The sequence below is a fragment of the Clupea harengus genome, chromosome 13 (assembly GCF_900700415.2).
Source record: "Clupea harengus chromosome 13, Ch_v2.0.2, whole genome shotgun sequence".
In the NCBI taxonomy this organism is placed as follows: domain Eukaryota; kingdom Metazoa; phylum Chordata; class Actinopteri; order Clupeiformes; family Clupeidae; genus Clupea; species Clupea harengus.
This window is the reverse complement of record NC_045164.1, coordinates 16042085-16163980: the sequence shown is the minus strand read 5'-3', so window position 1 is coordinate 16163980 and position 121896 is coordinate 16042085. Positions and strand designations below refer to the sequence as shown.

Below are 121896 nucleotides of genomic sequence, written 5' to 3'. Positions count from 1 at the left end.
AATCTGTTCGTTTTGAGGAGCCCCACATGTCTACCAAATTTGCGTGCGTCAAGGGGAAACTATATACCAGACAAGCCTAAATGGTGGCGCTATGGAGTGCCTTGGGCCTAGCCTCTGTCCTTGTGTGTCGGTGACAAGGACTGATGTGTCTACCAAATGTTGTGACTTTTCACCCACAGGAACCACCTTCAAAATGGCAAAGTTTTGAGAAAAAAACAAAACCTTCTGGAAACACTAGGGCCTGCACCTCCAGTATGTGCCAAATTGCATGAAACTTTAGGCATGGGAAGCATAACATAGACACACCTCTCACATGCTGATTCACATTCAGTGTTTTTATAACAGCACAGCTCTATCTATTACATGATCAACATATTAACACAACTTCAAATGTATCGAGTGAAAAAAAAATACAATGTCTGCTTCTTCTAATAGGCCATTAGGAGTTTGTTTGTTTGTTATTAAGTGCAAAATACTTCCTGACATCACTGAGTTAACAGCACTGCCAATATGCTCTGTTATGCAGTTGTAGTGAGATTAATTCACCTACGCTCTCACGTCACTGCACTCATTTAGCCCACCTGTTTAATAAGTGGTCACTGCTTGGGTGTGGCTATAAAGGCCTGGAAGTTTGCAGTGTCTTGAGATTGTGAATCGCTACCTCCTGTGCAGTGTGGCTTCCTGTTTGGGTTGTGGTCCTCTCTTCCTTTGCTGACCTCGAGAGCTCTCGTTCATTCTAGTTCCAGTGAGGACTCGCGTTCCCGCGGCAGCCAGTGTCTCCGAGGACCACGCGACCCGGCCTGGTGGAGGGCTGTCACCACACGAGTTGCTGTCTTGACTTGACTTGTTTTGGTTTGGTTTTCAAGAGTTTGTTTGCGTTTAGTGGTCAGTGTTTTCCATACTTTGCCGTGTAGCCTAAACGGCTTGTCCTTGTCATTTGTTAACGTGTTCCTCCGTTACTTATTCCTTGTGCTTGCTTTGGTTTGTCGTGCCTAACTTGTTGTTCTGTTGCTTTCTTTTCGTTATTGTGGTCCGTGTTTTATTTCAGTACCTGGGCATAGATTTGCATTTGCGTTTGTTCCCGTGTTTTGTTTGCATGTGTATGGTTTATGTGTAGTTATTTTAGTACTTCAGGTATCCTGTGCGGGGAAACTAACTTGCCTGTAGTTTCCGTGTGTTTGCCCTACAGCTGTGGTCGACTTGTGTTTCATATTTTCTTTATCCCGTTTTGTTTGTATGAGCAGGCATTGTGCTATCCTGAAGGCTTCCATGGCAATATTCCGAAGGCCCATTATTCCGACAGCCCGCTGTTCCGAAATTGTGAGCACAGCAACGTGAACCGACATGCACATCCCAATGAATCACACAATCATAAACATATGAATGCATTTATTTCATAAGCATGAACTTTAATTCATAATACTATTATACACACATGGCATTTGCATCGCAAAAATACTTTTATGATTGCCAACGCATGCATGCTTTGTCAGTGCTTGACAAGATCTGCATAATGTCCTGCGACAATCTGCCGGTGATTTCCTTTGCATGAGTGGTAGCCTACCCTATATTCAAAACCAGAGTAGGCTAAGTTAACAAATATTGCCTAGGAAAAGTTATAGGCTATGCGTGATAGCCCGGTGAGCGTCTCCGCTGCGTAAACTAAATGCTGTGTGTGTTTTGTGCCACTTAAAATATTTCTAAATTTCGCCAGGAGGACTATTTTTCGGAATATTGAGATTTCGGAATATCGGGCTTTCGGAACACTGGGCCGTCCCCATCCTGAAGGGGGGCTAGTCACCTGGTGGTGGAGTCCCGTCAGTGCATGCGCATGTTTGTTCAGTGGTTGCTGTGTCACTCTGGACACTTTTCGTTTGTTGTGCTGTGTTTGCCTTCACAAGGGTGGTGTGAACGCTGACGCACACTTCCCAGTTAGCCTGCCGCCCCTCTAAGGTAAGTTCCTGCCTACTATAGTTTGTTTCCATTTAATTCCCTTCCCTAGTGTGTTTGCCAGCCCTGAACCTCACGGTGCTGACTGTTTGAGCCCTTTTATTGACTATTTAATTTAATACTTTTTTTCTACTTCATAATTACATATCTTTACAATAAATAACATCTTTTGGAATTCACGACTCGTGTGTGTGATTCGAACCTGTTCTCAAGGGCTGATGTGCCTATAAGAACATTTAGTTTAAATATGCTCTGGGTGCAATTCCCAGGGTGGCGTAGTTGGCTACTTAGACAGGGCTGTGGAGTTCCCCCGTATAGCTCCTGTTACAAAGTCATAAACAAACATGGCACAGCACACTTTCTGAATGGCTTTAAAGGCGTACGTCAGGGTACGTCACAAGGTGAAACGAAGGAATTAGAACACACATAGAACAAATATATTGCAACAGCAACATATTCTGGCCATTTTTTTCAATACTGCCAAAATTCCTAATAAACTCCAAGTGTGAAACACAAGCTTGAAATGGATGTATTATGAATGTTGTGTGTCCAAAGCTTATAAAGCGGCCTAACATTTAAATCTTAAGTCTTAACATTTTCCACTTGCACCACAAAACATGCCTAACCCATTTGCAGAGGTATTGGCTAACAAACACAAATATTATAATTAAATTAATGCTTGTGTTTTTAGACAATATATCAGTGTCATGATTCTAAATAAAATTAAAAGAAAAAGGAGAACCTTTTGACTTGTTAATTCCTTTATGCTGAATGACTGCATACATTTACACATCTTTGCATATGACATATACATAACATGTAACCTGCAATAGTACCACAGCCACTTTTATGTGCTGTGTAAATATGCACCTGATACATTTTCTTTATTTCCATTTATGATGCTAAATTGCATGTAATACGTAATTGTCAGACATTGCCTTTACTTTACATGTGTGTGCTAAAAAAGTTGAGAGTTTTAAACATTGGAAGTATCTCATTAAGTTATTGTTTATCAACTACAAGGACACATTTTTGGCATAATGATTTTGTGCAGTTTTACCTTCAACAGTACTGAACTACCACACCCCTCTTGTGTGCCGCTGCCGCATCACCCTACATTAAAGGTGCAGTGTGTAGAGTTTGGGGGATCTTTTACCAGAAATGGAGTATAGTATTCATAATTATTATTTTAATAGTGTATAATCACCTCTAACTACGAATCGCTGTGTTTTCATTGGCTTAGAATCAGCCCTTCATATCTACAAAGGGGCAGGTCAGCTTCCACAGAGACTGCTATGTTGTGCTGCCATGTTTCTACAGTAGCTCAGAATGGACAACACTGGCTCTAGACAGGGCCTTCCATATTTTTACGTTGAAGTGGAAGGTTGAATTTGGTGGCGCCAGTTGAAAGACGAAGAAAAAGAAAGATGAGGTATCAGTGGTAGTGTGCAAGGAAGTGTGAATCTTTATCAAAGAAGTGAAAACATGAAGCAAGACAGGCAATGGCAGAAAACAAGGATAAACATTGTTGTGGTCAGATGGAAATGGCTGATGAGGGACAAATGTTTTCAGAGAGACGCCAAAGTTGCCTTTTTTCTGCTGGACAGGTCATTTATCCTACCAATCGAAATGCAATTTGTTGTTTGATAGCTTTAACTAGAATATGGCTATGGGCATAGATACCAACACAAGTAACCTTTTCCCTCATCTCAGTGTTGAAATCTAATTGGTACCCGGATTGTAGTTTTACATTTATGCTCCAAATCTAACATGTATATTTGTTATTTGGGCCCCAAAGACCCAGTGATGTTACCGAGAGCAGCCTACAGGAGATAAAAATGATTGTGAATGGCAAAATTAAGCACCCAAAATGCAAAAGAAAACCCACTACATTCATTCCTGAATCTATTCCGTTCAATTAGACCCAAGGCCTGAATCCCCCAAGAGCAGGCATGTAGGTCAGATAGGAAATCTAAAACACTTCTATCTTTGATAACCTTTCATCGTATAGTTTCAGTATTAAACTGCCCTGTAGTGTAACACAATGTTATATTACACTGCAATATATTGACTCTGTGGGTCAAGTGTTGTGTGTAGAAAGGAAAACTTGGGGCTTTTCAGTGCCACAGTAGACTGAGCTGAATAGTATACTGAAAAAGATTGTTCTTGTATACTGATAAAGCTTTAGTTGTTCACATAAATGCATAGCCTCTAAGGGTGCTGACAGTTATAATGTCAAAAGAGATCTTACACTACTTTTCCAATATGTTTCAAGGAGTTCTGCATAGAAAACACATCACACAAATGACTCAGCAGTATGAAAGATACACAAACTAAAGTTATAAGATCAATAAAAAACACATTGTCATTGGCACTGACTCTGACTTTGGGTCTGATCACAGCAAGTCATCAAGATCACAACGTATGTCCTTCTCTGAAACTAGTATGTAGGAGTAGCGTTTAGTTAGTATGTAGCAGTAGCGTGTGAAGAGCAGTGCTTTAGAGAGGCGCAGAAGAGTTCAATGTTTGATTGTTGCTGCATCTCATAATGTGAAATGTTTTTGTAGTATTTTGAAAAAGAAAAGTGTTATATGAAATTGAAAATGGCTGCCAAGCACACATTTGACTTGTTGCTTTGCAGACATGAGATAGGAGTTATGATGCTTAAGTGCTAGATTTCCGATATTGTGGTCCAATTTAAATGTGTAAACAATTATATAAATACAAATACAAATGTTCGAACTAACTTTGATTCATCAAACATATGTTATTAACAGAAATTATTTGGAAAATATATTAGTGATTTCAATTATAACTAATTTGATTCATCAAATCAGTGTTGGCTACTGTGCCTCCAGAGATCTATCATTGGTAAATGTTTTCTATGTCACAATACCCTTTACTTTTGCTCAGTATCTGTATATCGTCTATGGGAAAGTTCTGTACCTATTACTCAAACAGAACGATACCAGTTGTGTCCAGATCAGTCTAATGCCTATGCATAATTGTTTCTATCCTCTGTTGAAGTGCACACCATGCATTTTATTTGACATTACTATGCAAGGAACCCTAATGGCATGTTTCCTCACCCTCCAAATCAAATGAAAACAGCTGAGTATAAGACAAAAGATATTGAGAATGGTTTGTTTGACACAGCATAGTGTTGTCCAGCATTCCGTCATTCTTTTTTGCACCATCAACAATGGCAGTGCTTTTGTGGGAGGCCGGCACAATGGGGAAACAATTCTCTGGAACACACCAGGCGGGCGGCGGGCATGCCCTGACCGGGGGAAGGTTTTTAGCTATTTCGCCCGTGGTTTGAGCGGGGCAGCCTTCAGACTAACATGAAACAGCAGAGGGTGAGCACCCTAGTTTTCACACACTAAAGGTGCTGAAGAGAGTGAGCGCACCTCGGCCCCACACTAGTGGAGAGGAGAAGAGTAGACCAGTTGCACAGCAGCAGGGCAACATGTTTAAAACCAGCTACTTGCGTGAGGTCCGCAAGGAAAAGTATGAGCGTTCGGATGTTTTTGAGGAAGTAAGCAGCCCGGACGCCAGCTACACCTCCACAGGTCCCACAGCCGCTCAAGGATGGGAAAGCTTACAGGAGCTGAACAGCCGCTTCGCCCGTTACATCAACCGGGCTCGGGTGCTGGAGCAGCGCAATGCCATCTTTCGCAAGCAGCTGGAGACGCTGCAGCGGATGGAGGAGGCGTCTGGCCTGGAGGAGGCGTTCAGTGAGCAGATCAATCTGAACCGCCAGCGCATCCGGGAGCTCTACTCGGATCGGGCCAAGCTGGAGCGAGAGCTGAAGGATGCAGAGCGTATGCTAGATGAGTTCACCAACAGGTGAGAGGATGCCGTCGGAGCAGACAGACAGACAGACAGAGGGACCATTTAGAGACCCTCACCTTTTCCACCATGGTCCTTGAGCCTAGATTTAGACTAACGCACTTGGGTTAGTCAAAAGTACATTATGAATAAAACTTTGTATTGTTATTTTTATGCTTATGGTATTAATTCTTAAGATCAATTGATCATCAAACTAGTGATTGTTGTCATGTTTAAACATCAAAAGCATGACCTCGGTTTAGATCCGATCTGTTGACTAATGACATGACACCTGTAGCATGATGAGCACACATCACCGGGATGAACACAGTAAAATGACAGTTATGTTTTTCACAGGTATAGAAATGAATGTGACTATCAAGAACAGCTGCGAGGCACACTGGGACAACTTAATAAGGTACCATACTAACATATGAATGGCTGTTGTGATGCAAACCTGTCATTTCATAACTATCCTGAAAGAAAACTGTGAAACAGGAAAACAGGGTCCTTCGAACAGGTGAATGTCTTCAATGTAACACTTATCTTTCCCTTAACCAGTTGGAGATTACTATGAGCAAAGCATATTATATAAAATTGCAACCAAGAAAGAACTGGTTAGTTATGGATTTATATTTCTCTCACACTGCAGGAAGCTGACAATGCCCTACTTAGAAACCTTGAGTACCAGATCCAATCTCAGTTCCTCCAAGATGACTTTAACTCCACCAAAGATAGACACAAAAAGGTAAAGTACACTCTCCCCCCGGAAATCATTACGGATCTTGAGCCTTCTGAGTCCTCCTGAACAACAAGTTCACAGACTGGTGTCCTTGAAATACTTGGTTTGGTAATTTGCACTGCATATTTAGTGATAGTATAAAGTCATGGAATATAAGTTCCACTTCAATGTAGCATTAACAGGCTGCCACACCATGAGTTAGGGCGCATGGTGTGCTTGAAGCACATATAGCACCAGTGTTTTGGAGTCCAATCATTTGGGACTATTTGAATATGAATACTGTGAATATTTTTAATATATATATAATATATATATATTTCATTCACCATAAAGAGCACCGAAGGACATAAAATACTTGTTTTTTCAATATTCTATTATCATACCCAAAATACTGTGCAGTGCAACAGAATATACTGAACATAAACCATTGATTGCATTATTGATGGTGGATGCACAGAGATATGTGTTTTTCTGCATTAGTAAACATCGGGCTCAGATGGAAATATTTCCAAGGCTTTAATGAAGTGCTGGCGCCCTTCAGATTAGTAGTTCAGATCAGTATGTCCAGTTTGAATGGCAACATCCATTCTAATTGAGCCCTGGACCAGTGTGGATGGGCATGGTTATATGCCAGTGAAATGAAGGCAATACAAGGTGTTACACATGTTTGGGACGGCGCATGGGGACTGTTTATGGTTAAGCAACACATTACTCCAACTTTTTATCTTCTAGAATCTGGCAGAAATCCAGACTTACGTGAACATTCTGCAACAAATCAACCAGACAACTCCTCTTTTGCCTAATATGTCAGTTGGGATATCAGAGGTATGTTGACTTTGTTTACTTCAGTCAAAATGGTGACAGGTAAATTAGAATAAGAGTTTGATATGTGTCCACTGCAATTTCACTTGTATCTTTGCCACGATGCAGAGTTACATCTACAGTAGAGACGGAACAGATTTTGCTTTTAAGTAGGTCCGGTGTATTCCACATACTCCTGACAACAACAGTATATTGTGACACTATATTGTAACAGTAGTGTAATTTATAGTGTAAATTATCTATCCAATTTAAATGAATGAACTAATTTGTACACTCTACACTGTTAGCACCATATGCATATTTGTATTCCAGGTACTCTATATTGCATAGTTTTAGTATTGCATAGTGTCGGTTTCATATTTTTCAATTTGTTTGTAGATTTCTTCCCCTGATGGCTCACACAAGTGGGCTCCCACGTGTATGCTACTAGATCTATCTGTTTGACATTATCCGTAGGAACAGGAGAAACTCCTCGCTCAGCGGCGCGTTCCAGCCCTGCAGAGTCAGCTGGAAGAGTATAAGAGCGCCCTCTGCCAGCTGAAAGCACAGAAACAAAGACTGCAGACCGAGGTGGGTGATTCTAGACACATGCTTGGCAACTAGTGGTCTATTTATATTCATTGTGGTCATCTGTACCGCTGTAGTATTCCACACTGTGCGTACACTTTCTTGCCTCCTCTGTCTCTTAGACTGCTGTGTTGGAGCAAGCCATCAAAGGCACACAGGAGAGCTATGATGATGAGATTCAGCTGTACAATGAGCAGATTGAGACACTGAGGAAGGAGATCGAGGAGGCCGAACGCACCCTGGAGAAGTACACCAATGAATGCAGGCACCTGGCAATGTATCAATCCTCCCTAGATAATGAGCTGGAGAGATATAAAAGGATCATTGAAAACGAGGACAACAGGTCAGTGTCACATGTCCTAAACATGCGTATATTTTCAGGAAATGTCCAGTTTGTCCAGCCTTAGGATGTTATTGTACAGGTACTGTACTGCACATATGAAACCATTTTCACCACATGGTGGCAATATTTCTTCACCATACCTTAATCCTTTCACTTCCATTATGCAAAGCTTGAATTAGTAAATGTATTAATATTTTGTGATTTATACAATTTGTCGAATTCACTAAATTACATTCACTGAAATGATATAAAGTGTATTGGATTTTTCTAAAAGGACGTTGTATTCAGAACACTATACTATTCTTGAGAATTACAATGGTAAAGACATGAAGTACCAAATGACCAAAATGTCAGTATAAATAGTTATAGTTATATGAAATAATGATTATTATGAGATGAAACTTCTGCTTTTTCTGTCAGTCTGGGTGGAGAGCGATACATTGACATAGATCGATTAATACCTTCTTGATGTGCTTCATGTCACTCTCCCACAGGTTAAATTCAGCTATAATTGGAACTCCGATTACGTTGTTCACAACTAATTTCAGACACATTCACAACTCCACGGTACCCAGGGGAGGGAAAGGTGAGAAATGGAACAGGGATGATGCAATATACCTGTGGCTCACTGCTAACCAAGTGAAAGGGAAATCACCAAACAGGGTGATCAACTAACAGTCTTCAGTATTCCCACTCAGTCATACTGGTTTTCTGTGCTGTGAAGCAAAAGAGAAAAAAAGTCATGCACCTTATTTTTTCCATTACAGAAAAATACAGTGACACCAGCCATTATCTTCAAGATTACTGTCTTTGTCAAACTGCTTTATTACTATTAGAAGTTACATTCCGTGAGAAAAGACATTATTCTAAAACTGCTTTTGGAATTTTGGAACTTTGACTGCTAACTCAATATACTGTTCTCTTACAGACATCACTCAGGCCATACAGGATATCACCAGTGTGAAATCTCGTCAGAAAAATCTGGCAAAGAAGGTGAACAAAAAGAGAGAAATCACCCCAAGAGATGTGATGGATAGTGGTCATGAGGAGAGGGTGTCTGGGGTTGATCATCTGGAGGATGACAGGCACGGCATGGAGGTGGAGGAGGGGGACGTGAGGCGGGAGGATGCGCCCCTTCTCTCTGGGGTTGTCCGTGAAGATGTTCCAGATGGTGCTCAGATCAGTAAGGCATTTGACACACTGTGTAACATCGTCCGAGACCGCATAAGGAAATACAAGAAGCCTGAGCCTATGGCTGACTTTTACACTAAAGGCCGCTATGTTCTGGTCACTGGTGACTCAAGCTACCTTGACCCCTGCTTCTTCACATCTTCTCCTTCTGGGGGTCATGTCTTTGTGACCATTTGGGATGGAATGATGCCTCCTTATGACCCTTATGCCACACCCTCAAAACCATTTCCCATCCCAAGCCCTGCCCCTGCCCCTGCCCCTGCCCCTGCCCCTGCCCCTCGGCCTCGCTCTCCCTCTTCCCCCTCAGATGACCCGCAGGGCAACAAAGGAAAGGGAGAGAGAGAAGGGGACAACAAGGGCAACGCCAAAGAGGGAGGAAATGGCGGGAAAGGGAATCAGAAATCAAAGAACGGAGACCCCTTTCCAAAAGCCAAGGACCCTGGACCCACCTCTCCCAATGCAAACCAAGGACCCACCCCTGCCCCTACCACACCCAAGAATCCCAGTGCAGGGCAGCCAGGGCAGCCAGGGCAGCCAGGACAGCCAGGTCAGCCAGGGCCCCGTAATGGTAGGAACATGGATGACATCAATTCCCGCAGGGGGCCACCACCCATGCCTTTCCCCAGAAGCAGCATCCCCCCCGACTCGATGAGTTATGAAAAGGTGGAGGTGGTAGAGTCTGTAGAGAAGCTGTCACCTGACAACAAAGTCAAGGGCTATGAAGAAACAGCCATGGTTGTAGAGACCATGATTGAAAAGACCAGCAAAAAGAAACATGGCGACCGAACCTGAAATGATGAAAAATAACAGTCTACAACAACACCCTAACAAACAATGCCACATTCCAGTGCTCCTGCCTCATCACTGCAAGTGAAGTGAAGAATATTCTTCATCATGTTCCTGCTGGGTCTTACAGTGCAACTTACCTCTCTCAGCCAATTAGTCTGGCCTTTACTGTCTGAAAACTTGGGGATCATTTTTTTTTAAGGCCATGCCCTCCCCCTTAAAATCATAAATGAAATAGAATCTGAATGTTCCCCATTTCTAATTTGAGTAATGCTGCTGCCCTCATAAATATACCCTCATACAATACTCCTCACAAGTTCTGTCTGAAAAGTCTGGTACACAAAATACCTGAGTTATTTGCCAGCACAGCTCTGCTGTGTGTTGTTTTCAAAATAAAATCTGAAACCTCTCAAGTCCATGTATCTGGTTGTTCTGTCTCTGACTATATGCACAAATATAGGATAGGATGGAATACAGACAAGGGTTATACTTAATATTAAGTATTCATATTATAATGTAATTAAGAAATGATTATGTATTTCTCATATAAGTTTCCATGGTCATAACAGCATCACTAAATGAAGGTGTTTTAAATGAAGCAGTCGCCAGAGGTTCCTGGTCCAGATTTCATAAGAGTACCTGATTTGGAGAGGTGAAAACATCTATGGTGATCTATTCTTGTAGAAACCCACTGCCTAGTCAGACACACTGCTCAAATGGTGGTCTCTGCAATTGATTTCTGTAATTCTGTTTTGCATGCTATCATTTGTTAGTAGTCAGGAATGTCTTTTCTCAACTACTCAATCTGATTCATGAACAGTGTGGCTTGTGTCTACATCATGCATGAGATTGGTGTTACAGGCAAGGAAAACAGAATAGTCCCTTTCAAGTTGTGATTTGCAAAAGATTTACGTGAGACTCATTTCAATGACCTCATGGAAATACGTCTATAATATCTTTACCTAAATATTACTGGAGTGAAGTCTCCTTATTCAGTCCAGTACTCTAAGAAAACATTTAGTAGATTTATTATTAGATAGACCAGTGGAAATTATCCCACAGTCTTTGCCTTTTATATATAAACAGACACAAACATATTGTCACGAAAGTATAACACAAAGAACTATCAATGCTCTGTTTGCGAGATATTAAACTTTAAGTAGAATGACAGAAATGATCATTTACACAAACTGTACAAGAGCTGTCTTTTCAGAGGAAACGGATTAAGGTGGAGAAGAAAGAACATAATATAGTAGATACGTATATTCTATTTATATACATTTTTGTAAAGTGTAATAAAAACAATACAGAAAACAAGGCATATTTATTTTCTTTTATAGATGCCTTACAGTTATTATGATCTGGATACAAGGAATACTTAACAAAAGACAGGGAGAAGCAGCCACAGAAAAGGAAAGATACAGAAGACGAGAAGAAGAGGAGAGGGAAGGACAGGAGAAAGAAGTGTGAGAGAGAGAAGTGTGAGAGGCAGGGCATCATGCAGTTGTCTAATTTTTACTCAGCAGGCTTTTCAGGCTTCTCTCCAAGGCTTCATCTAATTCCTCTTCCAATTCCTCTTTTTTAGACATGGCCAGTTTGGATTGGTAGTCGCGCACTATCTGGTCAATGTAAGGTGCACTTTGGGTTCCATGGATCATGAGGGTCCACTCTTGCAAAGTTCCTGTCTGTGGTACTTCACCCTGGAAGAGAACCTCCAGCTGCCAGGTACCACGGGGGTCTTCTCCCCAGGAGTGAGAGGTCATGAAGGGCCACTTGTCATAGCCCACCTTAGCATCATCATCTCGAGGTCGGCGGCTCAGAAGGATAGATTTGGTTCCCATAGGAGAAGTCATGTTCAAATTAAGGTCACCACGGCGGCTGGCATTAACAGTTACCACGGCCTGCACATGCTCAAGGTATCGCACATAGTTCTCCTTCCCTTGGCAGGCATCGGTGGTAATGGTTAGGACTAGCTTGTCTTCAGATGGAACTTTACTGCAACAAGAAGAAGCAGTAGAATGTCAACTTCAGAAAACCAAAGAAATTGAAAATAATGAGTACATCATTTAAACAATAACAAAACATTTGAAATAATCGTCAAAATAATCTGTTCTTGATTGATGGGCATAGTAATTGATATTGAAATCACTGTATGTGAACTACGACGAATGTATTTCCTTAGTGTGGATTGGGTAGTGATATCCTTATAATCAAAGCTTTGAACGGTCTGATTTGAAACCTCAAAGACTCAATGATCCCCTATTGTCTATGACCAGGCCTTATTCTATTCTAAGAGTGACAAAAAACGAAATAATATTCCTACTAGAACATGGCGAGTGGACACCCTCTTGAACACTTCCATTGTATGATTATGAATGGTGCTTGAGGATCTGGCATTCATTGTGGAGCATCTGGTGGAGAGGAGCATCTTTGCTATTGCTGTTTGTTCTGTGTCTGTCCTGCTTGTCATAGAGAGATACATAGTCCTAGGCTGCCAGGAGCCTCCCGTATGTCATGCCGAGCAACCTTTATTTCCTCTCCTCCCTTGAGGTATATGGAAGAAACAACATGTCATTCTGATTTTTATTTGAACTGCTCTCTTTTTTCTCCCTAGATTTGTATTGCTGAGAAAGCCCATACACTTAAAACCCTACAGTTTCTCTGTGTACTGCTCTGCATCCCAACACACCTTGTTTTTTTTTTACCATGGCCCTATTTTCCCATCTTTTTAGATTCACATTTTTACTAGGGACGAAAACGATCAAAATCGGTCCGGTATTGAGTTAGGAAGTTATAACCGGCGACCTCAAAACCATACAAATTGTAATCCCATGGAGCAGGCATCTGTATCAAAGTAAACCGCTTGTTTTTGCCACTGACAGGCTCAGGCTATTTTAAGTGTCTGACAACATGGAAAGGATCCCTACAGAGATAAACCGTTGTTTTACCTCAATAACTGTAAATCAGCTGTAGAAAAGATACGAAAATAGGGCCTGGATTAAAAAATCCTGACGTTTCCCTTGAAAAATCACCTCTGTATACCCATGGTCAGCTTAATTAAACTACTCTCACTGGCATGGTATTCAGGTTAATACCTTGAGTCATATCATAACATTCAAAATAAAGCCGACTCTTATATGATGCTTAACTGGCCTATTTGATTTCACACCTGCTTTTACAGGTATTCTTGTACGCATGTATTCCTAGCCGATGCTCATTAGCTGATGTATCCATGTCTGTTTGTTCTCTCTGTGCTTTTCCTCCCCTCTTCACAATCAGAGAAAATGGAGGTCCTTTTCTCTCTCCATTTCTCTCCACAGCTGGCTGTTTGAGGCCACTCTGCACTCAGCTCATTCTTTTGGGCTGGGCTCCTCTGCTCCCAGAGTTTGTTCCTTGCTACTGTCGTCTATGTAGGGGTTCAGGCCTAAAGAGTCTTGAGACAATGTTGCTAATGGGGCTACAGGAACTATGTACAATTTCTTTGTAAAACACTTTTCATTATGATGATTTGAAAGGGCTGAGTGCAGAGATTAAAAACAGACAGTAATTAAGGGCATACAAAGGCAAAAGTAAATTATATCATGTGTTTTCCAGGAAAAGGCTTTAGTCTAATAAAAAAGTGTTGCGTGGGTTTAAAACAGGCTTTCTTTGTTGCCGTGGGAGCACAAAAGCCTTGGTCTGACTGTCCTTGTGGAGCTGGGTGATAGCACCAAAGGGCTGGCCTGCGCCGTCATAAAGTGTCCGTAATGGCATTATCCAGGGGAGGCTTCTGTGGCCTCTGCCATTACCACTGTCACATTAGGAGGGAGGAGGGGAGGAGGAGGAGGGGGGGGAGGAAGAGGAGGAGGAGGGGAGGAAATGAGCCAGAAAGAGACAGAGCAGAGAAAGTCTTCTTAGAAAAAAGAAGATGTTTTATATACAGGGACAGAAAAACCTGAGGGGTCGTGAGATTATTAATGGGAGAGGAAAACAAATCCGTTTTCAAGTTTTGGACTTTCTCTTTAATCTTTGATTTTTGGTGAGATATTGGATTATTGGAACATTTATTGAAATGAAAGCATGTGAGTTTCGATGGGGAAAAAAATCATTATTTGGTAGAGCTGTTAACGACTGAAATGTGACCTCGACAACACACTGCTTTTTGTAAGACGTCAGAAGCCAAAAAGGTTGTGTAAAATCTTCATCTTAAAAATAACTAGCAACTGATACCCCATTTCCGCTCACACTGAAAGCCCTGTTTATTGCTATTTTACTGTTATGTTGTGTGGGAATGGGAGCGAAACGATGAAGTCGAACCATAAATCTATTCCCTGGTGACCCAGCACCATTACTAATCATCTTCAACAGCTCCAGTGTGAATGCAGAACACAAGATGACTGTGTTTGAGAAGGGCAAGGGGGAGGGGGGGGGGGGGGCCTTCTCCCTTCTCATTCACTACATTGATATCAGAGTAAGCCCTTGCCCCACTGATGTCCTATTATTTCTCACAGGATCGTTTATTTAACATCATGCGCAAGTGGTTCTGACCACTTTTAACCCAAGACTGTCTTTTAATGGTGAGCAGATTTGGGGAAATGAAATGTTGCTTCAAGCTATGCAGCAAACGGAATTGCCTGGCTGCTGTGGTTGCCTAGTTGCTTTGCTAGCTTTTTGCAAAATGCAAATACGACCTCACAAGTGGGCTGTACGGTCACGTATCTCTCACTCACAGAATGGATTACAGTTGCACCAACAAATCACAGTTATCATTGTTTTATATCTATTCTATCTATTATCTTGTTTCTGTCTTGCTATCTCCACGGCAGTACATCCTTATCTTTCATCTTTTTATCTCTATTCTATTCCTACTGAGTTTAGCCTTGAGGTTCCCAACACTGGTTTCGTATTGTGCGATGAACATAAAAAGCTATTTCCTCTGGTTTCTGAGCAAATCGTTATTGCTGTTTTCCAGCTGCTCTGATTTTTGGTCTTAGCACTGCCATTTCTAAGGTCCTAGCATTGCACTCACTGAGAAATAGCCTCTTACCTTTATTATATATTTAAAATAACGTTGAACGTTCGGGTGGCCCATTCAAATCAATGGAACTTTTTGCAACATTCTGAGGAGCCATGTAATAATGCCAATTATTCCAGTTCATCCAATCAATCCAAACAGACCCTAGTTCATCCAATCAATCCAAACAGACCCTAGTTCATCCAATAATACCAATTATCCCAGTGTCAGTTCCATAAGTAAATAATTCTTTCAATCACATTTACACGTTTTTTTTTTTTAACTTAATTTTATTAGGTCCTATGGTTATTCATGCGATTCATTTTATATTAGGATAGATGCTCTGTACCAGATGTAGTTACTAGCCTAGCTTTTACCTTTTTCAGGTAGATATAAGCACAATACAAAACAATAAATACAAGATACAATAAAACCAACAAAAACACAGTCTGGGTGATACACAAGACCTACTTTTCTTGCACAACATGATAGCTATAGTCTCCCTGGTTATAGGAAGATAGAACACCTGAATTATTTCATCTTGATATTTCAAGGCTATAGACTAATAAACCTCTCAACTGCAAAATTACAAAATACAATACAAAATTACTGAATGTGTCAATTGTAAAAATCAAAGTCAAATATTGTTGAAACAGTGTTTATGTATCCCTTAGTGACATGGTTTTACCCAGCTAGCTCTGAAACACATAAACCAATGGGGCGCAAGGAATGAGGGCTACGGGCATGTCAGATCTCACAAAGAGCCACAGGCAAGCATGAGAGGGTTTCATGTCAAGGTAACTGTCACGTTCCTGCTGAACTCAGCTCTGGCCACGCCCCCTTCAGCACTCACACTCAGACTCTCAGCTGCAAGTCATCAGCATCACTCACCGCTCACCTGCACCGCGTTCACACTCACCTGTGCACTAATCACCCTCACCTGTCACTATGCCTACTTATACCTCGCACTCCCTTCACTCTGTGTCTGGGTTTGCACGACACGGATTACTTTCGAGTCCCTGCTTGCCTGACGTTTGGATGAGTATTATCATAGTTCGCATTCGTGTTTACCTCTGTTCTGTTCATAGCCTTAGTTACAGTTTTGTTGATTGCCTTGCCGAGTGTGACTCGTGTTTTGTTTTCCCCTACGGCGTTGATAGTTTAGTTTTGTTAAAGAGTTCGACTCTGTTTTGTTTCTTTCTGCGCCTCAAGTGCCAGTCTCCTGAGTTTCGTACAGTGCTTCGAGCCTGCGCCCCTCCGTGGGTTTTGCCTCTGTGCAAAAGGATCTGTTTCCTCGTCATCTGTGTTTCCTTCAACCTGTGGTCTGTCTCGTGTGTCCCTGGATGTTCCATTTGCAATATTCTTTCTCAAAGAATTACCATCTCTGTGTCGATCCGTTCCGTGACAGTAACAGACACAAAATGTTGAAATATTGACAAACGTATGTGCTTTTTCAATACCAGATGTGGGTATAATTAAATTGCTCAAGGAGTGAAAAGAAAATAAATTCTACTAACTATTACGTTGTATGGTTTGAGTATTTAATTGGCACCCTGCAATGCTCTTCATCATTATAAACTTATATCCACTGCCTCACTGATATTTTGGTTTTAAAAATCACTCTTCTGTCAAAATGACTTTCCCCACAGAGTGCTTAAGTAGAAAAAGCAGAGATTGATGTGTTTCTTCACTACTTTTCTGGGCTCAATATGGTGTCTTTGATCGATCTTGCATGAAGTAATCATTTGAACACATCCAAGTACACATTCTGAGGTATTTTCTTAATCATAGTTTTTTCCGATGAAAGCACCTATTCTCACATTTCCCTTTCCTTACCCGACCTTTCCCTGAAAAATGTAATATTTTATTCATCTAAGATACATATCTATCTTCTATTATTGCCAATACACTGATTGATTCATCCTATAATTGAATCACACAAGTAGGCTGTTGGTTGAGGGTTCCACTACAATTCAGCAAATAGGATCATGCAGGTAAAGCATGGGACCAGTGGAGGTTTAATATCCGGTGTCATTTAGTGGACTCCACTGTACTTGAACATTAGACCAGTGGAGGTTTAATATCCGGTGTCATTTAGTGGACTCCACTGTACTTGAACATTAGACCAGTGGAGGTTTAATATCCGGTGTAATTTAGTGGACTCTACTGTACTTGAACATTAGACCAGTGGAGGTTTAATATCCGGTGTCATTTAGTGGACTCCACTGTACTTGAACATCTGACCAGTGGAGGTTTAATATCCGGTGTCATTTAGTGGACTCCACTGTACTTGAACATGGGAAGGCCAAAGGCAAAGTGCCACACACTGGATGCCAAAAGTGCCTCCATTGAGGTATGTAGCATGCACACTAATCAGTACTTAGGAGGTAGAGGTGTGGTGGTGTCCTGTATTGTTTATAAAGGTCTTGTCAGTGTAATTGATTACACTAGAGCTCATGGTCTGAAATGGTAGCTAGCTATGCTATCCCTTCCTCTAAGTCTGGAAAAGGTTAAAATAACACTCCATTCAAGAACTGTGGCTCCATGAATGTATCCTCCCTGGGTAAAATGCAGCAGTTTTGGAAGGGCACAATAATATTTCTAGATTGCGATTCAAGCCAGGAACTTTGGACTCTAGAGACTAGTACTCTGAGAGTGAATATTGTAGACTTACTGTGTCTCTTGGATCGAACCAGCCACACAGTGGAACCTTTCCGGAACAGTCTTCCACTCCTTGGCCATCTTGACCATGCCTCCAGCATCCAGCACCCCATAGCCAAACAAGTGGTTGAACTCAAGACCCACTCCATTACGCTGCCACTGATGCACCTCATCATGGAGTCGGTTCCGCTTGGAGGTCAGGACTGCCAAGTGCTGCATGTCCCTCCAGGTTAGGTCTGGGCTATTGACACACACACAAACACACACACACACACACACACACACACACACACACACAAAGTATCATTTTCGTAATTTCATCATTTGGTTGAAATGGTTTCTTAATTGGAGAAGTGCAGATTCATTTTCATATCATTCTGTTAGTGACCTGTTAATCTAGTGGCCTGTAATGAGGCCTAGGCTGTTCCATGAGATAATCTCTGCATCGGGGTGTGTATTTATCCTCCTGTCACTAAGAGCCTTCTATCAGTGCTCAGCGCCAGTGTGTTTAGGCACAGAATGGACTCATAAGCTCACATACACTATTTACCTCCAGTCAGGGCAGAGCCCCCCTGCTCTGCTCGTTCTCCTGCTGACAGCAACATCATTATTTAGAGGTAAGTAAACACTGCGGCTTCACAGGGGCAAGTCCACATCAATGTTTACTAACTGTGCAACTCAACCATATGCCTTCAACTGACAACAGAAGTACTCTTACAGAAAGAAGTGAATGGAACAGCAAAGAAAGGGACAATGATTGTTTCCACGTGTTTAAACAAGGACTCTTTTGTTTGGAAACACGGCTAATAGCACATTGCACATACATTTTTTTTTTGCGTGAAAATGGGCATACTAAAGTTAAACTCATTACGCACAGGGGAACTGGTAAATGTGCCTCCTATGGTTGGCTGAAAACAATAGGATACCACTTCAGTAATCAAGATCTCACAAACCGCTGCATTTGAAATTTCTCTGTAAATGTAGCTGTCAAATATTGGTCTGGTGTGTATGTGTTTTAGCATATGCTTAGTTCGTTTGTGGTGTGTAAACATTGCAGACTATCCTGTGTATCCTTGGGCTGTCTTTAAAATATTTGAAAGAAAAGCGTGTAAACATTAACTCAGGTTTAGTGCTGGGTATTATGCACACAGTCCTGCAGCCGTAGGAGGGCGTACACTCCTGTACACTCATCTGTTCCTTGGCAGCCGGAACATGGAAATGGAAAGGAAAGGAAAGCCTTTGTTTTTCTCAGGGCTTTTTGAGGGATTCAATCACAATAGCCATTGTTCAACTGCCAAGAACAGGAGCTATCCTCTTTGTACGTGAAGTGTCGCTCGTTAAGGTTTATCTGCTGAGCTGTGTGTCAACCAACAGAGCTATCCAGAGTTAAATGATGGCGCTATTCTGTCTTTTCATCACCATTTCCCGCTCCCTTGTGTTGTGGGGAAAAAAGGTGTACCTACTTGGCCTCCAGTGCCAGTGCAAACACGCCCGCTGCTTCTGGAGCGGCAGCAGAGGTGCCAGAGTGACGAAGAGTGCAGTTTCCATACAGATCTGTGGTGGCCTGGATAGACAGCAACAGGAAACATCCTATGACTCACATTACATCACATCATAGTGCATCCATCACTGCCCTGACACACATACAGAAGAGTGGGAAAATATGGTATTGGCCTTGAAAGAGGAAGTCAAGCAGTAACGGATGGAGAGGTAAACACAGCAGGGTTCTCTACGGCTCACTGATTTTACTGATTGGTACGTGCCAACATAGAGGGGACTCAGCTTCAATGTCTAATAACTCGTGTCTGATTTTTTGGCAGAGACTAGCCTGCCCAAAGTCATGTTACTATTTATTATATTTACGCACATCAGTGCATACTGTCCTGAGCTAATACTGTTCTGAACAAATATTGAATCATTTTCTTACAGTTGGCCATACACTAGTTGCACAAGGATGACATTAATGAAGAGAGAAACATCTGTCTGAATATTTATAGCTGACCAAAGAAATGATGTTGATCCTGTTCACATGTCAGTTTGATGGACATGCTTGCATGATGGACCCTCTAGGTTGTCACATACCCTTAACATCACTATATTGCCCCAAGGGGCATTGGAGAATAGGTGTGTGCAGAACACGTGGATGTCTTAAATGTGAAAACTAAATATATATTTGTTTTTAAACAGATAATCACCTCAGTGTGCATGTTATTGTACTAGGTGCGTATGGGAAAAAAGTTATAAAATGCATGTTAGCTTTTAGGGAAGATAACTGGATTGTAAAATGAGCCGCCTAGCTCTGGAAAAAAAACAATGGTCAATTTTATGTACATGTTACAATAACCTAAGAGTAAATAATGTGTTATTCTTGTGAATACATTGCTACCACCAATTAGTATCAGTGCATTTTGAAATACTGATATATTTTTTTCCTCTTTTTACTGGATTTAAAATGTATTGACTAAATGTCAGGATGAACCAGATAGAGGAACATCTCCTCAGCGCCTAGAGACAGAGCTGATCTTTCCTGAGTCCCTTGCTGATGCTACTTCACATCGCTCTCTCTTCTCCTTTCTATCTTTCACTCTGTTGGCAGGTGCTTTTCATGGTCAATTTGAATGTCCTTTGCTACTGTTCAAAATCCATTATACATACTAAAATCAGATGGATCTTGAAAAACAGAACATTTAACATTACATATAGGGGTTATTGTGTTATTAAATGACACACACAGAGACACACAGAAACACACACATTTGTACATGCTCATTAAACACGTACCACTCCAGCCTCAGGATTCCTCTTGCGTCCATTACTGAAGGTGGAGGCCAGGGTTGAGGAGCAGCTCTCATCATACAGTGCTGTCCTCCCGTCATTAATGGCTGAGTTAATGGAGATGGTCCACATGCTGGAGGCATAGCCATCACAGTTGCAGTCGTCATAGCTACCGCCATCTCCAGAGGCCCAGACATAGATACTGCCTTTTCCACCGCGACCCTGTGGGACAGTAAAACATCAGAGCCCCGTTCACCTACTTTCTATTATACTGTAGCTACAAACTCTGTCTGAGGAAAATAAAACATCAGAGCCCCGTTCACCTACTTTCTATTATACTGTAGCTACAAACTCTGTCTGAGGACAATAAAACATAAGAGCCCCGTTCACCTAGTTTCTATTATACTGTAGCTACAAACTCTGTCTGAGGACAAACACTTTATTTCGTTATGCAAATTATTTAATGAAATCACACAGAGGAATACCAACACTGTTCTAGACCATCTTAGAAATCTTGCATGTGCGTGATGAATGCACACAAAGGATTACCCCCCACTTCCTAGTAGGTTTGAAGATTTAATCTAAACACCATTTCCACCATTTCGGACCTCAGACTGGTTTTGGACTTTGGACTGTTTTATATTTGAAGGGAAATAGCTCAACACTGCTTGCATAAAGTATAAAGCGCATATTTCATATGCATAATGTAAGTATAAAACCAATCAAAATTGTGTTTGATTTACCGTCAGAAAGCCAATAACCCAAAAAGGTAACATTTCCACTCAAATTACTTCAATTACTTCACAAAATCTTGACAATGAACAAATTGCCTTTTTAAGCACAATATAAAACTGAAATTAACCATTGTAACACAATTTGGATGGTTTTGCCAGTATGACTGGGTGGACATAACATTTTTATGCAAAATAACTTTGGACATCCCTGAGCAGAATCTGGATACAACAAAAGTGAGTACACCCCTATAAAATATCACTTAAATGTCAAATGATTCAAAATTGTATCACCTCCAAAAACAAATACTTTAGAAAGACTACATTGAAAATACAGGCCTCAAAGTAGAAACTAAATGCAACAAAAGTGAATACACCTGTGACCACTGACGAGTTAGAAAAAGTGTGATCATTAAAACAAGTACAGCTGTGATTATCCCAATAGCATGAACCTGGTAATGAAATGACCTGTGAACACCATAACTTTCTCCATTTTGGACCTCTGGGCTGTGTCTATGTGCATGGACCTCTGGGCTGTGTCTCTCCATATCTGCATCATGGCCCCACATGGAAAAGAATTGCCAGAGGAACTGACCAATCTGATTGTGAGACTTCACAAAGATGGAAAAGGATACAGGAAGATTGATGACCAACTACAAATCAGTCAAAACAATTGGAGCACTAATTGAGACATAGTGGCCATCCTCCTAAAATGATGCCGCGGATAGTGTGGTACTTGCACCACAATCTAGCTCTGGAAATCTGTGTTCCTGAGATAGCTTAGACTGTGCCATGGACATTGTATAATGTCAACCTCTATGGATGGCGTCCGAAAAATTGCAATATGAAACTAAGCTAAAACACATGAAAAGAAGCTGCTGTGGTCAGATGAGACCCAGATCAAATAGTTTGGCTCAGATCAGGTCCAGTGTGTTTGGCGTGAGCCTGGCCAAGACCAAAAGGTGTTGAGGAGATGACATTTATAGATGGCACCATGAATGCCTGTGGATATACCAAAATACTGTGACAAGATGACTCACAGTCTCCAGAAGCTTGGCAGAAGAGGAATATTCCAGCATGATCATGAGCCAAAGCACACTGCCGAAATGACGCAAGACTTTCTAAAGAAGAAAAAAAGTGAAAACTATGACCTGGCCAAGTATGTCGCCTGACTTGAATCCAGTGGAACACCTTTTGGGTATTTTAAACTATGACCTGGCCAAGTATGTTGCCTGACTTGAATCCAGTGGAACACCTTTGGGGTATTTTAAACTATGACCTGGCCAAGTATGTGGCCTGACTTGAATCCAGTGGAACACCTTTGGGGTATTTTAAACTATGACCTGGCCGAGTATGTGGCCTGACTTGAATCCAGTGGAACACCTTTGGGGTATTTTAAAGAGAAAGGTAGAGCAACACAACCCCTCCAGCAAAGAGCAGCTGAGAACATTGGCTCATGCAGAATGGCAGAACATCTCTCCAACACTGGTGTCCTCCATTCCCAGAAGATTGAATCTTTCATACAAAATAAAGGTGACCATACAAAGTATTAAAAAAAGAAACAAAGATTTGAATCTCAGTCATGAAAGGAACCTTGACTTTTGTTTCATTGAGTTCCTACAGTGGGGTTTGATTTTTAGTGGTGATAATCATTAATTATTTGACATTTAAGTGATATTGCTCAGGGGTGTGCTCACCTCTGTTGTATATTCTATTTCATTTTATTTGGTTTTATTTTTGAATTGCAACAGCAAACAGAAATGATAAAATAAAAAAATCTCCAAATGTTGAAATTATTAAAAAAAATATAGACTAATACATTATTTTGACATTTCAAATGTTGTGGTAACACTCAAGAAACATGGGCTCTTCCAAGCAAAGGACAAATGATCTATTTGAAGCTATTTAATGCCCAATAAACAGCAAAAGGTTTTTAAAAAAGATATCAAAGCTTGCCATTTCCAATGAACAAAATGTTAAGAAATGGGTAACTGTGGAAATTAAGAAGAGATTTGGAATATTCTGTGCACAGAATTCCTTGTGCTAGTATCAGAAGCATCACACAATGGCCATATCTCTCAACGCCACATGCATTCCTATATCAAAGGATACTCAGAGTTCACACTTTTATATGGCAAGCCACATAATAACATAGACATATCAAGACATATCAGACATATCAAGCCAGATTAAAGTTAAGTGGAGAAATGGAGATGGGAACTGTGATCCCCAAGTAGTCAGCCGAAGGTAACACAACTAATAACATGCTGCATTGCCACAGACTACACCACATACACCACAAGATACACCACGACCATCACTGAGAGACATTTCCACAATAACCTGAAAGGATAATACAAAACCTACTATTGCTTCACCAGCCTAAAAGCTCCATTAAGAAGAAATTGCTGGTTTTTGTGGGTGTTTTTTTTTGCGATTTGGCAGCCCCTAGAGATTAGGGGTGCAGTTCATGGATAGCTACTGTACATTTGTTGACAATTATTATGTTATAAAATCCAAATATCCTTGAAAGAGGAGTCGCATCTCAGCTCCAAGATCACCTTGAAAACCATAATCTCTTCAGGCTATTCCAATCTGGATTTGCCCCTGAACACAGCACAGACACGGCTTTGGTTAAAATGCCCAGTGACCTACTCTCTGCAGCTGATGCTGGACTACTCTCTATACTCATCCTCCTGGACCTCACTGCAGCCTTTGACACCATTTCACATAAGCTTCTCCTGGAGTGTTGAGTAAACATTGGAGTCCATGGCAATGTGCATCAATGGTTCACTTCCTACCTCACCCAAAGGAGCTGCAAATCAGAGACCTTAACTGTCACCCAGGGAGTTCCCTAGGGCTCAGTTCTGGGGCCACTCCAATTCATTATCTATCTCCATGATTTAGCAATATAGTGAAAACATTTCGAACACAAAGAAATTGCATTTCTTATGAAAGAATATCTTTGGGTATAAAGGAAGTAAAAAGTATAATTAATATTGGAATCCATGTTTCTAAAGCTAAATCACTATCACGCCATCACTGTCTGTCTCTGCCTGTCTGTTTCCTTAGTTCTTTCTCTCTATCTTAATGTCTAACATCTCAATCTGTTTAAGTTCTATGTTTTTCTCTTTCTCTCTTTCACTCACTCAATCTTTATTCCCTCTCTTTAATTTTGTCTCTCTTTCTCTCTCTCTTCCACTCACTTGCTCTATTTATATATTTTTATTTATTTATTTCTCTCTTTTTATCAGATACACTATACTGCCTCAGTAGCCCTCCGGTGCCAATAAGAAGGCTCCATGTCTCTCTGTCCCTCTCAATATAACTCTGTAACTAGGAGTTTTTTTCTCGTCCCCCCCCCCCCCCCCCCCCCCATCTCTCTATGTCTCTATCCCATTCCAACTCCTATAACAGAAATGCAGCTCTATGATATAGTCATGAAGATACTAATAAACATGGCCATCACGTGCCCAAATGCTCTCTAAAATAGCTCTCCCAATTAAAAAGTCACTTACTTTCCTGTGCAATTCAAAGTTATTTTCCCCTGTTAACAACACACACCTCAGCTCTTTGTAAACCTATACCACCATTTCTTTGTGATGTAGTTGGTTTTAGCGATGATGAAAAGAAAACAACACCAAGTATTAAAACCTTTTGAACAAGATGCTGACATTTTGAAGACTTGAAAAATATTTCTTGACACTTGTTTCCTTTTATGAAAACAAACATCAGTTTTTAAGAACATCAAGAAGACATTTTCCAAGTCCACCTAATATAGCACATTCCTCCTTCATAAACACGCTACCTTATTGACACCATCCGCCATAGCTTGCAGTGTTAGCTCCCGGGGGCCGTCCACCGTCTTGCCATCATCTGTGGGGCCCCAGCTGGCACTGTAGATGTCAATGACCTGAGGCATGTGGCTGATGGAGGACGCCTCAATGATATCTGTCATGAAGGGTTGGTCCAGCATTCGAATACCTGTGTCAAGTCATTAGAGAAGAGAAGATATTATTTCTTTTTTACATTTTCAATGTCATAGTATATAATACAATATTGTGCTGAACTATCAAGACATTTGTTGTTGGGTAACTACAAGATTCAATGTAATGATTATGGGATTTGCAGTCATTCGGGAGTGGAGTGTTTGGATAATCTGGGAGCTGTCGAGGACCCTCAAGGCTTGAGCAATGAGACTGCTGCACACTCCAACAGAGGCAGCGCAGATGCTCTGGTACCTCATGCCAGGAAGGGGGAAGTTGCTATAGGAAGGGTGGAGTTGCTATAGGAAGGGTGGGGTTGAAGGGTGGAGTTGAAGGGTGGAGTTGAAGGGTGGTTGAAGGGTGGAGTTGAAGGGTGGAGTTGAAGGGTGGAGTTGCTAAAGGAAGGGTGGGTGGAGTTCAGGCAGTTTGCGGCAGAATACTGATGGAGATAATTTCCAAACACTGTTAATGACTTAATATAATAATCAAGGGCCTTGTTTTAATAAGTCTCTTATATGTTTTTCTCTTAACAGTGACATGGCTTTTCTGTGTCTCTGTGTGTATGTATAACTTTGATTAACTGGCGCCACTGATTGTTTTCTCGACCCTGAGAAAACACAAGAAGCTCGGACGAGAACCTTGTTTTGAATATGATTGTTAAGCACATATGGCGTCAACATTAGATAAATCTAAGTATATAAACTCTGTGCAATGTGTTTATCGGGGCTTCACTTTCATCCTTGTTTTGTGAGTGAGCCCAATTGCAATTGTTCTTGTTGAATAAATATACTGATTGACAAGCTCCGGAGTCCTGAGGTAACTAGGGTGAATTTTCACCTATCAAATACATTCTATACAAAATGTTGTGCAAAACTCAGGAATGACAGTCAAAAATAATGCCACATTACCTCAGCAAACAGTATGGCTGATAATTGACAATATTTACCTGTACATAAATATTTATACATGTCTCCTATGTGCTTACTATTCTATTCTGGAGATCACTACAGATCGACAGGAAAGGTGTGAATGTACTCTTTCAATGAGTGTGAATGCAAACTATGCATATGTTTTTTTTCTACAATAAAAAACAGGAGGGAGAGTGTGCAGTAATGCTCATATGACTGGTATAGTTCTTCAAGACAGTTTTGAGCACTTACTGTGATGGCAGAGTGAAGGCCCTGGATGGCTGGACGTTATGTATCACACAATTATCAGCTAAAAGGATCAACCAGTTTGGTAGATGATGCTGTATTGTGTAATGAAGTCATTTAGTGGATGTTTCATTCCAGGACACATAACTGTTTCTGTAAGCTCAGATGTCCTGGGTAATATGAAGCCATTTAGTGGATGTTTCATTCCAGGACACATAACTGTTACTGTAAGCTCAGATGTCCTGGGTAATATGAAGTCATTTAGTGGATGTTTCATTCCAGGAAACATAACTGTTTCTGTAAGCTCAGATGTCCTGGGTAATATGAAGTCATTTAGTGGATGTTTCATTGCAGGAAACATAACTGTTACTGTAAGCTTAGATGTCCTGGGTAATATGAAGCCATTTAGGCACATCAGTAAGAACCTACCGGCCACTTTGGAGTTGTAAGCCACGCCCACTCCACAGATGTTGTTGTTGGCTACCGCAGATACCTCACCCGCACACCTGGTTCCATGACTGTGAATATTTGGAAAGAGGAAAGAGAACTATAAGGGTCCCATGACTGTGAATATATGGAACGAGGAAAGAGGAATGAGAACTAGAAGGGTTCCATGACTGTGAATATATGGAATGAGGAAAGATAACTATAAGGGTGAAACCCTATCTGTGTTGATTTTGTTTTCACATATGTGATTTTGTGATTTCTTACTTGCTGCAAGGGATTTAAAGCGCAAACAGACCCAACATGGCACAATGACACACACATACACAGTGGCTGTTGTTCTTCTATAAATCAGTGACTGGTTAATCTGCATCAGATTCAACATAGATCTGAGTTTCCTCAAGCACTGATACATACCCTGCCATCACACTAAATACCACCTACAGTATGTCCCCCTACATTAAAGTAGATTTGTTTCTAGGCTCAGGGGCAGACGTGCGTATGTTAGCGAGTGAGAGTGAGTTGGCCAGGCCACAGAAAGCACACACTGTGCCTTTTCATTTGACGTTAAAAAGTACTAAACCTGCAGCTCCTGGAACCGCCTACCGCCATTTAAAGGAATCAAAAGTTTTGCGACTAGGAAATAGATATACATGCTAATAAGATGTCATCAAACTGAGATAATACATATTATGTATTATATACACATATAATACATAATTCTAGAGCACTCAAAAAAATATAAATACTTGGACCAATCATGTGACGACTCCATAGAGTAGCAGGCATCTACATGTACATGTACGCAAGTGGATGAAGTGGAAAATAGATGGCAAGACATAAAACAGAGACAAAAGTAACAAAAGAAAACAAACGTGGTAATGTTACAAATGAGCAAAACTGCCAACAGTTTCCATTGTTTCTGGAAGCTTCTGCTATTTAGGCATCTAACACACAATCTGGACCTACAAGGGATTCAGTCACTCCTTACGCTTCTCCTCCTCAAATATTTCCCACGACCCTCACATGGATGCACATGCTTAAGTCAGAAGAGCACAACTTGTCATTCTGCGCTGATGTTTTTTTCAGGTGCATGTTGTGATGCAATTACGCCTAAAATGGGCGCTAACATGTTAGTACATCTGCCCCTCAGTGTCATGGTGTTTATGTGCAGGTGGACGTATGTTGAAAGCGTTAGCTGTGTAGGTTTTTTTAAACAGGTTTTAGCAGTATTTTTATGAGGGTAAAGGTGTCCTGTATTGACAGTGTTCGAAGGAAGTGTTTAGGTTTGGAGAGTAACAGAAGGCGAAGGAGAGGTCATGTCTTTGACCACAGAGGCTTGAAGACCAGAGGGCTGCCAATCTGTTCTCTCTCACATTCCTGCGGGTCATGCTCTAGCAGCATCTGACATCACGCAGGAAATCCTTTCCAAAAGGACAGACCCCAGACATAGCACACTCCAGCACCAAGAGAGCCACATGGAACACATTTAGGAACATTTAACAAGTAGACATGAGGATGATGGAACATGTATACTATTATCACACTGGCTCCTTAACGCACACACACATGGGCCTCTTCCTCTGAAATATAAACCATGGTTATTAATCAACTAAAGGTAGTTCTATTTCTGGCTCTATAGATGCCATGGACAAACACATTCATTTGTGCCTGCTCTGAAAAATGATGTTTGGGATCTTTCACTGGCTAGAGGTCCATTTAGTCTAGACTAAAGCAGTGCATCTGCCAAGGATCTCATGAAGAGAGGGGGAAGGGCAACACTTCTGTCTCCAAATATACCCATTACCTGTTAAACCAGTCATCTGTGTAGCGGGGGTAAGGGTATGGGTCGTTACTGCTGAAATCATAGCTGGCCTCAGCATTCTGAAAGAGAAAAGGTCAGGTTAAATATGATGTAGACATAGGGAGAGAGAGGGGTGGGCTTGTATAACCAAGAGAGCTTATACAAACATTCAGAAAGGATTATTTAATCTGTATCCTAGGCTTCATATTATTATTATTAGGAGTAGTATATAACAAGAAGAGAAAGATGAAGTGTGCTCTGAAGATTGGAAATTAATTGCCATCATAAAGCTTACTGAAAGTCAACAATTGTTTTCAAGTGAGTGGTAAAACATAATGTACTAAATTCAAATAGTTAAGCTGAGTAGACAGGTTTTACAGGCCAGATAGACTTTAAAACATAATGTACTATGTTCAAATAGTTCAGGCCAGATAGACTTTAAAACATAATGTACTATATTCAAATAGTTCAGGCCAGATAGACTTTAAAACATAATGTACTATATTCAAATAGTTCAGGCCAGATAGACTTTAAAACATAATGTACTATAATCAAATAGTTAAGCTGAGTAGACAGGTTTAACAGGCCAGATAGACTTTGTAAATTGTCTGTTGGTGTCAAATAGAACATTTCTTTGATTCTTTGCAAAACTTGGTCTTTCCCGACTTGATTTGAAATGCAATGTCTCACATGAGTCACTGTAGCAGTACAGTCACACGGTTGAAAGACAGACGTCTGATCTGCATATGAAAAACCCATTAATTTGAACTAGATGGGATTAGTACGTGTATGCCCAGTGTATTCTACTGGGGAAGCCATTGGTATGCCTGAGAGGTTTTCACCGAATTTCACCTGATTCTGTAGTGTAAGATACACATCTGATTTTCCAAGCATCGTTATTAGAAAATATGTTATTCTGTAGTCAAAATACTACAAAACAAGTGATTTCTAGAATGTGATGGTTTTAACAAAGGAGTGAATTGGCCCTACCAATATTTTTACTAATCAATGTCATAGTTTCTAAACCTGTAACTTATCATTAAGAATATCATGACTGGGGGATTTTTGTCAGGCAGATGGAGTTTTAGTATACACTACTGTATGTGCTGACCTAACCATATTTTGTATGTGCTGACCTTTTTGCTTTGTACTGTTCTTAACATGAGTTCCATCCTATTTTGGTAAGCTTCTCTCCATACTCCTTCGGCTTTATGGTTCACTGGGCACCCCCTATCTCACCCAGCTCATCTAAAGGCTTACTGCTTTCTAAATGAAGCGACATGGGAATCCATATGTTCCACGAAAGTGATCTACTGAGGTGTACTGTTACCTATATCTACGAATACTACTAGCCAATCTTAAGTCCCTCCCCTTCTCCTATCAATCCTTTCTGTTTTGAGTTGAAATACTCACAGAGTGAAATAACAATTGCCCAAGGTATTGGTATTGGGTTTATAAGAACAACAGGGTTGTAATTACAAAAGAGGAGGGGTCCAAGTGCCAAACCCTGAGGCACACCAGCAGAGAAGTGACACAATTTTGACACTTGTCCCTGCCTTTGAATGATCATCCAATGAGATACAATTCAAACCAACAGTATACTTTTACCCAAAATGCCGAGATCAGACAGTGTAGAAAGGAAGATATTGTGTCTCACTATGTCAAAGAATGCTGATAGGTTTAGTAAAATAAGAAGTGATGAATGAGAAAAGGGCTCTTATTACTCAAAAATCCTCAGTGAAAGCTGTAGGAAAGTTTCCCAAATTGAATGAGACATTTACTACATATGTGATGTAGGCAAGATAGACTGGTGGGTCCAGAGGACATGTTATAGGACAACTACGGGTAAAAGGATTGAGAAGACTCTCATATTGAGAATGGTGAATGAGTAAGGAGCCTTGAGAAGTCTCTCTCATTGAGAATGGTGAATGAGTAAGAAGCCTTGAGAAGTATCTCTCATTGAGACGTCTCTCTCATTAAGAATGGTGAATGAGTAAATCATGCTCCAATGTCCCAAGGAATTCATTTGCGTCTCCAAGACGTCTGCAAAAGATTGGGACATCCTAACACCATCATGTGGCCTACGACTTGTAATGTCTTACTTTGACAAAAATGAGCGTTGCTTCATTGTCAAAGGCAGGGGTGGAAAAAAGTGGCCCGGGAGTTACTGTCAGATCGGCCCACTTAATACACGGCGCACTGCCCCCTCAATACACGGCGCGTTGCCCACTCAAAGCATTGCACGTATCGACCAGTCAGTGGCCTACTTGGAAAAATACCCATACACTTAACATTACTTTAGATGATTACAAAGAAATTACATCATATATGTTTTTTTTATAACATTTGGATTGGATCCACCAATTTGCCTGGATGGACACATGGAATAAAATGATATTGGCTATTGTAACACTCCAAGGTAGGTATAGTTTGCTTGATGAATATGCTTAACTCTGGGCTAGTATCAGATGGTTATATGTAGAACTACAGAGCCTTAAGGAATGAATGTCAGCAGAGAAAGACCACACAATTCAGTAGTTACATTAAGCAAGACAATTGTATCAATTTGTTATTAACTCATACAGCAATACCTTTTTGTCCACTAGATGGCATCACACAACAGAAATATTTCCCCTCTACCTACATAGCTAGAGTAGCTAGTTACAGGTGGAAAGCTATGAAAGAAAGTTGCATCCAGGAGCCTTCATAAGCAAACATGATGTGGCTCCACATTACAATATCCCACTTTTTCATTATCCACATGTCTCAAAAGTTGTATGATGTAACATAGCTTAACAGGTCACATGATATGTCCAGTAACAACATAGAGAAGGGGGCAACATATAAGTCAAAACCAACCATATTTATTGACTGATCTTGAAAGTAGTGGCTTACAAAAGCTAAATAAGTCATCACATAGAAAATAACTCAGTGTTAGTGCAAGAAGCAAACATTCACACTGTGAAACCTATGACAAGTGACAGTGGTATATAGGAATTAGTCACTTCACAGCCTGCTAGCCACGATTTTCTTTCATTCCAATTCTTGGATGTAGGATTCCCCCCCCTTGTAGAAACCTGTTGAATGGATACATTTGGTCTAGGAAGTCCAAATGTTTTGTTGTCAATTTACCTTCATAAGTACGCCGACTTTCAAAGAGCGAATCGAGTTGTTGCACTGAATGTTAAAAATGGATTTAACATGAGTCAATGAGAGAGATCTGGGGCGATTTCAGTTTTGCCCCAAAAAGGGGCGGGGTCATTTCAAGCACCACGTTTGCCTGAGTGACTGTTGGCTGATTCGACAATGACATTCAGAGGCAGATCAGACGGTCTAGTGGTAGAATCCGACAGAAAAAAAAAATCCTTTTCCCGTAGGCAGTGCGTCGCCCTAATCGCCTTTATGGACAAGCCGCACCTGAACTATATTGTAGAAATGAACATTAGCCTACAGAACATACGATGGGGTGTGAACATCAGTGGTATCAGTAGTGTTGCATGCTGGGTGTGTGATTGTGTGTGTGTGTAGGGGTGTTGAAGGTGTCTGCAAGCGAGTGATGCAAGTGTTGAGTAGGCTAGAGTGATTGACATTTAATAACGCCTAAAACAAAGTTAGACTGACGGAAGACATTAGATGAGTAAAGAAGACACTTCAGAAAATGTTCGAAAAATAGGCACCATGAGTGTGAATACAGATCGCGAGGAATGGTATAAAATTCAGTCAGTGAATTCAACATTTTATAGATATTCGAGCAAATTATACGTGTTCAGCGAAGCATAGATTATAGTCAGTGCCGGCGAAGTCAGAGGCGAGGGCCGGGCGGCGATTAGGGTGGGCCGGTATTTTGGACCATCCCAACCCCGTCGGCCCACCGGGGATTCCCCCGGTATCCCCGATGGCCAGTCCGCCCCTGGTCAAAGGCATATTTGAGTTCTATCTATAGTACAGAGTGCACTTTCTCATATACATTGTGTTCCATCTTAAATGTCTTATTTCCACATTTTAACATTTTAACAATACATCACTGACTGTTGTTAAAAGAATGTGTGGGTCTGGTGATAAATCCAACAGCAGTTAGGTTGTGGGAGGGAAGATGGGGTTTCTGAAGGAGAGTGTGTGCGCAGCTCGGCAGGACACAGCAGAGCAGTGAAGCATGCTGAGGCTTTCCCCACGTCGCAGAGGACAGGGAGTTATTTTGGGTGGAAGACTGATTTGGCTTCATTCCAAGGCAGAACGAAGTGATTTCCATACTATGGCAGAGCTATTACTGCTGTCTATTTGATTAGTACTATTGCACATCTATTACTGCTGTCTATTTGATTAGTTGCTTGATGGTTTTATGTTGTGCCGTATTTATGTATTTCCTGGCCTATAACAAAGCAGAATTAAATGTTATCAAACACACACATCCTACTCTGAGGCATCCTACTGTTTTGTTTTGGTGTTTCTGGCTCTCTGTGAGCTATAATGGAAGCATATTATCTCTGTTTAATTAAGACACTGTAGGACACTTTATTCCCAATGGCACTGATAAGCCTTTCATTAGTGTTTAGAGCTGAATATTGTGTGAACTGGAATGTCTCGATCCCTAGGATGCTCAACATCTATCTGAGAAGGTGCACATGACAGACAGTTTCTTTCATCCATCCTTAGTTACGTATGTGTTCACTGTTTAATATTCTTATTTTTATCCTTCCAAAGAAAACCCCCGTTAAGGCATCACACAACTAAGAAGGGGCAAATCTACACCTGTCTTTGTGTAACATATATAGGCATACATTTTGATAGCATGTTTAAATAGCTTATTTGAATTATAAACCTTCTTTATTGAGACCACTGAAATAGTGATGTTTCTGGTGCTCTACGTAGATATGAATACAGTATATTGCTAATACACACTATAAATTAGATTCAAGGCGAGTTCAATTCTTATAACTTACATAATTTGCCGCAAGGTCTGGGTGGAGATAGTCAATTCCTAGAAAATAGGTGGATAAATGTCAAGGTAAGCATGAGAACTGAGCACGGCTTCAGGTTTCTCACTCAGGTATTTTTTTGCAGTACATTACAAGTATACGACAAGCTAGACCAAATAAAAGTAAAGTTGTTATAAAAAAATTGTTAATAATCTTTCGAGATACCGGTAGGCAAAAGCTCATTATGACTCAAGTGAGTCTTTCTAAACATCATGAAATACATACCATCATCCATAATGGCAATTGTCACCCCTTTCCCAGTGAACCCCAGACCCCAGGCTTCAGCCACATTCAGATCCAGTCCAGGAGTGCCGTCTGCCTGGCCGGTGTTTACCTAATCAGACAGGAAATGCATCAAGGTTTCTCCTTTCAAATGAACCAGCCAGAGAGATGACAAAGTGTGCTGGACACTATTTTGGTTCAATTTTTTTTTAACAAAACAGGCATGGAAATTGGATGAAAGATTTTTTTACAGAAATTAATTTCCCTGTCAGTTTTATGGCAGAAAACATACGTTTGACTTTCCCAGTCAGCAAAATAAACATTTTTGTGTATACACAGATATGGATTCTTAAAGTCTCATGACAGCTAGTCTTCAAAGCTCTTACATGAAATTTCATGCTGGATACTTGCATAACATGTTACACTGCAGTTCAAACAGAACTGTACAATTATAACTAGGTGAAGATTAATTATATCAAGATGAAATACATTAGATTCTACCAGCTTTTCTGCTTATGGAGAAAAAAAGGTTTGTATTAACTAGGGATGCACCGATACCACTTTTTTACAAACCGATACGAGTACGAGTATTTTTATTTGTGTACTTGCCGATACCGAGTACCGATACCGATACTTCTTAGATTTAGTCTCCATGAAAGTGCAATTAATTTGGAGGCAGATTTTATTTTATCCTCTGCAGATTATGTCAAGCCTATAGTACAAAATTAACAGAAGGCTATCCCAAGCCAAAAATAAACAGAGCTTTCTGGTTTTAACACACAAAAAAAACCTTCAAACAGACAATATCATCACATTAGACAAAATGCAAATATAACCAGATAAAGGCAATTCCATTTGCTGCATAGTTAACAACACAGTCTGCTTAACAAAAAGTGAACAGAACTATTACTGGATTAGCACAAGAGCACATTTCAGTTACAAAAGGATCAGAAGAATATCCTGCTCAAGTACACAAACAATCACTTAACCTATGTGGCACAGTCTTTCTCTCTACCTCTCTCTCTCTCTGTGTGCGTGCGCGTTTTTTTCTTTTGCAAGACGTCAGTTAAGATTGGTTGCTTCGGTCTTGCGCCACTAGCATCAGTGAACTCTGTGTACTTAGCACTATGGTGCGTCTTCAGATGTTTAATCAAATTGCTTGTGTTAAACAGAGTACTTTCCTTTCCGCCCCTCGACACCGTAGCAGTGCAGATCTTACACTGTGCCTTACTCCTGTCGTCGTCATTTATCTTAAAATGAGCCCAAATCACTGTTAAGGCAGCACAACGGAATTGCTAATCGCTAACGAGATGCTAGCAGCTAAATTTAGCGAAACCTGTATACTGAAATACTTTGACACTATGACAAACTTTCCTTACACAGTCAAACATCAAGCAAATGCAACACAAGACGGCAAATAAGCTACTTACTAATCTGACAGAGAATGGTAGGACAGGTAGGACAATAAATCACATTTTGTGTCAGCATAGCCTGGCCAGTTTGATGCAGTGAAATACTGATGAGTGGTATCGTGCTTGGTATCGGCAATTCAACAACGAGTACGAGTACGAGTATTTTAACGAAGTATCGGCACCGATACCGATACTGGTATCGGTATCGGTGCATCTTTAGTATTAACTGCTTGGCTTCAATTTCAAATATATTAAAAAAAAAAATGTTTATAAATATTCAACTAAAACCTGGCGGAATTTATAACATATTTAATAAAACAGTTTTTTTTACTATGGCCAAACAATATTTTCTCATGATGACTTCGCCAATAACCTGATCAAAGATTAAAATGATCACAAATAAAGCAACATCCCCTAAAATGAGTTTAACATAAAGGACTTCGGGATGCTGAAGTTTATACAAACAGTGTAATGTGACTACTTACAAGATACCATTGCTTTGTGAAAAGAGGGTCACTCATGTTGATGTCAACCTGGTTCAAGTCTCTGTAGCCTCTTTTCTGACGATCAAATCCCGCCTGTTGAAGTACACTTTTCACCTAATGAAAAACACAAGATGACATTAACGTCCACTGCAGACATATCGCGACATATGCATATCAGTTAAGATACCTTTAGAAGAAATGCTGAATATGAATGATTCCGTTCATCCACATATAAGTATATCTTTGGACAAATCAATCTCTTTAGCTTGTGTAAAAAAACACTTGAAAAATATGACACATTTGATTTATGCATTGTATGGATGCTAGAATTTCCTACAGTTAAGACCAGATAATACAATGGTATTTCTGTGTATGTCACCAACTTCCAAAGAAAATGAAACAGGCCAGGCTTCCTCACCCAACCTGCTGCCAGCTGAAGAGACACTACAGTACAAGTGGCTCACTTCAGCTTGTAATGTTTGGAACATGCTAACGCTAGTCAGTTAATGTCAGCTAGCGTGAAGATGTAAAGATCAAAGGTCCTCCTTTTCAGGTACATTCAGATATGACATCCTGAAGGCGTCCAGTTTAGCCATGTATCATTGTGATGCCTAAATTCATTAAAGTACCAGCTAGAGACCTCTGATGAAGGTTTACATAGTTGGGATGAGTATCAGCATTTATTTGTAGGGGTATCTGTTAGCAATCTGACGAGCTATTCAGGCGAAACCACAGGACAATGATAGCAGAGACAGCCTAGTGTTAAAATGTCAATGTACAGTAGATTATTTGCTAAGAATCTAGTTGAAATCCACCATGGCTTTCATGGGACTGTTTCCCAACAGTTCAGTTTAGTTATCATTCTCCGCACCAAAACCCAGTTCCAATCAGAGCAGGAAACGAAAACTGCTCTTCGTTCTGCTCTTGTTGGCTTTTTTATTGAATACTACCATTCTACTCTTTAGAAGAATTAATGGAATGTTGATGTCGTAAAATGTCACAGTTATAATGTATGAATTGTGGAGTAATGATTACCAGTGAAGAGTCTGAGTGGGGTTGGTAAATATCACATGGAATGCCTCTTAAAATATAAAAGAAATGTTCGACCAGAGCTAGTTCTTTATCCTCTTTATTCAACTGAGGAAAATGTCTGCGAAAATGTTGTTGGGACTAAATTATATACTTCACACTTAGTTTTGACATTTGCATTTCTATATGTATTACATGGAAGAAGCTGCCAATTCAATAACGGTGAGTAATCTATGTACAAGTAGAGACTGCAATGGATTCCCTTGTGACTACATGGTTGTGTCCTATATTGATATTGTTTTCAAATAGCTCATTATCTTCTGTGGCGCTTATCTAAGTGGCGCTTAAAGTTTCGAAATAAAACTTTTCTCATAAAGCCTTTTCACAAAGCTGTTGAGACCAACTTTTACTAAAGAAACTTAAGTTAAGAGTAAGACTCCCTTGCTATGGATGATATCAAATCTCATGCATGAGTTTGCTTTCAATGACCACAGTGATTGGTTGATGAGAGACATATCTGTGCCAGTGAGTAGGCATGTGTTACAAACTGCAAAAAGTGATAAATACAATAAATAAATAAGCCACACAGAGTAAGTTACCCAAAGACCCAGTATGTGCATGACACGTTTGTGTAGAAAACAGCTAATTCAGTTTTACAATAAATAGCTCGACTTAATTGTGGTACTGTTTGGGTTGTTTTTGTTGGTTGGTAACATCTTTGCATCCCGTACAAGCTCCACAACAATCATTATTCTCTCGTAATTTAGACAGTATCTTTAAAGTAGCCAAATTCTACGTCTAATGTTTAATGTGTTTAATGTTTCCAAAACATTATGACATTGAATGACAGCAACCGAGTTGTGAGTTAGGAATCCTTTTAGACTACTTTTTAGTTCTCCCAAACTTAGGCGCTAAGGGACTTTATGAAATGTCTTAATTAGTCAAAAGTGTAATCGTTAATTACCCTTAATCGTTAATCAATAATCGTTGTTTTTTTTAGGATTCGGAGAAAGAGAAGCACAGACATTTGTGCAGCAAATATTAATATACTGGCCTCATATAATGTTATGAATGGAGGAGTAGTTTGTCATTGAAAAATAAAGAGCATGGGTTGGGTCTCCTAGTATTCCTGTGCGCAATGAAAAGCCAAGGTTTCAAAGGCCGTCAACATGTCAAAATGTCCAGAGGTTGTGATTTCAATAATAATGTCAAGAGGGAAGATACTATTTATGAATGCCAGTTTGTGCCCAGTAGAGTGCCATTGTCTGTGCTTTGAAGTGGCTGAGCTGAGTGATGCATGTCGACTATATTGTAATGGCTTCCAGGAAAGAGCAGGGATGGTTGGCGTGTGCTGGCAGTGGATGGCACAGCCCCAAGGGCATAAACACCATGTGTGGGAAGATGTTACATACGTCAGATAGAGGCACTCCAGGAAAAAAGCCTTGTCAGGTGCCTTCAGAAACTGCTTAATGGCAAAGGATAGTGAGCGAAGATAGTAAACACATTATAGACTTCTTGTTGGATCACAACAGCAAAGCATTGTGAATTGGTGAGCGCAAACAGAATTTATGAAAGTAGACTTTCAGAGAGTAGAGTAGAGTTGCAACTGTTGTACCCTTTCTGTTCTGATGCCTGGTGTCAACAGGTGTCAACAGGTGTCAACAGTGTGTGTCCTGGAAATGCAAGCCATCTGTAACTGAAGTTACTTATATTTATGACAGTGTCTGCCATACAACTGGTGATTCCATCATCTCTGTTTAATTCTCTTAAGTATCTGAAATGATCTGTCAATGTGACTAATTGTAATGGGGATGGGGCCCAGAAACATGAGAAAATATTTGGGTAGAAGTTTAATTTAATGCCATTAAGGTTTTAGTGCTCATAATATCTGTGGAATATTGGTTGCACCAGCACATTTCACTATCAAAGACTGTGTCAGTAACTTATCAGTTAGGTTGTCAGAAAAGCTGAAAAGTGCAGATGAATTCACTACTACTATTACTACTACTACTACTACCAGTAGTACTACTATAATAATAATGATAATAATAATGTTAATAATAATTATTATTATAATAATAATAATAACAGAACCTTTCTGGCTGCTAGTATTCAGAAGTGCTTTTTCAGAAGCCATTTGCACAATAGAAGTATAGAGGATAGAACAAAACCAAATGTGTTACAAAAATGTATGAATTAATTAAAAAATCAATTTAAAAAAAGCATAAAAATAGCTGTCATTAAATATAGTGAACATATAATGGATGCACCATTACACGAATTTTGCATAAATTAAAATAAACTAAACAAATATTTAGTTTAGGCATTCTGAAAGTCCAGTTTATAAAAATGTGTTTTAAGAAATCGGAACACCAATAGGAACTCTTTGAACAAAGATAGATATGACCTTTTTGAAAGTAGATATTACCTCTCTGTGTGAAAAGAAATGCTAATATGTGAAAGTCCTAACAACCTTATATATATATATATATATATATATATATATATATTACTTGAGTAGAGGCCAAGGCTACTATTTCAAATACAGATGTTTTCAGTCTGCAAGCTATATGCTATAAGCTTTTTTCACATTACCTTCATACAAAAACTTGTGGTTGCATTAGTTCCACAAAGGATAAACTGTTCATAAAGGTGTCTTTCTTCATCACACCCACACATAATGACCAAACCGAGACTTTGGCACGACACCAGTTTGTTTCCAGGATGAAAGCATGTCCACCTCTGCTCTCCAGAATGGGAAGACGTGAAAGATGACAAACACAGTCTAGAGCACATACCGCACACATTACATTCTCTAAGCCACAGAAGTCAGTCACTTACTCACCCAAACACGTATACATTTAGATTGTGTTGGCCAAATTAAGAACATTTGATAGAATTTGATGCAACTGAATTTTCTTGGTTATGAGGCCACACACACACACTGTTAAAAAGGCCATAGAAACTATTGTTAAGTTGCCCAGTAGAGCATGTTTCTGTTTATGACCATATATGGTATTTGCGTAGGTCATGTGACTTCACTCCACACGGTATAGTTTTAGTTTGTTGCTTCACGGCATAAATAGAGTGGCAGTTTGCTTCAAGCAATAATATCATACGATTGAATGTTGACGTTGTTGAACTCGTGTGCGTCCATGTAAAAAACCACACACTTGCGAATCACACTGGCAAATCACACTTGCACAATCACACATGCACAACCACAATCCCACACACATACAAACATACACCCACCTACAATTCATTCAATCATTCAATACAAAGTGCAAATAATCAAACTGGATATCCAAGTCTCCATTCTTTCCCATTCTAACCGGATGCCCCTCAGTGATAACAAATTTCCCGACCCCCCTCTATAACAATTTGGTGCCGAAACCCGGGATAGGTTATTACTGAGGAAAAAGATGTTTGGAGACGAAAACCAGTTTGATCCGGAGGCAGGACATCACTCACCCCGCATCATCAGACCGCCAGTTCGTCTGGCTGACTTTGAAGTTGAGTATGCAGCTCATCGTCGTCAGCCCAGCTACACCCAGTTATCGGAGGATGATGAGGAAGACTATGAGGATGAGCCTAATGCTACTCGTGGCCAACAGACTGAACAACAGAGGCCTGTGCAAGGAGCTGCCAGCGCAACCAGAGGTACTGTGCACACTCCCCTAGCACCTGCAAATGCAGCCATAGATGCGCACAGCACAATCCGCGCCCTGAGTGAGCACAATAGGATACTTATGGAGACAGTTAAGGTTCTGACGGACAGGATGCAGAGTGACAGAACAGTTAATTCTACCCCTCGTCAGCACCTCACATTCACACCTCAAACAGCATATCCTAACCCGCCTGCTCATCCAGTGAGACACAGCAGCACCCCCGCTTTCAGACCTCAGTTGCCAGTCTATGCCCCACTCAATGTGCCTCTTATGCCACTCTCGCAGCCACCCAGCTATAGGCGTGCTGCCCATATACCATTGTTCCAAGACCCACTGCCACAAGCTCCAGTCCATCAATCAGCAAAGCCAAGTGGACGTGACTACCTCACTGAGGCCATGGAACGCCTGAACTTGCATGCAGTCCGCCATCAGCCACATCCACCTCCACCACGTCAGAGGGACGCCAGGTCTGGCCATTCTGATGAGGGTCCATACAGGCCTGTGCCACATCGTGTGACTCACCGGGCACTACGACCAGCAAGCCCTCCACAGTCCAGCGTCGATAGCCTGTCACGCTCCGCCTCTCCACCCAGGAGAGAGACAACCTACCGAGGCCCCAAGCCCTCCATACCGCAGTTCACCAGTGATGATCCCCGTCAGTTCGCTAGGCTGAAGCTGGCCTTAGAGAATCTACTGCCAGAAGATGCCACAGAGAGATTTAAATATCAGGTACTGGTGGACCACTTAAGATTTGAGGAAGCTCTGCTAATAGCTGATTCATACTGTAACTCACACCGCCCTTATAGTGACACCATGCGCTCACTGATAGAGCACTATGGACAGCCCCACAAGTTATCACTTAAGAGAATAGCGGAGGTGATGGATGAGCCAGATGTTCGCAGCGGAGACCTCAAAGCCTTTCGGAGATTCGCACTTAAAGTACGGGCCCTGGTTGGAATGTTGGATCAGATGGAGGAGGAGGGAGCCATCGAACTCCATTGTGGCTCACATGTTGCCAGGCTTCTCTCTAAGTTGCCACACGACTTGCGCAGCAATTTTAGGAGGCATACCCACCCACGGAAGCAGCCTGTGCCTACCTTATTGGACTTCGCTGACTGGCTTGAATTTGAACTGGAGGTGCAGGGCACAGAGGTCAAACCAGCACGTGCAGACAGTGGAGATGCATTCAGAAAGGTGAAAGAGAAGAGGGAGCGCAAGTCAGCGTCATATTCCACCACAGTGATGGAAGTCCCCTCTCCTACAAGCACCTCACCATCCACAGCCATCCGTGACGACTCAGATACAGTTAATAGTTACTGTCCTTACTGTGACAGCAATAGTCACTATCTTAATCAGTGCAGTAATTTAAAGGGGTTAACAAGTGTGCAGAAGACAGCCTGGATTAAGACCAATTACCGGTGTTGGAGATGTGGTCGGAAGCACCAGGCTGCCATGTGCAGGTTAAAGGTCACCTGCCAAACCTGCAAAGGCAAACACTTAACAGCACTCCACGAAATCAACGCCAGACCTCACACTGAAGGTGAGAAACCACCAGTGGTGGCAGAGACTTCAACTGGGACACTGTACTTAGACAGACCAGGTCATAGTAACAGTGTTCTGTTGAAAGTAGTTAAAGTACTCCTGTACCATGGCCCACGCACACTAACCACTTATGCCATATTGGACGATGGATCCGAAAGGACCATTTTGCTGCAGGCTGCTGCCAAACAGCTTGGCTTAGTGGGACAGCCAGAGAACCTCTCTCTGAGGACTGTGAAGAATGATGCCCAGGTCATAGCAGGAGCGACTGTCACTTTCACCCTCTCACCCGCCTCACAGCCTAAGAGGAAGTTCCAGATAGAGGGTGCCTTTACAGCTGAAGCATTGGGACTCGCCCGCCACAGCCATCCAGTGGCAAAGTACCATCACCTGCGAGATCTCCCACTCCAGCCCCTCGACAATGTCCAGCCACTGCTCTTGATAGGATCAGACTACCCCCACTTGATTACTCCCGTAGAGCCAGTGCGCCTGGGACCACCCGGTGGACCTGCTGCCATAAAGACCAGGCTGGGATGGACATTACAAGGACCAACGAAGCTGCTACAGCACCGCTTGTCCCCTCAACAGTGCTTATTCACAGCTCTTAAGTCTCCCGCTGTTGAGCTGCGTGAGCACGTAGAGAAGCTGTGGCAACTGGACATTCTTCCTTACACGAGTGAGAAGGAGGTGGTCCGTTCCAGGTGTGACCAAGAAGCAGTGCAGCTGTTACAGGCTAAAACAGTGAGAGTGGACGTAGATGGTATACTCAGGTATGCAACCCCTTTGCTGAGGAAGAAATCCACACCACTGTTAAGGGCTCCACCTCAAGCAGTCCTGCCATTGCTGCGAGGAACTGAGAAGCGCCTGAGTAAAGACCCAGGGCTCGCCAAGGTGTATAATGAGGAAATTAGGAAGTTAGAGGATGCTGGATATGTCACCAGGCTGCCATCAGACAGACTGAACGAGTCTCCTGAGTCGTGGTACATCCCACATCATCTGGTCAGCCACAATGGAAAGCATCGGGTAGTTTTTAACTGCTCATTCAAGTACCAAGGTGGCAACCTAAACGAGTGTCTGCTGGCAGGGCCGACTTTGGGTGCATCCCTCCTAGGAGTGTTGCTACGCTTCAGGGAGCACACAGTTGCCTTTGCTGGCGACATTAAGGGGATGTTCCACCAGATACGCCTGTTGCCTGAGGACAAACCCCTCCTCAGATTCATATGGCGGGATATGGTCCGTGACGCCCCAGTGACAGTCTACCAGTGGAATGTCCTTCCCTTCGGGACGACGTGCAGCCCTTGTTGTGCAACATTCGCCCTTCAAAAGCATGTCATTGACCACAGTGACCCACAGGAGGAAGTGCGCAATGCAGTGGAGCACCATTTTTATGTGGACAACTGGCTTCAGAGCTGTGCCATCGTGAAGGATGCCAAAGGTTTGGTTGACAGACTCAGAGTGCTGCTGGAAGAAGGAGGGTTCTCTCTGCGACAGTGGGCCAGTAATGACCCTCAGGTCATCTGTCATCTCCCTGCCGCAGACCGGTCAGCCAGCACCGAGCTCTGGCTTTCCCACCAGCAGTCAGATGCCAAGGAGTCAACCCTGGGCCTACAGTGGCACTGTCAGTCTGACACACTGACCTACAAATGTCGTCAGATGGAGAGCCAGGCAGCCCCCACTATGAGGATCATCTACCGCATTTTGGCCAGCCAGTATGATCCATTAGGATATATCATCCCATTCACCACCAGAGCGAAGAGTCTCGTCCAGAAGCTGTGGGAGAAACAGAGAGACTGGGATGATCCTCTGCTGCCAGCTGACATTCTGCAAGCATGGAAGGAGTGGGAAAGTGAGTTGAAGCACATAGATAAGATCTCCATCCCCAGATGTTATGTCACAGCTGTCTTGGATTCACCCAATGCCTGGAGAGATATCCACATATTCTGCGATGCCTCCGAGCGGGCCTATGGGTCGGTAGGCTACCTGCGCACAGAGGATGCCTCTGGACAAGTACAGGTGGCCTTCCTAGCAGCCCGCTCCAGAGTAGCACCGAAGCGGCAACAGTCCATGCCTAGACTAGAGCTCTGTGCAGCCCTCACAGGAGCCCAGCTGGCCACAACGCTCGGGAGAGAGCTAACTTTGGACGTCCGCCATGTGCATATGTGGACTGATTCATCCACTGTGCTCACTTGGATTACATCTGATTCATGTCGATATAAAGTTTTTGTCGGCACACGGATTGCTGAGATCCAAGAGCTCACAGACATCCACATGTGGTGTTATGTCCCCACGAACGCTAACCCAGCTGATGATCTCACACGTGGTAAGACACTGCTGCAGCTGGCAGAGCCATCCCGCTGGAGTTAGGGCCCAGCCTTTCTGCTGGAGCAGCCTGACGCCTGGCCAGCATCCCTCCAGATCACTGCGAGTAGCAGCGACGATGAAGAAAGGAAGCCGACATTCTGTGCGCACGTGGTGGCAGTCAGCAATCAGCCCGACATCACACAGTTTCAAACCTTTCAAGATCTTGTCGATGCTACAGCGCAGGGCCTACACGGGGCGGCCGGCCACCAGGGGGAGCCTCCGGCTGATACCTACAGAGAGGCTGAGATCAGCCTTTACAGAGATGCCCAAGCATCTACATTCCCAGAAGAGGTCAAAACCCTTTCCGCAGGGAAACCCGTGCCCTCCACGAGCAGACTCCTGACCTTATCACCTGAGCTGGATGCTGACAGGCTTCTCAGCGTTGGTGGGCGCCTGCGCCGTGGAGAGGGACTGGACCAAGAAGTAACACACCCGGTGGTTTTAGACCCCAAACACCCTCTCACTGCCCTTCTCATAAAGAAGTATGATGAAGACCTACGTCACCCAGGAGTGGAGCGGGTCTTCGCTGAGCTTCGCAGGAAATATTGGATCCTGAGAGGACGGGAGACCATCAAGCGACATCAGCACCACTGCACACAGTGTCAGAGGTGGCGAGGGAAACCAGAGGTTCCAAGGATGGCTGACTTGCCCCCCTCCCGCCTCCGCTTGTTCAAGCCAGCCTTCCACTCTACTGGTGTTGACTGTTTCGGGCCCTTCATCATCCGGGTTGGTCGTCGCAGTGAGAAGAGATGGGGCATAATATTTAAGTGCTTGACCACAAGGGGAGTCTACCTAGACCTGCTGAATAGCATTGACACGGACTCGTTCCTGATGGCACTCCGCCGGTTTGTCTCCCGGAGAGGGAAGCCCTATGAGCTGTTGTCTGACCAAGGGACAAACTTTACGAGTGGCCAGAAGGAGCTGAAGGAGGCCTTCACTGCCCTCGAGCCAGATCTGCAGTCTTTGCTTGCCAAGCAGCAAATCAGATTCCAGTTCAATCCTCCTGGGGCACCTCATTTCGGAGGCACCTGGGAGAGAGAAATAAGGTCCTTAAAAGCAGCCCTCCAGGTGACACTCGGCAGCCAGTCTGTCACAGAGGAAGTGCTGAGAACAGTCCTGACTGAAATCGAAGGGATACTGAACTCAAAACCACTCGCTTATGTGTCATCTGATGTAGCAGATGTGGACCCAGTGACCCCGAACAGCCTTCTGATGGGGCGGCCCGACTCGTCACTACCTCAGATAGTCTACCCTGCCTCTGAAATGCTGACACGCAAACGCTGGAGACACAGTCAGGTCCTGGCTGACCATTTCTGGTCACACTTCATCCGCAGGTACCTGCCTAGTCTTCAGCCCAGAAGCAAGTGGACCAAGGAAACCGTCAACCTCCAGACCGGAACTGTGGTGATGATCGTTGATCAGCGCCTGCCTCGCGCCCTGTGGCCAGTGGGTGTGGTAACCCACACTACTGCGGGAGCTGATGGGAGGATCAGATCGGCGACAGTGAAAGTGAAGGACCGGGACTATACCAGACCTGTTTCCAGATTGGTCCGTCTGGCAGCCCTGCCTGAGGATGATCAGACACCACTAATCTCTTGTTCTCCACAGGACTAATTAGACTGTTATGGCCTCACCTTTGGGCAAATTTACAGTGTATATTTGGGGGCGGCATTGTTAAAAAGGCCATAGAAACTATTGTTAAGTTGCCCAGTAGAGCATGTTTCTGTTTATGACCATATATGGTATTTGCGTAGGTCATGTGACTTCACTCCACACGGTATAGTTTTAGTTTGTTGCTTCACGGCATAAATAGAGTGGCAGTTTGCTTCAAGCAATAATATCATACGATTGAATGTTGACGTTGTTGAACTCGTGTGCGTCCATGTAAAAAACCACACACTTGCGAATCACACTGGCAAATCACACTTGCACAATCACACATGCACAACCACAATCCCACACACATACAAACATACACCCACCTACAATTCATTCAATCATTCAATACAAAGTGCAAATAATCAAACTGGATATCCAAGTCTCCATTCTTTCCCATTCTAACCGGATGCCCCTCAGTGATAACAAATTTCCCGACCCCCCTCTATAACACACACACACACACACACACACACACACGCGCGCACACAAACACACACACACACACACACAAACACACACACACACACTCAAATTCCGAATTCCAGTGTAATATTACAACAGTCAATATAACAAAATGACATCTTACGCAGCACCATTGGTTGGGATATTAAAATATAAAAAGATGCTGAATATGTAAGGACAGAGTAAAAAGTACAATACTCTTCATCATCCTTTTACTGAAATAAATGGTACAATTCATGTTTATTTATTTTTTAAATGTGCCATTGAAGTCATGCTTGATATAACAAAATAGATATGTATTAGTCACACTGAGACAGAGCAAACGGTCTACCAACTAACACGGTCCAATTTCCAAGCCCCGAATCCAATCCCCTGTCTATAATCTCCGTGACCATGCACTTCATTATTTTGTGGACACAGTGAAAATGAAAAAGAGAATCTAAATACTACATGGAATTTGATCCAATTCAGATTTCCAGTCCCACATTACATGGTGATAAGTGAACCCAAATGTCTTTAAATAGGCTGTGCCTTCTCCAGCCCATCTCAAATCCTCTGTCTCTACACAGGGCTGCCTTGAGGGACTACAAGCTCTGAGAGATACTCATGACTCAGTGGTTTTAAATGATCTTTTCCAAGGATACAACATGTTTCACACCACAAGTATACTCAGTTAAACATCACCTCAGCTACAGCTGCCATCAAATGTTCTTAAGAATGGAAATCGTGTGTTGAATGGTGTTTAACCACCGTGAATGATGGCTGCCTTGCTTAACGTAAAAGGCCCAAGGAGGGGAACAGTGTCACACTGGAGAGGAGAGGAGACATTTACTGCTTTCTACATTAAGCAAGCTGACAGTTTCAGCATGAAGAAGGAAAACAGGAAAGTAATCAATAAAGAATTGCAGCAGCTCTCAACCAAATGTTGATTCAGAGGCTGCCAAGGCTAACCTGGCTACCTGCATCTTTTCCAATTGATTTTAAAGAGGCTCACTGCTGCAACCACACAAGTTATAACAAAGCAGTCTCACTATCACGAGGATTTATGTGTCTTAACCCCTACATGTCAAATATAGCACACAGAATTATTGGACTAATGGCATGTTTGTGGAAAATGTAAAAGAGGCAATAGTATACATTTTTTTTCTAAATTACTTTCATTTAATTTGCTTCATTATTTAAACCAATGCGTTTTGTCTCACTTATATGCAAGAATAAAAGAGTCTTGAAGTTTATGGTTTAAAAAATCAGTATGACGTGATTATGTTTTGAAACTGCAGTTACCATTTACCAAACACAATACGAATCCTTCACTGCACATAGTAGGCTATATCATGTCTCACATTGATCGTGCTTTAAATGAACCATTGTTTTCCAGGAACTGAAATCAGGCTGGTTTCTATGGGAACCACACAATATGAATGTGCAGCCTTACCCTGTGATCCTTCTGGAGACTCTGGCCATGCCCAGCACTGCGCTTCCTCCTGCTCAGAGGGCTACTCTGGGGGTAGAAGTGGAAAAGCCCATCTCCAAAAGGAAGCTGATATGAAAGATAGATATAGAAAGGGATAGAAAGAGATAAAGGGAAAGACAGATAAAGAAAGAAAGAGTGGGAAATTAAACACACATTTTATGGTGCTGATAAATATTTAACATATAAAAAATGCAGCCCCTACCGTGACCACAGAATGTAAGTTATCTTATGCGATCATGGATAAGGACATCACATTGCAAATGATTGTGCTGTAGGGGGAAATCATTGAACTCTTTGCCTTCTGTCACAATACTGGTAGCCTATGGTGGCTTTGGGTCACTGCACTTAATGATAACTAATCTCTGCCTCATTCATGCAAATCAACCTTCTCAAGAGAAGAAGTCATGTAGAAGTTATAAGCTCTATTTCCATTCAGATGGAACAAGTCAGAGCGACAACATGAGCATCGTGATCACCACCATGGAATACAATTCATACTTCATTTGTGAGATTCAACATTGTAGAAAGACAAATTAAATACGATTCTCAGCTCATGAAAGTGTCTCGGATTTCAATATTTTCAAGTATACAAGTAAAGAACAAAGACGCCGAATCATCCCATACTGTTAAATGAAGTGTGGCTAAACCAAGCAAATGAGGGATTTCATTACATACGAAGTGTGAGCTTGTTCTTAAAACAAGAAAAAATGAAGTGAGATGATGGTTCTATCAGGAATTGTCTTCGGAATAGTTGGGATAAAAAAACTAAGATTGAAAGGTAAGTGACAACAACCTGAGATCAGCAATTTTTCTTTAAGAAACAGAATGATGCAGTCAAAGGCATATGCTGCTCAAACAATCAAATGATCTAATGATCCACCTGCTGGCGGTCAGGTGTCCAGCCTGCTCTGTTGCACTTGACTGACTGGTGCCACAGGCAATGTTCAAACACATCTGATTTGGGCATCTACGCCTAACAATATTAGTGTGCTAAGGTGATCATTTTCTCCATTTGACAAATAAATGCCTGTTTGGAGACAAACACACATAGAGTGGCATACGTTCATTTAGCTGTTGCTATTCTAAATTTCCCTCGGGAATAATAAAGTATCCATCTATCTATCTATCTATCTATCTATCTATCTATCTATCTATCTATCACTCATGGAGTAAGAAAAAATAAACTAATTTGAATTTGTTTTAGCATTCTGACTCCTTCGATGTTGTGTTATTAAGTTATTTACATCACATACAAATAAGTGTTAAATGAAGGGTTCTTTTTACATTACACCAATGTAAAATGCTTCTAAATACATTTGAAAATGCTCTTAAATTTACAATTTGAAAAAAAAAATCAACATTATCTGTCTAGCTGTGACATGGGGACTGAGAACATGATACATCTTTTCATGAATGTGTAATAATAGTAATAGTGATATAGTAGTATAATAGTAATTTTTGTAGCCTGTGAGTCTACCGTACACATGTCAATGCATTTTGTAGGCAATAATAATAACTGAGCATATATTGTAGAGAACATTCCCTTGTGCACATGATACCATTTTACCACAGATTTGTATCAATACTTTATAGATTGCATAGGACTGATGTGAAACCAGCAGCAACCCCTTATCCTGATATAAGTAGATAGTGCTGGGTTATGTAATTATTTTACAATATCAAGGCCTTTCCCGAACATACGTTCTGATGACGTAAACATTTGTAAAGGTAGGCTACTTTAACGATTAAAGAGTCATTAATAGACCAAACAATATTTAAAGAACAACAGTAAAAAGAACACCGACCCTTAAAATGATTAGGATAATACTTGACACTTGACATTTAAACTAAAACGTCGTTGATTGCCATCTATAATACCTAATAACCGAGGTATTTATTAATGCAGCCGCATATAGCCTAACAGTAAAGGATAGGGTAGCCAATATTCGACTGTGTTCTATTTTGGATACTTCACATCTTACCTTCCGGACACTCTCAAACCCGTGCTCCAGCGCAACTTGAGGGGCTTCATCATATGAACCTTCATGCAACTGAACCAAAAGATGATTTGTTAAAATCCCATTCTCTGTGTCCCCTATCGCAAAAATCAGTGCGTTGACCAGTACTAAGACCACCATTGGTCCATATCTTAAGAATCCAAACATTGTCGACACGGAGGGTCAGTATGATCTTGGAGGAGAAATCTGCGAACGGGATGCTCCAAATGAGAGATGGCTTCTATCAGGGCTTTTTGGGATGCATCTCCTGAGTCGGGGACAAGGCTAACGCAAGTTTGTCTGCGAGTCGGATAAGCGCAGTGTGCGGTGGTGAGTTGAAGGCTTTTGCTGTTGACCAAATCTGCATTTTCAGCTGCTCTTTCATCTATAATTCAGCGTTATCGTGTGGGTCTTCTCCATGTGACGTTCTGCGGAATAGTGCCCAATAGGCTCCGGAGGGCGTGGCCATTGCCTGTCACCCGCCTCGTAGTGCTGATGGAGTCCCGTACCCTGGACAAATCTGAAATAGAGTCAGGCAAAATAATGTGGATTTATATGCTATGAAAATCTCCTGAATTAAAATACCTTATGATGGCTTATGGACCTGCCTCTAACAGCCACTTGTTATGTTGAATATTTATGTCAGTATGGATGATCAAGACATTGTTAGGAAACAGAATAAATATAACATATCCATAAAAGCCATCTATGATTAAAAATGCTGTAGGCCCACTTTCACATGAACAGAGGGCAATAGTTTTTGAGTCTGAATAAATACATTGTTAGTATTTTTAAGTGTTTTCTCAGGTGGCTCAACTTACAGTCAGAGGGGGATCAATGTACCCCTAACCTGGGGCAAATCGAGCCACAAGACTTTGTTGAGACCCCATATTATGTTGTCTATTAGAGTTAGGCACACTGCTAATGGTTCAATTGATAGCACACATCCCACACTTGTGTTGCATGCGTTAGGTTTGTATCTCATATTGGCATACAGGTAGACTTAGGTCAAACATTTCTCATCTTACCCCACTCTCCCCTATGGCCTTTTGTGGGTCAGTACTTATATGTAAAATGGCATCTGTCTGTGAATATAAGGTGTTTGTGTAACATCCCTATTACAGAAAAAGAAGTTAAAAGTGCACACAGAGACAGCTGTTTTCTAGCCTACCTGTGAGGTGCATTCAAGATATTTCAGACCGAAAAAAAGCCTCATTTTCAATGCAACCATATGGAAGAGTATTTGTGGAATTATATCTTATCTGGTCCATGTCTAACAAGAATGATCAAAAAGGTCTGTCAGGCTGTTCCACTGATTGATCTTTTCTCTAATATCTCGTGTCTATCAGACAAGCCAAGATACTCATCATTCATTTATGCTTTTTTGGAAGGCAACTTGAGAGAATGTCTGAAGAGAAGCACATTGATCATTCTGTTGGCTACTGTATAAAAATAAAATGAGAATGAAAGAAATAGATGGAGAAATCAATGGAATTAAGACTGAGAAAACGTTTTTTGTATTCCCTGTATAACATCTAAAATGGATGGATCTGTTCATCGAATAGAGGGTCATGAGAGAACGAAGAACAGCTATCTGCAGGCAGCTTGGCAAATAGTTGGGTGATTATCAGTGTGTGCTAGATCAGCACAGAGGCAGTGCACAGGACAGGACACAACCACAGGTCCACACACAAGACACAACCACAGGTCCACACACAGGACACAACCACAGGTCCACACACAGGACACAACCACAGGACACAACCACAGGTCGCACACAGGACACAACCACAGGTCCACACACAGGACACAACCACAGGTCCACACACAGGACACAACCACAGGTCCACACACAGGACACAACCACAGGACACAACCACAGGACACAACCACAGGTCCACACACAGGACACAACCACAGGTCCACACACAGGACACAACCACAGGTCCACACACAGGACACAACCACAGGTCCACACACAGGACACAACCACAGGACACAACCACAGGTCCACACACAGGACACAACCACAGGACACAACCACAGGTCCACACACAGGACACAACCACAGGTCCACAGGTCCACACACAGGACAGGACACAACCACAGGTCCACACACAGGACACAACCACAGGTCCACACAGGACACAACCACAGGTCCACACACAGGACAGGACACAACCACAGGTCCACACACAGGACACAACCACAGGTCCACACACAGGACACAACCACAGGTCCACACACAGGACACAACCACAGGACACAACCACAGGTCCACAGAGGACACAACCACAGGTCCACACACAGGACACAACCACAGGACACAACCACATGTCCACACACAGGACACAACCACAGGTCCACACACAGGACAGGACACAACCACAGGTCCACACACAGGACACAACCACAGGACACAACCACAGGTCCACACACAGGATACAACCACAGGTCCACACACAGGTCCACACACAGGACACAACCACAGGTCCACACACAGGACACAACCACAGGTCCACACACAGGACACAACCACAGGTCCACACACAGGACACAACCACAGGACACAACCACAGGACACAACCACAGGTCCACACACAGGACACAACCACAGGTCCACACACAGGACACAACCACAGGTCCACACACAGGACACAACCACAGGTCCACACACAGGACACAACCACAGGTCCACACACAGGACACAACCACAGGACACAACCACAGGTCCACACACAGGACACAACCACAGGTCCACACACAGGACACAACCACAGGTCCACAGGTCCACACACAGGACAGGACACAACCACAGGTCCACACACAGGACACAACCACAGGTCCACACAGGACACAACCACAGGTCCACACACAGGACAGGACACAACCACAGGTCCACACACAGGACACAACCACAGGTCCACACACAGGACACAACCACAGGTCCACACACAGGACACAACCACAGGACACAACCACAGGTCCACAGAGGACACAACCACAGGTCCACACACAGGACACAACCACAGGTCCACACACAGGACACAACCACAGGCCCACACACAGGACACAACCACAGGTCCACACAGGACACAACCACAGGTCCACACACAGGACAGGACACAACCACAGGTCCACACACAGGACACAACCACAGGTCCACACACAGGACACAACCACAGGACACAACCACAGGTCCACACACAGGACACAACCACAGGTCCACACACAGGACACAACCACAGGTCCACACACAAGACACAACCACAGGTCCACACACAGGACACAACCACAGGTCCACACACAGGACACAACCACAGGACACAACCACAGGTCGCACACAGGACACAACCACAGGTCCACACACAGGACACAACCACAGGTCCACACACAGGACACAACCACAGGTCCACACACAGGACACAACCACAGGACACAACCACAGGACACAACCACAGGTCCACACACAGGACACAACCACAGGTCCACACACAGGACACAACCACAGGTCCACACACAGGACACAACCACAGGTCCACACACAGGACACAACCACAGGACACAACCACAGGTCCACACACAGGACACAACCACAGGACACAACCACAGGTCCACACACAGGACACAACCACAGGTCCACAGGTCCACACACAGGACAGGACACAACCACAGGTCCACACACAGGACACAACCACAGGTCCACACAGGACACAACCACAGGTCCACACACAGGACAGGACACAACCACAGGTCCACACACAGGACACAACCACAGGTCCACACACAGGACACAACCACAGGTCCACACACAGGACACAACCACAGGACACAACCACAGGTCCACAGAGGACACAACCACAGGTCCACACACAGGACACAACCACAGGACACAACCACATGTCCACACACAGGACACAACCACAGGTCCACACACAGGACAGGACACAACCACAGGTCCACACACAGGACACAACCACAGGACACAACCACAGGTCCACACACAGGATACAACCACAGGTCCACACACAGGTCCACACACAGGACACAACCACAGGTCCACACACAGGACACAACCACAGGTCCACACACAGGACACAACCACAGGTCCACACACAGGACACAACCACAGGACACAACCACAGGACACAACCACAGGTCCACACACAGGACACAACCACAGGTCCACACACAGGACACAACCACAGGTCCACACACAGGACACAACCACAGGTCCACACACAGGACACAACCACAGGTCCACACACAGGACACAACCACAGGACACAACCACAGGTCCACACACAGGACACAACCACAGGTCCACACACAGGACACAACCACAGGTCCACAGGTCCACACACAGGACAGGACACAACCACAGGTCCACACACAGGACACAACCACAGGTCCACACAGGACACAACCACAGGTCCACACACAGGACAGGACACAACCACAGGTCCACACACAGGACACAACCACAGGTCCACACACAGGACACAACCACAGGTCCACACACAGGACACAACCACAGGACACAACCACAGGTCCACAGAGGACACAACCACAGGTCCACACACAGGACACAACCACAGGTCCACACACAGGACACAACCACAGGCCCACACACAGGACACAACCACAGGTCCACACAGGACACAACCACAGGTCCACACACAGGACAGGACACAACCACAGGTCCACACACAGGACACAACCACAGGTCCACACACAGGACACAACCACAGGACACAACCACAGGTCCACACACAGGACACAACCACAGGACACAACCACATGTCCACACACAGGACACAACCACAGGTCCACACACAGGACAGGACACAACCACAGGTCCACACACAGGACACAACCACAGGACACAACCACAGGTCCACACACAGGATACAACCACGGGTCCACACACAGGTCCACACACAGGACACAACCACAGGTCCACACAAGACAGGACACAACCACAGGTCCACACACAGGTCCACACACAGGACACAACCACAGGACACAACCACAGGACACAACCACAGGTCCACAGGACACAACCACAGGTCCACACACAGGACAGGACACAACCACAGGTCCACACACAGGACACAACCACAGGTCCACACACAGGACACAACCACAGGTCCACACACAGGACACAACCACAGGTCCACACACAGGACACAACCACAGGACACAACCACAGGTCCACACAGGACACAACCACAGGTCCACACACAGGACAGGACACAACCACAGGTCCACACACAGGACACAACCACAGGACACAACCACAGGTCCACACACAGGATACAACCACAGGTCCACACACAGGTCCACACACAGGACACAACCACAGGTCCACACAAGACAGGACACAACCACAGGTCCACACACAGGTCCACACACAGGACACAACCACAGGACACAACCACAGGACACAACCACAGGTCCACAGGACACAACCACAGGTCCACACACAGGACAGGACACAACCACAGGTCCACACACAGGACACACCCACAGGTCCACACACAGGACACAACCACAGGTCCACACACAGGACACACACACAGGACACAACCACAGGACACAACCACAGGACACAACCACAGGTCCACGGGACACAACCACAGGTCCACACAGGACACACCCACAGGTCCACACACAGGACACAACCACAGGTCCACACACAGGACACACACACAGGACACAACCACAGGACACAACCACAGGTGCACACAGGACACAACCACAGGACACAACCACAGGTCCACACAGGACACAACCACAGGTCCACACAGGACACACCCACAGGTCCACACACAGGACACAACCACAGGTCCACACACAGGACACACACACAGGACACAACCACAGGACACAACCACAGGTGCACACAGGACACAACCACAGGACACAACCACAGGTCCACACAGGACACAACCACAGGTCCACACAGGACACACCCACAGGTCCACACACAGGACACAACCACAGGTCCACACACAGGACACACACACAGGACACAACCACAGGACACAACCACAGGTGCACACAGGACACAACCACAGGACACAACCACAGGTCCACACAGGACACAACCACAGGTCCACACACAGGACACAACCACAGGTCCACACACAGGACACAACCACAGGTCCACACACAGGACACAACCACAGGACACAACCACAGGTCCACAGAGGACAGGACACATCCACAGGTCCCCACACAGGACACAACCACAGGTCCACAGAGGACAGGACACAACCACAGGTCCACAGAGGACAGGACACAACCACAGGTCCCCACACAGGACAACCACAGGTCCACACAGGCAGGTAGGAACATAGACAATCAAGTATTAAGTGGAGATACAAACGTGTATTTACTTTGCCCAAACTGACCAAAGTAGTAAGCAAACTAACAGATACTTGGGTGAGAAGTGGATCTGTTCCATGTATTCACTACCTAATCTTAGGCATCATGGCAGTTTCTCATTCCTGCTATCTCAACCTAACAGACAACATTGGACCCAGGCACTGTTAGTCCCTAACACCACCAATAATACATATACTGTATATTTGAGTATTTTTAGTATTTTCATGAGATTTCATTAATTTTGGGAAGGGTACATGTGTTGATGTCATCACATTTGGCACCCTCTGATTTTAAATCCTGCTGATCTTTGGAATCAATCTCACATTTTGTGGTGTGCAACACCACAGAAACCACAGGAAAATATCCTCCTTATATGTCGAAAAGCCATGTCAATGCTGACCTTTCAAGTCATCAAATCCACACTGGGTTTCTGGAGATAAGAGGATATTGGAGTTCACCTGAATGACAAGGCATGATATCCTGGAGTGGTGGGCTATGTGCATGTTGTGTCATAATCAGAGCTCTCTTCAACAGTTGCCCATATGGTTCCCTATTTTCCCTTGGGATTCACTATATGGAAAAAGGAACTTGAAAATGTAGACAGTAGACCAACATCATTCAGTTGCCCAGGAAACAAGTGCAATATAAGCCACAAAACCCACCATTCAGATGATTCACCCTAAAAGGAACATGAAGTGAAATGTAAGGAGAAGAGATGTTTTTTAGAGTTGAAACATTTTGTCAACATTGGCAGTTGTTAAGATAAGACTGACTGGCATTCAGATTTTGTTGTTATTTTATGTAATTAGGACAGGCAACCAATACTAGCATCTAGTAGCACTAGCAAACTACTAGCAAAGTAGCATCTTCGTTTTGTATACTTTTTGTACGCACACTGTAGGCATTTTGAGCTAATGTGCAATGGAGAGCTGCTTCTAAGAAATGGCCCAGTGAAATGAAAACATTCTGTTAGCATGAACTTCCGTTGGTGGGAGCCATGTGTACATGTTCTCTTCCATTTCAACTCTTAGTTTCTGCAGGTAGCATGAAGAACATGTAGCACTGATGTGTATTCTGGTCTAGAGATTATTCCAAGAGTATACTTAAAGTGTGCAAGACTTTATACTTTCACATGACATACTTACTTTCACTGATGTGTTATAAACACGGTTTGGGTGGGGCTGAGGAGGCATGCATGTATTTGTACATGTATGTCTGTACGTATATGGCCACAGAAACAACTGTTTGTCATCTCAATCCTTCTTTCATCTCCCATAAATCAACAGAGGACTGAAACACAAACCCTCTCTGTGTCTGCCGAGCACTAGCACCTGCAAGCACCACTGACACCTCAGTATGATGGTGGAGGTAATCCTTAGCTGCATTACATGAATCCTCTACATTATGAATGAACTCTCCAGACAAACACACATGAATGGCTCACCTACTGGTCGTAGGTCAAAGACAGAGAGAAAGAGAGCGAGAGGGAACAGAGAAAGATTCAAATATGACAGGACTTAGAGGACACACACACTCCTATTGTCGTACTTTTGTATAACATAACAGCTTGCTGATGTTACCTGGCTAGACCAAGACGGTTCCTAACGGTCATTAACATTATGCATGCATGGTGAGTGCAAATATATACAATATAATAATATTTTAACAATTCATATGTTCAAACACATATGCAATGAATGCACAGGTGTCACACTGTAGTTTTTATCCACTTCTCTGCTCCTGTCTCTTATTGCCTTTTCAAGGCTATTTCTTTCATAAATTGTAGCCTATACTTCATGTGAAAATCAGCTGATCAGCATAAAGCTTGTCATGTGCAATCAAAACAACCCCATGGGGGATGGGACACCGTGGACTTTCTTGTCAGGAAAACATACGCATATTGTATAACCTATATTGGTTTTCTTGTGTCTATAGTAGTTTATTTTCATCTTAACTATATACATTATTATTATTTATACCTTTATGTATTTATTTGCACTTGGTCAGGCTCTGCACAAAGCATGGTATGCATGTACTGCTGGCTTTCCCTTGCCACTGTTTATTCATCTGCAATGTCACGTTCGGCAAAGTGGTGCCAGGAAAACAAAAGCAAGAATTGAAGATGATGCATAATGGAACTAATGCCTTCCTCCCAGTGTATTATGTATCGGGAGGAGAACACTGTGTGCACCGTAATGAGTGAGTGGCTCCTGAACACCTGTGGATAAGGAGTTAGAAGGAGTGTGAATCAGAATCAGGTGGCATTGGATAGGAAGTGGGGCTGGAGGGAATGATGTTCCAAACAAAGGGCTAAGAAACTGTCACAGCCTCTCAATTCAAACATCTCTATAAATAATCACTTGGACTCTAAGTGTTAGGATCCTGTGTTAAATCCATTTCCATTCTTTCTTTGGTGAAAACAGCTATTGAAATAAAACAATCCGCTGTAGGAATCTCAAGCCCAAAATATTTTTGGGATCTGCAAATCTTGTAAACACAACAAACACATGTGACATTGCTTCATAAATATAAATAGCTTCACATCTTATATACTGCAAAGTATTGTGATTTGTTTTCATTCATAACACTTTCAAATACTGTATTCGTAATGTATTCTAAAATGTCCTACTGTTACTGTTACAATCCTCAGCATCCTATATAGCCTTGTATTTATATGTTTACTAAATATATTTTAGGTGTATTTAATGATCTTTTACAGCAAACTATTTCATGTGTTGTAGATTGTAGCACTGAAAATGCAAAAGGTTCTTAATCTATGTAGTCTTGTGATTTGTGTGCAGCTTTGAAAAAATTAGACCTAGTTTCAGAAAGTAAGCAGTTAAAAGAAACTCTGACATCAAAGTACATTTTTACAGTTTGTACAGTTTTTGGTCAGAAAGAAGCTAGCAACACAACATATGTGCAAATCTATGTGCAAGCCTTTAAGTTATCTTCCATAAACTGAGTAAATGAGCTTGCAGCATGCGTGATGCGTGGGCGTTGATGTTCTTTCCATTTTAAAACAACATTAGCACTAATGGTAATGGTATCTTTGGCCTTTCCACCCATAAACTGCACTTGTCATAGCATCAGGGCAACACCTGACCACAGAAGAGGCACGGACTCCATTAGAAAAGCAAACAAAATCTGTCCTTTTTCAACCTGCAAATAAATATAAAGTAATTATAGCTTTCTCTTTGCTTTGGCCTGTAGCACAAAAATCTAGCCGAGGGAATAATAATATGAGAAATAGAAGTGATGAAAATATATAAATAAAAACACTATCACCATCTGATTAACACTTTTTTGAGAAATCATATATTTACGACATAAGGATATAATCACTTGTCTTCACATGAGTCAGCTGATAATAATATAGATTGAAAAAAAAATTAAATTAAATAACTCGTCATATGAAATAATATCTTGGCAGGATATTGAAATTTGTGTACCACAATAAGTAGCTTGAAATATGACGATCAAATCTAATAACATCTGGTCCTATCACAGCATGGCTGTACCTTCAAAACTCCTGTCATATGAGTGATGTTTTTTTCTGCAGCATCCTCCTCAAGGTTGACCTGATTTTCCATGTTGTTATTGTACCTAGAGTTGCATTCAGAATAGAGAGCCCCGCGAGCCGAGTGGAAATATCAGTGACACTGAAGCCTCTGGACAATAGTCTTAGCAGGAGAGTGTGAACTCAGGACAGGTTCCCACAGATTAAAGGTCCTCACACAAACATGACTCATGGCTTTGCTCTTTGCAATGCTCCATTTTATAAATGCCAAAAAGATTACAGTAAATATGGCAACACACACACACACACAAAGCAAGAGAGAGAGAGAGCGAGAGCGAGAGAGAGAGAGAGAGAGAGAGAGAGAGAGAGAAAGAGAGAGAGAGATAGAGATAGAGAGAGAGAAAGACATACACACACACACCAGATTGGTGACTTGAGATAAATGGGCAATTAACAATCCCAAAATGATAAAGGTTCCAGTCTGCAGTTTAGCAGCAACACAGCAATCCGTGTGAAAAAACGCATCTGATTTTATGTGGTGTTGAATGGTGCTTTGAATTCAGAGAAATGTAAAGAAAATGAGAATTAAGGAGAAAAGAGAAAAGAGTTGTTGAAAAAGTACAGTCAGTATCACATATGAATGAACACAATGGCTCGTACTTTCCATAGACTGGATCCTCAATCACACACAGCCCTTGATGAAAGGCTATCTCATGACAGAATTAAACGGCACACAAGACCAAGACCAAGAATCTGTCATTATTGAAAAGCACAAAAAAGAGGGAGTTAGTCAAAACAACAGACCTAGTCAGAACTATTGTCCTCCATTACTCATACGGGATGCATTCTGGTGTTGACCTGGCTTTTGTTTTCACAAACACTGCCAAAACATTTGAGGGTTACATTACCCCCTCATCAGGTTTAATAGGTAGACCTATCTGAAATTATGATGAATTATGAGAGATAATCTGACTGAAATCTTTTACACTGAAGTCTCCTTAGTCTGCCTGTTGGTTTGTTGAACTATGCATCTAACACATGTTCACATAAGACTCAGACACAGTTAGAAAGTTAGAAAGATAAATAAGAGTTTGCTATTTTTCTGTATTTAATACTTTTAATACAGAAAATACAAAATACAACTTTCCAACTGTGAAGGTACAGAATTAACATTTTCTTTAGTTCTATTGCAGAGTCATTTGTCAAAGTAATTGTGTCATCTGGTCTGGTCAAATTGGCATGGAGGAAATACCAACTATGACGCACCGAATGCCATTTCTTTTGGCAAAATTCTGTAAAATCTTCCATGGGATCTTTCCTCCTGTAATTACTTCAAGTAAGCAAAGAAATGAGCTATCAGTTCTAAGCACCCTACCAGGGTACTCACATGCACACCCACACAATTTGGTTTCACTACTTAATTGCTTTACTTAGCCTTGTTCCTTTTGCAATGGATAATTGGTTGTCATGACAAACAACACAGAAGCAGTGACTGAAATTCAACTGTAGAGCTCATAGTCATATATATATATATATATATATATATATATATATATATATATATATATATATATACACTCCACTCTCTCTCTCTCTATATATATATATATATATATATGTATATATATATCTGTGTGTGTGTGTGTGTGTGTGTGTGTGTGTGTGTCTATGGCAGAGCCACTCTGACTTAAAATGGACTGATTGTTTGTTTCCAACTGAGATTTACACTATTTTAAGACTGTCTGTCTTTTTTGATGACCTATGAGAAAATCATTGTACTATCTGCTGAAGAGAAAAAGAATCAGCCATTACTTGGCTGCTGATCTTCAGACGAATGGCATATTGGAAGAAGTGTTGTTCCAGAAACACCGAGCTCAGAGTAGCAGAAACACTACCTGCTGTTTTAGCAGGGCGAGGGCAGTCATCCACACTCATAGGTAATCATGCTCATGAAAAGGAACTTGCTAATTGTCTCATTCTGGTACAGAGTCACAGTAGATCCTTAATGAAGGGTTCACTACGTGGAGTGTCATAACATATTCATGACAATATCTTTGATCATTTATACTTTGATCATTAAACAGCCCGGGGTGTAAGACAGGTGGAAAATACATAACAGCTGAAGAAATGAAATATTACATTTCTTCTGTTGTTGTTTCTCTTTCTCCAAATAAACAGAATACAAAAATAAACAAAAAATAAATTGTAAGATGGAGGCCTGCTGTTGGCCACTTGGGTGCCCCCAAAGTCAACATTATTATTATAGTTATAGATGCAAATCCATTAGCATAATTAACATGCAAACAATAACACAAAAACAAGTCAGACAAAGGTTAATACGAACAACAAAAGCAAATTATTACACGGCTCTTCAGAATGCTGCAAAAAAACTCCATAGATTTGAATGGGCCACCCTAATATTCGGATGTCCGATATTTCTTCATAATGACTGCTTCTGATTCACATCATTCATATCATTTTGCAAGTAGTCCATTCACTTATCGTAATGGAAATTCATTGTAATTTGAACTCAGCAAGAAATTCGTTGCAACACCTGAAACTTTAAAGTTCTATTCGTTTGAAGAAGTATTTTTCTCAGCACAAGCCATGAAAAGGCAACAAAATCACTTAAGATATTAATAGATATTTTGGAAGAATGTTGTTTATTACTTTGGCAAGTAACTGTATAATAAGCAAATTATGTAAAGCCCGCTGGTCAGTATCAGGAAAAACCTGTTTGTCCTGTCGGGATTTATTTTCTGATACTGATATTCTCTTTTTTATTCAGTTGAAACGGTAAATGACATATTTTAGATTCTTTGCTTACTGTGTATATTTGTTTAAATATTCGGTTAAAAAGAAATGTAGCCAGCTTGATGTATGATGATTAATGGTGTATTGTAACTTCCAGATATTTGGTTTAGGCTACATTCTCATATTTTGACTTTTTACCAAGATGATAAATGGGAGGACTGTTTTTGCTGTGTATGGTTCGGACATGGCTGAAGTGATGTGAACCTAATAGGCTACTACAAAAGAATGTTCAATAAATACTGCGCTAAACGAAATGGAGCTGTGTCTTTGTTGAGTGTAGGGGTACTATAAGTAATACCAGGAGTGACAGATCAGATGAGATGCTAAACTTACATCTGAAGCAGGAGAGATAGGCTATGTGTAGGCTAGCCTTTCAACGGACGGTAATATATAATATAATAATAATTGTCAGACTTTTTATTCGCACAAGCGACACACGTGAATACATGGAGGCGACACAGGACATACACACGCGCAGGCCTGAGGTCGTAGTGAATTTAGTCTCTGCTTTTTTCCCATCCCGGACTGTCCTTCCTCCAGGACCCCAGGAGCAGTGGGCAGCTTTTAAGCACCCGGGGACCAGGTGAGGTGAACCATCTGTCGTGGTCAAGGACGGACAAAGAGTGTTCTGTTGTTTTTGCATGTTTTTTCTGTTGGGGTTCTTAGTGGAGGAAACCCCTTGTGAACACAGGGAGAACATCCACACAGAAAGGCCCGGGAGACAGCCCACTGAAGGTCTGGGGAGGACCTGCCCCCCAGAGCCAACAGCGCCCCATGCAGGAATCAAACCCATGACCTTCTTGCTGTGAGGCGGCAGTGCAAGCACCTGAGCCACCGTGCCACATCTGCTAATCAGTCGTTTTAACCTCGCACTTATCAAAGACCATGGAACAACTGCTACTCCACATCATCAGACCCCAGGTACGCCATGTACTCAACCCATTGCAGTTTGCCTACCAGGAGAAGGTGGGCGTGGAAGATGCCATCATCTACCTACTGCACAGGGCACACTCTTATCCGCCACACCAGAAGTTTTCTGACGACACTGCTGTTGTGGGATGTATCAGGGATGGGCAGGAGGGAGAGAACAGGAGCCTGGTGGATAACTTTGTGCAGTGGTGTAGGCAGAACCATCTGCAGCTGAACACCAATAAGACCAAGGAGATGGTGGTGGATTTCAGGAGGTCTCAGCCTCCTCTGCTACCAGTCTCCATTGAGGGGGTCAATGTGGAGGTGGTCAACACCTACAAATACCTAGGTGTTCATCTTGACAACAAATTGAACTGGTCAGCCAACACTGATGCACTCTACAAGAAGGGTCAGAGCCGGCTCTACTTCCTGAGGAGGTTGGGGTCCTTCAATGTCTGCAACAAGCTTCTGTCCATGTTTTAGCAGTCTGTTGTTGCCAGTGTCCTCTTTTATGCTGTGGTGTGCTGGGGAGGCAGTATAAAGAAGAGGGATGCTGGGCGACTGGACAGGCTGGTGAGGAAGGCAGGAGCTGTTGTTGGCACTGAACTGGAGTGTCTCACAACAGTGGCAGAGAGAAGGACCCTGAGCAGGTTGCTATCTATTCTGGACAATGACCACCACCCTCTTCACAGTACCTTCAACAGATAGAGGAGCATATTCAGTTACAGACTCCTGTCACTGTCATGCTCAACGGACAGGCTGAGGAGGTCCTTTGTCCCCAGGGCCATTCAGCTGTACAAATCCACACAGAGGGGGAGGGGGGAGATGGCCTTCTCTGCATGAGTCTACCTCAGTCTGCCCTATCATCCATCCCATTAGCCCAATGCACTGACTTTATATCTCATTTTTGTTTGCCTTTTGCAACTTAATTTGAAATTACTGTTTAATATGTCTCATTACTATTTGTGTGTATTTATGTTTTGTCATTATTTGAAAGCTACTGGATTTCCTAAATTTCCTTCGGGATAAATAAAGTATCCATCTATGTATCTATCTCTCTCTCTCTCATTTGGATGCTGGCTAGCATTAGCTTTTTACACCATAGATTAGGTTTGTAACTTGTAAATTTAGATCTAAAGCGTTCCAACATCAGCTAGTTAAACTTCAACGTTTCTTGCTAGGTCTGGAACCAGTGCTATGATGTGCATACCTCCATCCCCATGAAGCTCCTTCTCCTACTGATTTCCTATTTTCCCACTGATATTTTGCGATCGTCTTCCATTTATTTCCACCGTCATGTGACCTGGTCCAATATAGCTGCGCCGTTGACTTACAAACCAAAGGCCAATGCGGCATCTATGTACATGTTTATGTAGCCAAAGCAGTAAACATAGTGTGTTACCGCCCACATCTATGTACCTGTTTATGTAGCCAAAGCAGTAAACATAGCGTGTTACCACACACATCTATGTACATGTTTATGTAGCCAAAGCAGTAAACATAGTGTGTTACCGCCCACATCTATGTACCTGTTTATGTAGCCAAAGCAGTAAACATAGCGTGTTACCACACACATCTATGTACATGTTTATGTAGCCAAAGCAGTAAACATAGTGTGTTATCACCCACATCTATGTACATGTTTATGTAGCCAAAGCAGTAAACATAGTGTGTTACTACCCACATCTATGTACATGTTTATGTAGCCAAAGCAGTAAACATAGTGTGTTACTACCCACATCTATGTACATGTTTATGTAGCCAAAGCAGTAAACATAGTGTGTTACTACCCACCTCTGGATCTATGTACATGTTTATGTAGCCAAAGCAGTAAACATAGTGTGTTACCTCCCACATCTATGTACATGTTTATGTAGCCAAAGCAGTAAACATAGTGTGTTACCACCCACCTCTGGATCTATGTACATGTTTATGTAGCCAAAGCAGTAAACATAGTGTGTTACCTCCCACATCTATGTACATGTTTATGTAGCCAAAGCAGTAAACATAGTGTGTTACCACCCACCTCTGGATCTATGTACATGTTTATGTAGCCAAAGCAGTAAACATAGTGTGTTACCGCCCACCTCTGGATCTAGGTAGGACTCAACCAGTGACTGATGAACGTCTGTTGTATTCCCTTCCCTCGGCAGGAAGAGATTGTAATCATGACACTTTTCATTTGTGGTGCCTTGGTGGTGGGATAACAAAATGATCCCGCAGATACAGATCACAACACTTAAAAGACGTTAAGGGACTGACGATACCAAGTGAGGAAGCCTATCAACGTTAAGGCTCTTACTTTTTTCTTAGGCTTTTACTCCTGCTGCTGAAAATAAACAAAACTAGTGGAGTTGAGTTCCACGTTGTGAAAGCCGTTCGAGATCCATACATTTCTGCCCTGAGTAGCCTGTGTCATGCCATAGTATAATGAGATCTATGTTTAGACAATAGGGCAGCAAATCACTTAAGACCAATATAGTTAGAGCCCTCTAACAGCTCAACTACTGCCAATCCCCTTGCTGCACTGCAGCCCAGTACAAAATGTGCAGATCCCTGCCCCTCCAGAGCAGGGCTACCCTATTTAAGGGCCCCTCCAGAGCAGGGCTATCCTATTTAAGGGCCCCTCCAGAGCAGGGCTACCCTACTTAAGGGCCATTCAGCCCATAATCAGATCCCACCATGACAAACTGAAGCCTTCAGGTACAGCTGGATCCCAGTGTAAGAGGGCTCCGCCCTAGTATAGCTGAAGTTATGGGCGCCGCCCTTCAGCAGCTCCAGGACAGTCCTGTTACTCTGTCCTGTAAACTGCTGATGTGTGCTGCACCTAATAGGTCAAAGGTCAACGTCCTCACAGAATAAAGAAGGTTCAATCTGCCATACTCTTCAGACACATGAGGCGGGGGAATAAAGAAGGTTCGATCTGCCATACTCTTCAGACACATGAGGGAATAAAGAAGGTTCAATCTGCCTACTCTTCAGACACATGAGGGAATAAAGAAGGTTCAATCTGCCATACTCTTTAGACACATGAGGCGGGGGAATAAAGGCCATTAAAGTGACTGCTCTTGAACTAAATGCCGATGTAATGACCTTCGGCATGAGAGCAGGGTTAGGATTCAGGACCAGCCTGTCTGCACTCAGCATAAGGCATTGTGGGCTAACTGATAAATGTGCACAAATCACAATATTTGCTTATGTCAAGGCAGTCCATCCAGGATTTTGAAATTAGTTCAAAATGACAGATGTTCAAAATGATGTGGTGGTGATTTCAAAACATTTGCGAGAATTTCTCTTTAAACCCCATATGAACTCCATATTAATCTAGAAAACAAATGAATGGTAGATGAAAATCACACATATGAGTATTTTGTTTTGTAATAGTATATTAATATAATTATATTATATTATATTACTATTTAATAAATTCCCCTTCAATAGGCCGTGCATGAATTTGGGAACGGCTTTTATTTTGAAATGCCATTTCCATGCAAGACGAGTGGCTGAATAAACAGTTGCACGCAACTATATGCTATTACAGTTCAACAAGGCAGAATAACTTAAATGTGTAAGTATCTTACCAACACATGTTAGTTCATTTAACGTTTAATGAGATAACAGTTATAGATCTAGCTATGTCAAGAATGTCCAAGACCAAGCAGTAGTAGTTGTCGATCACACCATAAGGAGGAGGAGAAGAAGTGGAAATAAGCTGCAATATAACATCAAGTTGTATTTTCTTTTTTTATGTACAACTTACGTGGTAATTACGAAAATACGCAGCGTTGTGAATTTTTTTTGTAAATTGCTGATTTGGTGTTGAATTTGCAAAAACTAAAGGGACTGCCTAGAGTTGCCAACTACAGGGACTGTCTTTAGGAGGGAAAGTGTACAGAGATTTCCCCCAAAATGTAAATGTTATCTAAAATAACAGCTTCAGTTACACTGACCTGTAGTAGGGAGAATGGCGTAAGTGCCACTGCCACAGCATGCCTGGTGCACCTGGTATTGCACTATGTAACTTAACTGGGTAAAGGGCACAAACCTCTCGTAAGAAATACGTAATGCTTTATGGCACCACCTCACGCAACAACAACTATACCCATGCACTAGCTATAAGAGGGAGCTCAGTATTGTCTGTATGGACATCATGGAAGCGGTGACAGAGAAACAGAGGAATAGAGGAACGGAGGATAGGAAGAGAAGGAAGAGAATGTCACTGAGCAAGGGACCGGACAAGTCAGATGCCGAGCTGGCCTGCTCTCTGTTGGACTAGTCAGTAATAACTTATCAGCTGGCTTGCTTGATGCTTGTCTGTGTTGGGAAAATTGTCGACCCGCTATCATAAACCCTGCCAATGTTATTTATGAAAGAATGACGTAGGCTGTAACCTTATTGGTGTCATCCCTGTCTCACAGAGATTTGTAGTTTTTCCAGGTGCCCAAAGTCATCGCCCTGTCCTGTCTCAGGCTAGGATCCAAATAAAATAATTTCACGTATAAAATTATGATCAGTCTTCATCAATCTCATGCCAGTAAGCCTAGGAAGTTTGCTACCTTGAAAACATAACTCAGCTAGCTTGTAATAAATCACACTGTCCAATTTATATTAAGCATGTCGCCAACAACATTTTTTTAGATTACACATGCTCCACATTCAAACACTTAGAAAACATGTATATGGGCTGAAAACGTGAGCAGCATTTCAGCAAAAATGTTTTGTTATTCTTTGGTTATGTTAGCATTCATCTCCAATGTCATAATAAATAAAACTATGCAGAGACATATTTGGGTAAAATCTTCTGATATCACTCAACCTTGACAGTCGACATGCTTATTTGGTGTTTGTCAGTTCCATATCCTTCAGCTTGTCAACAAATATACGTGTACACTGTCCATTAGAGGGTCTCAAAGCTCGATATGTATTTATGAAGCTACACTCCGCAACTTTTTGGGCAGCTCAGTAGGACAGTTCTCCCTGAATGGGGCTTTAAAAGGCGAAGCGCAAAGTTTGTCAAGCACCATGGAGGGGTCCCACTGTGGCACTATAACCAACTGTGGTGACCTTAAGCGAAGAGCACCTTTCAGAAAACGTTGCAAAAGGGGGTGCAAAACAGTGGTGTGCCCTGCAACCCCTCATGACGCATCGCAATTGCAGCAGTGCATACCTTCATGGTAGACATCAACATCAACCTTCAGCACCCAGGACCCACCCAAAAAACATGGATCAATCATAACATTACTAGCTTTTTTCATTTTCCCCGAGCCCTGACCGGTAGGGTACCCCCCCAGCTGGACCCAGTGGACTATCCCTTCTTCCCCCGAGAGCTGTTGTGTGTACCTAAGCAGGATGGGCGCAACCACTTTCTCTTTCCCTCTGCCCTACCTGGCCATTGACTGAGGACAGCTTAGTGGACTTCTGGTTATTCTACAATCCAATAAATTAATTGTATTTTTATAGTTTACCTCTGTCTTCTGTCCTCAGCCTGCTACCCAGCCCAGCCTAGTCAAACAGAACCTGGTAACACACACATCATACGCACAAACTGCAAGTCACTGCTTGCGCATCTCCTTTCAAAATGTTGCCCAAAACTCATGTCATTCTGTGCTCTTACAGCAGGCAGAATGCGGTTTTAGCTATGTGAGGTCTGGACGTACCCATGCTATGTGTTTAGGCGCACGGTCACTAAGATGTTACATCGATCCCTCAGTCCAAGAAATTAGCTAGCTTGTAAAAAATAAATGACATATGGAGTAACTTACTTTAAACAACAGTGAGCATGTAGTCTTAATTGTACATGCATGAGAGGGTTAACTGCATACCATACCATAACACCCTTCCCAACACCACGGTGCAAAGATTGAGGCACTCATCAATAAAAATTGTCTCTATATAAGAACAGCTACCATTTTGAGGCATTTTCAATTTCACTTCATCAATCAGCTAAACATTTGATTTGAGCAGAGCTCTTGTTTAAAACAAATCTGGCTGGAGCTAATACAGTTTAATTATTGGCTGTGTATAGTTCCAGTATATGGATCGGTTCATGTTAGGTGCAGGTCCGTTGTATTAATAAGCTAAATATCACCTTGTAACATATTGGCTAATAGGTAGACCAGACAATATTATGTGTGTACAAAGTCAATTTGACAAGGCAGTGGTTCTGGAAGTGGTACTGAACAATGTCATGTATCATTAGTTCACAGGGCTGTGCTCCCATAATGTACACAACTGAACTGTTGTCTGTAGGAAAACCAGAACAAAGCCCTTGTGAGAATCATCAGCCAAACCCATGTCTAGCAGGTTCTATTCCATGCGTTCTATTCCATGCGTGTTTCAGCCAAACAAGTAAGCTGGGTAGATCTGACTGTTTCTGGCAACTGGAAGAAAATATACAGTTGCATTTATTTACGAGGATCTCTCTAGCCCTGCTGACAAGGGCAGTTCACAGTTCAACCCTAAAATGTTGAATAAACAGTCATCCAAATCATTGTTTACTCATGGCCCCAGTCAGAAGCACTAAAGAAGTGGAATTTTCATAATATGTCCCCTTTAAGACATATCTCAACACATGATTCCTCACCAGCAACAGTGTAACACTGCATGGATGTGCATAACAGCATGAATAAACCTTTAGATTGGGTAATGTTAGACTCAAACAACTGAGACAGCCGTCAAATAAAAACACTTACAAAAATTACAAAAAGACTAAACTTCAATCCCAGATCTATAATGTTCAATGGGGAATTTACAAAAGTGAGCTAGGAAACCAGTGCCTCTTAGTTAAATGTCCCAAACATAACGTGTACCACTCAGCAACAAAGAGAGACATAACAAAATCAATAACACTTTCCAACACAACATGGCGTAATCTGGTGTAAAACACATATTTGTGGTCTGTTTGCAAGTGTCAGACAATCTCAGCATCAAATGCTGTTTGAAGGGGACTGGATTGATTTCCATTGTGAGTCTTCACGGCTGGGGACACTTTAAGGGTCGCAGCTGCTCCCAGGCCAGGAACTCTCACTGCCCATCACTCTGTCACTCCACAGCTCACAATAGGCCTGACCGTCGCCATGGAAACTGCTGTCTTACCGTGATCGACTCCAGGACTCCGGAGGAGCTTGCTGTTACACATGTAATTGTAGAAATATATGGGTATACACAGGCACACACAAAATCAGTGGTTTCTACAGGAAGATAAAAATAGCAAGTAATAATTGTACTTTAACATCACAATAGGGCTGTTCTACTAATTATCTACAGAGGGATATTTAAACTGCATAAGACTGCGGTGCTGAATATAATTACAGCTGTTGCAAAACAACAGTATCAAGTGTGTCATTTTATTTTGATAATTACCATTCCACTTCTATGACCAAAGTCATTATAAATTATGGACTGTGTTTTTATGGATATGCTGCAAACAGTCTCATTAGGTAACAAGTGTCAGTCAGTGTATTCATGCATAGGTTCTAGCACTCCTAGACTGACAATCTTACTGTACCTAATTCCAAAAACAATGTACTGTTTTTAATGTCACTTGGGTTATATATCATTAGCCTGGGACTGCTTAACTATATCTAAGCTGAGTGAGGTTTAACTTGTTTGACAAACTGTCTGTGCCTTTTGATCTGTATACTGTGTAAAATCATTACAGGGATGATTAAATGGTCACCTCTTTCTTTGGTTCAGTAAGTTTGATTTGCTAACTGTCCCAGTCAACCTTATGCTGGCATGTGCTCTTAATGTGAGCTACAAGACCATTCAATTAGCTTTCTATATAATTTAGCTCAACATTCATTAGCTGCACCTCAAACCCAAATAGAATGTTTTAAGATCAATTTGGACAGTTGGAAGAAACATTGTCAAAATACATTATTTGTGATTCAAATATCAGCTGAATGTTTGTGGAATGTAATTACTATGAGTAAAAAAGTTCAAGGGTAGAGGGACTTCACCGTGACTTTGTCAGGCCTTCTAGTATGGTGCTAGAAGGGCACTCAGAGAGTGCAGACCTCCAACAAGGCCCTGATTCAGATCCGCTCCAAGATTGAATGGAACACAAAGAGTCTCAATTGCAATCTCTTGAGAGAAAGCAAAGTCATCCAACGTTTAAAGGAGGAAAAAAGTGGTTGAGTGGGAGAATAGATTTGAATGATGTAATAAAATAGGTACATGTCGATCCAGTGGCTGTCTTGTAGGTGAGAGTAAGATATTTAAATGTAATTCTAGCAGATACAGGAAGCTAGTGAAGGGTAATCAAGGTTTACTGTAGAACAGTCTCACCACACATACAGTTAGGTCTGCAAGAATAGCATTGCAATAGTGTGGGGAGACCACAGTTTTACTGCAAGTCAAAGATACAGTATAGCACAGTGGCGGCTCCTGAAAAAATTCTCAGGGGGGCAATTTTTTTGATAATGATTAAGGCGACCCATTCAGTAGGTACATTAAGCAAGACATTTGTATCAATTTGTTGTTACCTGATTAACTCATACAGCAATACCTTTTTGTCCACTAGATGGAAGCACACAATAGAAATATTTCCCCTCTAGCTACATAGAGTAGCTAGTTACAGGTGGAAAGCTATGGAAGAAATTTGCATCCAGGAGCCTTCATAAGCAAAAATGATCCCACTTTTTCATTATTCATATGTCTCAAATGTTGTATGATGTAACATAGCTTAACAGGACACATGATATGTCCAGTAACAACATAAAGAAGGGGGCAACATATAAGTCAAAACAGTGGTATATAGAAATACAGACCGCGTTAGCCGCTTCACAGCCTGCAGGCCACGATTTTCTTTCGTTCCAATTCTTGGATGTAGGATTTCCCCCCCTTTGTAGAAACCTGTTGAATGGATACATTTGGTCTAGGAAGTCCTAATTGTTTTGTTGTCAATTTATCTACATTAGTACTCCGACTAAAAGGAGTTTCTTTCAAAGAGCGAATCGAGTTGTTGCACTGAACGTTAGCCATCTTGACAGAATATGCCTTGACCGAAGCCGTATGACGTTCTTATACGCTTAACCGTCCTATTACGTATGACGAAAGCATGGAGGGGCGAGCCCTCCCGGAAGCCATAGAGAATGCATTGAGAGCTCTGTTTTGTGAAAAAAAATGGATTTAACATTAGAGTCAATGAGAGAGGTCTTGGGCGATTTCCATTTCGCTCAAAATCGCCCCAAAATAGGGTGGGACCATTTGAAGCACGACTTTAGCCTGATTGGACAATGACATTCAGAGGCAGATTAGACGGTCGGTCTAGTGGTAGAATGGGACAGAAAGAAAATATATCCTTCTCCCGTTTGGCAGTGCGTCGCCCAAATTGCCCTTATGGACAAACCGCCCCTGGTATAGCATACCTGGCATAGATATGGCTACACAGAGAACTTGTGTGGGAGTTCAGTATACAGAAACGCTCAAAGCATAAATGTTGTCAATTCCCATCAATTCCCTAACCCTAACCCAGAACAAATATATTTTTATATTACATGCCAAATGGAAATTTGCATGGAGAAACTATTTACACATCTGATGACCTTTGAACTATCAGGGTGGCAGGAGGTGAGATCCTGGAGTGTGAACCAGGTAAAGTTTCTAAAGATCTACCCTATTGTTCTACAACTGAGACCTTTGCACTACTCACACTGACACCATTCAAATGGTACCAAACACCAATTTAATGACATCTTCTATTTACCAAATACATTGCACTCTTAAAATATGGATTAGGTGGGACTCCCAAGCCAAGGAGCATGAGAGAAGGGAGGGAGCACGAGAGAAAGAAGGGAGGGCGCACGAGAGAAAGCAGGAGGATGAGAGAAGGGAGGGAGCACGAGAGAAAGAAGGGAGGGAGCACGAGAGAAAGCAGGAGGATGAGAGAAGGGAGGGAGCACGAGAGAAAGAAGGGAGGGAGCACGAGAGAAAGCAGGAGGATGAGAGAAGGGAGGGAGCACGAGAGAAAGCAGGTCCAAATCCAGTGACAGAAAGATCTGAAAACAATGTTCACTCAATTCAAATCAAGAGACAGTATATTATAATATTATAATATTATATATTATACAGTATATCATAATATTAAAGTGACTCAACATCAGATGTCTTTCTTATTATTTGCCCAAGTGAAAGGTTCCCGGGAACAGAGAACCTTACAGAATCTGTAAGGCATAAATCCCTGTGAATCCTAACCATTGGAATGCAGATGTCTGATTCTTTGGCTGGGGGGTCATAGAGTCAGCCTATCAGAGGGCAACTCTCTCCAGACAGCCAATCACGCTGTTAGTTTGGCAAAAGGGCATTGTCTGACCAATACTACTGGAGTGGCTTTTGCTTTTGTTTTCTGGCTCTTTTCTGTGCCTTTTCTACATCTCCCCTCTCCGCAACCCCTGCTCTCTCTCTCTCTTTCTCTCTCTCTGTCTTGGCTCTCTCTCTCTGTCTTGGCTCTCTCTCTCTCTCATCTCACCATCTCATTTGGGTTTGTTTTATGTATTTAGGTTTATTTGGTTTAATTGGTAACTATGATATTTAACTATTGGCAACCATTTCACTTAAGACTATTGTCACTGTTTATGGTTGTTAACATACATTTCGGTTTATATCTTACTCTGAATCTGGTCTATACTTGTAACTTTTAATTAATAAAATGTTAATTCATTCAGCAATCATACAATTCTTCTTGTGCCATGCCTCTACTTATTTAATATCCAGCCAAATGTTGCACAGTGCATGGTAATGTTACAAATAACAGAATCATTTAATGGAATTAAATCGGTCCTCCAGCTCGTGCCACGTAAATCGTTCCACGTTCACAAAGGACGTCTAATTTCGTTAAATGCTCTCAGCGGAGAGAGACATTTTCCAAAGAAGACCCTTCCCATTCCGTCACGGAGTGAACTCTATTCTGCCTCGCCTTCTCTCTGGACACATACATGTTAGTTTGTATTTCACAGCTTAATGTCGCCCTAGTTGTAGAAAGCCCATGTTACTTTACATCATGAGGCCGGAATTACACTGCCCACATTCATCTTAAGTTGATCTGCAAGTTAAACACAAAAGAATATCTGCGGTGGATGATATAGTAGCATGGAATCTGAGCGTTTAACACGTTTCCCCTACTAACAGTTTGAAGCACATTTACTTTTCTAAATAGTTTTGTTCGTGTCTAAACCATTTCAGTTATCAGTTATCCTACAGAAATGGTAGTTTAACTTGAGCCAAACACAATCTAACAAAACATCACTGATGGCCCAATAGGTTTTTCAGATGGCCAGAGAGCTTCTAATCCAAACAATATGGTTACTTCTCTCCTGTGCGACTTCATGTCGCAGGTTAGCAATCACATTTTTTGCATAGTTGGAGGAAAACGTTCATTACATGGCCATAAAGTAAGACATGAAGTTATGGATCCGGTCACACAGTGTTGTGTTTCTCTAGAAAATAACAACGGTCATGTGAAGGGACAGAACGCTTCAGAAGTAAAGTCATTTCATGTCAAAAAAGCCTAAATGAATGGAGGTCAAAGGTCAAAGGCTAATGCTAGGTGGGCCTCTCAGGCTGAAAGGCCCTCCCATGACTAGTACACATTTCGAATGCTCAATTATTGACAGCTTTAACAGAAGACATTTTTAGTTGTGTTATAATGTTGTACTAAACACCTTATTATTGACTCTTACACTTGAGTCTGAACTTGTGATCTGATCTGGCAAGGGGAGGGCAGTGGAGCCGTATGCATGCCTTACATTTGAATAAAGTCAATGTTTAAGGAAATGTTTTATTGTCTCTGGTGGGGTTTTTGCTGAAAAGTTGGAAATGTGGCAGAGAGAGAAGTATGGTCTCCAGAAATTGCTATGAAGGCATTTGGGTATTGTGTTGGTCTGGCGGTGTCTGAACTGATGATGCCACATGTCGGGTCGGCATCAGCTGATGGCAGGATGTAAACCGCAACAATAATGGTGCATGTGAATCAGCCCGGCATCCCCAGCGTCCTCTTACCTGGTCAGGATTTAGGGTCTGGCTCCAGACAGTAGTGTGGGTTTGGGGAATGCATTCAACTGGTCTTGGAGGTAAACAATAGCCCCCTACCGTTGGCATGGTGACCCAGCACAACAATAGTTAAAAGTACCAGGAAGAGGTATCAGTTCAGCCATACAGTATGAAAAGTCCTACTAGATAGTGTTCGGACAGACAAAAACATGAGATGTTGACTAGTGCAGCCCCCTCTTGATAAAGCTATCAAACTAACTACCTAAAAGTCGCGCTAGAAGTGATCAGCAGCCCAGTTGGCACCAACACAAAGCTTGATAACTGATGTCGTTTGATGATAAAGTTGGCAATGTCATGCAGTGAAAGCATTTTCACTGGGTGTTTTCACACAAAACTAGATATCCTGGATGGCCAGAGGGAACAGTGTGTCTTTCACATGACCATATACTATCAAAATTAATTTGAAGATGATACCAAAACTAGTTGCCTCAAAAACATACCTCAAAAAGTGGCCCATTATTACACAGTGTTGCTTTAAAACACACAGGTTGGTAGATTTGTGCATGGAACCAGATATGATACTCCACTGAAAGCAGCATTTTAGAGATTATGAGAGATTATTAGAGAATGCATACAAGTCATTTTAGAGATTATCAGAGATTGCATACAAGTCATTTTAGAGATTATGAGAGATTTCATGCAAGTCATTTATCTGCATGTTATCCTGTCACTGCTTCTATATGTTTGCTTTTTGAGCTCTCTTGTATAGTAGGGTATTGTTTTCTTTTTGAGCTCTCTTGTATAGTAGGGTATTGTTTTCTTTTTGAGCTCTCTTGTATAGTGGGGTATTGTTTTCTTTTTGAGCTCTCTTGTATAGTAGGGTATTGTTTTCTATTTGTATGAGATATATACTTTACTATACTTAATATATACTATACTTAAAAGCATTATGCAGGTGTCTTATTGCCCTTGGGATGAATCTTTATTTTCCCTGACCAGGACCCACAGTTGATCTAGAATGGCTCATTCTAACACTGACTGCTGAACTTAACGTATTCTTTTAAGTTCATGCAGTAGATTACCATAGAAGACCTAAAACATCAAATGATGATTGAAAATGGCAAGGCTTTCTCCAGAATGGACAGAATTGGGTTGGGTAAGTCATTAAACCACTAAGGTATTAATGAAAAAAAACTTGCTATTTGTTAAAGATGTATAGCTGTATATTTTCATTAAAGATATTTGTACATAAAATGCTTTTAATGTTGATGTGGAATGTCAAACACAAGACACCTAGACACAATGTTCGTAACAGACTGTCATTGGGTAACATCTATTCATTCCACTGTGGGGGCAGACAGAATGAACGCTCTTCAGAATAATTACCTTCAATGTTCAAGTGCTCACCTCTAACACCCCCTCACACCACAACACCCACAAGCCAATCAACACTGGTACAGAGAACAAAAGGCACGGGATACAGAGAAGATTGTTCAATGACACAAATATTTCAGAATTTCCCACAAAACTATTACAATGATCATTAAATGTAAATGTGAGCAAATGTGATTATTATTATTATTATTAAATTGCTAATTCACAAAAGATCTGTTTTTCATTGCAACTACACAATATAACTTCACATACCATCCTTTTGAAAACATTTTCTCATCTTGTACATAAAAACTTTTCTCATTAGTGATATGCAGAGCTAGGCAGACTCTGCTCTTCCCCACACTGGTTGTGATCACATGGTTGATTGGACCCACTTCATCAGACAGACCCGGCCCACCTCCCTCTCCAATGCCATATGCATGACCTTGAAAAGCATTACATAATTTTACTGACATATGCGGTACATTTGAATTAAAATTACAATATGCAACCAATTTTTACTTGAAGTAGCAGTAAGTAACTATCAACCAGAATACACACAAGATTTTGTTGTCTTCAGTGTTGACACACTATGCCGATGGTATTCTTTTTCATCACTCTCTCAAATGTAACACTGTTCAACGACAAACAATGAGAATAGCTGATCAAATCCTCATCTGGTAGGATTCCCAAGGTCTAAATTGAGAACATATCAAAATGTACAAACATTATGCAGTTCTGCCCTCTCTTCTCAAATACAGTGGAATTCCGCAACCTGTTGGCAGAAATATGAACAAATAGCTGACATAAGTGAAATAACAGTACACCGCCTTTACTCCAACATACTTGCATGTGTGATAGCATTGTAATCACAAGAGTTGGTACAATTATGAAAGGACTTACAGTTGTTGGGATCTTGACTGTGTCATGTTGGAAAGTGTATGTCTCATTGACATAGTTCCCCGGGAAGAAGCCAATGATGCCCATCTGATCCACATATCGGTCACTATAAACCTTTAATAAATCAACCATTCAATCAATTAAAATAGAAATGCACAGCACATACATACATCAATGACTTGATACACTACTGAAGCAGATAAGCACTTCCTGGGTTCCATGTGCCTCCTAGATTCAGCCCCAAAACACTGACATTCATTTCTCTCAAGATATTAACAGGAGGCTTCACAGGCAGGATCCCAACTTTGACCAATGACAACAGATAGAGTAGTCTCTGTCTACATCACTTTGACCAATGAGCAACAGAGAGAGTAGTCTCTGTCTACATCTAGTGAAACACTTTGACCAATGACAACAGAGAGAGAGTAGTCTCTGTCTACATCTAGTGGACGGCCATCTGCAGCTTTGATCTGCTATCATGACTGCCATGTTACTCATGTCATAATTGATATTTGACCTCCATTTTACATTTCTCTCTTCACATTCCTGAGTGAAACTTATATGTGAATGAATACAGGTCATATTTGTACTACTATGGTATTGGTATTAATCAGGATATGTATCTGTCCTGTCCATATTGCTACATTCAGTCTGACCCCTGATTGGGAAACCATATTGGAAAATGTATGATTTTAATCAGCCCATATTATTTTAGGAATATCCTAAAATATGAGATAATACTACATTATGATAACAAAAACCACCACTGCAGCCAAGAAAACGTGTAAAAATATAAAGACATTACCACTTTTCATCAGAACATCACCAGGACTACTTAAACCAAATATCTTACAGGCAACAGGTAACTATAGACTAACACCTATGTTTCTGTTTGAAATACAGTAATGGTGTAAATATGATCCATCAGCATCTTAATGAACTATTTATTACGGTGATCTGTCATACTACTACCGGTTATGACTCGTTTTACATATACTGTGCAGCAACACTTACACTTCCAGACCAGAAGATTCCAGCACCCTCTGCTGGCAGCAGTTTGGAGTACACATAGATCGTCTGATCCCGTTTCAAGTTAATAAACCTACAGTCAGGGGCAACATAATCCTCCAAGGCTATTGCCAGTGAGATAGCATCTGAATTGTAGAAAATAAACATATTTAAATTTAGATGAAGATGTTAAATGTATAATAACAAATTAAGACTAGTAATATAGTATTATTGTAGTACTGGCAAACTCACTAAATGGACATCTGAAAAATACACCGATGCAGTTAAATGTGTAATGCTTGTAAAATGTCTAATATCTTAAATGAGTTTAAAGACTCACATGCGCACTCCACATCAGCACACAGTTTGTTGTCGGACAGTTTCTCCAATGGTGCTGTGCTTGATTGATATACAGATCCCACGAAGAGAAGTAAAAAGGCACAACACTCAGAAAAGGACATCTTGAGATGTACAACTGTAACGGCCAATATGGTCAAGTCCTGTAAAATTCCTTGTTCTCTTATTTCATGCTGATGGGCTGATCCATTACATCATAGCCTGCTGCACCAATCAGTGCTGCCCTTCCAGCCCCAAATTCTTGTGGGTGAAAATGTTCAGAGAACTTTTGGACACCAAACCTTCAGCATTAACATTCTTTATCCACACAGAATGACCATTTGCAGATCACATAATGTTGTTTAATGGTGTCATATTTTGATCAGTGGGACCTTCTAAACACTTCAAGTCTACTTTTATTGGTGGTGTTGACAGTTTTGCAAATATATCAAGGTTTTAATCATAACTGTTCACACATTGATTTGAATGTCTTCAGCAAATTTTAATATTTCTTTTTCTGACACTGGGGGCCTTCTGATTTCAAATAATTGCATAAATGTGTGCGCTGCTAAATTCACACCTTGGGAGGCAAATAAATCATTATTTAAAGGTCCTCCACACAAAACACTCTAGCTGAACCCCCAACCAAGAGAGAGGGAGAGAGAGGGAAGAGGAGGGGGTAAGCAGAGAGGGGGAGGGGAGCTCCTGTTACACTCCTGAAGAGTGGATGAATAGAATGAAGGAGAAAAATCACAGAATACTGCTGCTTTCGTCAGGTTCGCTAGAATGGTAGCGACAAGTACCTCAAGACCCTCAAGAGAATTCACAACACATTTATTTTTTTCTAACAGTCCATTATTATGTCCATATCAATGAATTCGCAATGGCAATTCAAAAAGCAGAATCACACATGTAAATACATTCTGTAAAACTGTTATGACAGTGTAAATCAAGTAGATTTGGTGCATCAAAAGTAATTATGTCAATTTTTTATCCAACTTATTAAACTTACCTGGCAGTCCGACCATGATCACATGGTGCAACATTCTAACCTGATTATGGAACTCTCTACTGTTCTATGGAACTCAGTTGTATTCAATTGTGTATTGATTTGAAGAATACATGTAAACAAGTTGCATTGCATCTGACAATAAAAAAGTGTACCTCATGGCTATTTGTGAACCTCTCTCTCAATGTCAGTAGACTAAGGAGATGATTGTGGAGCATGCACCCCTACACATCAACGGATCCGTAGTGGAAAAGGTCAGCTGCTTCAGGTTGCTTGGAGTGCACATCAGAGATGATCTCTCCTGGTCTGCTCACACAGACAAGGTGGTCAAATCGGCCCGGAAACGTCTGTTCTTCTTGAGGAGACTGAAGATGTTTGGCATGGACTCAGTCATCCTCACAAACTTCTACAGATGCACGATAGAGAGCATCCTGACTGGCTGCATCACAGTGTGGTATGGGAGCTGCACAACCAAGGACCGCAAGGTTCTACACAGTGTGGTCAGGCCTGCAGAGTTCATCATCGGCAGGGAGCACCCAGCCCTGCAGGACACCTACCACACACGATGCCTCAGAAAAGCTGGCAGGATTCTAAAAGACTGTTACAACCCATCCTACAGACTTTTTACTCCGATGCCATCTGGCAGGTGATATCGGAGCATTCGGTCTCGAACACGTAGACTAGAGAACAGTTTCTTTCCGAGGGCCATCGTGCTTCTCAATAGACAGTGATTCACTTTCGCCAATTTATTCATTGACACTTTAAAAACATTGGCACTTTTAACTACTGTTTGCTTTATCAGTATTATTGCACTACCCGTTATTCCCACACTTGACTTGTCTTGTCCCTTTGTAGTGTATATTTAGTATAGTTAGCTTTTGTATAGTTATGTTTTGTTACACTATGTCTAGTTAAAAGTTTCAGGAAAAGATGAGGCCTCTCTCTCATTTTCTATGAATATTGTATGGTTTTTATGTACATTGCCTTTGTCAATCTCAGGTTTTCAACAGGTTTTCAGCTGCTAGCATCTGTTGCGCCCTCAGCGCAAGATTATTGCCTGAAGAGGGAAATGCACCAAGTTTTGAGAAGTGTTCAGGGTTTAATGCATGAATAAGTACACCAGATCTACCACTAGGTGGCAGCAGCGCGCTAGAAACGGTGGTTACTGTATCTAAGCTAGCGCCTGCAGGAAGTAGATTAATTCAGATCTCAGCAGGAGAAAAACGTACGTTTTGCGCTGTTGTCCTGACGAATGTGTTTTGCATGTTTTACAGGTGAGATGGTGTCAGTTGTAATTAGAAGTGTGTACTTAGCTAAAATAACATGTCATGTGTTGTTGTAGAATGTGAACTTTGATGCGATGGTTGATTAAATAGAGATGATCTGTATGTTAGCTAACTAGCATGTGTTCGAGTGAGATCAGCCTAAATTCTATTTCCCTCTGTGTTCGGTCACGTGGCCACAGAGGAGGTATTGTTTTACAGTCCGACATCCTTGGAAATGTATAGATATAAAGTAGATTAATTCAGTTCTTAGCAGGAGAAAGGCGTACGTTTTGCGCTGTTGTCCTGACAAATGTGTTTTGCATGTTTTACAGTAAACATCAATGAATAAAATATATGTGGATCAAGACAAATCCAACTCTCAGTCTTTGAGGGTGTTACACATCCAGAATTAACAACGATTAGCACAAAATCTTCAACCCCATCACATTTTTCAATTTGTTAGAGGGAGTGTCAATGTGTGTAGGTTTGCACACAAACCTATAATGTGTTTGAATGACGACTGGGAAAAAGCAAACTATTACGAACGAAGAAAAGAAGATGCAGAAGAGGTTCCTCCTTGACACTATGAAAACTCTGCATAGAAAATATCTCGCAGAGAACACAGGAGGGTTATCCTATTCTATGTTTTGCCGCCTCCGACCTTTCTGGGTGGTTCACCCTTTTCCCGATCGGGAAACTTGTATGTGCAAGCTTCACGAAAACCTGACTTTTGTGGCAGTGAGGCTCAAGCAACTTAAGCTTATTGAATCTTCAGTACTTGAATGTTTAGTTGAAATGGTGTGTTGAAGTTCCTTGAACAAGAATTGCATGTATGGTGAATGTGAACTATGCAAGAATCAAACCTTTCCCATGTCAAGCCTGTACACTACAGATGAAAACATTGTCTTTCTCCAGTGGATGGTCAAAGAAAAGCAAAGAAAATGAGGATGGACAAACAGTGAAGGTCACTGTGAAAGATGAGGTGAACACCACACAGGACAAACAGTGAAGGTCACTGTGAAAGATGAGTTAAACACCACACAGGACAAACAGTGAAGGTCACTGTGAAAGATGAGTTAAACACCACACAGGACAAACAGTGAAGGTCACTGTGAAAGATGAGTTAAACACCACACAGGACAAACAGTGAAGGTCACTGAAAGATGAGGTAAACACCACACAGGACAAACAGTGAAGGTCACTGTGAAAGATGAGGTAAACACCACACAGGACAAACAGTGAAGGTCACTGTGAAAGATGAGTTAAACACCACACAGGACAAACAGTGAAGGTCACTGTGAAAGATGAGTTAAACACCACACAGGAGAAACAGTGAAGGTCACTGTGAAAGATGAGTTAAACACCACACAGGAGAAACATGTGGAGTTGTTTCACACACTCTTCAACATTAAGCAGCAGTATGCTTTCTGTCGTGAATTCAATGTCTACAGATGAGTGCCTTATCCATATCGATTTTTCCGAAAATTTCACCTTCAGATATGGGACAGAGATACAGGCTGTTCACTTTGGTCCATCCCATGAGCAGGCCGTACTCCACACAGGTGTCCTCCACGTCGGACAGAACCTGCAACCAACTTGCTTCACCACCATATCTGCATCAAGGCATAAGGATCCTCCTGCAACCTGGGCACACCTCAACCCTGTGCTTGATGACTTGCCATGTACCCACCCCAACATCTCAACTGTGCACTTCTTCAGCGATAGACCTGTAACCAGTACAGGCAAAAGGGCAATTTATTTCTGTTAACAGAACTGAGAGAGGCTTCAGGTCAGGGTCTCAGGGTCTTGGAATTTTTTGAGGCGGGACATGGGAAGGGAGCACCAGATGGGGTTAGTGCAACCCTTAAAAGAAGCGCAGACAGGCTGATAAGCCAAGGCATTGACATCCTGAGTGCTCATACACTCTACAGAGCCTTAGAGGAGCAACACTGCCATCAAGTTACACTTTATTGAAGATCAAACAGTTGAGAAGGCCCTTCAGAGTATGCCAGCCAATTTGCCAGTGGTTCCATCCACAATGCGAATTCACCAAGTTGTTTGTGTGGCTGCAGGGCAGATTGCCTACCGAGATGTGAGCTGCATGTGCACAGTCCACAACAAGCAACTGGAATGCCAGTGTTTCAACACACAACATTTTACATTTCACCCCTAAAGTTACATCCACTTGGTCAAAGAGGGTGTTTGACTGGGAAAATCCAAACACATGCGGAGAATGGTGTGTCATCAAGTATGACAATGATTTCTATCCGGGGGTTATTCTAGCCACAGATGAATCGCATGCACAGGTCAAATGCATGCGCTGTGCTGGATCAAACAGGTTCTTCTGGCCACTTTGTGACGATATCCTGTGGTATCCATTTGAGGACGTCTTGAAACAAATTGACCCCCCCCCCCCCCCCCCAATCCACTGACTTCTCGGCACATGGAAATACAGAAGCTAGGCTAGGCTTCATCAGTTAAAATGACACAAATTCCAACAAATTCCTCTCAGTTGAGACACAGGCAGACATTCCTGCAGTTAATAGATAGATTTTTTTTCATGGAGATCATTTTTTATCACAGTTTGTTGACCTCAATCTTGATTAGTAAAAAGTTATTACTTTGCCTGTAGCTTTAAGCACTGTTACTCTATACGTTTTATGAATTCAGTTCACTACATGTTCAAAATGAACAAAATGTGAGTGATCTCTCAAAAAAAGGATAAAAATGAGACGTCCGATGCTTGTTCACTGAACCCTGTTATATGATTTTTAACTCTGTTATGAGATTCTTTTTTTTTACTTTTTTGTATCAAATAAACAAGTTATGACATCAAGAGATTTGTATCATGTGTATTAAATCAGGATAAATAAGTCAAGTTAAATTTGGTTGAAATTAGAAAGTGTCTTTAGACATTTCGAGCGAAAATGCGGAGATAGAAGACAAATTTCATTATACTAACCTGCAAAAGCTGGTGTTTGTCAGGTTTTCTTTATTTTCTATTTCATTGTAATATGTCATTATTTACAAGGGACATCTAAACTGGGAGATCATGCCAGAAGCTGACCACAAGCTTATTTCAAAAACGAATTGTTGAATTGCAAAATGGCCGTGATGGGGTTGAATGAAAGTAGGGACTTGTTTCAGAAAATAATGCAAAATGCAATTGTTTATGCTAAGAGGGGGAAAGGTATTTTCTATAAAGTACACACATTACCACATCACATCAAAAAAGGTTTAAATTGCAATGTACTTTTTTATCATCTTCCTCAATCATAAATGGCAGTGATTCTGTAGAACCACTCAGGCAGAGTGCGCAGAAGTAGGCATGCAGGTAGGCCATCTAAAATTATTGGCCAGGCTTTTTACAGCCCTGCGGCTGCCACAGATGACCATTTTGTTGTTGTTATTGTCCTATTATTTGATTTATTCATTGCTGTCAGGATGTAAGGAGAATTTCAAGAAATACAACAAAAATGCTTCTGAAATACTACATTACTACATACTACCCTAGCTTTAATAGAATAATATGGGATATATTTACTGTATTAAATCATAAACTGACCATAGGACAACTCTCTCCAATATTTTTTATTTGGACTGCAGAACCAATTTTAGTTGCTGTCAGTGTTACATCTGTTCAGTTCGTTCCTTTAAGGTTAAATTAGTTAATTTGCCTCGATGGTGTAGCCAGGACAGCAGTTAGGTCAGCGAATTTGAAGTACTGGCTGAAACATGCATTTGGTCAGCTTTCGAAACCTGTGTTCCTTAAACAAACAGGTGTCATACTTGTGACATATATTTGTTTTAGCCTTTAACTGTAACAGTGTGCAAACATTCTATTGAAATTTGATAAGGTTTAGAAAGGTAAAACGTTTGAAAATCGTGGAGTTTGCATGTTGGAGGTAGCTTTTCCCTTAGTGGGCTTGCCTGTCACGGTATGACGTTTCATGGAGAGGAAAGCGTGATTGGATATGACATAAAAAATATGACACGCCCTGTTTTGAAGTATGACGGTTTATTTTATGTTTCAGGGAAGTAGTTTATACAATTATAAGAGCAAATACTTTGGAGAAAACACATTTTCTTTTTTTTATTTTAAATTACATTAATGTAATGTCTCATTTAAGCTATTAAATGCAGGCTACGCTTAAAGCTCAGAAATATACATTTTGATAGGATGTTTAATTTTTAATTTGTTGAAATCTCACATAATCAGCACTCATAAGTCTGAGTTCTAGAAATAATTGAGTTCTTATGCTGTAACTTAGTTAGCTTAGAGTTTATCGTGTAGCCAATAATTTCGTTCCTTGATCTTATAACGTTAGGTTGTACCAGTTATTTCGGTCTCCGTGGTTCCAGATCAGAGTACGATAGGCTGATGTAAGAGAATAAGCTGATGCAATAAAGGTAGATCTATGCCTATTACTCAAACCAAATGAGTTTTGCATCAGCAACATTATGTTGTTTACAAAGCTCCGTAGTAACTTGAGATTAATACGTAGCGCGGCTTGCTGACGTGGTAACAGCTACACTGACATAAGAGATGCAAACCGATGCTTAATGTTTGCTATTTAATCTTGCCAGCGGTCGGAGTAGGTTAGCTCGACCAGCTGGTGCTGGTCTGACATTGCTAGTTTTTTTGTTTTCGTACGATCTTACTCATGTTGAGCAGTAACTAGGACATAGTTAGGCTACCTTACTCACGGTCAATACCCTTACCCATAAATAGTTATCGAAAGCAATTTCTTTATCTTTATTTATTTTTTTTTCAAATGGATACGCGGGTATCAGACCTTTTTGGAACAAGTTCCGGATATAAGTCAAGTATACAAGGAGGGAGTTCTTGTATAAATAACGGACCTGGAATGGCTTCCAAAAAGACTTGCATGAGGAATGGTAAAAAAACAAAGAATCGTTCATCACGACAACTGAAATCAAGCAATAATCCTCCATACCTACCTCCAGAGGTGAGTTAAAAACACTGTCAAAACAGTTGCCTCTTGGCTAATGTTAGCTACAAAAGATAGCTTGCTATATTTGGTGACTAGCAGGATACCTCGGCTAAAGTTAGCTTATTTTACATTACGTTGCACTATTTACCGTGTTATGTATACATAGTGTAACTTGCACCGCTATACCAACCACAACTAACTTACTGGGTATTCAGATTTGCAGTGGGTGATATTTGGTCTACAACAGCACAAATATAAACGTAATAAACTTATCCCTAACTATTAGTGGTAACGCAGTTTGACGTTAGCAACTTCCTAGCTGGGAGTAAAAATGAGCGCGGATATTAGTTTGGGCTATAGAATAAGTTTTTACCGCCACAGCTTCACAAACTGTTCGTATAATATAACAGATGTGAAACTTTCCTTCCTTGCTAGTGTTCTGCATTTGTTGTGTTCGTATTGGGTTTTGCATTCTAGCCAACACCTGAATTGCTAACTTCTAAGTTATCCTACTTTCCTCTGTGACGTTAGCTAACCTAGCTAGATAACATTGGTCAAAACAGGTGGTTTTATGCCATAAGAAAGTATAATGTCAGCTACTTTAGCTTGCTTCAGACCGCAATCTTTTCAGTATTGGTGATATAAATTCATGTTAGCTTTACTAGCAATACAAAACTTGTCTGGGTGGGAAGCTGTAACGTTAACCAAAAGAAGCTACGTCAATGTTATGACATCCAAGAACAGCTGTGTTTGTAAACAAGCTGACTACGATACCGTCAGTTTGTGCACTGGTATACTCCAACGTCTGCCTGTAGTGACGGGCTGCTATTTGTTACTAACTTTAGTGCTGAGCAGGCTTTTCAGAAGAAAACTAAAATAATAAGACATAATGGAAAGATGGAAATAAATAGTCCGCATGAAAATTTCAAATTTGTTGAGACGTCAATTGATCAATCACATAATGAGAGTTGTGTCTGTATATATGAAAGAAACTGGTCTATCTGCATATATGAGAGAGACTGGGGTGGGGTTGTGGATATATTATTTAAACAACGATTTTCTCTTGTCTTTATGTGGAATTCTCAGCATTTCCCAATACGGTTATGGATAGTAAGAACATGTTAGCGTCTCAGCCTGTGAGGCAGTTTCTGCCCAGAGACCTCATGTTTGCAGAAATCCATGCAGAAATGAACAATTTTAGGACAACATAAGGTTATGCACAAACATGAACGTGTATATCCTTATGTGTTAATGAGCTGAAGGTGGAGAGTTTGAAATCTTGTGAATAATACATTTTAGTGTATGAAGAAAATGACCATACCACCAAACATGCCTGTAGGTTGTATATACTGTCCAAGCTGCAGAACCGTCATTATTGGAATTATTGAAATTTATAATTGCAGACACAAATGTTGTTCGTTAAATCTGCCAAAAACATCTGTCTGAAGAAATATGTTTATGCAGTAATTTAGAGCAGGATCTACCCTTTGATCCATTGGCCTTTTAGTCTTGGATAGCTCCATTCCATCTAATGGCTCTGCTCTCTGTTCTCTGTTCTCCTTTAGGCTGAAGAGGGAAACATAGAATACAAGGTGAGCACAACCCACAACCTCCTACTCTACACGAGAAGACAGTGGAAAACTATATTTCTATTCTATGTTTTGGGTAACAATAGTTATGTCTAAAAACTGTAAAAAAATAAAAAACATAGACCGCATACTTGGCTTGATTGTACCCTGTGTAACTCTGGCTCAATGTAACTAGGACTTTAAGGACAAAACAAGGAGTTTGAGCTCATTTGTTATACTAAGCATAGAGATGTGAGGATCAAGAACACAAGCATAGTGACAACCCCACATGAGGAGCAAGAACACAAAGTATTATTTTTTAGATATTTTTTAGAACCTGGACAGCTGTCTTGTTAAGTAGATGTGATTGTTTGCAAAAGTCATGGTAGTGGGTTAATGCTGTTGTGATACCGGCACAGTTGAAGCTGGTGAACCCCACACAGTATCGCTTTGAGCACCTGGCCACACAGATGAAATGGCGTCTGCAGGAAGGCAAAGGAGAGGCTGTGTACCAGATTGGTGTCGAGGACAACGGGATGCTAGTGGGGTTATCAGAGGACGACATGAAGGCATCGCTTAAAACACTCCACAGGATGGCAGAGAAGTAGGTCTTCAATTCACAGACATAAATTCGCGCACACAAACACACTCACACTCACACACAAACACACACACAAACACATTTATTCAGACAACTGGAAGTCTTGAAGGGAAATGCCTGAAATACACACGCTGGCTACACAATATTTCACTTAAAATGATGCCCCCTTAACCTGCAGGACATTCTAGTGACGTGAGCACAATTTCATAAAAATACACAGAGAGTGTACACAGTCAAAGAAACGTATAGGTACCCCCTATTGGAAGTGGAACCCCCGTATCCGCTTTTTTGGCAACCACAGTTGCAGTTATCCAAAGTTTACCGCAGCCCTCGAAAAAAGTAAAACATTTCCAAAATAAACAGTTCATAAGTTTTTAATTCCGCACCACTCTAAGATGCCTTTCTGCAACGCCACGCTTGATACGTGACTCATGTCTTTAAGCACATGTCTCTGGCATGTTTGTTTATTGTTTGTACGTGACTCATGTCTTTAAGCACATGTCTCTGGCATGTTTGTCCTTCACGTCCTTCACGTTTTTATCAAAGTGAGGGGCTAGGAAAAAAGGATAGAAGGGAACAGGTATAAATATTGTTAACAAGATCTTTTTCATTGGTGTATTGTTAGAATTATTTATTAAGAGTTATTGAAGTTGATGTGTTATTGTGTCTGAACTCTATGACACTTAATTTGCCTAACCTGTTTTGGGGAATACCGGATCTAACTCTCTTGAGCTTAATGTAACAAAGATCTTAAGAGACTGAAAGTGAATATTTTGTGACCAACAACCTATATCTTTCTGTCATATATGGTTACAGATGCTGTTACAACAGGTTGGGTATCATTTCAGCAACAGTACACCTGTCCCAATGTTACTTTCCACCCGATGAAGAGGGGCAAAAGTAACATTTGTATAATTAACCATGCCTTTATTAAAAGTGTCAATCTTGTGCCTATCAAACCGTGTGCCATGGATGATTTTGCTTTTCACATAAATTGAAAAGTTAATTTCCTTAATGTTCCTATTATAAATCTTGTTAAATATGATTTAATTCCATGTATGCATGTGTGAAAGTGTTCATGACATCATCACTTTAGACCACCTGGCCATAAGATGCTGACCCCTTGTTTAAAATACCTGGTATGCACAAATCCACTTCCATGAAATACAGTATGAACGTGTTTTAATGCATGCATTTGAATGGGAAACAAGCTTGCTACATGAGTCTGGAATTATGCATTTTACTAAATGGTCTATTACATGAATATAACATGAAATTGGACTATTAAATGAAAAACTCTATTACTAAGAAATACTCCGCTAATGAAAGTTTACAGACATCAAAAATAGTTTAGGGGCTATACATTTATATATTATATAAAAAGGATGAAACAGGAAGATGATTAGCAGTCAGGTGAAGGTTAGGTTATATGTGTTGATCAAAATGTTACTTTTGTCCCATGTTACTTTCAATCTGGTTCTCCCCTATATCCCAGATATACTTGTATTCAAGCTGAGCTAAAAAGCTCAAAAGGCAATGGGCGCAAGATTATCCCATAATACTTTTAGTTCCAGAAAAGTTACAGGAATATATGCAAATGGTAAGTTTGGGTATTAAAACCAGAATCAGACATTTGATCAGACCGGCTAAGAAAATATGGAGTTAGAATAGTTTCAAAATGGCGTGTCAGGAAAGTCTGAAAAAATCCACATATAAATGCAGAGATGTTCACAAATGATGAGCGGTTTGTAAATGCATGTTCATCAGTCTGTTAATAAATGTAACAGCGTTTACAGTTGTGAATCTTGTAACATTTATATGTGAATCAGGAAATACATTTTTGAATTGCATGACATTTGAATGAAGTTTGAAATGGCATACATTTTGAAACTAGTCTAATTCCATAAAAAAAACATGGTATTCCTGAGACTTGCAGAGAATAGGCAGGTGCTGCTGGTATAGCAGTGGAACCAGTGACCGTAAAAAGCATGGACAGGGTACACTCAGTCAAAAGTGAAGCCATCAGAAAGAACTAGAACATGGCAGAGTTTTAACCAAATAGTGTCGGTTCTGGGCAGACATGCTCTGCACGCAAACACTTACTCCGCCTGTAGTATGAGCGGCCGACTTCATAATGTAAGTGAATGACGCCATGTTGGCCATGCTTCTAACAGTCTTTGAGTGGAACGCCATGGAAGAGAGAGATGATGTGTAGTAGAATGCTGGCAGATCAGAGCAGCCTTCAAGCAAAAATGAGACCAAACTGTCACAAAGAAAAAAAAACACTCACAGTTAAAGAACACGGTTACAAGATGAATCCATTTAGTTATCTGGGTATATCAAACACTTTTTTTTAATACTGTGTCCAGAGGTGCAAAGGTTACACATATATAGCACCATGGGTTTGTATAGCAGAATGTTTAGGGGTAGGTGATGTTTCTTTGGTGTGTACAGTATGTTCTCCAGGGTAGCTGATGTTTCTTTGGTGTGTACAGTATGTTCTCCTGGGTAGGTGATGTTTCATTGGTGTGTATGTTCTCCAGGGTAGGTGATGTTCTCCAGGGTAGCTGATGTATCTTTGGTGTGTGTGTTCTCCAGGGTAGCTGATGTTTCATTGGTGTGTGTGTTCTCCAGGGTAGCTGATGTTTCTTTGGTGTGTACAGTATGTTCTCCAGGGTAGGTGACGTTTCTTTGGTGTGTACAGTATGTTCTCCAGGGTAGCTGATGTTTCATTGGTGTGTACAGTATGTTCTCCAGGGTAGCTGATGTTTCTTTGGTGTGTGTGTTCTCCAGGGTAGCTGATGTTTCTTTGGTGTGTACAGTATGTTCTCCAGGGTAGGTGACGTTTCTTTGGTGTGTACAGTATGTTCTCCAGGGTAGCTGATGTTTCATTGGTGTGTACAGTATGTTCTCCAGGGTAGCTGATGTTTCTTTGGTGTGTATGTTCTCCAGGGTAGCTGATGTTTCTTTGGTGTGTGTGTTCTTCAGGGTAGGTGCAGACATCACAGTCCTGCGAGAGAGGGAGGTGGATTATGACTCTGACACTCCCATCCCACGTAAAATAGCAGAAGTCCTTGTCAGAAAAGTACCAGACGATCAACAGGTATGGTTTCCGTTTGACAAGTTTGAATGATATGGTTTTATATTTGTGTGTTGGTGTGTTAGTGGCTTTTGAGTATTCATGTTAACAGAGGTGTTTTTAATGATATGGTTTTATATTTGTGTGTCGTGTGTTAGTGGCTTTTGAGTATTCATGTTAACAGAGGTGTTTTTAATGATATGGTTTTATATTTGTGTGTCGTGTGTTAGTGGCCTTTGAGTATTCATGTTAACAGAGGTGTTTTTTGTGTGCAGTTTTTGGACCTGCGGGTAGCAGTGCTTGGAAATATTGATTCAGGCAAGTCAACGCTACTGGGCGTGCTAACTCAAGGGGAGCTGGACAATGGCCGGGGACGGGCGCGGCTCAACCTCTTTAGACACCTTCATGAGATTCAGTCAGGACGAACTTCAAGCATCAGCTTTGAGATCCTGGGGTTCAATAGCAAAGGAGAGGTAAGAGATTTGGTCTCTGCACATGTGTCATGTGAGGAATATTCAATTTGAGGGAAATTAATAAAAAAAAAAACTATGCATGAATTATATGACCTCAGGGCTGTTGTATACACAGGGTTTCTGTTTTCAGATCATTGAGAATTGAGAAAAACTACAAGAGAGTCATGCACTCAAATTAAGATTTTATTTTCATAACTAAGTCTAGAAACGATGTTGTGTTTCTGTCAGTAGAACCAGAAATACCATTGAAAGATACAATAGACACCATTCCTGGGATAGAACTTTTAAAAAGTGAACAGCAACAAGAACATTTTGCCTGACGCTCTGAAGTATTGACCGTTCTGATCTGCAGGGACTTTTTCTTTCATCTGTATGTGTGTTGGTAGGTGGTGAATTACAGTGAGTCACGGACAGCTGAAGAGATCTGTGAGAACGCCTCGAAGATGATCACCTTCATTGACCTGGCTGGTCATCACAAGTACTTGAAGACCACCATCTTTGGCCTTACCAGCTATTGTCCAGACTTTGCTATGCTGGTTGTTAGTGCAAACACTGGCATTGGTATGTCAACCACCATCACACTTTGTATCCTATCCACCATATACACCCATACCACCAGTATGTATTGCATAATGTATAGTCCCACCAGTCAGTATCGGAAAGTAAATCCCGACAGGACGAACAGGACAACAGGTCTTGTTTCATTCTGAAGGGATTTATTTTCTAAATACTGACTGGCGGACTACACATTATCCCACTTATTGGAAGTTTACTTGCCAAAATGGTAAGACATTCCTCCAAATCAGCCCCATCACTTATCACGCTTTTAGCTTGTGTCTTTGTTTACTTCATTGCTGTAACATCCCTTATAATCTGATGGTTTAACCATTTTATTGCTACTTTGTTGTTCTTATGACAGTAATGTGGTGGTGAACTGTGTCTAGTATTCAAGCTTTACCAGCAAGTAATGTCAGTCACGCCCATTGACTCAATGTGAGCAATACAGAAATAAATTATTCAAACAATAGTTTAAGCATAGAATTGTGGCTAAAATGTCCTAATGCTGAAATTAATGGAAAGGGATGAGTTTTTTCATGAATCGCCTACATCACTACCCAGAAGTTTATAACTCTGCACTAAACGTGTCAATCACAAGTCCTGCATTGGAGTAGGCAGCCGTCAGTGACTTTGGCAAGTTGAAGCCCAGAAATGCAGAGGTGTTCTTCCTTTGTTATCTGACAGTTTGAGGGAAAGACTATACAGATCAAGATTATGGATAAATCGGATCATTTTTTAGTTATACTCAGGAAAAGATGTTACGTTTCTTGTGCTATTGGCTCGTGCTACAACTGTCATACCAATGCTAAACCATGCTTAACAACAACAGCAAAGATACCTTTGTGCACATTTCACTGGGGTTGTCAAGTGGGCAACTTCCTTCGTCAGCATTTCGTTGAAGGCTTAACAGTGGTGTCTGGTGTCCCAGACCCACTCCCTTTCATACTCACGATGGGTTAGGACAAATGTCAATACCAGGGACAACAGATACACCTCAAGTATTTCATATGCATATCTTAGTGTCTAGGTAATTAGGCAGTGCATCGTTTAAACATTAATCTCATTATATTGTAGTATGCCAGCCACATGCTGTCCAGGGTAAGGGGTGGGAGGGTTAGGGGGGGTAACCCCCTTGGAAGTACAAACCCGTAAGGGTAGGGATTGGATACGAAGCCAAGTTAGGGTAACGGAAGGGGTTGGGGGTGGCAGAGACCCCCAGGAGTAGGGCAAGTGAACACAATGGGATGAGAACCCTGGTCACTTTAGGAACGCAAATATCTTCTTCACGTAATACAGGTTAATTTGCATGTCACAGTCAAGTAGTCTGTGAGTGCCTCAGCCATAACCACTGGCTCGCCTTTTCAGCAGCCTCAGACAGCTCCTGTACAGATCCTTTGAGTGAGCGTCCACTAGAAGCGTTGGGGTTGGTTTAGCTACAGAGCCTCTACCACCTGTCTCCTCTGGTTTTGTGTGTGCTTGCCAACCTTGTCCCCTCGCGTCCGCCTCCAGTTCTGCATACTGCTCCTTCCTTTCAAACGCTTCCTCAATCGCCTCTTCAAAGGGAATTGTTAGCTCGATAAAGCAAATGATGCGCTCTCAATCAGAATACAACACCATGCCTGGTCTCATAGCAACCATAGAATACAACACCATGCCTGGTTTCATAGCAACCATAGAATACAACACCATGCCTGGTCTCATAGCAACCATAGAATACAACACCATGCATGGTCTCATAGCAACCATAGAATACAACACCATGCCTGGTCTCACAACAATACACTGTGGAACTTGCCTTCTGACATCAGCCATCAATTTTCAATCCCGCGTTTTGCCCCTTTTTCTAGTACTGCTTGTATGTGCCTGGTAGCCACTAACTGATTGTATGATAAACAACCATTAGTTGACTGCAATTTATCGTCTGTTAACATTTGAAGTAAGCATATTAGCCTAACTGTAGACGGACTAGGAAGCTACTATCCTTGCAACACTGCAATTTGGCTCACTAAATAAAATACTAAGTGTCAGGAATAACAATTCGGTTTTTTTCCAGCTGGGACCACGCGGGAGCACCTGGGCTTGGCCATGGCCCTCAAGGTGCCCATCTTCATCGTGGTGAGCAAGGTGGACCTGTGCACCAAAGGAACCGTGGAGCGCACCGTCCGGCAGCTGGAGCGCGTCCTCAAACAGCCTGGGTGCAACAAGGTGCCCATGCTGGTGCACAGTTCAGATGATGCCGTCACAGCTGCCCAGCAGTTTGCACAGTGCCCTAGGTACATATACATCTAGAATATCACAGCTGCCCAGCAGTTTGCACAGTGCCCTAGGTACATATACATCTATAACATCACAGCTGCCCAGCAGTTTGCACAGTGCCCTAGGTACATATACATCTATAAATCACCTGCTGTCACTTGTCAAGTGCCCTAGGTACATATACATCTATAATATCACCTGCTGTCACTTGTCAAGTGCCCTAGGTACATATACATCTATAACATCACCTGCTGTCACTTGTCAAGCGCCCTATACACATCTATAATATCACCTGCTGTCACTTGTCAAGTGTCCTATACACATCTATAATATCCCCTGCTTTCACTTGTCCAGTGCGGTGTCGGGTGTGTGCTAAAATGAATAACAAAGAAAAGCTAACCTAGGCGAAATGCCTGGTGATGACAAAAAGCCAGCTCGCAAAGTTTTCCTCCCTCGTGTAGTATTACCTATATGTTATATATGTATATGTGTGTGTGTGTGTGTGTGTGTGTGTGTGTGTGTGTGTGTGTGTGTGTGTGTGTGTACGTGTGTGTGTGTACGTGTGTGTGTGTGTGTGTATATGTGTGTGTGTGTGTGTGTGTGTGTGTGTGTGTGTATATGTGTGTGTGTTACCCACTAGTCTATATGTTTATTTGTTGTGTTTTCAGCATAACGCCCATATTCACCTTGTCCAGCGTGTCGGGTGAGAACCTGGACCTGCTGAAGGTTTTCTTTAACATCCTGCCGCCCCTCAGCAACAGCAAAGAACAGGAGGAGCTAATGCAACAGCTTACTGAGTTTCAGGTAGAAACAGCCCTCACACCACAACCCAAGCCCAAAAGCTTCCTCTCTGCCAAAAATATATGGATTTTTGTGTAAATGTGATTGAGTCATTGTTACAAATGATGCTGTATGTGCTATCGTTTGATTTGTTTCACAAATGCATTTTTTTGTATTTTTTTTTCAAAATGTGTTTATTGGATTTTCTTTTTTTCCCCTTCCTTTCAAGGAAGAACAAGTTACAAATACAGTAAACATAAGAAACAAGCTACCTGACAAAAAAATAAATAAATAAATAATAATAATGATACAAATAAAATAAATTATATAAAATGACACACTCAAAACCAGATGGCATTTCTGGCTTGACAGGTGGATGAGATCTACACAGTGCCTGACGTGGGGACCGTAGTTGGGGGGACCCTCTACAGGTAGGCCACAGCTGACAGAAAAAAGATCAAATCTTTCTGGGAAGGATTATAGCCTTATACTGGATACCTTTTGTCTTCTCTCAACCTGCATTCAGTGGTATCTGTCGGGAGGGTGAGGAGCTGGTGGTAGGTCCAACAGATGAGGGACAGTTCCAGAAGCTCACCGTATGCAGCATTCAAAGAAACCGCTTGGCCTGTAGGGTGCTCCGAGCTGGACAGGCCGCCACGCTGGCTCTGGGTGACTTTGACCGCTCATTGCTTCGAAAGGTTGGCCTCCTGTCATGGCTCATCATTCATACATTGTGTGTTTATGTCAATGCAGCATACTGATGACCATGCATCTTAAAGCAGGCTGGTTCTTGGATCAGGAACATCTGTTTTCATTCCCCAGGGTATGGTGATGGTCAGCCCAGAAATGAATCCCACTATCTGCTGGGTGTTCGAAGCAGAGATCGTACTGCTGTTCCATGCAAAGACCTTTCACAGGGGCTTTCAGGTGACGGTCCACGTAGGCAATGTCAGACAGACCGCCACAGTTGAAGCCTTACAAGGGAAGGTGAGTCCATATTATACACACACACACACACACACACGGGGTCGGAAGGTGAGTCCATATTATACCCCTGAGGCAGGTCCCCTCACCAGACACACACACACACACACACACACACACACGCACTCACGGGGTCGGAAGGTGAGTCCATATTATACCCCTGAGGCAGGTCCCCTCACCAGACACACACACACACACACACACACGGGGTCGGAAGGTGAGTCCATATTATACCCCTAAGGCAGCATTTGGGTTAGAAATAACTGGTGCCTGTCAACGTGTCTGGGAAGATGTCAAAGTCCTGGACAGATGGGAGATATATTAAGAATGACCTCATCAAGGCATATATGATTATAGATTTATAATATTTTGTATTTAAAAGTAGTCTAAAGTATAGGCTTAAGTAAGTCCAGTCGACAGTCGCCAGTTAACATATGAGAAAGTAGAGGATCCGTTTGATGTTCAACAGTGCATGTTTTGCACGTCAAGAATTCTGATCATTATTGTAAATTGAACTTAGTTTGTTAGCTCCAGATCTTTCTAAATGAACTTACTTCTCAAAAAGACAGAGGACAGTTACCCTACCTGCTAGGATATGTTAATGAATAGATCTTTGGTTTGGTCCAAGGCACTTCCAGTGGTGCTTATTGTAACTTAGGCAATGTAGTGCTAGCATAGTGTTACTTACTGCCATGGACAAATATCCATGGACAAAACCAATACAATCTTGCTATTGTGGTGCTGTGCTTATTATTGCCTTCCTGTCCTGTCAGTTTTGTCAGTGGTTAGGTGAATAAAGGTTTTACGTGTCCTCTTCCTTCTTACTTCCCCTCCACTTTCCTATTTTCTTACACAAGTTGTTTTTGTCCTCTTCCTGTCTCATAGGATGAGCTGCGCACAGGGGAGAAGGCCGGGGTGCTCTTCAGGTTCATCAAACACCCAGAATACCTGAAGGTCGGCGCTAAACTACTTTTCAGAGAGGGAGCCACCAAAGGTATCGGCCAGGTTACAAGTCTCCATCCTGTGATTTAAGACCAAAGCAACTCAGAGCCAGTCCTACCTCAGGTTATGATGCTGTGGAACGAGGCAGGTCGGAGACATGCTCACTCACATCAGATCAGAAGAACAGAATGCTGCAGGCAAAAAAGCCTTGCAATAGTCTACTGTTCTCTCCTTTGTGTTCATCCAAAGTTTCTTTTTTCTTGTCTATTGTTGTCACATTCTTCCCCCCTCTTCTTTCTTAAAATACCTCAGCAATTTCTTGCCACTTAAATAATTATGAAATTTGCTCTTTTTGAGGTACTTTGTTTTTTATTGTTTTTTTTTTTGTTTTTTTTTTACTTCTCCTTGGTGCTTACAAAGAAGTACTCTGGTTCACTGCTTTAACAAAACTATCACCACACGGAGGTTGAGGTAAGGACAGAAATAGTTGACTTGGTGCACAAGAATCATAGTCACCTCTAAAAAGTGTTTGGAGTGATTACACATACAGCTGACTCCTAAACACAATATGAGACTTGAAAGGAAATGTAAACATGTTTTTGATGACTTGGACAACGCACTAATGCAGGAGGAGTAAAAACAGAACGTTTTCCAACACCAAAAGCACGACTGAACACATGTGGGTGTGAACAGCAGTCTACTCCCACGGCAGCTACAGGCCCAGTTTGAGGTCAAGTCTAGAGAGAAGAGACCACCAGGTAGACACGCGTGTCCTGATAGGTGTTACATCCATGTCAAATCCATGCACTGCCGGCCCAGAAACACCTGCTGACAATCTGTTGTTTAATGAAATGGGTGTCTGGTCCCCTGTGCCACACTGCTAAATGGCTCTTTGAAAGACTTTATGTGACTGTTTCCTTAGGCTTGCAAATGGAATGTTGGACTCAGTGAAGGCCATGGTAAATGCACATTTCACAAACACAACTGCTGCTGCACTGCCTTTCGTTCCTCTCTTTCCTCAGTCTGGGCTCATTGAGAGTTTGTGGTCATGCCTTTATTTAGTCGTGATGCCTTATGAATATCTCCAGTGCATACCACTTTGTTTGCCTTCACGTAAGTGGTTTTCTTTCTCAGGATTTTATAGTTCATTAGGAAGCCAATTATAGGCTTACACAGTTTTATCAGCATCTAATAGTTTCACAACATAGAACACAATATCTTCCTAAATGCACTGCTTTTAAATTGTTACTGAATATTGTATCCAAACCAGCCATTCAGCAGTTGTCAAGCATCACACTGTGCTGTTTCTGTTCTGTGTTTTGCATTTAGGCATTTTCAAGTTTTATTTTGACTGGTGTTTTATCAATGATATGATCATGGGGTTTATTGCAGTGCCTAAGTAAGACATGTAGGTCATGTGTGTTTTATTTCTTTCACATCTCAATGTTTTACACCTCAAAGCTGGCGATGCACGTTGAGGTGATGTTTTAAAACCAGGCTGATTTATTGGAGGAATGTGGAGCTCTCTAGTCACTAGGTTTGTCTGAAGGGTGTCAGCAATGGTTTTCAGGTCCCGTACATCAGACTCTGTTTGTCATCTTCACTCTGTAGTCAATCTTGTGTTGTTTGTTGTAGTTCCAGGCCAGTGGAGGAGAGGATGCATGTGTGTGTATGTGACCGTGTGTTTGAACCAAAACTTTGAAGACATTTGGAAAAATCTTTACAAGCCTTTACAACATATTTGTACACTTTTGTAGTCATTTTGGATTGTCATGGTCTCTTGACCAGTGTGTCACTTTCTATAGTTTGAAGGGGTTTTTTTCTTCTCTTTTTAAACAGTGTAACTTTTTAATCAGTTAATACACATTTAAGTAAACTCCTGTATGTATATTATGGTATTCATTAAAAAAAATGAGAATGTGTGTGCATAATTTATATATTTGGCTGCTGTTTTCATTTCATGCCATCCAAACATCATTTTGAATTTCTTCTCTCTTATAGTGTGACCTTTGCCCACAAATGCTGATGGATATGGAAACACTGTTCCTCATCACCATATCCACATTTACATTTACACATGTTGCTTGGCAACCAAACTCTACCCACTCACTTTGTTTCTCCGCACCCACTGGCCCAGTTCTGATCGTTTCCCCTCCTTCTGCCACACTCTTTATCTTAACAAATTCAGGATACAGCTCCACAAGTGGTATTAAAGAAAACATGTTCTCCTACCTACAGAAGTGATTCAGAATCTGAATCATAAATAGGATTATTGCCTAGTAGGTTTCAACATACAAGGAATTTGTCTTGGTTGTGTGGCACAAATAGGTTAAGTGTAGACAAAGAATTTTTTTTCCAAAAAAGAAACTTAAATATAGACAACAACAATCTGAATGAAAACGTACATAGACTAAGCTAAATATGTATCAATATGAATTCAAAAGGAGAATCCTTGGAGATGTGCAACCGTGCGAGGTTGTGTAAATATGACACACTGAATTGCTGTCCGTGGCCTGAAACAGAAGTTTGTGGGCATTGTTGACGAGACTAACCGCTGTTAAATGGGATGAGTTGAACCAGAGCCGTCTAGCTTGAAGCAGATCATTTCTATAGGGCTCTGGTTGAACGCACCAAAATGAGTTCCGTCAGGTTCTGTGGAGCCAGCAACAATAAGCGACAAAAGGCGGCGATCTGCTGCAAAAAGCGTCAAAATAAAGGTCCGTTTCAAAGTTTTGTTTTAAAATCCGGGTTGACAAATGTTTCAACGTTTTGCACGGCATATGCATGTAGTGCTGCTAACTACTCTAGTCTAGATAAACACCGCATATTGCATCTGCGAATTTTAGCAGATTAATTTAGCAAATGACCATAGAATGAGATGGTAGCCTATCAGGTTCACACCATTTAGTTTTTCGTTGATCATTATCATTTATTTCACCATTAAATCTTACGTGTTGACTCGGCCAGCAGTTCTCTCCTTTGCCACTGCAGCTGTGTGGACTCACCATAAACGCGTAGCAGAATCTCATCAATTCTGTTGCTGTGAAGTATGCCGACTTCATGGAGTGGGATGGTGGCAGTATCTGCATATCTGTCTACATTACATGTTATCTTATTGACATGTAAAACATTAATGGTATGGTCAGGGCCGGACCTAGCACATTTGGTGCCCTAGGCAAGCTTCACCCCGCAAAATAAACAAATAAATAAATAGTAAAAATTAACTTTGTCTCAAGACCTATTTACATTCCACTCCCTATCATCACACTTCAAGGGTTACAGTGCAATCCTTCTGGCCTTCCTCAATGCAAAGTCATCAATCACATCATCGTATGAAATCTGACCACCAACCTCATGGTTAACACTGATTACAGCCAGACCACTGAGGTTTTCTTGAGCCAACTCCTCTTGGCTGAAGCTACTGTTTCTGGTAGCGTTGTACTGATCCGCAGAGCAATACACAGGTTGGGATATAATTCTGTGAGCTGCTTTGCATGTATGAACTCAAGAGTTGTCAGTTGTCTCTTTGATGGCCAGTAAGGTAAATTTTCCAACTCCTGGGCCAGCTTATTTTGCAGCATTTTGGTGTATTTGGACAGCCTGACATACTTTTTTCATTCCAAAATAGACATAGCTGTTGATTAGTTGAATCAGGGCCCTGTTCGTCGTAAGTGGTTGAGGTAAGTCGATCAATTGTCCCATTAGCCAGTTTAACTTACTGAGATGATTGAGGACAGGATATATCGGTTCGTCCAAGGCTGATCCGCCCTCAAACAATGTAGTTTATTAGAACCAGACTAAACTTATCAGGGCAATTGCGCGTGCCCGTCCTACTTCAAAAGGGGTAAGGGTCGATCACCAAAACCATGATTTTTTTTACGGTACAATGGCTACTAAACTCAAAGAAAGAGCCTCTTTTTTCTCCGCTGGCGAGCAGGAGATGATCATGAACGCTTATGAAGAAGAATACAAGACCATAATCATGGCAAAATCCAACACCGCCAGCGCTGCAAGAGCAAGACAAGAAGCTGTGTATGGGGGGATATCTATGTATGTAGTATATGTTATAACAAGTGTGACTTTGGTACAGTGGGTAGATGAGTCGGTTAAAGTAGTTGCAAGGTTGCTAGTTCGATTCCCTCACCTCCTTACTAAGTGTAGTTTTACATTTCCTTGTAAGTCGCTTTGAATAAAAGCGTCTGCTAAATGACTAAATGTAAATGTATTAATAAGAAATTCAATAAATTGAAGCAGTGAAAAGAAATTGTGTGTATTTCTCTCTATTCTATATGAGTCCGCCTTTATCATTTTCTACAATAGTGATATGCTATAGTGTACTAATAACACTGTTATATAATTATGAGTGCTTTGTTCTCCGCATCGCCAACACTACAAAAATGTACCACTCGCAAAAAAGCGCAAGACAGTCAATACTCGGCTGTGGTGTTTGCAATAAATGGTTTGAGAAGGTCTTGTAAATAAATTGTTCCTTGTCGGCCGAATCTGTAGAGATGTAGCGGAATAACGGATCTTGGCGATCGCGAAGAACTCTATCCGTATGAAACGCTAATCTAACTAATATAGCTCCTTGCTCAATTGGATCTCTCAAGAAGGGAGCTGCCATTTTTTTCCGGGGGTGTGGCAAGCTTATCAAGCTTCACTTAAATTAGCCTGCGCTGGAGCAGGTTGAAGCTAATTGATGTGTTGCTATGGTGATTTATCCAAAGTTGCTTCCACAAAGCGAAAAGAGGGACTTATATTATCTCATCCTGAAAATTATCTCGGTAACTCGCTAAGCGAGCTACGGCAAACGGGGCCCAGGTCTGATTAAACTGGCTAGCTCGCTACACCAATACTAACGTTGTTATTATTACTCAAATTTCAATTTCATGACACAACGGAAATTACACAAATTGCGGTACAGATGAACTTGCGCTGTGTTTTGCTAAAAATAACCTGATGACAGTTTTGACTGAATGGCAACGAACGAACGACACACCCCTTCACTGGCTAGCTAACGTTAGCTAACTAGCAAGATTATATGACATTATGATCCATTTGCTAAAGTTGACAATACAATCAAAATTGCATACCTTTCTCCTTGGCACGTTTCTGTTCTTTCTTTCTTCTCTTTTTGTATTGTGCCCCGGATGGCTTTTGCCTCTTCATAGTTCGTTCTAGTCTCTTTCCTCGACACTCGCTTCGACACAAACTCGACCCATAGCCATCAATGCGCTAGCATGTTGTGACAACATGGAGGTGGAACCCCTACCTCTAGATTTTTGGCAAATTTTTCCCTTATGTTAAATATTTTTTTTTAAATGTCAAAATATTGGTTGGAGCTATAGAGGGGGCGCAAAAAACTCTGTCAAGCAAAAAAAAAAATTCTAATAATATATTGGTTTTATTGCTGTGGGCAGTTTTTGGCGGCCCCCTCTGCCTGTTGTTTTGACGGGGCGGCTCAATTCAAAGTAGACCATCCTTGGATTTATCTCCAGTAAGCCTACAGGCAGGGATACCGCATGGGCCTGTCCAGTAGGCCTACAGGCAGGGATACCGCACAGGGCCTTTATCTTCAGTAGGCCTACAGGCAGGGATACCGCACAGGGCCTTTATCTCCAGTAGGCCTACAGGCAGGGATACCGCACGGGCCTGCCGGGCCCCAAGAGGTCAGGAGGCCCCGAACGGAAATTGATTTCTTGTTATTGTGTTGTTAGTTTTTAATGTTCAGATGGTAAATCCTGTTTTTCTGGCCTTATTTGTGTGTATATGCGCTGTGTGTGTCTGTGTGCATTGGCATTGGCATTGGCCTTTTATGCGTCCAGGCCCAGGGGCCCGTCACATCATAATCCGCTCATGCCTGCAGGTTATGCCAGCTTTGGCCAAAGTCAGAAATCAGTTGTGTGACTATAATGTTGACTGAACTTTTCTCATGCCCAAGACCTGTCTGTCTGCTGGTACCAGACACATTTTGTCCAGGGTCACCGACAGGGTGAAATGTAACAAATCGTAGACAATGTACAGTTTGTATGCACACATGATTACTAAACATAATAAAGTCAGTCATAATTAATCAATAAAGAACCAAGGGTCCAAGTCGGTCTCACTCTCAACGACAATCCAAATCTCTCAGAATGCTCCCCCCACCTATCATTTCTCATATCAAGAGTTCCTCTCTTCCTTTCTCCTCTTGAGACTCTCAGCCACTAGATGGCGCCAATGACTAAGAGCTCCTCATGTCACCTATTTCTACATTAACCAAATAGAGCCTGTCATTTGCAGCAGGGCATATCTGGGACCTGTTTGCATTCTTGCAGCTCTTTACAAACAAATAAATATTTTGTTTAGCTATTGATTATATATAGCTCGTATCTATCTCATTTTAAACTTGTGTAATCAGCTAGTGTAACATATCAGTTGAAAATGTGAGGCACTGAGGGTCCATTTCTTCATGAATGTGTCAGTTTTCAGCTGTAGTACTGCAGTTATATATTCCATGTGTTAAACATCTTGAATTCTTTCCCTCCATTGTGCTCCTGTGGGAGAGTGTGGCTTCAGCCAGGAGGAGGTGATTACTTTATTTGCAGTCAAAAAGAGGATTCTTAACATGTGTGTTCGATTATTCTCTTCAAAGGCCTGGTAAAGTCTCTTATATAAAGTAGGATGGTTCTAATGGTAGTTCTATAGATAGGCATTTAAAAATGTCCTAGTTTTGGACAATCTTGAGTGAATGTTAGATGATAAACTAGAAGGAGCTACCTACCAATTTACTGCAGACTGTTGCGATTATCCCTTTAGCATCTCTGTTGACTAATGACACTTATCACTTGTCACACTGTGTTGGTTAAGGGAGCGATACATATAATAAATTGAATAAATTAAAAACTTGCAACTTTATGTAGGCCTATATGAGACAGACTGGATATTCATCTGCTTTTTTCTGCTTCTGTAAGACTGTGTTCTTTTTTTATACACTAAAGGTCTAACTAAACTCCCCTGTGAGGTTATTTAATTATCAGTAGCCTGTCAAACCGAATACATTTTTTTTTATAGTTTGGAACTCTGAACAACGTTATTCAGTAAAGTCAAGTCTTGCTCCTTGGGGACCTAGAGGACTTTCCCAAAGGGGTGTGCCACTCAGTGTAATGAGCAGAATCTGACACTAGGGGCGCTGTTGTGCAAGATACAGTCTTGTATCCTGAGCTCAAGTTCCTTGTAAAATTGAATTTAGCCCCTTTCCAGCAACAGATTATGTTCTTGTTTTAAAAGATATAATTGGCTGGACAAAGGCAAATGGTCCTAATTTGGGACTTTTCCAAAATGCCATGTTTGTGTAACCAACGTTATTTTCACTCTCACTTGTTGCTTTTCGAGAACAAAAAGAGGAATGGGGAATGAACTGTTTCGATTCCACAAATAAGTCCTTTGTTTGTGTTGAAAGGGACCCTGTAAACTCCCCTTCTTAGTTCTAGCCATGCAGACAAGCTCTCTTCATGGAGAACAGAGACTTCTGCAAAGACAGCGAGCAGCAGGTAGCCTCCAAACTTAAGATCCCTAACGTGAGAACAGCCAACACACCCACTGCCCACACAACGTGGGAAAAAATAAGCAAGCATTGTTGTAGGCCTATATTAGATTTAGCAACTTTTCAGACCCCTTTAGTGACTTTTCTCAGAGCTCACAATATTAGGGCATGAAGTCCTCTAACGACATTAAGCGACTTTTTGAACAGACTTTAGCTACTTTCCACTGAAAGTAGTTGGCAACACAGACAACAAGAAAATATGACCCAAAGTAGGGAAATTCAGAGAAGCACTCTGACCTGCTACACTCAGTGTCCCAAACAATACGTTATTTATCGCACTGCACGGACGGAGCAGTCACGTAAAAACTCTGAGTAACCTGATTTGACCCACAGGCTGAGAGTGTTATTATTGTGTTTTCAGCACATCAGCTATTCAGAGGTGCACTTCCAGAATGTGCAACAACCATAGTATCAGCGAAAGAGAGTGGTCAAAATGACTCATCGAAGGTCATTTCACAACAACAGTGCTTCAGGAAAATATACGCCCTGCTGAACAGTTGAAACAAAACACAGGACACAGTGACAAGCCTGAACTTGGCTTTCCCCTCTCTGATCTTTTACCACTTGTCCATTTCACAATATCCTGGCTACAGATCATGGCACACGACAGAATGGAGGACTCCTTGCCTAAATGTGAAAACTGTACCACTTCTACTGATACCTGAAAGTTACAAGATCTCAAAGATGGAAAGATGCTTTAAATGTGTGCAGGACAGCATTTGACTTTATTGAATTCATTAAGACCCATGTCCCCAGATCACCCCCTATGTCATTAGCTCTTTGATCGAACATCTGAGGCAAAGATCCCTTACTGTGGTACTGTGTGCAGATATCCCCAGTACACACAATTGATATTCAAATCCATTCAGAAATAATCATCTTAGTCTTTACAAACCATCCGAAAGCCCCTAATATACATAATAAATCAATTACATTTAATCACTTAGCAGACGCTATAGATCTAAACCCACTTAAAATTAGTTGATTCATTCATGCATTCATTCACATTTCTGCTGCCCAAATGAAGTATCTGCTCTGCTCTGTTTCATGATCCCTTCACACTGTTTTCTATTTGAAAATCACTTTCTGTTTGTTTGCATATCTTGGGGTATTTGTAAAACATTCAGTTTGTTTGTGATCTTATGACAGTCTTCTGATTCTGTAAGTGAGGTCATATCTTAGCAAATGTGATATATTGACACCAAACTTGGTCTATCGACTTGGGAACCCTTCCTGAGGTGGTGCAAATAACCAAACAAACTAACATTTGAGCCCTCGGGGTGCAATTTTTTCTTCATAACTTTTGATGTGTTGGACATAAAGTAGTTGTTATGTCCGGTAATATCTTGGAGATCCCAAAGACAGGAAAAGACAACCTATCATGTCCACTAAATTTCCGTGGCTACCAAAAAATTAAATTGAAAAAATTCAGTGGCCACAAACCTTGTTGAATCTTCATCAAATTTGGCACAGATAATCTTCGGACAAGGCTGTAATGGCAAAAAGTGACCAGGCGCCAAAAAGAGCCCGGTGGTGTAATATTGGCTTTCGAACGACTCTTGAGTGACAGTTGCTATACCAACGCTAGCATTACCCAATACTGTTGCGAAACCTGTTGAAATTTGCTTACTTACAGGATACCAGCAGGTGTAGCTAAAACAGAATACTTCATAGTTTAGGCACAATATTAAGGTGTAGCTAAAACGGAATACTTCATAGTTTAGGCACAATATTAAGCGACTAAAAACGTGCACCCCACCATTGCTGTGATACCTGTTTGCAGTGCCTGTGCCTACGTGTGTTGTGTGTAGAGGTGTTTATGTGTGTGTGAGTAGGCATACGAATCAAGAGCACGGGTGGCGTGTGGGTCTCACTCCCTTTTCCAGGATAGGTAACCCCCTGCAACAGCTGCTCCCTATATCCCTATATCCCTTACCATTCTGGTGGCAACCCTTACCCACTCTCTTGCAATATCTTATCATCATTTAGCCGTGTATTAATAAAAACTGTTATTTTTATACTGGAATACCTCGTCTCTGTCGTTACTGGAACGTACCTGTGTGAGAACCCGCTTGTCTCTGACAAAAGGTACAATTTACACAGAACAATATAATATCTTGGTGTGAAAGGCACCAGGTGGCGTAGTCGCATCCCGAGCCAAGACCTAACTACCATTGGGTTACAGGTAGGACTCATTTTTACCCTCTAATTCTGCATTGCGTCATTAACAACGTTGTTGGAGCTAAGGTGGTGTGAAGGACGGAAGTGGCTATTTGCAACGCTGCTACTAGAGTTCTGAGGCACAGTCGTGAGTAGGTCGGTATTTCAACTTCCGTCATTATTCGAGAATAATTTTACTTCTACTTGAGTTATTATTGTTATAAAGTAACAACACTTTAACTTGAGCACAGCTTTTGCTTACTCTACCCAACTCCCTAGATGGGAAGGCAGAGTCCAAAGCTTCACAGCATCCAAAAGAACAGGCATAAAAACATCAGACAGAGAAAAAAACAGACACTCATACAAGGCATGAACAAGACTTGAACACTCAGGTCGCGTGTAGATCTTGTCAGCGTTTAAATGCTGAAGCTGACCAGGTGGGTGTCAACAGGTGTGCAGACAGGCGCGCAGGCGATAGGCTCAGCAACCCGTCAGTCAGCCAAGAACCAGGAAGCTCAGGATCTAGGATAAAACACAGAGTGGACAACAGGGAACATGGCACACACGAAAAAACACAACATGGCAGGACACGGGGGAAACATGGACCAGGACACGAGGAAAACATGGACCAGATCGTGACAGTGACAGGATTGTGATAGTTGTAGTCTAGGCGGGTATCACTCAACATGTTTGTGTGGTCTGACACAAGCTGCTATAGAACCTGTAGTTCTATCCTAATAAATAAGACATATTATCAGCTGAACTGCTGCTTCATTGGAAAATGTAATTTTAGGTTTTGGGGTATGGAAACAAAACATTATTTGCTTTACATTTCTGCTCTTACAAAGTATGCAGTACGGAAAAGGGGATCATTTGATAAAATCAAATGGTGGAAAATAGTGGGTGGTTTCATCATAAACAGTTAATGAAAGATTTGATTGAAAAAATAGGGAGTGATACACCATTGCGTAGTGAGTGTTTATCATTAACCCACTGTAGAAATTTGATGGGCATATTCACTTAGAGACAGATGATGCACTGAGGAACCTGATTATCTGATTGGTGGTTGGGTGAGTGTGTCTCAGCTGAGTTTCTCTGTAGTCTGAGAGAGTTTGTCTTCCCTGTGCTCTCACTCTCTGTTCAACACTGAGACCCCTTCGGTTCCTGCCTCCAAAGATGACTTTAATATGGATTTTACTGGTCCTTACTGGGATTATCTGCACAGAGGCCAAGAGTGAGTATATTGACTCTTTTCATGTGAATAATGGGCTAACAAGGTTTTGGCATTGGGGATGCTTATGAAAGTAAATGCTTGTATATGATATATTCCTGTGTGTGTATGATGATCGTATCATGACCCTACACTACGCAGTAGCACCAACTATCAAGTTCTAATTTAAGTTCAAGTTTATTTGTTATGTGCATAATATGTCAAGGGCAACTGTACCATGCTGTTGCTGAAACTCAGGTATTCTACAGCTATATGCATATCCACTATATAGATGCAGCGTAACCAAAATATACATAATAAATAATATAAGGTATAAGAGGAAAGATATATATAAAAAGATATGAACAGAATTACTATAATAAACTATAATAAAATAAAAGTGTGATGGCAGTGGCACAGATCCCATCTGAGACCATAATAGAAAGTGTAGTAGCCCAGATCCAAGTACGTTTCTGAACCATTTAATATACTAAGGTGCTGTATGAGGTTATGCGTTATCCTGATGGCCTTCAGGTAGAAGCTAGTCTCTAACCTGTTGGTCCTGGATGGGATGCCACGGTACCGTCTGGTAAACAGGTTGTGTGCTCGATGGTTGCAGTCCTTGATGATTGTTGACAGACATAGTTGCTGACTGACATATGTGCTGAAGGCTCAGGAGTTTGTTGTCAATGATGAGCTCTGCTGTTCTCACCACTCTCTGGAGGGCCTTATGGCAGAGACGTTATAAGAGGAGACAAATCACTGACGGGAAGATTAATGGAGGAAAAAGGAGGGAATCCGTTCCACTAAACACGGCAGATTTGTAACTGGCCTGCCCTGTATTATAAAGAGCCAATTACATTGTTGGAAACTGACATTTGTATAACTGATGTTTCACCTCCCCTGGAAGTTCTGTTTATATCCACTGTTGCCATAGTAATAGCCACGCAGCGAAAAAATAGCGAAGAATAAAGTATTTTTTAGCCTTAAGTGGTTGGGGAAACAATGTTCACACCATCTATGTCAGATTTAAACATGAGTTCACGTGATCTACTTTAAATGTCTGTTTGACCATCCTGTGTGGAGTTATGAATCTCTCCCCATTCATTTACATAGGAGCCTGATCCCATAAGGACTTTGCTTATGGTCACCAAGGGAGCAATGTCTGTACCAGACAGTGATGTTGCTTCCGGCATGGGAATAACAGTGACAGTGACAGTCATGGTCTACTCGTAGTTTCACTGTAGGGAGATTGAGCACACAAGGTGTTGAGATCATCTGGTAGGGAGTCGGATGATCCCACACCACAGTGCTTCACACCTTTACAGTCCAGTGCCCGAGCTTTGTCAGCCTGAGGTGGAATATTGGCCACTGTCTGAAGGACTAAACTAGGGTGACCAGACGTCCTCTTTTACCCGGACATGTCCTCTTTTCGAGACCTAAAAAATGCGTCCGGCAGGGATTACAAAATTGTCCCGGATTTTGCCTCGTCGGATATTTGTGTTTCTCTGGGTCTTTCACAAACTAGTTATTACGTCCTTACAAGTTTTGGAAAGGGTATGTCCCTTACGTTCCACCTTCTTGCACGAGCTCTGACTGTAGAGAAAACTGTCATTGGTCGACCGCCTTCCCAGTGTTGCCAGATGTATGATAATTATCCTCAAAATACGATCATTTTGAGCCTTTGGTACGATACTTCGCCATTTTCAATCTGTCAACACTGAGCAACTTGCCGCCTCCAGTGGTTGCATTGTTTACAATAGTACATGACATCTGCATGTGAAAAAAGATGTGAAAACTTCGTCAGGGGGGAGGGGGCGGGGTCATCTGCATGTGAAAAATATGTCAAAACTCCGTCGAGGGGGCAGGGTTCTGCGACGAAGTGTCCTCTTTTTCACAAACTCAAATCTGGTCACCCTAACTAAACTGAATTCCCGGGGTAGAAAGAAGAGACAGACTTTTACTGTTATGAGTTCAATGTCTGGAGAGCAGTGTTTAGCCGTAACCAGCACACATAACACATTCACCTTAACACAAACACTGCGCTAACCAGAGTCTGTTGTTCTGTCCTGGCAGTAAGTGGAAAATCCTACAGGTGTAATTCCGATGTCTGGTACAGCTGCGTGCAGCCATGTCTCTGTGAATGCCAACACACAGCAGTTCCCGATGTCACCCTGGAATTTGATCTGAGGAATGAGTTCCTCCCGAGACATTTGCGAGTAGAATACTCGGGAGAGGAAGATTAAAGCATCTTTTCCGAGTTCTACACATAATCCTGGCGCGTCTGCCTCTCGTACGCTCTTTCCTTCTCCGCTGGCTTGAATGGACACAAAGAGGCAGAGGTGCAGTGAGGGGGCAGCTGCTGCTCAAACTCCCGTGTGTAGTATTCACAGGTTCCATTATGAGCAAGGGTCTGGTGTTCAGCAGCGTTAGTCGATTATATTAGATGATGCGGGTGTGAGGTTTGTACATAAAAACTAACAAGCAACACTAAAACACCAAAAGCTGCAGCTGCAGCTCACCAGTGCTGGGAGACAGAACCCGAGTAACAGCTCTAAATCTTTCATATTTTGACATGTAAGTTATAGAACATCTCATATTTATTTCAAACACAGCTTAAACACAAATAATGTACTTGAACATGGATAGATTAAAGTTTGCCTTACGCTTCCTCCTTGCCTCACAGTCGGCCATGCTTGCCGAAAAAGAGGGTGTGGCTCGACTGCAGTCCACTTTAGATGATGTGGAATACTGTGATTGGTTTATAGCCATCCAATCAAATAAGGTTTATGCATTTGGGTGGAGTCAAATGACAGTAACAATAGATCAAGACATCCTAGAAAAGTTATGTCCACTGAAATGGTCAGGGGATCTGGACAAGTTAAGAGCAACAAGTTAACTAAGGCATAGAAGATGTACAGGCATACATTCTTAATATATAATATATAATCTATGCTATAATGTTACTGTATACATCTCTGTGCATGTCACATGAAATGTGTCCGTTTACTTTCTTCAAGGAGAACTACAATATATGCTGTTAATAGGAGCGGTGTGCACACTGAAGGTAGCACACAATGACATGAGACCATTTATCAGAAAATCCTAATTTGATTTTAGGGTTGGTGAAGAACTACTGGAATAAAATGAAACAATCCAAATGGTAGTTCGATCATGTCTATCGCAACAACGATGGAAATTATTATACATCAAGGCTGATTTATGGGACAGGAATGTGCATTAGGGGGGTACATATTACAATATCAACTTGTACTGTGGATCAATCACCACATTTGTAAAATCACTAAAACAAGTCATCTGATTCATCTGAACACCATATACTTAGACTTCACCAATCATGAATCATGAATCTTGGTGTGCTTGTGACCCACATGGCTGGTAGGGAATATAAAGTTAGTATGCTTGTGACCCACATGGCTGGTAGGGAATATAAAGTTAGTATGCTTGTGACCCACATGGCTGGTAGGGAATATAAAGTTAGCTTCGTGCCAGCGCCCCCTGAAGTGGGGTAAACTCAAAGCACTTTTCGGGCAATAGCTCAAAAACGTTTTGCCAAAAACTATGAAATGTTTATGGCATGTTGGCCTCTAGGAGGCGCATTACCATTGGAGCGGCGCCCCCTAGTGAATAATGATCAAAGCAAACATATAGCATTTCACTAGCCAATATCTTGTGATGTAGAGGTTCAAACTTCATGAAATTTCACCCCGATTTGATAATTTTCAGATTCACTGTATTCAGCCTTTGAATAATATCTTTCATATCTCTACTGAAATAAGTGTAACATATTGACATGTTTTTTTCCCCCTCAGAATTATGCAGGGGGCATAAAACTGTGTGTTGTTGTGTGTTCCAGTTGTACATGTGGATATTGCTCTGACCGGGTGCACAGACTCAGATGGAGAGGACATGCATGGACTGGATGGGGAAGAGATGGCTCACGCAGACTTCTTCAAGCGCAAATACGTTATGACACTGCCTGAGTTTGCTGATCAGTTTAAATATGTGGAAGGCACATATGAGCAGGCAGTTGCAGGCCAGCAAGTCTGCAAACAGAACTTGCAAACAATCATACAAGCATACAAAAGTCCAGCAGTAGCAGAGGGTGAGTCGAAATAACGTCACCTATTTATTTATTATAAGAATTCATCGTATTAAAACTTCACCAACTTCACAAATAGCTATAGTAAATACATGTGCGATTTTACCCATTGTGGAGTTTTGAGTTTTTCATATATTTACATTTATTTATTCAACAGACACTTTATTGGCTTTTTAGACATCCAGTGCAAGTAAGGTTTGTTATCAGGATTGATAAACTTCCTGTGACACTCATCTCTCCCTGACACTCCCCCTCTCCCTCTCTGGGTCACCCCTCCCTCACTCTGGGTCACCTCCCTCTCTCACTCTCTGGGTCAACCCTCTCTCACTCTGGGTCACCCCCCCTCCCTCTCATTCTGGGTCACCCCTCTCTCACTCTCACTCTCTGTAACACCCCTATTTCCAATATGAGGTGAGTGTTTCACAGCATGTAAACAGGTTAGAAGACAACTATGCTTTGTCTCTCCCACATCTATGTACAAGTGTGTGTGTGTTTGTCATTGTTTGTTTTGCCTGGTAATGTCGTCCCATCCCTTTTATGTCCTCCCCAGCCCCCCCCGTCAGTTATATCTACCCCAGAGATGAGGTGAAGGTGGGCTCTGACAACACTCTCACCTGTCTCATAACCGGGTTCTACCCTCCCCGACTCACCGTGCGGTGGACCAAGAACAACAAGAACGTGACCCAAGGAGTGAGGAGCAGTCAACTCCGCATGAATGTTAAAGACGGCTCCTACAACCAGTTCTTCACCCTGAATTTCACCCCTCAGAAAGGGGACATCTACACCTGCACTGTGGAGCACCAGGCACTGGAGAGGCCCATGACAAAAGCGTTTGGTAAAACATTACATCATTACATATCCAGATGGGTTAATATAATACAAATTATAGAAACCTATGAACCTGTAGTCACTTGAGTACTGGTAGGTTTGTCTATATATTGTTATCAGGTCAATAAAAAGGCTCAAAGTAGTGTGTGTGTGTGTGTGTGTGTCTTCCTCAGATGTTGAGGTGTCAGAGCCCAGTCTTGGTCCCTCAGTGTTCTGTGGAGTGGGTCTGACTCTGGGACTGCTGGGAGTGGCTGCCGGAATATTCTTCTTCATCAAGGGGAACCACTGCAAGTGAAACGGGAACGGCAATCTTTAGTGGTTTTGTGTTTAGTCAGATAGCAGAAATGTACATCATACAAAGTCTGAAAGTCTGAAATTCTCTTTTTCTGTGCCTCCACAAATATGATTTTTTTGGAAGATCTCAATGAAAGCTAACTCTTAAATAAAATGAAAGGCTTCACAATACTCCTTCTCTTAATCATTTTATACAAATTAGTTCTCTGTGTCTTTTTACTGTTTTTACCAAGCTTTGTGGTACATTCTGCTTTGAAGGCATGATTGACATACTTCATATACTGTATGACTAGTATGCTTGACATGAAACTGTTGGGGCCGCCTGGGACGAAGTCACTGAATGTCTCAACGCAAGTGTCTGGTATTCTGAGACAGAGTACAGTGTAAAAAGCGGTGCAGTGACCCTTTGTTCCTCTGGTGTGCACACAAAGGAAGAAGAAGAAATTCATTTAAATCAAATCCTGCCTCTGTTTGTATTAAATGCGTGGTTTGTTTTGTATTATTCCTTACTTAAAGGAATAAACAATTAATCAAAATATGCTTACAAAGGAAACACTTGATCAAAACATGTTTACAAAGGAAAGAACTGTTCTGCTAACTGCTCCCTCCTTTGATACAAACGCTCTGCTCATATGTCATCTCCTGCTAATGTGTCCTCAGAAATGTTTTTCCATTGACTATTCATGCCAATATTGTGCACAACACAACATGCCACGAAGACAGGCCCTGCCATTCCAAGGGCTGTATAGTAATATGCCACCTGACCTGTCCATGCATTTTAAAGTTCTTTGGGAGACTCTCCCGGCCGGACATCTGGCTCATGAAATCTTTTCCTGTAGACTTCCTCATTGATCTCATATTTCTCCAGGATCGCCTTCTTCACTCTGGCATAATCCATACTGTGGTTTATATCCATTGCGACATAAGCACTGCGGGCTTTGCCACTGAGGTGCGGCACTATATACACCGCCCAATCTTCCCTGGGCCAGCGATAGGCCCTGGCAAGTCGCTCAAAGGTGGTGAGGTACTGCTCAATATCCTCACCTTCTACATACCTCGGAACAGCTTTACGTGACCATGCCACTGGAGCTGCGCCATCTCTATTCAGGTTTGCATTACCTGGTGGTTGGGGCTGATGCTGCAGTGGTGGCTGCTGATCTGGCTGTGGCTGCAGTGGCAGTGGCTGTGGATCCTGCTGAGGCAGCGGAGATGCTGGACGTAGTGGCCGATTTTGCTCAACATCTTCACGGAGCTGGTTAAGTTGGATCTGCACACTTCGCCATCTTTGCTCCTGCTTACTAGCGTCCCGTTCCTGGGACTTCAGTGTCTTCGCCAGCAGGGTGTACAACCCGGCTACATCACCTGGCTTCTCATCCTCATGCCTCCGCTCTACCGTGTCCGTAGTTCCACCGTCTGCCCCTCGCAGCACTTCCTCAGGGCCATCGCCCTCCTTCTCGTCACTCCGGCCTAGCCGTTGGTCCATCCTGCACCACGTGCCACGAGCCTGTGTTCTGCCTCGTCCACGCCGCGCACCTCTTCTTCCACCTCTTGTCTCCAGTTTCCTCTAGGGCGCCACAGAATCCCAAATGTGAGTGACCACCTCGGCCAGCCCACGATTAGGAATGTGGACTTGGAGATGGTGGTAAAAAGGATTGCCGGAGCAGTGGTTTATGTTTTCAATTCAAACTATATTTATTTTCTTTCCAGTAATAATGGCACAAGACAAAGTACTTCAGACAAAAACAAAGATTCAATATCCAAATGTAGCGCAACAGTATTACCTTAGCAAACAACTCCTCTCAGCAGGAAAGCTGTCCTCCTACCTCCACCTCCCGAATGGCACTGAGCTAGCCTCTTAAGAAGGCCTAGCTATTGCCCCTAATTGGCCTAACAGGGCCAACCCATGAATATGGGGAAGCAAAGCACATTGTGCATATTATTAACAAAACCATTCATTCATGAATTATACATTCAAATAACATATCTCCATATAAATTACTCAAACACCATGTAACCCAATAGCAAATCACCCTACAATGCATAGTTATTACCTGAACACGACAAACACCCCTGTGACATAATGCCCCGCTCCCTCCACTAGTGACACAATGTAAAAGTGTTATCCCAGCGCGAACGCGCTTTTGCGTTGGGACCAGTATGTGAGAGCGTGAGAACAAGGAAGTGTGAGTACATGTATGTTCACCAGTTTATGGATCTTATTGCAATGCACATGGTAAATGGATGAGATGGTGGGTACCCAGTATATATATATATAAGTATATAAGAGTAACAGCAGGTGTATGCAAATATTATGTATGAGCGCACTAAGTTCAAGTCACTTATGCTTGCCTACAGAGTGCTTGCTGGTTCTGCTCCCACCTACCTAAATGCTCTTGTAAGGGCAAATGTTACACCCAGGACGCTGCGCTCGTCTAGTGAGCATCGTTTGGCACTGCCGTCTGTGCAAGCACGGCAATCCAGACTATTCTCATTTGTAGTTCCACGTTGGTGGAACGAACTGCCTAGTACTACCAGACCAGGGGCGACCCTCTCTACCTTCAAGAAGCTTTTGAAGACCCAACTCTTCAGAGAGCACCTCCCTTCCTAATTGGCACCTGACTAATGCTACGTTTCCATTAGGACGTTATTCGTCCCGCTCTCATTGGGAATGAATGGAGACGATATCCCGTCTGTCGAGCAACGAAACGTCTCCGCCTCCCTTCCAAAGTTGACGATTCTTTAACTCTATGCAAATGCAGACCAGGCGGTAACCAATCAGTTTGACGTGTGTGAGAATTGGCAGCTGAAGTTGTGCAGATGGGCGGGAGTAATCAAAAAAATCAAAGCAAGATGGCGGAGTCTCGGGATTCTGTTACTGGGAAATATTTTATGTGAATAAAGGTGAATACAGGTGTTTACACGACTTTTATATGTCTACATCGACTCGGTTTGTTGTTTATATACTACACGAACACTGTCAGGGCAAACAGAATATTGTAGGTCTTATCTGAAGCTCGCGACCATTATTGTTAGCTTGCTGCTAACACTTTAATTGAAGATCAATGTAGAAGCTAGCTGGTTTGTAACCTGTAGCCTCATCGGTGCGTTTTGCCTCTGGTATGTGTGATATCGTGATTTAACTGGCTGATATAAATGAATCAGAGAAAACAAATGAATAAAGGAATACATTTAATGGATAAGTAAATGAATCAGAGCATGAGTGACAGCCGCAACATCTATCATATTCCCATGACTTCACAAGCTAATCTGCTATATTAGCGCTGCACTGCAACCGAACTTGCTACTTAACAGAGAAACTTAATTTTTCTGACAATGCCCCCTAGACGGAATACCGCCTGCCGATAATTCGCCTGAATGGAAACGTAGAGTAACGCTTAACCTGCACTTCTTTTTCCTTTCTAGGTAGTTTTTTTTTTTTCTAATTCTCATGTAAAGTAGTATTTATTGTTACACCATGTTTTGTATTGCTCTTAGCTTGACTGTTCTCTCCCTTGTACGTCGCTTTGGACAAAAGCGTCTGCTAAATGACTAAATGTAAATGTAAATGAGTGCTGTAGCCTATATCGCGGGCCGCGGCAGACCAAACAATACACCAATTCGCGGTAAACACCCGACACCATTACAATCTCACACCGTGTAACAAACAAACCCACAAAACACCCAACAACACTCAACAATGTTCATGGTTCACATATTATGCAATCTCCAGGAAGACGCTGTGTAATTGTGGCTGCGTGCATGTGTGTGTGTGAGAATGAATGGAGTCACCGTCTCTTACTCCCGCATTCGCGGTAAAACAGTCCGTGTAATTGCAGTCACAAAAGTGTAATAGTTTCTCCAGTATGTGGTATCTTGTGCTACTAAAGATGTTTGATGTACAGTATGTTTGACTCATTTTCCCAGAATGCATGTAACATGTCACTTCCTGTTGATAGTTGGATGAATGACTGGATGCCCGCATGAGGTCAAGTTTAGCTAGTATTAAGCTACTAGGTAAAGAAGATTCAAGCTGAAATATGCTCTCTAAAGAAATACAAGCTGTATATCCCTCTTAGTCCACAAGCAGGCAAAAGTGGTATGTTACGTTTTGTTTGGTTATTATTTTAATAACATTTAAGATTGTTCTTGTGTGTATGAACTTATGATTGATTGCTGTATGTCTTTTATTCATTTCTGTATAGTTCTACGGTGTATCGGTGTCTGTGTTTGTCAGCGCAATAAAACATCAGTGTTAAAGAACCTGGACCTTGGATGTGTGACTAAGGGCGGCATAGTCCGGAATGTTTGAAACAGTGAGAAGGGAAATGTTCAGCTTCTCACAAACATCCTCTTCTCTGTTCCTCTGTCATTTCTCGTAAGTCATAATGTCTCTGTCAGACACACACACACCCACACACAATCTCAGGGTTCCCGCGGGTCCTTAAAAAGTCTTAAAATGTCTTAAATTAAAATTCGGGTAATTAAGGTCTTAAATTGTCTTAAATTTCACGTAAAGTTGCTGTAGGTATAAATGTTTTTGCCGGTGCGCTTAATGACGATGAGAAAGCACAGTGGCGCATCGTAAAACATCTCATAGTTGATTAATTTAGTATTGTGTGAATTGAGTCTCCGCAATTTAATACCTGTTTACGGTAGGTCTGCTACAGACGCTGAAGTCAGGCTGCGTGTCGCCATTACGCGGTTGTCGATGTGAGGTTCAAAATGCAAAGAAGATGGGGAAGTGCAACGCAGATTTCGGTGTTGAACACGGTCGCTAGGCAGATTCCATGGGGCACATGTAAAACTGCCCCAGCTCCCAATGTAAACGTTTTCCTGTGTCGCTCACGCTCATTGGTGTTTTCATAGCAACAGTCTTATGACAGTGAAGAGCAGGCAGCATTTCACAGAACAAGCACAAACAGAACTAGCCAATCAACCTTTTAACAGAGAAAATACCGAAAGGTAAACGGTCAAAAGTGTCACTGTATTTCGCACAAAAAGATTAAAACATCGCGACGTGCAGCAAATGCAACAAAACAATTGCGTGAAAAGAGGGGAGAGAAGGCAAGAGTCAACGGCAGATCAGCAACCGAAGACTGGAAAATAAACGGAGATGACAGCTAAAGGTAGTCTCTTAAAGGGGCAGTACACATTTTCTCGTACTCAGTGTGTTCAAGTAACAAGATTAACTATAAACAAGATAGAAAAGATAGGTATAAACAAATCATAAAATGGTGAAATTTCATGAAATAAATGCAAACAAAATAATACATTTTTGACTCCAATAATACTATTTTTGCAAAAGAAGCTGTAGTTGGAAGCCAAGTGTTTTGTATGTATTTATATTTATAAAATACTTTAAACAGTTAATATATTGTTCAATTTGAAGGAAAAAAATTGCCTTGGCAATAAAAAAAAGCCTTTCTTAAATGTCGTCAATCGTCGCTTTGTGCTTTAAAAAAAGTTTTGGTTCAGGCACCATTTATGCACCGGTATCATTTTAAAAGTATCGGTTTAGCACCGAGAAGGAGCTATCGTGCAGCGTTAGTGAGAAACCATATGTTGTCATGTTTGACGAAAGTATGAATAAAACGACAAAGAGCAAACAAATGGACCTTCATTTGCGATTCTGGACTACTGATGATGAATTTGGCATGTTACAAAACAATGGACCTCTCTATTCATTGGTTTCTCTCATGAAGTCATGTGATAACATTAATGTTTTCAAACAGTTATTATTTTCATTATTCGATATGATTCCTTCATGCAATGCATTGTGTTGTTTTGTGACATTTTTGGGTCTTAAATTATATTTGTTGAGGTCTTAAAAAGGTCTTAAAAAGCATTACATTTTACTTTTGAAATGGTGCAAGAACCCTGAATCTCTCTACTGTACAGCAGACCCAAAAGTCCCCTCTTGCTGTAACTATCAATCTCATAGTAATCTCTAGTTTAACCATCTTAATAGTAGGCAGCTGCTAGTGTGTGTTACTATATAGAAAAGTATATTGAGTTCACAATGTAGGAAACCAGACGTTATAAACAAGGGGAAAATTCGGAGAAAGACGGGCCTTGTTGTAGTGTCCATCGTTTACAGCGCACGGGGTAGTGCACTTTATAGTGGATGACATTTACTGTTGAGATTTTGAACAGCAATACAAAATGGCTGATTCACTATATAGTGGTTGTTTGGAAATTTCGAACAAAGCTTATGTGTGAATATGAACTTGTGTCAATACGAGTTGACTCTTTCTCTAGTGTTAGTTAGTGAGGTTAAATTGACATCAGCTAGATAGCTGTCTATCATTTAATCCAAATGGAACTCACATGGTTTAAAGTGAATTAAAAGTGTCCTTAGTTAGCTAGCATAACAACTGGACAACCATAGCAACTAGCAAACACTGTTTGCTGCATAGCCTGAAGCAAAGTTTAATTTCTCAAAATCAGCTCACCAATAAAAGCCAGTCTTGGGTTCAAAGTGATCCCAGCCACTTGTGGATGAAGTGAAATTACTTCACAGAGACATTAAACAATCCTGCAAGAAATAATGGGACATCCATGGAGCAAGGGCTCAACATTGATATCTGATATCGTATGTTAATGATTGAAGGGGGAGAAGTACCCCCTCCCCCTTGACCTTCTTCAGTGGATGCAATTTCCACTGCATCCGTGTCAGAAGATTATCATTTATGGCTCTAGACAGGGGATCGATTAACGATCAGACTTAAAGGTTTAGTGACCTCTGTGAAGTTAGCATGAAATTAGACATTCGATTAGACACAACACCATAACACTAACACGTAATAAATGGTTATCACTGTGAGTGAGAATGAGATATTTTTGTGTGTGTTTGTGATTGTGTGTGTGTTTCTCTGTGTGTGTGTGTGTGTTTGTGATTGTGTGCGTGTGTCTGCATGACATAACGCTAAATAAACAGCAGTTAATACACGGGCGCAGTCAATACACGGGTGTGCTTTATACGGTGCGGTTAATAGTCTGGACAATACGGTAGTTACTGTAAAGGCGAATTTCATCCTATTCAAATCAAGTTCTGCATAGAAACTGCTGACCATCTATCTGCTAAACACAGATTGGTCCATTTCCTCATGTGTCTCTCCTACTTTACTCTCACTTTTATTTCACTATCTTCCTCATAACTCCCTCAGAACGTGACAGAATGTCCACATCACAGCACCTCATTTCTGCGGTGATCATCATCTCCACTCTTTTGGGAGTGGGTAAGTCATTTATTTCTGTACACGTTTACATGGCATGTCAGTATACGACAAGATGTCAGTACTTTTTTACACGACAGGTTTGATTTGTTTGACTGCCTGTGTATGTCACTCCCTCAAACCATCCATTGTCTACTGAAGCCTCAGTTTATCCATAGCCTGGATATGGTGGTGGTTGTGGTATTTAGCAGACATTTTTGTCCAAAGCAACTTACAAAACATTTAAATGTGATAATTATTCAGGCCCAAACTAAAACAGGAGTTACAGGAGAGATATATTGATTACAGTGTTTTCATCTGCAGAAGGATCTAACGGATATCACACCTCCACGGTGGATCAGTGTTGCTACAGCTCGGACCTGAGTCATCTGGAGTACATTAGGTCTTACTGGTTTAACAAGGCTGAATACATACAGTTCAACAGCACTGTGGGGAAGTTTGTGGGATACACTGAGTTAGGAGTGTATAATGCAGAGGCATGGAACAAGGATCCAGCATATCTGGCACAGATGCAGGCTCAGAAGGACACATACTGCAAACCCAATGCCCAGAAAGAAATTGATGCCATACTGACAAAGAAAGGTAAGTAAAGAGTCAAATGAATCCTCTAAGAAGGGAAATCAGTTTACACACACCATGCTCGTCAGACTGGGTTAAAGGGGAAATGTTCTTTTTGTTGTCT

At 41.7% G+C, this 121896-nt stretch overlaps 6 protein-coding genes across 10 annotated transcripts in view; 4 read left to right on the top strand and 2 right to left on the bottom strand.

The window, feature by feature from the left end:
- Nucleotides 1-5210: 5210 nt before the first annotated feature.
- LOC105892724 (filensin) lies at nucleotides 5211-11274 on the top strand. The gene is made up of 8 exons (XM_031578771.2): nucleotides 5211-5799; nucleotides 6139-6199; nucleotides 6434-6529; nucleotides 7256-7348; nucleotides 7802-7915; nucleotides 8035-8255; nucleotides 8750-8841; nucleotides 9184-11274. The coding sequence occupies exons 1-8, from the start codon at nucleotides 5420-5422 to the stop codon at nucleotides 10236-10238; spliced, it is 2112 nt and encodes a 703-aa protein (XP_031434631.1). The 5' UTR covers nucleotides 5211-5419; the 3' UTR covers nucleotides 10239-11274.
- A 277-nt stretch (nucleotides 11275-11551) lies between these two features.
- pcsk2 (proprotein convertase subtilisin/kexin type 2) lies at nucleotides 11552-50493 on the bottom strand. The gene is made up of 12 exons (XM_012819033.3): nucleotides 50053-50493; nucleotides 48032-48136; nucleotides 35876-35989; nucleotides 33982-34090; nucleotides 33721-33758; nucleotides 28784-28860; nucleotides 26962-27050; nucleotides 25201-25376; nucleotides 20668-20883; nucleotides 19350-19450; nucleotides 17900-18127; nucleotides 11552-12227 (listed from the first exon to the last, which is right to left on the bottom strand). The coding sequence occupies exons 1-12, from the start codon at nucleotides 50233-50235 to the stop codon at nucleotides 11741-11743; spliced, it is 1923 nt and encodes a 640-aa protein (XP_012674487.1). The 5' UTR covers nucleotides 50236-50493; the 3' UTR covers nucleotides 11552-11740.
- Nucleotides 50494-76932: 26439 nt separating this feature from the next.
- LOC105891628 (otoraplin) lies at nucleotides 76933-79470 on the bottom strand. 4 transcript variants are annotated; one of them, XR_004164963.1, is made up of 5 exons: nucleotides 79314-79470; nucleotides 78980-79119; nucleotides 77969-78079; nucleotides 77627-77840; nucleotides 76933-77510 (listed from the first exon to the last, which is right to left on the bottom strand). XR_004164963.1 is itself a non-coding variant. In XM_031579110.1 (5 exons), exons 1-4 carry the CDS (start codon nucleotides 79432-79434, stop codon nucleotides 77817-77819), a joined length of 396 nt encoding a protein of 131 aa, XP_031434970.1. In that variant the 5' UTR covers nucleotides 79435-79470; the 3' UTR covers nucleotides 76933-77699; nucleotides 77793-77816. The 4 variants fall into 4 exon arrangements, 3 of the variants coding, with proteins under 3 accessions (XP_031434970.1, XP_031434971.1, XP_031434969.1); XM_031579110.1 differs by having other exon boundaries at nucleotides 76933-77699; nucleotides 77793-77840; XM_031579111.1 differs by having other exon boundaries at nucleotides 77793-77840.
- A 6251-nt stretch (nucleotides 79471-85721) lies between these two features.
- Nucleotides 85722-99714, top strand: gtpbp2a (GTP binding protein 2a). The gene is made up of 12 exons (XM_012819034.3): nucleotides 85722-86553; nucleotides 88104-88130; nucleotides 88526-88710; nucleotides 91696-91810; nucleotides 92062-92259; nucleotides 92646-92820; nucleotides 94871-95090; nucleotides 95742-95877; nucleotides 96226-96284; nucleotides 96380-96551; nucleotides 96676-96840; nucleotides 97723-99714. Exons 1-12 carry the CDS (start codon nucleotides 86359-86361, stop codon nucleotides 97867-97869), a joined length of 1794 nt encoding a protein of 597 aa, XP_012674488.1. The 5' UTR covers nucleotides 85722-86358; the 3' UTR covers nucleotides 97870-99714.
- An 8897-nt stretch (nucleotides 99715-108611) lies between these two features.
- LOC105892731 (H-2 class II histocompatibility antigen, A-D alpha chain) lies at nucleotides 108612-114122 on the top strand. The gene is made up of 4 exons (XM_012819036.3): nucleotides 108612-108758; nucleotides 112612-112860; nucleotides 113408-113692; nucleotides 113859-114122. Exons 1-4 carry the CDS (start codon nucleotides 108701-108703, stop codon nucleotides 113978-113980), a joined length of 714 nt encoding a protein of 237 aa, XP_012674490.2. The 5' UTR covers nucleotides 108612-108700; the 3' UTR covers nucleotides 113981-114122.
- Nucleotides 114123-121134: 7012 nt separating this feature from the next.
- Nucleotides 121135-121896, top strand: part of LOC105892727 (rano class II histocompatibility antigen, A beta chain-like) — a 2558-nt gene continuing 1796 nt past the window's right edge. Inside the window, exons 1-2 of one of the 2 annotated variants that reach the window (XM_012819032.2) lie at nucleotides 121135-121217; nucleotides 121518-121796. In XM_012819032.2, the coding sequence (XP_012674486.2) occupies nucleotides 121157-121217; nucleotides 121518-121796 (340 nt within the window). In that variant the 5' untranslated portion in view covers nucleotides 121135-121156. Of the gene's footprint in view, nucleotides 121218-121502; nucleotides 121797-121896 lie in introns of both variants that reach the window. The other variant, XM_031578690.1, reaches the window with a different exon arrangement.

Coding starts and splice junctions, on each gene's coding strand:
- LOC105892724 (XM_031578771.2), top strand. CDS start 5,420: ATGTTTAAAACCAGCTACTTGCGTGAGGTCCGCAAGGAAAAGTATGAG. Junction 7,349..7,801: donor TGTCAGTTGGGATATCAGAG/GTATGTTGACTT, acceptor CATTATCCGTAG/GAACAGGAGAAACTCCTCGC. Junction 7,916..8,034: donor AACAAAGACTGCAGACCGAG/GTGGGTGATTCT, acceptor TCTGTCTCTTAG/ACTGCTGTGTTGGAGCAAGC.
- pcsk2 (XM_012819033.3), bottom strand. CDS start 50,235: ATGTTTGGATTCTTAAGATATGGACCAATGGTGGTCTTAGTACTGGTC. Junction 28,861..33,720: donor CAGACCTTGCGGCAAATTAT/GTAAGTTATAAG, acceptor TTTCTCTTTCAG/AATGCTGAGGCCAGCTATGA. Junction 20,884..25,200: donor TGGCGGATGGTGTCAATAAG/GTAGCGTGTTTA, acceptor ACTGTCCCACAG/GGTCGCGGTGGAAAAGGCAG.
- LOC105891628 (XM_031579109.1), bottom strand. CDS start 79,434: ATGTCCTTTTCTGAGTGTTGTGCCTTTTTACTTCTCTTCGTGGGATCT. Junction 79,120..79,313: donor TGCTGATGTGGAGTGCGCAT/GTGAGTCTTTAA, acceptor TCTACAATTCAG/ATGCTATCTCACTGGCAATA. Junction 78,080..78,979: donor GAATCTTCTGGTCTGGAAGT/GTAAGTGTTGCT, acceptor GATTTATTAAAG/GTTTATAGTGACCGATATGT.
- gtpbp2a (XM_012819034.3), top strand. CDS start 86,359: ATGGATACGCGGGTATCAGACCTTTTTGGAACAAGTTCCGGATATAAG. Junction 91,811..92,061: donor AAGTACCAGACGATCAACAG/GTATGGTTTCCG, acceptor TTTTGTGTGCAG/TTTTTGGACCTGCGGGTAGC. Junction 92,821..94,870: donor TAGTGCAAACACTGGCATTG/GTATGTCAACCA, acceptor GTTTTTTTCCAG/CTGGGACCACGCGGGAGCAC.
- LOC105892731 (XM_012819036.3), top strand. CDS start 108,701: ATGACTTTAATATGGATTTTACTGGTCCTTACTGGGATTATCTGCACA. Junction 108,759..112,611: donor TATCTGCACAGAGGCCAAGA/GTGAGTATATTG, acceptor TGTGTGTTCCAG/TTGTACATGTGGATATTGCT. Junction 112,861..113,407: donor AAGTCCAGCAGTAGCAGAGG/GTGAGTCGAAAT, acceptor TGTCCTCCCCAG/CCCCCCCCGTCAGTTATATC.